Below are 140,804 nucleotides of genomic sequence, written 5' to 3'. Positions count from 1 at the left end.
TGTGCTGTTAAGTCTCCAATGTGTGCTTTCTCTGTTTTCCTTAATTGGGCACTTAGTGCTAAAAACTTTCCTCTTAGCACTGCTTTTATAGTGTCAAATAGGTTTGAGTATGTTCTGTCTTTATTTTCATTAAATTCAAGGAAGACTTTAATTTCTTTCTTTATTTCTTCTTTGACCCAGGGGTGATTCAGTAGTTGACTGTTCAGTATCCATGAGCTTGTAGGCTTTCTGGGTGTAGCATTGTTGTTGAATTCTAACTTTAATCCATGGTGATCCGAGAAGACACAGGTGGTTACTAATATTTTTTTGTATCTGTGAAAGTTTGCTTTGTTACCAAGTATGTGGTCAATTTTTAAGAAGGTTCCATGAGCTGCAGAGAAGAAGGTATATTCTTTCCTTTTGGGGTGGAATGTTCTATAGATGTCTGTTAAGTCCATTTGATTCAATACCTCCAATAATTCTCTTATTTCTCTGTTAGGTTTCTTTCTGATTTACCTGCCTATTGGTGAGAGAGGTGTGTTGAAGTCTCCTACTATTAGTGTGTGTGGCTTGATGACTGCCTTGAGTTCAAGAAGTGTTTCTTTTACCTAAGTGGGTGCCTTTATAATAGGTGCACAGATATTCAGGATTGAGACTTCCTCCTGATGAATTGTTCCTGTTATGAGTAAAAAATGTCCATCTCCATCTCTTCTGATTGATTTTAGTTTGAAGTCAATTTTGTTATAAATTAGAATGGCCACACCCACTTGTTTCTTAGGTCTGTTTGCTTGGAAAACCTTTTTCCAACCCTTTTCTCTGAGTAGATGTCCATCTTTGTGGTTGAGGTGTGTTTCTTGTAAACAGCAGAATCTTGGATCCTGTTTTCATATCCAATCTCTTAGTCTGTGCCTTTTTAATAGGTGAATTGAGTCCATTAATATTAAGTGATATTAATGACCAGTGGTTGTTTACTCTGGTTTTTATTCTTTTTTGGGGTGTAATAGAGTTTGTGTGTTTCCCTTCTTTGAGTTGTGCTTGTGATGGGTCACTAGATGTCTGAGTTATTGTAGGCAGGGTTGGCAGTGTTGGATTCCTTGCGTTGTGATTTTCCTTCTATTACTTTCTGTAAGGCTGGATTTTTGGCTACATATTGTTTAAATTTGTTTTTACCCTGGAATATTTTGTTTTCTCCATTGATAGTGAATGATAGCTTGGCTATCAAGCCCATGAAAGATGGGCTTTCATCCAGGGTCTCTGCAGTACCTCTATCCAGGCCCTTCTGGCTTTCATGGTTTCCATAGAGAAGTCCGGTGTAAGTGTGATAGGTTTACCTTTATAAGTTACTTGACCTTTTTCCTTTGCAGCTCTTAATATTCTTTCTTTAATCTGAATGTTTTGTGTTTTGATTATTATATGGTGAGGGGATTTTTTTTTTGATCCAGTCTATTCAGTGTTCTGTATGCTTCTTGTACCTTCATAGGAATATTGTTCTTTAGGTTGGGAAAGTTTTCTTCTATAATTTTGTTAAATATATTTTCTGGGCCTTTGAGTTGTAACTCTTCTTATTCTACCCCTATTATTCTTAGATTTGATCTTTTTATTGTGTCCCAGATTTCTTGAATGTATTGTGATGAGAATTTGTTGGATTTGCTGTTTTCTTTGATCAGAGCATTTATTTTCTCTATGGTGTCTTCAGAATCTGAGATTCGTTCTTCCATCTTTTGTATTCTATTGGTTATGCTTGTTTCTATAGTCTCTGTTCGTTTACCTAGATTTTCCATACCCAGCTGGCCCTCGGTTTGTGTTTTCTTCATTGCCTCCATTTCAGTTTTCAATTCTTGAACTGTTTCCATTACCTGTTTGATTGTTTTTTTTTCTTGGTTTCCCAGGGTGTTATTTACGGATTTACTCATTTCTTCAAACTTTTTGTTATACTTCTCTTCCATTTCTTTAAGGGAGTTATTCATATCCTGTTTAAGGGACTCTATTTCTTTCATGATGACACTGTTTTCCACTTCTTTTGGAATAGGGTGTTCAAGTTCTTGTGTTGTAAGATCGCTGGAATCTGGTGTTTTCATGCTGTTTTTCAGATTATTGGAGGAATTCTTGCCTTGGTGCCTGCCCATCTCTTCCTTCAAATGCTCTCCAATAGAACTTCTGGTACAGGGTCAGAATCCCTTGTTGGCCAGGGAGCTTGCCCTCCAATGGATCTTCTGCTACAAGATCAGTGCCCCTTGCTGGCCAGGAATCTCGCTGACTAAAAGCCTATCTTGGTGCAGACAGACTATTAAAACAAAGGAACTCCCTCCTTCCTGGTTGCACTCACCAACCCGTCCCAGCGCCCAAAGAGGCTGAACTGAAGAATTTTATGGACCCGAGGAAGAGAGGGAGGAAGAGATGTTCCTGGGTGAAAGCTGGGATGGAATAGGAGGAGAGAGGGCTTAGCAGGGTGAAGCAGAATCCCTGCAGAATGACCAGGGAGATAAGGATGTAAGGAAATGTCTATGTTCCCTTTCTGGGCTTCTGCCATGGGTCAGGAGCACACTCACCCCTCCGATGGATCTTCTGCTACAGGATCAGTGCCCCTTGCTGGCCAGGAATCTTGCTGACTAAAGGCCTACCTTGGTGCAGGCAGGCTGTTAAAACAAAGGAACTCCCTCTTGCCCGACTGCACTCACCACCCTGTCCTAGCACCAAACAGCGAAACAGGAAGTTTTAAAGACAGTTCTGCCTATATTGGCAGTTTGCTAGTCAATTTTATTTGTATCCTGCAGAATGTCTAGCAGATTCTTTCTTGACGCAAGAACCCCTAAAAGATCATCTCACCTTTAGACAAGTTCGGCAGTCATTTTCCATGGGTACTGCATGCCCAGATGGTATGCATATACAGCATACCATCAAACAGTTCAGGCAAAAGCAGATTCTTGTTTAATGGGTAGCAAACTCCATGAGGAGTCTCTTTGATGCCCATCATACTCTTGAAGTAGATTGGTGTTGCCAGGAGTATATGTGTCTCATTTCCATGAAAAGTTCTAAGTCCTTAAACACTTTAAATGTCAAATTATGAAAGTCTCTGAAATATTTGAAGAACACCTATCTAACTGAAATATATCTCTATATAGCCAGAAAACCTAACTTACATGACTACAATCTTGACTATTGTAGGTTATTTTCTACTAACCTGTGCTTCTTAATTACACATTATATTTTTAAGTGAGCTAAACAAGTACCATATCTTAATCAAGAGCAGAAATATACATACAACAAAATTGAACTTGAATTTGTATCAATAAAGCAAGATCCATACCAGTGCAAATCTCTATAGCATATAATATAAAATATATTTTTGGAACTCTAGTTCAATTAAAATTAAAGCTGACTCTGAAGTTGTAACATGGCCATCTCCTTCTCTAAATCCAAGCATGTTTGCTAAAGAAAATCCAAAATCTCTCTCTCATATCAGAACCACTTGAAATGAGACTGAAGAAAAAACAAAATTAAGGGCTATTTTATTGCCACTAGTCTCATAAGTCTTTAGTTTTATTTTGACTCCTTAAAACTTTTCTTAAGGTATGAATATTATCTGTAAATTTATAGAGAATATTAATTCTACAAATAGACTTCATCTACCTTCCTGTACATAATTTTGTGTTTGAGTGTCTATCGGGTAGTAAAATTTAAGTTTTTGTCCTCTGGATGAACATAACATATTATTGCCCTTTAACTTCTTCGAGATCTGCTGTATCTGACATTTAGAATGTATAAGTTTTCTGCAGTAAACCATGACCATGCCTAAGAGAAATCTTTTTGAAGTATCTGAAAAGAAAATGGAGCCCCACAACTACAATTTTACCTGAATTGCAGTAATGTCACTAAGCAGAAAAATAACACTTACATATCGGCTTGAGATTTTAAACTGCTCAGGACAATTTCAAGGTGACTTGTTGTGTTCCAGCCTCACAGACTACTTAGTCAGAAACTGAGATAAACCTTGCACTTTTCCAATACACAGAGACTGGACAACAAATGATACCAGTAGCTCTCCTAAGAAGTGACAATTATCCCAATTTTTTTCAGAGTCCATTAAAGAGGGCATCACACCAAGGCAACATGAAGTAATTTAAAGAATATAACATCCACACTCACAAGAGATGTGGTGGGCAGTTTTAGGTTGTTCAGTGGGTTATGGATATTTGTCATTTTTTAGGGGAATTGGTTACAGGTTGTTGTTGGTAATGGTAAGATAATATAGAAAAAAAAGAAGATTAGATTCAGGGTTCTTGTTCTAAAAAGAAAAGGGGGCTATAAAAATAATAGGACAAAAAAGTAGATTATTGAATCTGTTTTTATTTTTTTAATTCATTTTTGTTGTGAAGGAAAACATTTAATTGGGGTTGGCTTACAGTTTCAGAGGTTTAGTCCATCATCTTCATGGCAGCATTCAGGCAGACATTGTCCTGGAAAAGGAGCTAAGAGTTCTACATCTTGATCACAGACAGCAGCCCACACTGGGCATAGCTAGAGCATCAGAGACCTCAAAGCCCACTTCCACAGTGACATACTTCATCTAACAAGGTCACACATCCTAACAGTGCATTCAAACACAGGACTCTATAGGAGCCATTCCTATTGAGAACACCACAGGAAGGTTCTGCACACGCTGTGCACAATACTTCCTTGGAGGGCACCAGGTACTTAACATCTTTGGTCTTGTACCACTGGGTGATCACTGTCTACTGTCCTCCTATTGTTTACCTTCCATGTTAGTCTTACATAATCTGACTTTCAAATGTGCATGTTTCTTTCAGATACTCTGGATTTACTGAACTCTTCCTTTGTGCATACAGCAGGTATTCAAATCATGCTTGTAGAAAAGAACAGAATCCATGTAGACCAAACTTTATTGTCGTAACAAATTGTATAGTTACACCGAGCAAAAGAGACCTTTAAGTTCTGTACCTCCCTAAAAGCAAGGAGCCTATCCACTCTGGAGAGTGCACAGCAGCCATGGCACACACTCTCAGGCCCCTAAACCACTTAGGTTGTAACGACTAAAGATTTAGGGATTTTATAAACTATCCTTCAACAAAGTACACAAACTATTCATTTTAATAAAGTTTGTTTTTAAAAAAAATAGCCATTTAATTTTTACCACGCCCCCACAAGACTCACATGAAAATAACACATAAAGTAGAAAAGGAGAAAAAAGTCAAATGAGTATGCAGAAAAGGTGATTCCTGGCAGCTCGCTTACTTCTGGACTTTCTTTCTGGTTCTTGATTGAGTCTGTATGGCCTCTTCCACCTGTGTATCTGAGCACTCCATGTCTTCCACACTACACACTGTGCTTTCTTCTACTTCTTTCTTCCACTTTGAAGCTAGCTTTGTCTTCATACTTCCGTTCACCACAGCACTGAAATCCGGTTTGCCATCATCTTTACTTCCTATAGCTTTTAGTCTTTGTGAAAGAATGTCACGTAAATTTTGATAAAGAGGTTTTTCAGTGTAGTCCCGTAATTTCACAGTTTCCATGTACTTAGCAATTTCACCTGGCTTGTTCTTCTCAGGAAAGCATTTCTCCATCAAAGCTGCAACATTATCCCTGTATCTAATTTTAGAATCTCTAACGTAGTTGGGAATCTTTCAAGTTATCCTCCCAAGAAGACAGCCACTGGATCATGCAATAACCAAGTATTTCCAAATCGCCACATCATGATGGGGGCCACGCCATTGTGCGCATGGATGCTGGTGAACCCCAGTGTGCCAACATGGCATCTTTTGGGATCTTCTTTGTACTCTTTATGAGCTCCATCTGGGCAGTACCGATAAGCAAGTCCATAGTCTACCAAGTACACCCGGTCAGGGTTCTTGTTGCTCCGAAGAAGGTTGAAGGCTTTGACGTCCCCATGCACATTATCATGCTCATGGATGTATTCCAGGATATCCAGAATTCTTAAGCTTAGCTGCCAAAGTTTTCCGAGAAAACCTTTTGGCATTTGCTTCATATATTTTCTGAAGGTCACTCCCAAAGCGGTCCATTATCAGAATCCTGTAACTTTTTCCATTTTTATAATGTAGACCAGATCCCCAATACTTAGGAACACCAAGGTACTTCAATTTATGTGTACGAATCCATTTCTGAATTTGCTCTCGTTTAGCAGCCCGCTGGTAAACCTTCAATTCAGTGGAAAGAAATCCAGTTGTCACTAGGTCCCACTTTCACAATGCAGAGTGCATCACTGCCAACCGGTTTGGAAGAATTTGTGTCCGCAAGATATATGCAGCCAAAGCCACGCTGGCCAGTAGGCAGTCCTACTTTTCATTCTTTTTTAGACATGTCAGTTATGATCTCTCCAGCAGCAAACTGCTCTGCAAGGAGCCTCTTTGCAGGACCCTGTCTTCCAGCCTGAGCTGCTTTTACACGTGGCATTTTCTCCAGAGTTGCCAATCAGTCGTCCACAGTGTAGGATGAACTTCCCGCCGCTTCCCTCGACCCGCTTGAATCTGTTTTTAAATCAATAAAGCAACTACTAGTTTTAAAGATTTTACAATGAAATTTATTTTTGTATATTGATACAACTTGAAGTTATTTTTGTTATACTGTATATATACTTTTGCTCTTATTTAAGATATTTTTGTATATTCATGCAAATTGGAGAGTATTTCTGTTATAACATTATATATATATAATATATATATTTACACTTTTTCAAGGCTTTATACCTATACAGCTCAATTAACACTGTATTATAAATTTCTGGTCCTGAAATGTTATTATTACAAACTATTTAGGATAATATAGAAATGTGGGTTAATAGTTATCAATTACAATCAAACTTGTAGTCATGTTAGATATGTTTTAAAGGTCAAACAGAGCTATATTGGTGTAGGAGGTCCTTCTGTTTATGTGTTGCTTTCATTGGTTAATCAATAAAAAAATCTGCTTGATCTGATAGGGAAAAACCTAGGTAGGTGGAGAAGTCAGAATTGAATGCTGGGAAGAAGGGAAGATGGAGAGTTGCCATGGAGACGCCAGGTCAGACATGATAAATCTTTCCTGATAAGCCATGACCTCGTGGTGAACACAGTTTAAAAGTAATGGGTTAAATCAAGATGTGAGAGCTAGCCAATAGGAGGCTAGAGCTAATGGCCAAGCAGTGTTTTAATTTAAACAGTTTCTGTGTGATTATTTTAGGTGTAAGCTAGCTGGGTGGCCAGAACAAGGGACCCTGCTCCCTACAACACTGTATTTTCAATAGGGAGATGATTTTCAAACACTTCAGAGATATACAGAATATTTGATTTAAGATATTTTAGTAGCATAAAGTTTTTTATGACAATGACATATGTCTGATCCTGGCAGAACCAATATATCTCAGAGTAGATGATGGCAATCGAAGAAACTCCTTATGAAATTTATTTTCTTGGTGGCAAAAGTTAGCCAATGGTTGAAGCTTCCCTTGCCATGTGACTGAAAATGTGCTGTCCAAATTGAACAAGCACTGCTATGGACCGGCTCAGAGGAGCCACTCAGACCGTGGGGGAACAGGACGAAGGACAGACGATTTCAGGATACAGCGGAGGAAATTGACAGACAGTCACTCTCAATATGATTTGAAAATGCTCCTGCGATTTTACTTTTTCAGTGCGAGGCTTTTATATTTTTACAAACAAAGAACTTGGCAAAGGCATACATCATCAGATCATTAAAAAAAAAAGCATAAAACAGTTTACAAAAAGAATCTTTGAAAATGCTTTGACTTGAGCACAAGGACTTTCGCCCAGTCTGTAACAGGTGGCTGGCTGGGCTAAGTGACCTTGTGCTCAGAATATCTTGGGGTGTGAGAGGAGAAGGCCACTATCTTCCTGGGAAAACTTTCTGCTAGGAAATTTTTAAAGGCATGATCTCAAACTTGTCTGAAACTGGTCTCATACCATAAATCTCAACTTTCTTCCCTCCCCAACTCTCGGGGTCAGATGTTGTAATTAGCCTAGGTTTATTCTGGCCATAATGAAGGCTGCATAGGCCTCCTGCACGTAATTCTCAGGCAAACATCTAGTGTTGCTGCAGCTGTTTTCCTACAGAAGGCTTCCAAGGTTTCTCCTGATAAGAGCAACTCCTTTTGCTCCACATCATTAAGGAATTATTTTAACGACGACTTCCCTATTTCCAGAACTGGCTATTTCCTTAAAGGCTTTAATGAATAGTGGGGCAAAACTCAAAAATGTCCTCAGCAGTCTTGTTTGTATCCGCAACTGCCTGGAATAGTCGGATCTGTTAGCAATATGCAAGGATCACAAAGAACACAAAGACAAAGAAAAGGACACACATATGGCTTCCAAGGACAGCAAGGTCGAGTCAGTACAAATGGCAACTCAGGTGGCATTACACCACAACTGATTGCCAAGGGACAGCCTGGAACTCAGCTCCGGGGAGCACAGATCCCAATCCTCTGGCAACACCTGCCCGTCCAGTCAACATTTCTGCTACACTGGCGAGACAGCCGTGGATGTAGCAAAGCACGACACAGAAAAACATGATTCCTGAAATCTGACATGACAGGGTACAATATGTGGCATGATTAATAAAAACCTAGAGACAGAAATTGGGTTTCAACCTGACAGTCAAAAAAGCAAAACAGCCAGCGATGGGCTCTTAAATCTTCCTCAGTCTGAAATGGTGGTACTGCCTCCAGGTATCTCAGAATAAGACTGTGAGATGTGAGATCTGTCTCCTTCCATTTTATAATTCTCTCTAGTGGTGGGATTAAAGGTGTGTGCCACTACCACCCAGATCATATGGCAAAACAGTGTGAAAGTTGTGTGTTGCCAATGCCTGGTCTGTTTTACTCCTTGAACTTCTGGCTAGCTTTATTAAAATACAAATGAAATATTACTACAAAATTCCTTCAAAATTCCAGCTTCACAGAAAAGTCTGTCAGATAATTTAGGCATGTAGACTGAATATGGGTGCCCCAACATTACAGAAGAAACTTGAATGACTTATTAACTGTATAGGTGGGCCAACCAAACAAAGGATGATGGGAAGAAGTGTGGAGTCAGAAGACACTGGCCAGATGTAGAGAGAGCAAGATGTGTGGGAACCCACAGAAGTGGATTCATTTCACTTTGACTAAGGTCAGAGACTTCAGACCTTTTCTTGCTCCCTCGAGGTTATATGACAGGAGGTTTGATATATGTTATGGCAACTAACAAGGTGTTTTCACCTAGTGTAGTTACTTGATCTTTTGGTTAAGAAGGCAAATACTTTGTATGTTCTTTGTATCTTGGTAAAGAAACCTTTTGACTTCTCCCTCCTTTCAGGATTGGGGTATAGAAAGCCTATGAAAAATAAACATGAGGTGAATCTCAGAATTTACTAGATTCTCTCCTAATTCTATCAGTTGCCTCTTTCTATTTCTTTCTTAGTCCTTGTGCCTCCCAACAAGCATGAATGAATATGCCAGACAGGACCAGGTAGTTGACACGGGATACAGAAAATGATGCCCAACATGGGCTGTCATCAAAAATGGACATGCCATACTGACACATGGCAGAATGCAAATAAGGAATAAGGGTTAACTTAAAATGTAAGAGTTAGTTAAAAATAAACATGAGCTATTGGTTGAGAATTTAGAATTTATATTAAGCCTCTGTGTGGTAATTTGGGAAGCAGCTGAAGGGTATTTGGGACCAAGTGACTCTGAGACAGGAAATTTGTGCCTACGTCAGTCTGAAAGGATCCAACATCCTCTTCTGACCTCTATATGCAAACATTTGGGACACACACAAGCATGTGGGGAAAATACCCATTGTCACAAAATAAACAAATAAATAAAAAGTAAATGCATACATAAAAAATTAAAATCTTAAAACTGAAATCTATCCCTCTTCATTTCACCTGATGACTGCATCAGTCCTATCCATTTTTTAATGTTAGGATGGCTTCAAACTCATTAGTTGAGAACAACTTTGAACTTCTTTAACTAAGATTTACTGATTATTTTTATTTTATGTATAGATTAGCAATTTTCTGCTGTGCTGGGGTTCTAATTCAGGGCTCCCTGCATGATAGGCAAGTACTCTACCAGGAGAGCTAGTGTATGGACCCAAGCTTTGGTCAGGATTCCTGAAGCATGAGTCTGACATCAGTCCACAGTGTCTTTCAAAGTGCATGAGACACAGATAGGAACTTAGGGTATACTTCTTAAAGTCCTGCTTACTGGACTTGAGTTCAGAAGAAGGAATATTGCCATTGCCTCATGGAGCAAGGAGCACAAAAGAGTTCAATTATCACTAAAAATTCCCATCTCTTTAAAAACAAAGATCTTTTACAATTCTTTCCTCCCTTACTTCATCCCTCTCCCTTCCTTCCTTCCTTCCTTCCTTCCTTCCTTCCTTCCTTCCTTCCTTCCTCTCGCCCTTCCTTCCTTTCTTCTCTCCTTCTTTCCTTCCTTCATGTGTTTATGTTGCTCGGTAGAGATACAGAGACAATTTGCAGGAATCAGATTTTTCCTTACACCAAGGCTCAAACTCTATTCATCAAGATTGACAGCAAATGCCTTCTCCACCTTGCTAGTTCCACAATACACATTTTGTCCACTTGCTTTGTAAGTCCACTGATAGTCTAAAAACCTGTGCTCTAACAAAGATATGTGAATATTTAGCACCACAATGCTTCCTACGTGGGCATTAATAAGTTTAAGAAAATTCATTTTCAATTTCCTTTAAATAAAAATACATATAAATCAAATGTAAAATGTGACCACAGTTTAGACAGCATGTTTGTCTGTCTTTAAACTCTCCTCTTGCATCATTTCTTCTCCTACATTTCAAATGAAAGACTTATTTCTCACCTTCTTCAATGATCATTCCTTCCTTTCCCTTTATCAGAGAATTTGCTCTGCTTCTTCCCCAGTAAACATTCCACGAGGCCAGGATGTAGTAAGAGTCAAATACTTTAACTTTAACTTTTAGTTAATTTTCCTACAGAGGATTTCATTACATTCTTAAACAGCATAATACCTACCTGTTTAAATAGAAGGAAGACAAATGTTCTACAAGGTCATTGAAGTGGCGACAACCTAATCCTTATATACAAAGCTGTTTCCTTTGTTTAAGATGGATGTTCCTACTCACAGGATGATAAACTCTAATTTTTTAAACACTAATGAATCATGAAGAAAATGTCTCATCAATCAATTCTCCCAAACCTCTTTTTATTTGATCTTGAATCTGTGTTGAAGCATCTCAGAGTCTTCCAGGTTTAAAAAAGTTAGGAGTTTACAGAAGTAAATATACCTTCTTTTAACTTCTTAGGGAGCAGGGAAGTTCCACATTAGACATACCCAATTATTTGGTTAGAGTTGGTATTATCTAAGTGGAACAGATGTAGTCACTAACCCTTGCCTAAACTAGATATGCATTTTGAAATATTTCTCAGAAATTACCAAATAACAAATCTCTTGTAACAGAGGTCATCTGTCACCGTGTAATCAGTACAGAACATACCAAACATTGAATTCTTAGCTCAAATATGATTTATAACATGGCAGGAAAGTGGGGTTGTAAGTGGGAGGCTGCAAATGTAGAAGCAGCAACAAGTAAGCAAGAAAAGCAATGGGAAAGAGAGGTTATTTCTGCAGGAAAGAGCTTTTAAGGGAAAGGAGGGGAGTCTGGGCTAGGGTGAGTTGGTAAATCCTGATTGGATGTATTAACCAATTAGTGAATTCTGATTGTGGGACCTTGGTGCTTTCGCTCAGGAATAAGTCAGTGGCCAAATAAATGAGTAGACTTTGGGGGCTAGTTTGGAGCAAAGGAAACGAAAATGAAAATGCTGAATGGAAACAAGAGAATAAACATCAGATTCCACTTTTGCTCTGCCCTCTCTCACTGCCATAGTTTTAAATAAGCTCCCATACATTTTACTCATCAGACAGAGATAATTATTTTTCTTTGAATTCTTAAGGACATTTGAAAACTACAGCTTTTAGTTGAGAGGTTTTATTTCTTTTCCCACAAGACTGTGAATGCATCACTCTACCTCTTTTTAAACTGAATCTTCAACTGAGAAAAGGAAAGAGTAGGCAACAACAGAAATTCATTTTGCATTTCACTGGAAGCTCGGAGACTGAAGCCAAGCTTCCTTCAGAGACAGGTGGTGAGAACTTTCTTTCTTAATGTGCAGCTGGATTTCCTCTTACATCATCCTTACATGACAGAGCGAGGAAAGCAAGCACTCTGCTTTCTCTTATTATGAGGTCACTCATCCCAGGGTGAAAGTTTAACTCTCAAGAACCAACAACCTCCTAATTGCCCTAATAGCATGTATGACTAAGGATTCAACATGGTGATTTGGGGAGACACAAACTCATATTCAATAATGTGGTCACATTTTAATATTAGAACAAAGAATTTGCTTTTTGAGGTAGCTGTGGAATGAAAGAAAAAAAGATGAACCAAAAAAAGGAAAGAGGAATCAACAGGTTTTGTTAGAATAAAAGGCACTTCATATATTGATAATGTTTTAAACAGTTGTAGTTTGTTTGAGAATGGCCCTCATTGGCTCATACTTGAATGCTTGGTCACAAGTTAATGGAACTGTTTGGAAAGAATAAAGAGTTATGACCTCATTAGAGGAGTTATGTTACTGGGAGTGGGTTTTGAAGTTTCTAAAAGTACATGCCATTCTCAGATTCTTAAAGTGAATGCAAGTCATACATGTGGATTTGTTTCTGGATGGGGATCATGTTTTGTAGGATAGGGGAAACACCATCAGGGCCCCTGGAAATTTCCTGTATTGATGACTTTGTAAAATAAAGTCACTCCTCTGTGTACTTAGGCAATGTACAGTTCAGCCCTTAATTTCTTGATTTCTCTGAATCTAATCTTAAAATTGTAACATTACTAAATTAATTATTGCAAATTGGTTTTAGATTTGTTCATTTTATTATATGCGTATTTATATGTTTTATTTGCTGCATTCATGTAAGTGCACAACCTGTATGCAGTGCCCAAGGGTACTAGAAGAGGGTGTCAGATTTCCTAGAGTCAGAGTTACGCATGGTTATGAGCTACATTTGGGTGCTGTAAAGTGAACCCAGGACCTCTCAAAAAGCTGGCAATGCTTATAAACTGTGAACTATGTCTCCAGCTCTCTAATTAAATTCATATTCTTAGAAAAACTTATTTGGAGAAATGTGCTGTGTATTATTATACTTTAAAACATGCTGTACAAAAAACCATTAATTTACAAGTTCAAGATGACAAAATCGTAGCTTCATGATGGGAGGTAGATAGTAAGTTCCATCACTAAGTAAGGAGCTACTAGCCATTGATAGCTGCTAGGACATGAAGAACATATGGGTGGCACAAGTTAAAGTTGGTGAGTTTTCCAATGTGGGTCTCCGTCTGTATCGCCATCCAACGTCGGATGAAGGTTTCCTCTGCTCTTGCCCTCTTTGTTCACGAACCCTCCACGGTCCAAATGAGGAGCAGAAGGATGAAGAAAATGAAAAAAGAAATCAGGACTGCGATGGGCGCCATCACCCACTGATACAAGGGGACTGATCTAATGAGAGTTCACCAAGGCCAGCTGGACTGGAACTGAATGAGCACGTGATCTAACCAGATTCTCTGAATGTGGCCGGATTCTCTGGATGTGGCTGGCCCGGAGTCTTTCTGAAAAGCCATTGACAATGACACTGGGACTTGTTTCCTCTGCATATACTGGATTTTTGGGATCCAGTCTGTTTGGATACTCACCTTCCTGGACCTGGAGGGAGGGGGGAGGAACTTGAACTTCCCACAGGGCAGGAAACCCTGACTACTCTTAGGGATGGAGAGGGAGGAGGAGAGGGAGTGGGGGAAGTGGGAGGGTGTTGGGAGGAGGGGCGGAAATGGAAACTTTTATAATTTAATAAACTTTAAAAAAATAAAAAAATAAATCTTCATTTTAATCCTCAAAAAAAAAAGTTGGTGAGTTTTACAAAAATGTGAGGGCACAAATTTGGATGGGTAAGGAGCTAGACATGGGTCTGAGGTAAATAAAAGTAGGGGATATGATCAAAATTTATGTGAGGAAAAATAAATATATTTAATTGGACTCTGATCAAATGGCTTTTAAATGTTGCTGGTATTCTGAATATAGTGACAATGATAGCTTCAATCATTAGATTTATTGTGTCACCTATGTTTGCATGGATGTATGTAGGCATTGGATACACAGATCTAAGTAGGCTGAATCAGAAAGGGCAGCAAGAGGGTGATCTTACAAATACAAGCCACCATGCCTCCAAGTTACTTGTATAACTCTTTCAATAGTTCCTCGATTTTATGTTTTCAATACCATAAGTGAAGAGGATATATTCACATTTAAAACAAAGTTTATCTCTTGCCTATGCCAATCTTTTTCAGGTTAGTATAAAATGGGTCATTTGGAACAATGTTATTTTTGACAACTAGATCCAAAACAAATTGGTTACACAGTCAGGTGCACTTTCACTTGGTGATGGATTGGATCTAGAAATACAGGAATTATAGAGTGAAGCTTCGGGAAGATGCTGTAAGGTTGAGTGGTTGAAGAATGGTTAGAAGGGTTTGAACAATTTCACCATGTGTCTTGGTTTAGATATTTTCCTTGATCCTAACAAATGGTTTGGCATAGAGTCCCTTTCAATTGGAGGATGAAGGAAAGCAATCTAGGTGATCCCTATGGCATTTTATCTTCTCAAAGCAAGCATTCCTTTATAACTCAGAGAAATTGGCCAAAATGTGGAACTCTTTCAAATTCAAATCTTCTTGCCAATAACTGCCACATTTATCTTCATCATTTTTCTTATTTTTCTACCCAAAATTCAGTAAAAATCATATCCCTTTTCAGCTCATGTTTGTAGACCCACCCTACAATTTCTTTATCCTGTGTCATCAAGATCTTTTTCCATCACCCTGTTACCAGATCCCTCCCTAACTATCTCAACCCTTTACCTCCACTCTCTCTTTATCACGAAGTGCTCTCCATCCTACACAGTCTTTCTACATATATGATATTTTTATGTCCTCAAAGAACTTTGAAGCTGATTTTATGATGAACTATTTCTCTTCATAGTCAAGTGTCTTGGAAGAAGTCTGAATTCAGAAGACTTCTGACTCTCCAGTAATCCCATACACTTCTCAACTGTAATCTTATTTCTCTGGCTCATAAAATAGAATCAGCTTTTTTAAAAAAATAATCATGTGGTCACTTTTTAAAGTTTTTAGATGTCTAAATGAACACCTAAACCTCAACATGGCAAATATGGATCTCAAAATCCCACACAGAAAAGTGTGTGGTGTCACATAATCCATCTTTTTATTGTGTTGTTGACTGAATCATCACATAATCTTCCTTCCTCTTGGCCTGACTCCAGTGTCAGACATTCTCATTCATCACATTTCCAGAATAAGTCTTTTAAACAAATCTGATCCATGCCTGTGAACCTATAGTGATTTCAGACCAGACTTTAGTACAAAAGCCAGATTCTTCAGAACTGGACACATAATTCTTTGTGATCATTTTATCTTGACCCCCGTTCTTCTTCTCCACTAATTTCACAGGAACCATGACTACTGTATGTGTAACTCTCAAAAGACCCTTTCATCTCACACTCCTGAAAAGAGAGTTCTATTCCAGTTTCCATTAGTGTAGTCCTGAGAATCTCATCCAAGACATCACTCCTCTTCAGAGATGCCCATACCTTACTAGCTCCCTGCTGGCTCAGAGCCCACCAAATGCACGATAATATCTTTAGAGTTCAAAGGAAGGAATCTGACTGAACATATAAGTGCTGCAGTATAAACAAATCCAATTTCTTCCAACTTCTTTTTTTTTTTAGTAAATTTTATTAAATTATAAAAGTTTCCATTTCCGCCCCCCCTCCCAACACCCTCCCACTCCCCCCACTCCCCCCCTCCACCCCTCCGTCCCCCAGGGCAGTCAGGGTTTCCTGCCCTGTGGGAAGCTCCAGCTCCCTCCCCCTCCCTCCAGGTCCAGGAAGGCGAGCGTCCAAACAGACTGGATCCCCAAAATCCAGCATATGCAGAGGAAACAGGTCCCAGTGTCATAGTCAATGGCTTTTCAGAAAGACCCCGGGCCAGCCACAGTCAGAGAATCCGGCCAAATTCCGAGAATCTGGCTAGATCACGTCCTCGTTCAGTCCCAGTCCGACTGGCCCTGGTAAATTCTCATCAGATCCGTTCCCTTGTATCAGTGGGTGATAGCATCCCTCGCAGTACTGATTTCGTCTTTCATGTTCCTCCTCCTTCCGCTCCCCCTCCGGACCTCGGGGGGCTCAATCCGTTGCTCCAATGTGGGCCTCCGACTGCATAGCCGTCCTTCGCCAGACGAAGGATCACTCCGAAGGCCCTCTGGATCTTCTTCCAACTTCTTTTTTTTTTTTTTTTTTTGAACTTGCCCCGTAGGGTTGTCTGGAAGGGCAAGAGCTTTTTTTTTTTTTTTTGTAATTTTATTAAATTATAAAAAGTTTCCATTTACGCCCCTCCTCCCAACACCCTCCCACTCCCCCCCTCCCTCTCCTCCTCCCTCTTTGTCCCCAAGGGAAGTCAGGGTCTCCTGCCCTGTGGGAAGTCCAAGTTCCTCCCCCCTCACTCCAGGTCCAGGAAGGTGAGCATCCAAACAGACTGGATCCCAAAAATCCAGTATATGCAGAGGAAACAAGTCCCAGTGTCATTGTCAATGGCTTCTCAGAAAGACTGCAGGCCAGCCACATTCAGAAAAACCAGCCACATTCAGAGAATCTGGTTGGATCACATGCTCGTTCAGTCACGGTCCATCTGGCCTTGGTAAACTCTCATTAGATCCGACCCCTTGTATCAGTGGGTGATAGTATCCCTCGCAGTCCTTCGTCATTTTCTTCCTCCTTTTGCTCCTCGTTTGGATCTTGGGGGGCTCAGTTCGGTGCTCCAACGCGGGCCTCCATCTGTTTCGTCATCCAACGCCAGATGAGGGATCTATGGTGATAAGCAAAATATTCATCAGTATGGTCACGGGCCAAGGCCGGTTCAGGCACCCCCTCCTCTGTCCAGAGAACAATCTGGGGATCTCTCCTTGGACCTGGGATCCCATATATAATCAAGTTTCCTGTAAACTCTAATATGACTCCCTTAGTTGAAATATATTCTTCCCTGATCCCACATTCATCCTTCCTCCCTTCCCCCCATCCCGGTCAACCGAGCTTTCTCCATTCCTCCCCTACTCCCTTCTCTCTAACCCTCTCCCCTTCCAACAACCCTCCCACCCCCCTCCCCCATGCACCCAAGATTACCTGGGACTCTTGACTATTTCCTACCTCCTGGCGGATAGGTAAATAATCTTCATCAGGTTCATCTTCTTATTTAGCTTCTCTAGGATCACGAATAATAGGCTCAAAGACCTTTAATTATGGTTAGAATCCACTTATGAGTGAATACATACCGTGTTCCTCTTTTTGGGTCTGGCTTACCTCACTCAGTAAAGCGTTTTCTATGTCCATCCATTTGCATGCAAAATTCAAGATGTCATTATTTTTTACCGCTGAGTAAAACTCTAATGTGTATATGTTCCACACCTTTTTTAACCATTCTTCTATTGAGGGGCACCTAGGCTGTTTCCAGGTTCTGGCTATTACAAATAGTGCTGCTATGAACATAGTTGAACAAACGCTTTTGTAGTATGTTTGGGCATCTCTAGGGTATATTCCCAAGAGAGGAATTGCTGGGTCCTGAGGGAGGTTGACTCCCAGTTTCCTGAGAAACCGCCACACTGATTTCCAAAGTGGCTGCACAAGTTTGCATTCCCACCAACAATGGATGAGTGTTCCCCTCATTCCACATCCCCTCCAGCATAGGCTATCATTGGTGTTTTTAACTTTAGCTATTCTGACAGGTGTAAGATGGTATCTCAAAGTGGTTTTGATTTGCATTTCCCTGATCGCTAAGGAGGTTGAGCATGACCTTAAGTGTCTTCTGGCCATTCGAAGTTCATCTGTTGTGAATTCTCTGTTCAGATCAGTACCCCATTTTTTAATTGGGTTAATTAGAGTTTTAGTGTCTAGTTTCTTGAGTTCTTTGTATATTCTGGAGATCAGACCTTTGTCTGATGAGGGGCTGGTGAAGATCTTCTCCCAGTCAGAAGGCAGCCTTTTTGTCTTACTGACAGTGTCCTTTGCTTTACAGAAGCTTCTCAGTTTCAGTAGATCCCATTTATTCATTGTTTCTCTTATTGTCTGTGCTACTGGGGTCCTACTTAGGAAGAGGGCTCTTGTGCCTATATCTTGTAGACTACTTCCCACTTTCTCTTCTATCAGGTTCAAAGTGGACGGATTAATGTTGATGTCTTTAATCCATTTGGACTTGATTTTTGTGCATGGTGATAGATATGGATCTACTTTCATTTTTTTACAGGATGACATCCAGTTATGCCAGCACCATTTGTTAAAGATGCTTTCCTTCTTCCATTGTATACCTTTAGCTCCCTTGTCAAAAATTAGGTGCTCATAGGTTTGTGGGTTAATATCCGGGTCTTCTATTCGATTCCAAAGGTCGATTTCTCTGTTCTTATGCCAATACCAAGCTGTTTTCAATACTGTAGCTCTATAATAGAGTTTGAAGTCAGGGATGGTAATGCCTCCTGAAGTTCCTTTATTGTATAAGATTGTTTTGGCTATCCTGGGTTTTTTGTTTTGCCATATAAACTTGATTATTGTTCTCTCAAGGTCTGTGAAGAAGTTTGATGGGATTTTGATAGGGATTGCATTGAATCTATAGATTGCTTTTGGTAGAATTGCCATTTTTACTATGTTGATTCTCCCAATCCAAGAGCAGGGGAGGTCTTTCCATTTTCTGGTATCCTCCTCAATTTCTTTCTTCAAAGACTTAAAGTTTTTGTCAAATAGGTCTTTCACTTCCTTGGTTAGAGTAACCCCAAGATATTTTATGCTATTTGTGGCTATCATGAAAGGTGATGTTTCTCTGATTTCCCTCTCTGCTTCTTTATCCTTTGTGTATAGGAAGGCCACTGATTTTTTGGAGTTGATCTTGTATCCTGCCACGTTACTAAAGGTGTTTATCAGCTGTAGGAGTTCTTTGGTAGAGTTTTTGGGGTCACTTATGTAAACTATCATATCGTCAGCAAATAACGAAAGTTTGACTTCATCCTTTCCAATACGAATCCCCTTGATCTCCTTATGTTGTCTTATTGCTATTGCTAGAACTTCAAGCACTATATTGAAGAGGTATGGAGAGAGTGGACAGCCTTGTCGCGTTCCTGATTTTAGTGGAAAGGCTTTGAGTTTCTCTCCATTCAGTTTGATGTTAGCTGTCGGCTTGCTGTATATTGCTTTTATTATATTTAGGTATGATCCTTGTATCCCCAGTCTCTCCAACACCTTTATCATAAATGGGTGTTGAATTTTGTCAAATGCTTTTTCAGCATCTAGTGAGATGATCATATGGTTTTTTTCTTTCAGTTTATTTATATGATGGATTACATTGATAGATTTGCGAATGTTGAACCAGCCCTGCATCTCTGGAATGAAGCCGACTTGATCATAATGGATAATTTTTCTAATGTGCTCTTGGATACGGTTTGCCAGTATTTTATTGAGAATTTTCGCGTCGATGTTCATGAGTGAGATTGGCCTGTAATTCTCTTTCTTGGTTGTGTCTTTGTGTGGTTTTGGTATTAGGGTAACTGTAGCTTCATAAAAGGAGTTAGGCAATGACTCTTCTGTTTCTATATTGTGGAATACGTTAAGGAGTATAGGTATTAGCTCTTCCTGGAAGTTCTGGTAGAATTCTGCATTGAAACCATCTGGTCCTGGGCTTTTTTTGGTAGGGAGATTTTTGATAGCAGCTTCTAATTCTTCGCGACTAACAGGTCTATTTAGATTGTTCACCTGTTCTTGGTTCAACTTTGGTATATGGTACTTATCTAAAAAAAATGTCCATTTCTTTTACATTTTCCAACTTTGTGGCATATAAACTTTCGTAGTAAGATCTAATGATTCTCTGAATTTCCTCTGTGTCTGTGGTTATGTCCCCCTTTTCATTTCTGATCCTATTAATTTGCACGTTCTCTCTCTGCCGTTTGTTTAGTTTGGATAGGGGTTTGTCAATCTTGTTGATTTTCTCCAAGAACCAGCTTTTTGATTCATTGATTTTTTTGGATTGTTTTCTCTGTTTCTATTTTGTTGATTTCAGCCCTCAGTTTGATTATTTCCAGTCTTCTACTCCTCCTGGGTGAATCAGCTTCTTTTTTTTCTAGAGCTTTCAAGTGTGCTGTTAGGTCTCCAATGTGTGCTTTCTCCGTTTTCTTTATTTGGGCGCCTATTGCTATGAACTTTCCTCTTAGCACTGCTTTCATAGTGTCCCATAGGTTTGAGTATGTTGTGTCTTTGTTTTCATTAAATTCAAGGAAGTCTTTAATTTCTTTCTTAATTTCGTCCTTGACCCAGGGGTGATTTAGTAGTTGACTGTTCAACTTCCATGAGTTTGTTGACTTCCTGGGGTTAGCATTGTTGTTGAATTCTAATTTTAATCCATGGTGATCTGACAAGACACAGGTGGTTACTAATATTTTTTTGTATCTGTGGAAGTTTGCTTTGTTACCGAGTATGTGGTCAATCTTCGAGAAGGTTCCATGAACTGCAGAGAAGAAGGTATATTCTTTCCTATTTGGGTGGAGTGTTCTATAGATGTCTGTTAAGTTCATTTGATTCAATACCTCCAATAAATCTCTTAATTCTCTGTTTGGTTTCTGTCTGATTGACCTGTCCATTGGTGAGAGAGGAGTGTTGAAGTCTCCTACTATTAGCGTGTGTGGTTTGATGACTGCCTTGAGTTCTAGAAGAGTTTCTTTTACATAAGTGGGTGCCTTTATATTAGGGGCATAGATATTCAGGATTGAGACTTCTTCCTGATGAGTTGTTCCTGTTATGAGTATGAAATGTCCATCTCCATCTCTTCTGATTGATTTTAGTTTGAAGTCGATTTTGTTAGATATTAGAATGGCCACACCCGCTTGTTTCTTAGGTCCATTTGCTTGGAAAACCTTTTCCCAACCCTTTACTCTGAGTAGGTGTCTGTCTTTGTGGTTGAGGTGTGTTTCTTGTAAACAGCAGAATGTTGGATCCTGTTTTCGTATCCAATCTCTAAGTCTGTGCCTCTTTATAGGTGAATTGAGTCCATTGATATTAAGAGATATTAATGACCAGTGGTTGTTGACTCGAGTCATTTTTTTTTTTTTTGGGTAGTAGAGTGTATGTGTTTTCCTTCTTTGGGTTGTGCTAGTGAAGGGTCGCTAGATGTCTGAGTTATTGTAGGCAGTGTTGGCAATGTTGGATTCCTTGGGATGTAATTTTCCTTCTAATATTCTCTGTAAGGCTTTATTAGTAGTTACGTATTGTTTAAATTTGTTCTTATCCTGGAATATTTTGTTTTCTCCGTTGATAGTGAATGAAAGCTTGGCTGGGTATATTAATCTGGGCTTGCATCCATGGTCCCTTAGTTTCTGCAGTACCTCTATCCAGGACCTTCTGGCTTTCATGGTTTCTATAGAGAAGTCTGGTGTAAGTCTGATAGGTTTACCTTTATAGGTTACTTGACCTTTTTCCTTTGCAGCTCTTAATATCCTTTCTTTAATCTGAATGCTTTGTGTTTTGATTATTATATGGCGAGGGGATGTTTTTTTCTGATCCAGTCTATTCGGTGTTCTGTATGCTTCTTGCACCTTCATAGGAATATCACTCTTTAGGATGGGAAAGTTTTCTTCTATAATTTTTTTGAATATATTTTCTGGACCTTTGGTCTGCAATTCTTCTCCTTCTTCTACTCCTATTATTCTTAGATTTGGTTTTTTTATTATGTCCCATATTTCCTGAATGTTTTGTGATGAGAATTTGTTGGATTTGCTGTTTTCTTTGGTCAGGGCATTTATTTTCTCTATGGTGTCTTCATAATCTGAGATTCGTTCTTCTATCTCTTGTATTCTATTGGTTATGCTTGTTCCTGAAGTCTCTGTTTGTTTACCTAGATTTTCCATATCCAGCCGGTCCTCGGTTTGTGTTTTCTTCACTGCCTCAATTTCAGTTTTCAATTCTTGAACTGATTCCATTACCTGTTTGATTGTTTTTTCTTGGTTTCCCAGGGTATCATTTACGAATTTACTTATTTCTTCAAACTTTTTGTTATATTTGTCTTCCATTTCTTTACTCATTTCTTCCATCTTTTTGTTATATTTCTCTTCTATTTCTTTAAGTGAGTTATTCATACCCTGTTTAAGAGACTCTATTGCTTTTATAATGACACTGTTTTCCACTTCTTCCGGTATAGGGTGTTCAAGTCCTTCTGTCATAAGATCGCTGGGATCTGGTGTTTTCGTGTTGTTTTTCAGATTGTTGGAGGAATTCTTGCCTTGGCGCCTGCCCATCTCTTCCTTCAGATGCTCTCCAATGGCTCTTCCCTCCGCTGGGTCTTTTGCTACTGGATTAATGCCCCTTGCTATCCAGGAATCACTTTGCCTGCAGCCTTAGGTTGCTGCAGGCAGGCAATTAGAACAAAGGGATTTCCGTTCCTTTGCACTCACCGCCTGTACGTCCCGCGGTGCCCACCCCGGCTGAGATGGAGGAATTTAAGCCCCGAAAAAAGGAGAGGGGAGGGTATGGGTTCCAGGCAGAAAGCTGGGATGGCGTTGCAGGAGAGAGGGATTAGCTGGGGAAGCTGCCCCTTTGGAGTAGTCAGGGAGATAAGGGTGGCGGGAGTATTGTGTGTTCCCTAACCGGCCTTGTGTGGTGGTCAGGAACAATACACTTACCCCTCCACAGGATCAGAGCCCCTCGCTGGTCAGAGGTGCCCCTGCCTGCAGTCTTGGCTTGCTGCAGGCCGGCTTTTGGAACAAAGGGACTCCAGTCCCTTTGCACTCACCGCCTATCCTGGCCCGCGGTGCCCACCCCGGCTGAGATGGAGGAATTTAAGCCCCGAAAAAAGGAGAGGGGAGGGTATGGGTTCCAGGCAGAAAGCTGGGATGGCGTTGCAGGAGAGAGGGAATAGCTGGGGAAGCTGCCCCTTTGGAGTAGTCAGGGAGATAAGGGTGGCGGGAGTATTGTGTGTTCCCTAACCGGCCTTGTGTGGCGGTCAGGAACAATACACTTACCCCTCCACAGGATCAGAAACGAGGTGCCCCTGCCTGCAGTCTTGGCTTGCTGCAGGCCGGCTTTTGGAACAAAGGGACTCCAGTCCCTTTGCACTCACCGCCTAACCTGGTCCGCGGTGCCCACCCCGGCTGAGATGGAGGAATTTAAGCCCCGAAAAAAGGAGAGGGGAGGGTATGGGTTCCAGGCAGAAAGCTGGGATGGCGTTGTAGGAGAGAGGGAATAGCTGGGGAAGCTGCCCCTTTGGAGTAGTCAGGGAGATAAGGGTGGCGGGAGTATTGTGTGTTCCCTAACCGGCCTTGTGTGGCGGTCAGGAACAATACACTTACCCCTCCACAGGATCAGAAACGAGGTGCCCCTGCCTGCAGTCTTGGCTTGCTGCAGGCCGGCTTTTGGAACAAAGGGACTCCAGTCCCTTTGCACTCACCGCCTAACCTGGCCCACGGTGCCCACCCCGGCTGAGATGGAGGAATTTAAGCCCCGAAAAAAGGAGAGGGGAGGGTATGGGTTCCAGGCAGAAAGCTGGGATGGCTATGCAGGAGAGAGGGATTAGCTGGGGAAGCTGCCCCTTTGGAGTAGTCAGGGAGATAAGGGTGGCGGGAGTATTGTGTGTTCCCTAACCGGCCTTGTGTGGCGGTCAGGAACAATACACTTACCCCTCCACAGGATCAGAAACGAGGTGCCCCTGCCTGCAGTCTTGGCTTGCTGCAGGCCGGCTTTTGGAACAAAGGGACTCCAGTCCCTTTGCACTCACCGCCTAACCTGGTCCGCGGTCCCAACTTCTTATCTCATTAGAAATCTAAGGACTTTGAAGTATTTATTTCCAATGTAGAGTTGGCATCACAGTAGGTCAAGAGAAGTCCCAAACTCTATCTTGTTTTCAATACAAGCCCTTAATCAAACAACTTCTCATTCACTTTCATGTTCATCCTTATTTTAAATCTCATACAGGGCTGGATAAGAGCTCTTTTATGGTAATAGTTGAAAAAAATAGGCTTTAATTAGAAATAAGTACCTGTATTATATCAGAATTCTTGAGAACTTGATGACTACAACTGAATTTTCATATCTTTTTACAGCTCCTTTTATTTGGTAATGGGTGAAGTAAATTTTATGTTTTTGCCTCCATAGTTAACTCTTGATGCACTAAAAATAAGAATGATTTCATAATCGTTTCCAGACAGTTCTTTGTCATGTAAAAAGGTAATTTTTCTTGTATTTTTTGGTTTTTCAATATGTAGTTTCTCTGTGTGGCCCTTGCATTCCTAAAACTCACTCTGCATACCAGGACAGCCTTGAACTCAGAGATCTGTTAGCCTCTGCCTCCTCAGTGCTGGGATAAAAGGTGTTCACCACAACCACATGGCAACTTTTGCTATAATTTTGCATCTGACAACTTCACAATAAAAACTAGACCACAACGACTGTGATCTAAAATATTGTCTCTTTGTCAGGTATTAGCTTCAGCATAGTTCTGTAGTTCTGGCCACATTGGGTGAGCCACATTGGGTGAGTGTTTCATCATGAGTATTTAGAAATATTTTAAGAAGGACTAGAATTAATTATTTTCTGAGTGCTAGGCAGAATATTAGCATGAAGCCATCTGGTCCTGAACTTTCCTCTGTGTTCCTGCTCTAGCACCCTCACTAGCTCCAGGCCTGCTCAGTGTTTTCACCAATTCACAACATAGTTTTCATAGGTTGTATGTCTTTATTAATTACTGCATCCTTTACTGACTGTTAACTGAATGACATTCATCTTTCACAGGGAATGTCAGCTTATAGCTAGCATTAACATGTCATTCTTCTTCATACTGCAAAGCAAAATACAATTGTAGCAATATGAGTATAGGATGCCTCATGCTGAGGGTCCATCTGTTCTGAGCTCCTTTAAACTTATGTATTCACTTCATTCTTTTCTCAGTAGTTTCTTTCTCTGTGTTATCAATAGGGCTGCATATACTGCATCTAGAAATAGTAGGAGAACTTTTCCATTTCTTGGAAACAATATTAAACTTTTGTCTGGTGACACCCTGGCCTATTTACTGCCAGCTATTTTCAGATGATGTTGAAAACTCGTGTTGAGACTTTGTTTTTGTCATCTTTGAGGTCAAATACTTAGTGTCAACAATTCTGGAGTTATAAATTAGTCTGAATGATGGTAAGCTATAATATTTTGGCTGGTTCTGGACACTATAAATTGTAAGGTATCATCAAATTGTTGATCCATCCCTACTTCTAAGTTGAAAAAAATACTGAAAAGATGAAAATTAGATTTTAGGATTGATAAAATATAGTTTGGTTTCTTCATCTTTGGAGGCCATCAGTCATAACCAATATTGTCTTTCAGAATGATTTCTGACTGGCCTGTTATAATTATCCATCACATGTAGCTTCCAAATAACTCATAAGGATGCTGGTTAAGTTGGTGCAGGGTGACTCAGCTATAATGTATCTCGATTATTATCCTTTATTCTTCCATACCCTTCTGTTTCAAGTCAAAATTCCAGAGACACCACAGAAAGAAAGAAAACACTCGGCATTTCTGCATGTACTTAAAACAGACAAAAAAAAATAATCACATGATCAATCTGATCAAATAGGAGAACAAACTCCTGCCAACACGATTGGTAAAGAGTCCACAGTCAGTCAATGTTTAGATGTCAATTCCACTGTTGACTAAGAATATTTCAAAACAGTAAGTTGAATACATCTAACTAGCTTTCTTATGCAATACACTGAATTATTTCTGAATTTTCTATTTAAAGTAATATTCCCTGTCTCAGTTACTTTCTTATTGCTGTAAGGAGGCACCATGATCAAGCAAATTATAAAGAGAGGCATTTGATTTGGGGGCCCATGGTTCCGGAGGGTTAGAGTTCATGACTGTCATGACAAGGAGCATGGCAGCAGGCAGTCAAGCATGATACTAGGATGGTAGCTGAGAATTTATATCTTGATCCATAAACACAAGACATAGAGAGAAAGAGAAATAGAGCGCTAACTGAAAATGGCACACCTCCTTCAACAAGGCCATGCCTTCACTCATTCCCAAATAGCTCCACTAACAGGTTGAGATGAAGAAGATTGCTTGGGCTTCTGAGACATCATCCTAGATCCATCTTCCATGAGAAACATTGCCTCAAAGGAGCAAGGTGGAAAGAGCTAGAAGACACTTCCTATCTGTCTTCCTCTAACCTCTTTGAGAACAGAGCAGACAATACTTATGGTCACATGTGCACATTTGTGTGCATGTGAACATACACACACACACACACACACACACACACACACACCACATGCACATTCATGCACCACATACACACACATCAAATAAATAAACATAAGAAAACAAGCACATAAAAATTACGTTCATTTTAAACAAGAAGGTGTATATTCCTTTCAAAAGTTTTAAATATTTGTGGTGTTAGGGATCAAATTCCAGGGTATTGCACTTACTAGTTAAGTGTTCTGTTCCCGAGCTATACACACAGCCTTCTCATTTCAAAATTTAGTAGAGAGCATCAGTGAGATTTTAAAGATTGAAAATAATTTATTCATTCATCCATTCCATAAGTGATATAAAATCCTTGTGGCAGGGTATTGGTATTCTTTCTCCAGGAATCTGTGATTCAGTCCAGAAGTTTACTTGGTACTGAGAGGCATATAGACTTCCAGAGGCCAGCCCTAGCAGGGTTCCGAGTTGTAGGTCAGAGGTGTGAAATTGGTGAAAATTGAAGAGTCTGACTACGGGTTGTCTTTCAAACAGATGACACTGAATGCCTCAAGTTTTTTTTATCCATATGAGTTCTGATGCATTCAAGCATGAGCAGTTTCAATCCTGTTTAATTTTTCTGTAATCATTTTCCAAGAATCATTAATATTTGCCCATTTTAGTTTATTTTCCTCCTCCCTGCTTCTTTTATGTCATTACCCCATATTATTGATTTTTATATTACAAGCCACATGATTACATCCAGCCAGGCATATTTTCTTCATACTGTGCCCTAGCTGGCAGCAAGCATGCGCTTATAAATATAAGAGATTCAACTTTTATTATTAGTCCTTATCAATGTGATACTTTTATATTTCTGTAATCATCTGATTCTGTTAGGATATTACTTCCATGTGCAATTCAATTTCTAAATAGACTGTATATCACCTTCATGTGGAAACCAGCTATAATTGTATTCTTTATAAATTCTCAAAATGATAATGATTACCTAACCCTTTAACTATTGGGACTAAAGTTCTATTCTTCCTGGCAGTTTGTAAGTGTACTTCTTACTTCCAAGGGAGCTGAGAATTTATAACTAGTAAAACACATATAGCTGGTTATTAATTTGCTGGCACCACAGGGATGTCTACCTTTCATATCCTTCACCTTTCCCTTATGTGTCCCTATTAGTTTTTAATGTAATCTTTAAAGAAACCATAGCCCCAGTTCTTAGGGTCTTTGGAATACAGTTAACCCCTTTTTGGATAGTTATGTAAACAAGAATCATTAATCTTAATAAGTTCCTCCTGCTTACTCAGAATGACTGCAAAGGTAAACTGGCATGACTAGAGAAGCCGGATTCGGTGACTGATTGCACAGAAGGTTAATTTCTTTGAAAAAAATTTTAGGAAAACTATCACTTTTTATTCCCAGTAAACTCAACTGTAATCACAACTAACAAAGCAAAACTAAGAATTACCTAATAAGCATAGCAAAAGTTAGAGAGTCCTGAAGCCCATGAGTTTCCTAGGATCACTGTGTGGGTTAGCAGCATCACTTCCACAGGTCCTTGGAAGGTGAATGGGTTTTACCAAAGAGTCTTGCCTTAAGAAGATTCATTCACAAAACATTTATGCACTGTTCCCAGGGGTGACAGCATGGCTTTTATCAATATACAAGTGTAATAATCAGCTTTAAATAATGGGCTCAGGTTAAACTTACCTATTCTTAGGTGGATGATAGGTTCAAAGAGAAGAAATATCAGAGAGGTTTCTCTTTGGGTATTTAGAATAAGATTTTTTTCTGATAATTATATTGAAAAATATTACCTGCCAAAGTATTTGAAAGTGACGTGAAAACATTATAGTAGTCGAAGCAGTTGGAGTCCATAATTTAACTGGAAATCTTGCCAATTTGGTGGTACTTTTTTCTTTCAAATATATGTTCTGAGGTTTAATTGCGTGTAAAAGAAAAGTCACAGTTGAAATGGTGATTCAGAAACAGGTAGATAAAAGTAGAAGAAACAATGGAGTTTAACAGCTGTTTTCAGATTGGAGAGAATAGCGAGGAAAGACATAGGGAGGACAGGGAAGAGGGGAACAAAAGAGAACAAAGTATATTAAAAGATATTGTTGGAAATGTTTCAATGAAAGCCATTTCTTTGAATTCTAATTGAAATTTTTGATTTTAAATGAGGAGAAACAGAGGGAGTTGTTGAAAAATAAAAAAGTAATGCTATTTATAATGGTTCTGGAGATCATGAGTTCAATGTTAGTAGCTCAGACTATGAGCCCAATGTAAGACCTGTCTTAAAACTGACACCAGCAAAAGCTGAATCAGTGTGATACTTTGTGGTGGCTTATGATTATTGTTAATGTAATAGGATCTAGAATAACCCAGAAGACAATTCCCAGCAAACGTCTTGAGGGATTGTTGAGATCAGGTTAACAGAGTTGGGAAGATCTCATCCCAAATGTGGACAACACCATTCAACAGGCTGTAGTTTTAAACTGAACAGAAAGGAGGAAGAAAATTGAGTACTCATCTCTACTTCCTGATTTTGGATACAGTGTGAGAACTACCTCAATTCTTGTCATCATGACTTCCCCACAGTGATGTTGTGCACTGTTGAACTGAGAGTTGCAATACACTCTTTCTAACATGAGTTGCTTTTGTCGGGGTATTTTGTCTCAACAATAATACAAGTGACTGTGACAAAAACATAACTTCTTGGAACTCTTTAAAGCTGACTTTGGAATCAAAGAACAAGTCCTCAGATATCTCCCAAGACTTTCCTCTTCATAATTCTTTCACTTCTACATTTGATTGCTTTTTCTCTCCATCACTTCAACACAAAAACAATTCAGTGCTTGAGCCAACTGTGCTGATTGGTTAATGGGAGAGGATCAATCAGTTTTCACCAAGATACTGGTCTGATGTGGGATTACCCTCATAAAAATGGGTTAAATTAATATGTAAGAGTTATTCAATAAGAAGCTAGAGCTAATGGGCCAGGCAGTGATTTAATCAATACAGTATCTGTATAAGTATTTCAGGTCTAAGTTAGTTGGGTTGCCAGGAAGAACAAGTGGCCTGCTCCAACAAATTGACAAGCCAATGTGGTAGACTAAATCAATGTAAAACATTAGAGGGCTTGGAAAGGAACTATAGACACACACACACACACAAACACACACACACAAAGTTTAGCCACATTTTTTTCAGCTGACGACTTTCCACAGCTCCTTTAAGAGAGGAGTTTCTGATTCAGTGGTAGCAGGGAAAAAGAGTTGCAGTTTTGAAATGTTGGCTTTCTTAGCCAAGCTGCCGGCGTGACCTCTGGCTCTTTCAGGTGACCAAGCATTTGAATGGGGTTTGTAAGCATCATACAATGGCTTGCTTGGTGGCAACATAGACCAACATAGAGATGGGGCAATTTGCATGGCTCTAAGAGACAGCTGGTGGCTCCACCATGCTGGACTGGGTGGGGAAAGCAGAAAATGCCATATTACCCTTATCACTGTCACAGCTTAAATTTTCAAGAAGTCCTTAGCATTTTAAGAATCTTTCCTGGTCAGAAAAGGCTTACAGATACACAATACAAACAGATTAAGACTGATACAGACCTTTAAATGGGTCACATTGTTGGATAAATGTATATAGGCTTGGGAGAGAGAAAAAAAAGAGTATAGAGAGTTGAAAAAAGTAAACTGTTTTAAAAAAATAAAACAAAATGATTAAAGGGACAGAGTACAGACAGTAATAGATTTAAAAAGTAAAAAACAATGAGCCACGTAAAGATGGAATATTCACAGGGAGTCTGGATTATGTATATTATTGTGTTCTTTGAATTTTTTTTTAAAAAAAAACAGAAGCACTACCATTTCGCTATTAAATTATACAAAAAGGGGAGGGGGCAGCTTCGGGACTTGGCCCCAGTCCTGGCCACACCCCTCCTGTCTAGGAGGAGGGAATCTGAGGGAGACCCAGGGATCAGGCAGGAGAGAGAAGGGCAAGTTGAGAGGCTAGGCATGCAGAGGGTAAGGACAGGCTTTGCAAGGGGTGAGGAAGGCAGGGAAGATCCAGGAATGCAAGGGGGCAAATGAGGGTCAATTGGGGAGTTCAGGTGAGGCAGATCAGGAGCTGGACCAATGGCAGTGAGGGTGGAGGAGCAATGTCTGGAGAGATGGAAATGAGGCTGGGTGGAAGAACCAGGTGTAAGGAGCCACCTGGAGAAATCGTCATTACGAGTTGGCACAGGTGGTCCTACAGCTTGGAGGTATACAAGTCCATATTTGGCATAGCCACGTGGGGTTGAGTGCCCTTGCCTGCACATGCACAACTGAGCCTTGGTTCCCTAGCCTATCGCGAACCACCGGGCACCAGCAGAATGGTATTCACCAATCAGGACAGTTTCCGAGTCCCTCCACCCTTTAAAAGCAGCTGCCTCTGGGTCTTTCTCTCTCTCTCTCACCTTTTCCCTCCCACCTTCTCCTGCTCCTTCCCTCTCTCATCCCCATTCCCCCTTCAACCGAGGGCTCCAATAAAGGCGTGATTTGGGAAGGATTCTCGATTTCGTGATTGCTTCTGCTTGCTGGCCAAGCAGCAGCGCCCCACCACTGGTGCCAGAAACCCGAGACCCCAGGACCCCGAGACGCCGGACAAGAAAAACCAGACAGAGAGCCGAGTATTCAGAACCCGACACGAAAAATCAAAGAAAAAGGATCCAAAGAAGGTAACCAAAGGGGGGAAGAAAAACCCCATAAGTTTAGTGCTGGAGGAGTTTTTGCAGGAGACAGCTGCTAGAGACTGGGGGCTGCAGTTCTGTAGGGAGGCAGACGTGTTTGGGGACTGCCTTCTCTGTTCTTAAAGAGCCACAGAATCATAACAGTTTGCTTTTTGAGGTGATCTCGCCTAATTTTGATGAGAGAGCTCAATGCCTGGCTCTCACATACATGTTTGAATGTTGGGCACAGGCGGCCGCGGAGCCGGTTCTGCTGGAGCACGCCGGAAAGGATTTGCTGGAGTCTGCCGAGGCATCTGCGGAAAGTTAGGTTGCCATAGTAACAAGGGCGAGCTAAGGTCTGGATGTTACGGAAGTGGTGGGAGTGCTAGGTTCCTAGCTGACTCCGGCGTCTCCCGGGCGGGGGCTTCGGGAGAAAGGCGCAAAAACACAGATGCCGGTCCGCGGAGAACTTGCCCTGACTGAGGCGGGCCGGTGGTGCTGAGGCGGCTGGGAGCGTGGCGGTGGTGGCGTGCGGTGCCAGATTCTATGGTGATATTCGAAATAATCATCAGTGTGGTAGTGGGACAAGGTCAGGACAGGCACCCTCTACTATGCTGCATAAGGACCTAGCTGGGGTCATTCCTGTGGACACCTGGGATCCCCTCTAGAGCAAAGTCTCTTACCAACCCTAAAATGGCTCCCTTAATGTAGATATCTTCTTCCCTGCTCCTATATCTGCCCTTCCTCCATCTCCACCCTCCCACTCCCCCAGACTCTCTCCAGTCTTTCCTTTCTCCCTTCTCTCTCCCCACTCCCCTTTCCCCAACACTACCTCTACCCTCACCCCTATATCCCCAAGTTTTGCCCGGCAATCTTGTTTGTTTCCAATTTCCAGGAGGATCTATATATGTTTTTCTTTGGCTTCACCTTGTTATTTGACTTTTCTAGGCTTGCAAACTATAGGCTTAATGTCCTTTGTTTATGGCTAGAGTCCACTAATGAGTGAGTACATACCATATTCATCTTTTTGGGTCTGGATTATCTCACTCAGGATAGTTTCTTCTATTTTCATCCATTTGCATGCAAAGTTCAAAATGTCATTATTTTTTATCGCTGAGTAGTACTCTAATGTGTATATATTCCACACTTTCTTTATCCATTCTTCCATTGAGGATTATCTAGGTTGTTTCCAGGATCTGGCTATTAGAAATAATGCTGCTATGAACATAGTTGAACAAATGCTTTTGTACTATGATTGGGCATCTCTTGGGTATATTCCCAAGAGTGGTATTGCTAGATACTGAGGTAGATTGATTCCCAACTTCTTGATAAACCACCACACTGATTTCCAAAGTGGTTGTACAAGTTTGAATCCCCACCAACAATGGATGGGTGTTCCCCTTACTCCACATCCTCTCCAGCATAAGCAATCATTGGTGTTTTGATTTTAGCTATTCTGACAGGTGTAAGAGAGTATCTCAAAGTTGGTTTGATTTGCATTTCCCTGATTGCTAAGAAGGTTGAAGATGATCTTGAGTGTCTTTTGGCCATTTCAACTTTGTCTGCTGGGAATTCTCTATTTAGTTCAGTACACCATTTTTTAATTGGGTTAATTAGAATTTTCATGTCCAACTTCTTGAATTCTTTATATATTTTGGAGATGAGACCTTTATCTGATGTGGGGTTGGTGAAGATCTTCTCCCGTTCAGTAGGTTCTCTTTTTGTCTTAATGACAGTGTCTTTTGCTTTACAGAAGCTTCTCAGTTTCAGGGGGTCCCATTTATTCACTGTTGCTCTTGTTGTCTGTGCTACTGGGATTATATGTAGGAATTGGTCTCCTGTGCTCATCTATTTCAATCTACTTCCCACTTTCTCTTCTATCAGGTTCAGTGTGGTCAGATTTATATTGAAGTCTTTAATTCATTTGGACTTGAGTTTTGTGCATAATGATAGATATGTATGTATTTTCATTCTTCTACAAATTGATATCCAGTTGTTCCTGCACCATTTGTTGAAGATGCTTTCTTTCTTCCATTGTATACTTTTAGCTCCCTTGTCAAAAATCAGGTGTTTATAGGTTTGTGGGTTAATATCTGGATCTTCGATTCAATTCTATTGGTCAACATCTCTATTTTTATGCCAGTACCAAGCTGTTTTTATTACTGTAGCTCTGTAATAGAGTTTGAAGTCAGAAATGGAAATGCCTCCAGAAGTTCCTTTATTGTATAGGATTGTTTTGGCTTTCCTGGGATTTTTGTTTATCCATATATAATTGATTATTTTTCTCTCAAGGTTGGTGAAGAATTTTGTTGGGATTTTGATAGGGATTGCATTGAATTTATAGATTGCCTTTGGTAGCACTGCCATTTTTACTATGTTGATCCTACCCATCCAAGAGCATGGAAGATCCTTCCATTTTCTGGTGGTCTCTTCAATTTCTTTCTTCAAAGCCTTAAAGTTCTTGTCAAATAGATCTTTCACTTCCTTGGTTAGTGTAACCCCAAAATACTTTATGCTCTTTGTGGCTATCGTGAAAGGTGAAGTTTCTCTGATTTCCCTCTCTAGTGCGGGAGATCTGTTAATTATGCCTTAATAAATGCTGATTGACCAGACAAGAAGTAGGTCAACAAGACAGGAAGTAGAGGTGGGGCAATGAGAACAGGAGCATTCTGGGATGCAGGAAGCTCCTTCCGCAGTCCAGTTCTACGGAGATCACTAAAGAGGCAAGATGTGAGCTGTCCCCATGAGAAAGGTACCAAGCCAAATGGCTAACATTGATAAGAATAATGGGTTAATATAAGCTACAAGAACTAATGAGATGCCTGAGTTAATGGGCCAATTAGTTTATATTCTTATAGAGTCCTCTGTGTGATTTTCTTTGGGGCTTGCCAGCTGTGGGGTACTGGGCACTCTGTCCTACCAACATGTGCTTCTCTATGCTGCTTTCCACCACTGTGGTGGAGTCTGTCTCTCTTCCATTCATGGAGTCTTGTTTCTGCAATGGCTGTACTATGGGCATAAGGTCCAAGACACATGAAAATCCTAGACCTGGATCTTTTACCAGCCCACTTCCTAACTTTCCATCAGTCTGCTGAGACAATTGGTAAGATTATCTTTGGCCTTTCCCATGAGCAAGATTCTCAGGTTCTCCCTAGCACTGCTCTCACTGAGCAGTGCATTTGTTTTTGGACCCAGGGCCCCTTGGACTTCTCGATCTTTTTAAGGTAAAACTGTTCCCTTTTAGCCTAGCACCCCTTGGGTAACTGCCTTTTCTTGGATCCCCTTATCTGTGGATGAATACATAATGGCTTGAGCAATTCTTTTAGTTTTCTGGCTCACCTATGGGAAATAGGCTTCTACTAATGGATGGTTAAATTTAAAGAGTTACACCATGAGGTCAGCCATGGCTGCCACCATTTTCTTTGAGCTTAACAAAGGGAGGAGCCACAAACTCATGAGGTTCTGCCCTTAGCCAAAGGGTACCAGCGGCAGGTTCTCCACATGAAGTTCCACCCCTAGCCATCTACATGACCTGTCACAGCTACTTTTAAGCCATCAGCTCTAACTTCTTATTGGCTAACTCTTACATATTAGTTTTACCCATCTCCATTAATCAGTATATCACCATGTGGCAGTGGCTTACCAGAGATTCTAACCAGAATCTATCTTAGGCAGAGGATCCATGGCTTCTCTCTTACTCTACCCTTCTTCCTCACAGCATTCAGTTCTGTTTTCTCTGCCTACCTAAGTTCCACCCTAACAACTAGGCCAAGGCAGTTTCTTTATTCATTAACCAATGAAAGCAACACATGGACAGAAGAACCTCATACACCAGGAATATGGCACTTAAATGATTAATTATTAGAAGACTTTCATAACAGAGTGACATATTGACTCTTAGCAAGCAGCAGTATAATTCCTCCAAAGAAGACAGAAAACAGATGGGCACAGAATATCATTCATCCACAATTCACTTCATCAAGTGAAAGCACTAACCACTGGGCAAAAACTGCCTTTTATCTAAACTGAATATCTCCAGATGTGGACAAAGAATCAAATGAAATTTACTTCCTTGCTCCTCGGACTGAGATAGGTTTGTGTTCCTACTGATTTTCTAATCCACAGGTTCTTCTAAAACCTGGACTAAACAGCAAAAGTCAAAAACAGTGCCGATGTCCCTACTGTCGATAACCACAGAGGAATAGCCCTAGATAGCCAATAGAGTAAATCCTCTGTTATCTTTTAATTAATAACTCAAGTAAAATTTTATCCTTCTCAAAGATCTCCAATGCAGTTTGACAGCTGAAAGGTTTTGTTTTGTCAGATTGAAAGGACCTCACCAAACAAATTTCAGTATAACTTCTTAAAATGTTCTAAATAAAAGATGTTTTAAGATATACAAATGCAAGTTATTAAGGTGTGTACCTGCAAGCCATGAAAGTATGAGGACAAATGAAAGTCATCAAATTTCTTTCTCACATTGCTTTTCATACTTTTCTTTAGTCATTCTCTAAAGATAATTGTCATTGTGGAAAACCATCTGTCATAATCATTCTGGTATAAATATGCTGCTGTTTATGCAGTGTATATGTCTAAAACTTGTGTTTCCACAAACTCAAAAATTTCTTGTGAATTCCAAGGAGCTGAATTGAAAAATCCAACTTAAAGAGGTCCAATACACTCTCAATTCCCTGGTCATGAATTTTTTTTTTCTTCCTAAACTCAACTTAATTCTCTGCTCTGCCACCATCTCGCCAGGTCCAAGAGACAATGGACAGTTCCATACCACAAGTCCTGGACAGAGTAAAGTGTCCAGCTACCCCAGGATATGACCAACACCAAGTTTTCTCAGGCCCTCCAAGAAAGACTTCTATACCCACAAATAAACAGAAAGCAGTCTTGAGAACCTGTCATCCCAATCTTCTCAACTTGCCATGCCTAACTCCATGCCTTTTTATTATAAGAGAAAAATGGGAATGTTGTAATCTACTACCCTCACCTGTCACCAGAGTACCCTGTCCTTTTAAGAGACAAGACTTATGCGCTACCAATCTCCCCCTTCCACCAAGGCAAGCAGATCTCCAGCTTCCTCTTCAGTTCACTCTCTCTATCTCTCCCTTTTCTGAAGAGGTAACTATTGCCTTTCTGCCTCTTCCCTTTCTCTCACTCTCCTCTCTCTTTTCTCTTTCTCTGTTCCTCCTTCTCTGTCCCCCCTTCTCTTCTCCCCTCCATAATCCCTTGGTCTTGTACTGTTCCCAATTCCCACTAAATAAACTCTATACCCAAGCCCTTTCTACATGGTGTATCTGTCTGTCTTCCACACAGCCTCAGGCCACCTACTGTAATTGCCCACCCATCAGGAGATTGCCAAAGCCTCAAGTAAATCACCACTTCCCCATATGGGAAAAGCCTCTTGTTACCTGCTTTAGGAATGATAACATTTTCTGCTTGAATATTGGAAACAGAATTAAATAAAGTCAACCATAGATCAAAAGGTAGAAACAGCAACCAATTGACAGGAAGTAAAAACAGTACTATTAAGAAAAAAACATAGCAATTAAGAGGAAGTAAAGAGGACAGAGAGATGGATAAACAAGATATAGAAGCAAGGTACATGCATTGGATGGGATTTTGTTTGAAGAGCTTAGTAGAAGGTAGGTGGTTTCTGGAATGTTAGCTGAGGAGGAAGCTCAGCTGGGTTTCTGCCTCCATGAACCAGCAGTCTTTCATTCCAGAATCTGACCCTCAAGTCTTTATTTGTAAAATTGAACAATTGACATTTTGTTACTTGGTGTTGCATCACATGGTATGGCCACACAGACTGAAAAATCACACCAGCTGTGGACAAACTGAGAAGCCATCAAATTTGAAAAACTACCTGAGAAGTCCTCAAGGATAGAGAAAAGTAATATTAAAAGGGATAATTGCTCCTACATTAAGGATGGGAAATATTATAATACAGGGTATAAGGATCCTGTACAGTGTTATTTTAGATGGTTGGAAAATAAAAACAGAAAATGAAAAGATAAATGACTTCACTGAGATTAGCATAATATCAATTATGATTGCTATCTGTCTGGTAATTAATATTTTACCTTTAGTAACTATAGTGTTTTGTGAAAAAGATGAAAAGTGATTGTGTAATTTGCCAAATATGAAATGCTTATTGATAAGATATAAGCTTTAAAAAGACTTAATAATGAACATAAGAAAAATACTCAGACACAGATAGAGGAATTTAGAGAAGAATCTAAACACAAGATGAAACTAAAGAGGGTCAGCTCAAAGTTGTCAGAAAGACAACCTTAATTTATCCAGTTACTGTATAAGAACTGCCAGTAGACAATAGACAAGGTTATAAAAATGTTAAGTGAAATCCTATAGAAACATTAGATTTGAGGAGAATAAAGGAAGTGTTCATTTCATATGGCATACATTTACCCTATGTAAAGAAGACATTAAATTCCTGGGCAACTCAGAACAAAATTATCCCAAAAGACTACAAAGATTGGCATCAGCAATATTGGAAGTGAATCCTCAGTTTCAATGAATAACATGGTGAAAAGAAGAAGCTAGGACTAAAGAACTATGAAATCAGGCTAGAGGTATTAATATTAACAAAAATCAGTTGCAAGGTGAGGGCCAATATGCTCAGTTACAAAGACAGCTTGAATTTAATGATAATATTTTGCTGCTATATCCTTTAGAGGTTTAAAATGCTTGGGGAAAGGTTGAATAATCAGAAAAGAGGTCACAGTCATTTACTAAAATTATACAAGGTTCAAAAGAAGCCTTCACTGATGTTTTAGAAAAATTGACTTCAGATGTAAATAGAATAGTATCAGTTTCAGAAGTCAGACAAATATTAATCAAATCTTTGATTTCTGAAAATAATAATTCAGAATACAAAAGAGTGATTAGAACTTTAAAGGCAAGATCAAAAATGGTAGATGAATAAATATCATAAATATAGCTTATATTGGATCACATATTTATGATACTTCTCTGATAGAAGTACTTCCTAAAATTTTAGAAAAAACTGCATGGTGTAGATAGTCCTTATGTCTATGTGTTGCTTATATTGTTTAATGAATAAATCTGTTTTGGCCAGTGGCTTAGAAATAGAACTAGGCAGAAAAACTAAACTGAGTGCTGGTAGAAAGAAGGTGGAGTCAGGGAGAAGCCATGGAGCCACCACCAGAATCAGCTATGCTGGAACCTTGCTGGTAGGCCATGAGTCTGATGGTAAAACATAAAATAATAGAAATGGGTTAAGAGATAAGAGTGAGTTAGAAATATGCATAAGCTAATAGGCCAAGCAGTGTAGTCATTAATACAGATTCTATGTGATTATTTTGGGACTGAGCAACTGGGAAAAGAACAAGCAGCCTCCTACTACAACTGCAGTGTCAGATGTGTTAATTGTGATAAGCAAGGTCATTTGAAAAGGGACTTAAGGTAAGGCATTCCTAGAGACAATGTGTTTTCTAGAGGTAATCCAAAAATAAGGCCCCAGAATTCCAAAGTATTCATAAGGTGTGGCAAAGCCCCACATTGGACTAAAGAATGCAGATCAACAAGGAACAGATAACTCTTTGCTATTGGTAAATGCCCTAAGGGGCTTTCTTAAATCTCAAATAACAAATTTTATTCACTTGCTGTCAGCATTAGAGAAACTCATCCACAGAACAATGAAAATATTGTATGTTGTTGAGAACAACACTGCTCTAGATGTAGTCAAGGACAGAACAGTTTCAGTACAGAAAACAAAAATATATAAGAGATCATAAAACAAGTATTTTGACAAACACCCATAAATGATCAGATACCAAAGCTAAAAATATAAATAAACACCATGTAATTGAAGGTATAGTGGACACAGAAACAGATGTAACAACAGCTTGACAAAAATCTTGGTATCTAGGCTAGCAGTCCTGACAAGAAACTACTAATACAATATTGAGAATCATTTATGAATCTTAATAGAAGAAACACATTTAGAAACCTGATAAGTTTAAACTCAATCAATAACAACATTTCCAGGATGGAAAGATGGCTTATCAATTAACAACATTTGCTGCTCTTCCAGAAGGACTGAGTTTACTTCTCATCACACACCTCAAGTAGCTCACAACCACCTATAATTCCAGCTCCATGGGCTTTTAGGCTGTCTATTAGCTTTGTGGGTATCCACACTCTGTTATTATACACCAACAGAGGACATATACAATATAAATAAATAAAAATAAATGGTTTCAAAAATTTAAAATAATATTTCAAAAGTGTTAATTCACCTACAGAATAATTTTTGTTCTGTTCTTTCAGAATCCTCCATAAGCAGAAGATCAATATGTAAAAAGAAGTGATTTATTCACTTTTTAGACAAATATATCAAAGTAAGTTAAGAGAGGAGTTTCTTTTTTTATCCCAGAGTACAATCCAAAAGATCACCATGAATGTAGAGGTCCAAAATTGTGAGCCTATTCCACCTTGTCTGAAGGTCAGAACATTTTAGCTTGCTCAAAGTTGTTGACAAGAACTGTGGTCCCACACCTTGTCCTAGGGTGTGATTACTTGGTGTTTTATACATCGAAATGGCCCATACATTTAGATCCACTCCTTACTGACCAAAAGTCAGAGAATTCAAGCATACTTCTGCTCCTTTTGAAATCGGAGTTTTGACCTAAGGAGTAGCTGCCTTTGGAATACTTGTTCTAGGGTTGGTTCACTGCCTAAACAAGAGAATGCTTTTCCCATTAATTAATGGCTTGATAACTCAAAGTACTGAAGTGAGTAACTGTTCTAGTTGTCCTTTGTATCACGTTAAAGCAGTCTTTTGCCATCTTCTCCCCTTGGTATTGGGGTAAGAATATGTATGTGCTGTGAGAACCTTCAGCCAATAATATTTAAGATACCAGCCCACTTGGGCATGGTCTCTTATACTGTAAATGCAGCTATAAAGCATGTGCTCTCTCTCTCTCTTGCTCCCAGCTCTCTTTTCTAGCTACAGGATTAAGTTGCTGTTCCCCATTCTAGCAGAGGCTTGTGATCTGTGAATCTATCCCTAAATAAATAACCCTTTATTATTCATAATTCTGAACTGGTGTGGAATTATTTTGTGACTTCTGCCTTCATTTGGCAACCAACTGTTTAAGAGTCTAATTCCCCCCCTGCACATCCTCCACTAGGCTCAGAGCATGCCAAGCTCAGCATGAGTCCTCTCTCAGCCCACCTTGGCCGAGGCCTGTGCACAGAGCCAGCAGTTCATTTGGATATAGAATTCTTGTGCAGTGGCTTTTCTTGCTATCCAGCTGTGGCTCTTTATTTTTTTTGTTATAGAAAAACTTAGAGCAGCTTCAAGTCCACACACACCCCACCACTTACCTTCCACCGGTACACACCATGGAAACTCAGGTGAGATGCAGGCTTCCAGGTCTGAGCCAGCTGTTCTGCAGCTTTTAACAATGTGTCTGCATTTGCTATTCCACTGCTCTAGAGACATCCATAGAGCACACAGGCTGTGATTTATATACATAACTGTTTTTAATCTCAGCATATCTTTCAGCTTTTCATTCTAAAATCAGATTCAAACCAACCATGCAACTCCAAATCACCACTAGACCCAACTGGGTTTGTTTTGTAGGTGACCCATGACATCTACTGGCAGGTAACAGATATTGCACCTACTCCAGCTCAAAATCAACCATAGGTAAGGTATATAACTTGAAATACTTTATAATTTAAAAGGGCAATATGTCAGACCACCAAACCATCCAGGGTTTCAATAGACTCTTAACTTACACTGTGTACAAGGTTTTTACAGGATTTATATGATTTCCCTCCTACATCATTATTTTTGATTCTGGGAATTAGTCTTGTCCTCAATATTTTTTCTTAAAAATATGGTTTAATAATAGGGCTAAGAGGTGCTTTTAGAAATGGTACAGTCTTTACAGACTGATAACAAGCTTCTCAAAAAAGAGGTTGGAACTCTGAAGAAGGGTTTGAACAATTTAACTAACAAAACTCAGTCAAATGAGGTACTTTTAGAAATGGTACAAACTGACAATAATTTATTAAAAGGAAAATTCAGCACTATGGAGAATGATACAGTTGATTTGGCACATAAACCCAGTCAATGACATTGGGTGCTGAAATATTATTTGAGAGAATCTATACTGTTGGATATATTAATCAGACTCTGTCAAAGGATTATGACAGACAGACTGATAGAATGTCTCTCCAGGAAGGTAATAAGCATGCAATGAAGATTATGTCGAAGGATGAAACATTATCTCTACTGACTAGACTTCAGACCTTGGAATCCTCAATGAGGAAATGAGAACAGAACACTGAACAGAAGATCCAGACTTTACAAAAGGCAGTGTTAAATAGATTTGAAAAGATTGAGGAACTTATCGAATTTGATGACCAGGGACAAATGATACAAAGACAAAATTTAGCCTCATCAGTACATAAAAACCTCTGGGAAAGCTTCCCCACAGTTCCTCCTGCCTTTCCAGTGATAACATCAGAAAGAATAGCTGGCTCCAAGTACCTTACAGTTGCAAAGAATATTCATGGAAGCCCATATGCATGATTGATCTAAAGGAAATTAAACAAGCAATTGTAGCTTACAGACTACATTCATACTTTGTTAGGGAAATGGTCAAAATGTAGACTTCCAGTAACAAAGCAACACCATAAGACTGGAATCAGTTAATCTCAGTGGTCCTAGAAAGTGGACCACAGTTGCTTTGGAGATGCTTTTGTAAGGAAGATGCTAAAACTTTGGAGCAACAAGAAAAAGCAAAAGGACTTGAGATTTCCCTAGATCAAATTCTAGACAAAGGACTTTACTCTGATTCTCAGGATCAAGCTTTTTATGATTACCATACCTTGTCCCTATGTAGCACAGCAGCTTTAAAGGCTTGGGACAGGATTCAGGAATCAGAAATAGAGCTGAATTATGTCTTAAGGTTTAACAGCATCAAAAAGAGCCTTTTAGTGACTTTTTACAAAGACTAACTAGTACAAATAGCAGTAACTGACTCAGAAGATGGACATATAATAATTGAATCTTTGGCTTATGAGAATGCCAACTTAGAATTCAAAAGGATCCTTGGGCCTTTACAGATCAGATCAGCACCCATGGATGAATGGATCTTGCGTATTATGAATGTTGAGACACTTGACTATGGTACTGAAGCTTGAGTAGGAGACGCAATTTCCAATGCAAAGAGAAGACCTCAAAATGCCAAATATTTTAATTGTGGCAGAATGGGACATCTGAGAAGAGATTGTAGACAAGGGATTCCTAGGAATAATGTTTGCTCTGAAAATGGCAGGAATAGGAGGATTCAGTCTTCAGGTGTATGTAGGAGGTATGGCAAAGGCAGCAATGGACCAATGAATGTAATTCAACAAAAGATAGACAAGGCAACTCAATACCATCAGTAAGCACCATCATAGGCCCCCATGATGAACATAGTTCAGTCATTCCCAATTACTGTGGAGAATGTGTCTCACCAGGAAAATTTTAAAAATCCAGTAATCAATGTAAAAAAAAATACTAGTCTCAATGATGGAATAAATGTGGAAGATGAGTCAAAAACTCCAGTAGAACACAGAAAACATATATTCTGGCATATTTCTATAAATGATCAAAGACCAAAGCTAAGAGTGTATACAAATGGTGTTTATATTGAAGGCTTACTAGACACGGGTGTGGATGTATGTATCATTACTCCAGAATCTTGGCATCCAAATTGACTTCTTCAATCCCATACATGTCTGCTAGGTCCTCAAGCACAAGGGTAATGCATAAATTGATCAATTATTGATTGGAAGTGTGTGGCAGCCCTCTGAATTTTATAAAAAATATTATGTCAGTAGCGAAGGTTTAAAGAAAGAGTTTTAGATGGCAACAAGCTAAAAAGATTATAAAAAGATGTCCTACTTGCTCTTTCTATAACCAAACATCATTGCCTGCAGGGAGTAACCCTAAGGGTACTCAAAGAAATAAAATCTGGCAGATGGATGTGATCCATTTTGCATAATTTGGTAAATTAAAATATGTACACCTCACCATAGATTCATGCTCAGGTTTTCAATGGGCAACTGCCTCAAACTCAGAAAAGTCTGATTCAGTAATCATGCATTTATTAGAAGTTATGGCCATCATGACCACTCCTGCACAAATAAAGACAGATAATGGTCCAGCATATGTATCTAAAAAAATAAAATGGTTTTTTTTGCTTATTATAATATAAAGAACATTATAGGTATACCAAATAATCCTACAGGTTAGGCAGTTATATAAAGGTCAAATTGTACTATAAAAGATATGCTGAACAAACAGAAAGGGATGGAAAATACCCCCAGAAATAGACTACATAGTGCTTTACTAATCTTGAATTTTCTTAACACTGATAAGAAAGGAACAAAAGCAGCAGAGAGGCATTGGATAACAGAAAAAACTTCTGAATTGAATCAACCAGTGTATTTCAAGGATATCTTGAAAATGGAAGCCAGGAGACGTGCTACATTGGAGAAGGGTTTTCACTCTTGTTCCCACAGGAGAAGAAAAACTATGGATACCATTAAAATTAATAAATATTCATTTTGTAAAGGAGAAACCTATTGAAAAAGAGAAATGACAGCTCATCCACAACAGTGACAACCATACAGGACACAAAGAAAAAGACTGTCAAATCTTGCCAAGAGACTGTAAGATGTTTCTGAAAAATTTCTTGCCTCTGAAAATGGTCTGTCAGTTACATGATGCCTTAGCCAAAGTTGGTTGCTTCAACATTGCAAGTGAGACTTTGGGTGATGGTTCAGGTAGCAAATTGTCTCCATCATACATTGCTCACTTTGGAAGCTGCTTGATTGTACTTCCTGACTGCTCAAGTAATATTATCTCTCTTCTCAGCACTTTGATGGGGTTGAAGATTAGATAGTTGTAGTTTGTACTCTTATGATCTAGCCAAACCATTTCCAATATAAGACTTAGACTTCATAGGATAGAATGTTTATTCAAACATTTCCCATACATTTCTTGTTTAATATTGTTTATGTTGGCTGTAGTTCTAATTATACTTGATATCTGTTCCTAGTGTATATAGTTTTGTATTGGGTCTGGAACTCTATTATTTAAACAAAAGGAGGAGGTACTGTGGAAGCACCTTCATCCAAAAGTAATTAAGACACCAGCCCACTTGGGCATGGTTTCTTATACTGAAATGCAACTGTAAAGCAGGTGCACTCTCTCTTGTTTCTGATTCTCTTTTCTGGCTGTGAAATTCAGTTGCTGCTCCCCATTACAGCAGAGGATTGCAATCTGTGAGTCTACCCCTAAATAAATAACACTTTATTATTCGTAATTCTGAACTAGTGTGGGATTATTTTGTGACTTCTACCTTCATGAATGAAAAATAAACATGAATATATTCAGAACTCAGAAATTAGAAAACTTCAGCATTCATTATCCACTGAGTTGCTCTCCAAATTTTATGTCTCTGTGATTCTTTCTTATCTCTGTCCCTCATACCTAACACTTCTAACCCTCATACCCCTACCCTGGAATGTGTGACCCTGCTGTGGCTAGGGTCACACCAAAATTTACCCCATAAGGTGTTTCCTGAAGTATGGCAGCCCGACATGGTGTGGTCCTTAAGACCTGAAGCAAGTTGTCACTAAAACAACACTAAAACAAGTAATTATAAAATTCCTCTAACACTATAAAGGAAATGTTGCTGTAAAGATGAGAAAAGAAAGAGCCTAGTTTAAGAGGCAAGGAATTAAAATCATCTCAAAGACACATCTCAAAAAAAAGGTCTCATTTGACCCTATGATCTAAAAACAGCATCCAGATAAAGGTTTAAGGAGGAAAATCCTTTCAGATTTTAAACCCTAACAATGGATAAAGCTGAACTGTTTGAAAAGAAAAAGTAGTTGATTGGCTGAAAGTGTTGAGAAGAGTGCGAGACAAGTGAGGTGGGAGGGTTTGGAAGGCAATCACTCCTAAAATTAAACACATGTACAACTTACGTGTGAACCTTTGAAGCTGTATTTATCTAACTGCTGTGACTTGGGCTAATATCTATTTATTCTTCTGAAATTGTGTGTTGGTTAAAATTCTCTAAAGGACAAGAGGAAACAAAGAAGAGGTTTTTAATTCTTGTTGAAATGAGAATAGACTCTTAAATAACATCTACACTTGTTTAAAATTCTACTGTGACCCCACATTACATTAAACTATTTCACAAGAACAACCCACCTAATGTACAATTATGACTCCAGAGGGATAGAAGTACCTCATGGCAAGGAACCATAACAGCAAGCAGAAGATGTGGTAACTGGGGCAGGAAGATGAGATTTCACATCCTCAATCAAAACACAAAGCAAAGACTGAACTGGAAGTAGGTAAGGCTTTTAACTGTTAATGCCCAGTGCAGTGATGCACTTCCTTGATTAAGAATGTACCCCTAATCCTCACCAAACAGAGTCTTCAGCTGTAACCCAAATGTTTAAATTCCTGAGCCTAGGAGGGACAGTTCTCAATCAAAATACCACAACTTTATTTTGTTTTTAATGTATATCTTGAATTTTATTAATCCCAATTTATAGTGATGTCATACCTTAAATTTTTCTACATTCTTTTCATTTATTAATTTGTTTGTGGGTAGGGAAGTACAGGAAAAGAGGGCACAGACAGCTTGCAAAAGATGGTTCTCTGTCTTTGTTCCAGGGATCAAAACATCTTGTCAAGCTTGGAGGTAAACATCACCTTCCACTGGGGCATCTACCTGGCTCCACTTTAAAGATTTTAATCTAAGGTAATTTTGAAAATTAATACCCTTTTGCTCTGAGGACACGTGAGTAAATGAATACTGGACCAAATTTCTTTTGAGAACATCTGATAATGCATCCGTCCTTGATGTGTGTGTGTGTGTGTGTGTGTGTGTGTGTGTGTGTGTGTGTGTACTCTACCTTGGAGTTGAATTGAGGCTCTCCTACAGACTAGGTAAGCTTTGTACTACTGACATAAAACCACATCTCTAAAAGGGCCTTTAGATGGTCTAGATTTCTCAAATACTTGTTTTTAATCAAGTAGTCCATGACCGGTTTTGAATTATGAGGGAAAAAAATGTTCCAACCATCTTTGCTACATGATTTTTAATAACCTCATTAAATTTATCAGTGCACTAAACAAAATGATCAACTGTTTGACAAGAGTAATTTAAAAAATTATTGAATATAAGAGATGATACATTAATGAGAAGTAGTATTTTGAAAACAGCATGTTTCAAAAAAAAAAAACAGTTTACAACCCCTAGATAGATACAGACATATGCTGATGTCTTGCACTAAGAAAGAATAATTATTTCAATGACACAAACAAGATATTTATTTTCAGTTCTAAATACCTCCACCATTGAAACATAAATTCTATGAAACTGAATAGTGTCTCAGGAATGGGAAAGTTTTAACACTCTTTGCAGATATGTGAGAAATATACACTTGGTTTGATTGAGTTATAAGAGAAAATACTGATTGAAAATGAAAGCATCTTTAAAGTTTAGTGTGGTAGGGTCACCATAATCTTCACTGGGATAGTCTCTTTTTTCTTTCCTTTGGTTTTTCAAGACATGGTTTCTCTGTAGCTTTGAGATCTCTGGGATAATCTTAAGTACTAACCCAGTGTTCTGAAAATGCTATCAGTAAATATTTTTATCATGAGTAAAATAATTTTTGAGGTTCTTCGGGATAAGAAAAGAGTTCCAATAGTTCCTTTTATGATTTAAAAGAACCAAATGCATACTGTCCATGAGCTTGCGTAGGTCAATAGAAACCTCATTATAGCTTCGTTTTCAGTTCTCTGTCATTTTCAACCATAGAATTTCTGTGCACATCCATGTGCTCACTTTCCTTCTCTGTGAGTTTCATCTCTGCACATTCATTCTCTGGAGAGTCAGTTTCCCCAGGGAGTTGGGCCCTCCTCATAAGTATTAAAATGAAGATTGCTGGGAGGTAGCTTGATCCTCTTAGAGCTGCTGACAACCCAAGGTAAAGGCGCCTGTTGAAAACAATTAATCTGTATTAAATCTTACTTTGTTCAGGGAAAGAAGTTTGTATATCCTCACAGATCATTTAAAATCAGGAGATTATTTTGCCCACATACTTTATGTAATCTACTTTGCTGAATTATTAATCCTGTTTGTTAAAATGTTGAAAATTTTCCAACATAAAAGTATAAATGAATTTCTTAAGGTTGGTGATGGCTAGTTTCCCTTGTCAACTTGACTAGACTTAGGATCGTTATAAAAATGCATATCTGAGTATGCCTTTGAGATGTTTTCAGAAAGGTTTAGCTTAGGATGAAGTTACACCAAGAATGTAGATACCATATGCTGGACTTCTAGGACTCAGTGCTTCCTGACAGAGCATGCGATATGACCAACATCCTCAAACTCCACCACCATGCTTCCTCTGCCATAACCTCACACTCAGACCCATGCCACCTCGGTCATTATCTCCTGTCCTCTTAAATATTCTGCCAAATATCCTATATCAGGTTAAGGAACTTTTGTGTTCTGTTTGCTCAAATTTTGATGTATAAAGTGTATCAATTATCTTTAAGTCACCTTTCATTATTTTTCCCTATTCAGCACTTGTATGCTATTTTATGCCAAGAAATTTTTTTGATATTGAAACACTTGTATGTCAATAAGTACAATGACTCACTTTTATATATTAGTAGATTGAATTTGATAATTTTTGACAATGTTAAACGTAGAGTTTTCTTTATGAACTATGTGCATGTGTTGGGTGTCTATGGTATTCATGAATTATGGAATTGAAGTGACAGGAAGTTGGGAGTTACACAACACGAATTAAGGGAAGTGAACTTGTCTGCTCTCAAAGAGCAGCATGTGCTCTTAACTCCTGAGCCATCTCTTTAGACCCAAATTATTTTTTTGTTTCTTGAACTTGTTCAGTTAAAGCATGAAGACTATAAAAGCTTCCTGAAATGAATTGGGTAATTTCCCCTTTCATTACTTCTGAGAATAACCTTTATACTGTTACAAGTGTCTGTACTTTATAAATTTGATAAAATATGCTTTAAGGTTTCTGGACTTAATGTGTTTAGGAAATAGGTATCTTGACATATACTTATTTCTAAATAATCTGAAAACTCCCTTCATGTTCTCAACATACATAAAATCTGGTGTGATGGATAATGCTGTCAACTTCATACAATCCAGAATCTCGTGGGAAAGAAGTTTTAGTGAGGGCCTGTGTGGATTATCTTGACCTCTGAACATTTTTGTGGGAGATATTTTGATTACATTAACTGTGGTGAGAAGACCTACCACTCAGTGGGTGGCACCATTCCTTAGGCAGGAAATCCTGAACTACATACAAGTAGAGAACATGATCATGCTTTACTTCTGCAACAGGAAAGTATAAAGACATTATATATGTGATGATGCTTAAGACTTCAGATACAAGTCTAGAAGTACAACTGAAATTTTTCTAGATGAATAATAGATTAACAAATATCTTAGTTTATGTTTCTGTCACTGTTATAAAAGACCCTAATAAAATCAATTTGAGGAAGAAGAGGTGAATTTGCTCAAGTTCTGGGTTAAAGTCCAGCATTCTGGGTATGTCAAGACAACTGGAAGTTTAACCCACACAGATACACAGACAGAAGTAGTTGACTTCTTCCACTCTGGTACTATAGTTATACCAGGCTGTGAATGGGAGAGCAGCCACCCCCAGTCATACACACACTTCGGAACAGGGCAACGGCCAGCACTTTTCTTTCCCAGAACTTTTCAGTATTCTCCTCACCCAGAATCAGAGCAGAACTGGGTCCTACCTAGAAAACGCCTAAATTCCTTTTGACCAATGAGTTTTCAGGAGCAAGAACGAGAACAGTGCAGTCTGTAGCAAACAAAGTTTCTCTGTGAGCTTTCTTGGGCCTTAGGCCCTAGAGAGCCAAAAAGGTAACAGCTAAAGTCTGTTTTAAGATCAGCCTAGCAAGACGCCTGGACTTGGAACAGCAGTGAACCCACAGTTACCCCACGATACTGTTAGCGACTGGTGCCTGTGTAGCACTGAGAGTGGTGGGAACCAAGCAGGAACTGCTTTTAGTCTACTCAGCAGCATGAAAGCACATAACTGGATGCACCCAGATCCCCGAGGGCAGGCTCTTCAGTCTGCTGGTTCTTGAGGGTAATGGCCTCAGTTATTTCTATGTGTGGTAACTTTCTCCCCATTTGTGACACTTTCAGCTGGCTTGTACCACAATCCCTCTGCTGAGCCACGTTCTGTTTATGAGGCAGACAACCACTATGTGCAATGAAGCATCTACGGGTTCCCAAAGATGAGACCATCAGTCAGATTCAGGTATAAGGTTCCTTCTCAAGATAGTCCCTGGCTACGGCACCCGATGTGTTCTACTAAACTGCAAGGGTAACACACAGATCAGGCTCTTTTTATATCAGGCTGCATGAGAAGGCTATGAACTTTCCAGGAGCTAAAATGTCAGGATCCATGCTGCTTAAATGCTCTGGGACTATCATCCTGACCCTGAAAGAAAGAGTCTCCTCACTGTCCTTAGGTAGGAGCTGAGAGATTTTTTCCCACCTACTGTGTTATTGTCCCTGACCTCCAGATCTTGCTGTCTTGTTTATCTCCAGTGTTCTGCCATGCTAGCACAGTTCAAGATGCAGCTCTTCCCCTACTGTTCCGCGGCATCTACTCAGAAACACTGCTCCTTCTGAAGTATTTTGGAGTGTTAGATTAGAAAACCCACTCACGCTTATATGCATCAAGCACTTTAGAAATAATGGGGAAATATTAAAATATATAGCTAAGAAAATTATACCATCCATATGCATTTTGAAAATGAAGCCAAACGAAACTTATTGCATAATAAAATATTAGATATGGATAAAAAATTAAGTACTACAAAAGTAAGTCACAAAAATTAACTTTACCTCAAATTATTTATATCATACATCCTGCATGCCCCAGGCTCACCACATTTCAGAGTTCCCCAATGTATACAGGTTCGGTCTACTAAAGCGCCAAAATAAATAGGTGCCGGAATGCCAGCTGAAATGAAGAGAAAAACATCCCATTGCAAGGATGAGAGAAAAGAGAGAGAAGTGTTGTTTTATTTGGAAGTACTTCAATTTCCCTATTAAATAAAAAATATAACAAAATAAGAACCAATGGCTCTGTACTTTTAGAAATTATAAGTTAATGCAAAGTTTCTAGACCACAACAAATAAAACTATATGAATGATGCTAATAAAGTATTCATTGTATTCATAACCATGGACCTCATGTATTTTCTTTCATGACGTGCACTGTATTTTTTTACACATTTAACTACCAAAACCATTTCCTTCTGATTTTATTCTTGAATATACTGAGAGACGAAAGATGTGATTAAGTTCAGATAAGCTTTTTAAAGATAAGGGGAAACATTTATCATCTCCAGAGTTACCTCATTCTCAGACTTAATACAAGTTGCCATTTCCAAAGACAAGGGTTTGTGAACTGGAGTTCAGGGTCCCATGGACAGAGTATATGCATGTTAAAGAAGCCACAAAATTGTTGGAATTCCCTGGATGTGGACAGTCGGAATAGTGTAGAACCAGACCCAAATTGTCTTTACCTCTCATATTGATCATACGTTATCTTATATCCATGCATCTATCATATGAAGCCTTTGGGGATGTATTGACTTAACAGGATGCTATCCTCCACTCACCCAAACACTAAGGATGCCATCAGATAGCGTCTGAGCCTAGAGCAGAGAATTCCCTGCTTTGCTGTCACCAATCTACTGCATATTCCCACAGATACATTTGAGAAGTGCCTTTTATGTGACTTCCTTCCTTCTATAACTACAAACATCATTAACTGCCACCATGTTGGAACCTGATACTTGGATGACTTGAGCTGGTGTTCCCATTATGGTGGCTCATGCCTGATACTAGAATAAAGCCTGTTATTCCCTTTAAGGTGAGGGCTGTGTTTTAGGTTGACAAGATAGTTGCTATCTTTTTATTCAGAGAAAATTAATGAGTTTATTAAGTACTTAGTACAGTATTGGTCTGATGTGTTATAGAAATTGTTCATACCAAATGTTCTTGTGCAAAATGCATGTAATCCAACTCCAAGTGACTTCTCTTCAGACTTGACACACCTGAAAAGTTCACACACACATGAATAAAAGGACAGCATGCAAACTCTAGCTGTCCTAGCATCCTCCCAATGACAACAGTAGCTCATGATCCCAATGGTTAAGCTTTCCATCCTGAAGTAATAATACAGATCTACTTATGAATATGAGGAAGGAGAATATGAGTTCTGAAAGCTGTCCTATGATCTCCACACATCTAAAGCATGGTAGAGTCCATTAAATGCTTAGACACGGATTGCTAACCTAGACGGAGAAATCCTTGATTACCATGGTGACCTCCGAGCTGTACTATCATAATAACCTAAACCTTTGAAAACACAAATCAAATAAATCTTTTGTTAAGTTGTTTGCCAAGTATTTTGTCATGTTGATAAAAAAGCTAATATGTTATATAAAATTCAAAATACATAAAAGGCAGATAAACAGAGAAAGAATCTATCATGCATTAAGAAAATGCTTATGTTCCATAGAGATAACAACTTTAGATGTTTGTCTTTCCTTGTGCCACCTACAGAAATAGACATAAGATGGTTTTGAGAATTACATACAAAGGGGAAGCTTGTGAAAAAGTCATGATAAAATCTGAAAAATATTAGATTTTTTAAGGAAGGAATTAAAGATAAGCCCCTTTAAAATTTGCTGTTTCCCCGCCAAATACACCCTTGATTAAGAAAAGTTTAACAAGTTTTGTTGAGATTTCATTTTGGAAGTGATTCCATGAAAGAGTTCAAGAAAACATAACAGACTAGAAGAAGAAGAACAGCATGCAAACAGTGGTAGTACTGTATCATCAATCATTTACATTGCAACCATCACATTCAGCAAGAAAGAGCAAAGAAATATGAGAATAATAATTTGAATAGACCTTATTTCTATTACAACAAGAAATGGCACATTAGGTTATAAGATAGTTCAGTGGGCAAACTTGCTTGCCAACAAGCTAGACAAAATTAGTTCAATACATGGAACCCACATGGTAGCAAGAGAACCAACTCCTGCAAGATGTCCTCTCATTTCAACATGCAAACACACGTGTGAATGAACAATCACACACATGCACATAGAGAGACATCAAATGTTTTTAAAAATCACACATTAAAACATCAATAAGCCACATTTTTTATACCCAGTTATAGAGTCAACTTCGTAGAGTAAGGACAATTGAGAAAGACAGTGAAGCATAAAAATTGGAACAGGCATGTAGTAAACATAAGAGCATCTCTATAGAGTGCTTGGAGATTTTAATGGGAGTGTATAACTGCTTACATGACTTTAATCTTTGACTATCCTGCTCTATGAGGAAAACTTCTCCTTATGAAATGAGCATGCTTCTCTAAAATACAGCCACCTGGAGTAGTGAGGAGAAAGGAGGCACTGTGTAGCCACATCAGCTGAACCAGTCTAGCACGTGATGGAGAGACAGATGACACAGCCAGTTTTCCACAGTTGTAAGAACTAGCAATACCCAATATCCTTATCTGTCTGTAAACCTATGAACAAGGCATATACCCTATCTCCATTGTGTGGATATAAGAATATAACATCTTACCACAGAAAGCTAATATATAAGGCCATATATCTAGCCTATTCCAGTGAGTGGCTATGATGGGTAGAAGCAGAGGAAAGGAAGAACCAATGGGAGGGAAAGGAAAAACCAAGGGTGGAAAGAAGGAAAGGAAAGGGGCATAGAGAAGAGAGAGAGGAGAGGAGAGGAGAGGAGAGGAGAGGAGAGGAGAGGAGAGGAGAGGAGAGGAGAGGAGAGAGAGGAGGAGGGAAGTGAAGAAGGAAAGAACAAAGGGATTTAGGAAAGGAGGAGAGGTGATGGGGTGGAAAGGGAATGTAGGATAGGTAACAGAAAAGAGCACAGGGAAGGGAAGGAAGGAGTGAGAAGCTTGGTCCATTCTAAAAGGGTAAAATGTTATGAATCACACATAATAGTTAACTTTGCTTCTAAATTCCATTTGTATCACTCCAATTGTTAGTGCATGTGAAGTTTGTTAGACTAGAAATAGCAACTGATAAATATTAAAAACTTTGAAACATGACTCTGCTATTCCTCACTTTATTTAAAAAATTGAGTATCAATTATGGCATTAATGTATCTCATGTACCTCCTTGTTAGAGAGTACATAATACCGCATTTATGGTTTTTGTTAAAGGAAGGTTAAGTTCAGGATGATATTTCCATAGAGGATTTCAAAACCTGACAACCGAGTTAGCCAAGTCATAGAAAATGAGTGTTCAACAAATACTCTCTGCCTGCCAATACAAGACATCCATTCAAGTAGGCTTAAGGCATAAAGGGAGAAAATAGAAAAGAGAAGAGGAGGAATTCCAGCAAACTTTAAAATACTGTTAAATATAGTAACGCTCAGTATAAGAGTCTTGATAAAGGTATCTCAGAGCATTGAGCTTCTAAGAACCATGACTGCAAGGGTCTTTCTTGGGAAATGGAATTTTAATAAGTGATCAAAAATTCTAAATGGCATTGATGGGTACTCAGAGTGTAAAGGTGTTTTCCACAGAGGCTAAATGACCCAAGTTTAATCCCAAGAACCCAGGAACATATGTAGAAAAATAAAATTAAAAAATCCTAATGCAGAGGCATGCATCTGGAATCCCAGCATTTCCATAGTGAAATAGGAGAAAACAAAATTCCTTGGGAGCTTGAGAGTCAGGTAGGCTAGAGTATACCACTAGCACAGCAGCAGAAATAGTAAGGGAGACCTTGCCTCAAAGACAAGAATAACGGGAAGAGCTGATTACCCAGCGTTGTCTTCTGACCTCCGTGTGCTCTTAATGGCACCCATGTGCCCCCCGATACACACACAACATACACTCACATATGCACACACTACTAAAAAGGAAAGAGAGAAGGCTAAATGAAAGAGTTCCTTATTACCTCAGAAAAACCATATACCCATGTATGACTGCTAGCGCATAGATGAAACTGCCAATTGATGCCAATATTAAAAAGTATTGCAGCTTTATAGTACAGTCAGGGCCTTTGTTGCACAGCCCAAGGACTGCAGATGAGCTTCCTGAAGACTGAACGCAGCTGCAGTTATGAAACACCTGTGAAAAAATATATTATTTAAAGAAGAAAAATATTGGGCATAAAGCTTCAATGTTTCTTACAAGGCTATTTCGATCCAAATGTAGAGTCTCAGGACCAATGATAAATCTTAGAGGACGTGCACTCATCTAGAAAGAACAAGGACCAAGTTGGAGCACAAACACCCTTAAATAAAAAAATAAGAAGTAAAATAGAGGTTTCTTTCCATTTCTATTAACCACAACCACTGCTTTTTTGGTTCTGGTATCTCAGAATTCTATCATAAAATACAAAGAGATATACTTAATAAGTTGCTATGGTTTTCTAAATATGTGGAATTTACAAAGAATCAATTATCCTGAAAGAACACTTTATTTTTTTATATTTATTTTCTTGCTTGTTTGTTTATTTTCTTGTAGGTGTTTTTACATATGTGTGTATATGTACCTGTCTATGTCTGAATATGTATGTACCATGGCAAACATGTAGAAGGCATGGGTTAAGCTGTGGGAGTTAGTTCTCTTTTCTCCTGCAGGACTCCAGGATGTAGTTCTAATGGTAACACTTGGTGACAAATGCCTTTACCCACTGAGTCAACATTCTAGCCTGAACATAATCTTTAAAAAAGTAATAAATACTGCTTTGTTTTGGTTTGACGCTAGTATCAAGTCTTTCAGAGTGCTGATGGAATTACTATCAAATTGCATGCTTACTAATAAAGTCATCTCCCCAAGAAAAAGAGTTTGAAGTTTATTTCAACAAAAAGTCAATTCTTTTTAAATTGTTGTATTTCTTTTTGCTGTTCTGTTTTGTTTGTTTGTTTGTTTTCAGGTGATTTTTATTATTACATTATAAATAATAGGAATCAAAATTTCCACTTCCTCCCCTTCTCCCACTTCCCTCTGCTCCCCCACTCACCCTCCAGTCCTAAGACAGGACAGAGTACCCTGCAATGTGGGAAGTTCAAGGCCCTCTCCCTCCTCCATCCAGGCTCAGGAAGATATGCATCCAAATAGACTAGGATCCCAAAAAGTCAGTACATACAGTAGAGACAAATCCCAGTGCCATTATCATTGGCTTCTCAGTCAGCCCCAATTATTAGCCACATTCAGAGGGTCCAGTTTGATTCATGTTCGTTCAGTCCCAGTCCAGCTGGCTTTGGTGAGCTCCCATTAGTTCAGGCACACTGTTCCTCAGGATCCAGCAATACCACTCTTTGGAATATACCCAAGAGATGCCCAATCATACTACAAAAGCATATATTAAATTATGTTCATAGTAGCATTATTTGTAATAGCCAGAACCTGGAAACAACCTAGATGCCCCTCAATGGAAGAATGGATAAAGAAAGTATGGCACATATACACATTAGAGTACTACTCGGCAGTAAAAAACAATTACATCTTGAATTTTGCATGCAAATGGATGGAAGTAGAAAACACTATCCTGAGTGAGATAACCCAGACCCAAAAAAATGAATATGGTATGTACTCACCTGTTAGTGGATTCTAGTCATAAACAAAGGACATTGAGTCTATAGTTCGTGATCCTAGAGAACCTAAGTAATTGTTGTATTTCTTAATCTGATTAAAAATCAAAATTTATATTTCATTTTGATTAACAGCCAACTCTAAATATTAAAACATGTTTAAGGCAAGGAAAAATGCTTAACTTTCTGCTAAGCTGTAATGATGTGGGGCTGTGGAGACGGCACAGCCTGTAAAGTCCTATACAGGCATGAGGACCTGAGTTCACATTCCCAGCATACAGGTGAAAGATGCATGTGTAGAGAAAGTGCTCACAACACTGGTGCTCTAAAGGAGGGAACAGGTGACTCCCTGGGGCTCATTTTGAAGCAGCCTAACAGAATCAGCAAATTCCAGGCCAGCGAGATCCTGTCTCAAAAGCACAAAGTGGATGGGACCTGAAAGTCTACAGCAGAGGTTGCCTTCTGACCTCCATGTGCACATGCACCTGCGCCACACACACACACACACACACACACACACACACACACACACACACACACCTTCAATAAATACATGGGTGAAAGAAGCTCATAATATGGAAAGATAAGTTTTCTGCCTGCCTCAACTGCAAAACTGACTTAAGACTGGCATGGGCTTCATGAGACCCTATTACAAAAAGGACAGACTGTCCAGTGTATTTTAAAGTTTTAATGTTTATGTTTGTTTATGTGTGTGCTTCTGTATCTGTGTCAGACTGAGTGTCAGATTGCCTGGCGCTGGAGCTGTGAGCTGTCCCTCTGGTTGCTGGGGACCAAACAGAGTGCTGAAAGAACAGCAAGTGCTCTTACTGCTAAGCTCGCTCTACCACTCATCCAGAGTATTTTAACACCAATCATTTGAACAATTGTCTCAATTGCTTTTTAAAATGACAAAATAATTCTCAGGCTCTGTCAAGGTTTTATGTATTATCTGAGAATTGTAAGATCTGGCATAAATATTTCAAAGAAATATACTTATTCAAAAATTTATTAATCTATTTTAAGCAAGGACTAATTTTTGCTTTTCAGAAGATGTAACCTTAGATCATAGCACATATTGATGCAGCACACAAAACATCGGCCCAGAACACTGAAAGCATGTTTACCATGTTGATTCCTGTTCCAACAGACTTCTCGCAGCCTGCAAGGCAGGCTGACATGTATGATAGGCCATTGTCTCCACACACTGGATCCCATGTTTTAGTTAAGCAGTTACACCTTGTGTTGCAGTCAGCAAGCACCTTATGATCCTCATACAAAGGCTGCTGAATTCTGAAATGATGTAAAATGATGTTAGGGATACTGAAAAGTTACTCAAGCACTTTATATTCTTCTCTTCTCTCTTCGTCTCAGCAAGTACACACAAACACGGGGGAGAGGAGAGGGAGAGAGATTTCATCTTCTTCCCAAAATAGAAACAGAAATCCAAATATCAATGTATGGTCTCTGTTCTATATTTTTGACACAAGTTACCTGCTCCATTAGTCACATAACTGCTTTTCAATTACTTCAGAAACAAACATTAAGTGCCTACCACAAGGAAAAATACTCTGACTGTTTTTCAATTACCTCAGAAACAAACATTAAGTGTCTACCATAAAGAAAAATACTCTGATGTTAGAACTAAAAATGAAAATAGTTTATCACTTGTTGCTCTATATGATTGGAAATAGTGAAAGAGAGCTGGCCTCAAAAATCTGTAATTTACATTTATAAGATAGACGCTGCATTTAACCTACAAAACAGAGGGGCTTAAGTAGCCAGACATGCTCTTTTGAGATATAGTGTCCAGAAATTACAATGAGATTAAAAGTGGATACTGAGGGAGTCTAGGGACTAAATCTAAATCTTGTCACTCAAATAGTATAGACTGGAGATAGAGTCAGTACAGATAATTCTACTTTGCTATTGTTGAAGTCATTTTCTGTAAGCTCATTAATCTCCCTGTTTCTATTGTTCATATCTACAAAGTGAACAGAATAATCTTAAAAAGAGAGCCAAAGCCGTAACTACATATATATTATATATAATTACTTATGGTTTTATGCTTGAAATTACTCAAATCTTACAATTCTTAGAATTTAGAAAGAAAATTTATTTTTAATCTCTTTCTCTCTCTCTCTGTGTGTGTGTGTGTGTGTGTGTGAAGTTCTTCTGTATATCTGTTGTTTTTATTGGTTAATTAATAAAGCTGTTTTGGCCTATAGCAAGGCAGAATAGAGCTAGGCATAAAAACAAAATTGAATGGTGGAAGAAATGAGGTGGAGTCTGGGAGATGCCATGTAGCTACTGAAGGAGACAGACACCCTAGAACCTTACCAGTAAACCACGAGCCTTGTGGTAATACAAAGAATCATAGAAATGGGTTAATTTGAGATGTAAGGGCCAACTAAAAATATGGTTAAGTTATTGGCCAAACAGTGTTTTAATTAATAGAGTTTCTGTGTGATTATTTTGAATCAGGGTGGTCAGGAAATGAACAAGGAACCTCTGTCAACAGAATGGCACCCAGTGAATGTTTGGAAATGATGCCTACCTCCCACATCAGGTCCAGATGCTTTTGTGCCCACTCGGGGTTGGGATAAAAGTAGCTGAGACTATGCCCACAGCTCAGCACTCCCCATCTGGGCAAACAGTTGGATCGGGTCTGCTTGATGTACTCAAGCAGTAAAGCATGCCAGATTCCTGCCACCATACACAGAGATATTTCCAGGCTGCATAGTGCACTGAATGGAAGATTTAGCTTTCACTCAGATAAAAGGCCTTTATATGCTGCACGGTGCTATCCAGAGTTAAGGTGATGAGGACAGCTTTCACCCGCCAGTCCCAGAGCTGGCAGTGAACTACCTCCACCATATTGAATGTCTGAGAGAGACAGAACCAGCTTTTAGGGCAGCAATAAGCACACTGCTTACCATTTTAAAGTGTTCCTATTTAGAAAAATAATAATAGATATGCAATAAAGACATATTCAGACAGAAATAAACCTCTGAGAGAAAAACAAATATAGAAAAAAGCAATCTTTAAAGAAAAAGAATACAGACAATAATAGATTAAAGTAGTAAAATAAATAATCCACATAAAAATGGAACATGCAGAGAGTCTGGATGATGTATATTATTTTGCTTTCTTTAAATATTTTGACTACAGAGAGATATTTGATTGGGGGCTGCTAAGCTAAACCAATATATATATTAAAGGTATACTGACTTCAAAATTTGTGTCTAAGAATATGTTGCTTTGAAAAAAGATGTTCTTCTTTTGTTTCCACAGAGAATGAGATTCCTTTCATGTTAATGTGGTTTGATAGAAAAAGACCCCCTAAAAAGTCTCCAAGAACCCCAAAATTATATTGCCCAATAAAAAGCAGGAAGCAGTTTGGAGAGAACTATGCCCAAATTCCAAAATATTGTTTATAAATGTTTATTTTCATTTAAAGGAGGATATGCTATACAGATAAAAACTTTTCATTGGTATGGATCTTGGTTTATTGATACAAATTTAAGGTCAATTTTGTTATATGTATATTTATGCTCTTGATTAACATATTGTGTTTGTGAAGCTCATTTAAAAATATAATTAAAAATACATGTTAATAAATAGTCATTTATAATAGTCAAACTTATAGTCTTGTTAGTTAGGTTTCCTAGATATATAGAGATATATTTCAGTTAGAGAGATAATCCTCAACCCTTTCAAATACCTATGAAATATGGCATTTAAAATCTTTTAATAACTTAAGACTTTTCATGACAATGAGACACATCTGCTCCTGACAGCATCAATTACTTCATGAGAAAGATGGGAATTGAAGAGGCTCCTTATGTAGTTTGTTAGCCATTTGGGCAAGAAGCTGCTCTTGACTGGACTGCTTGATGGTATGCTCTATGAACTAGACATACAGGACACACAAAAAATGATTGCTTAGCTTGCCTAAAGGTAAGACTCTCCTTCAGGGTTCCTGCTTCATAAAAAAAAAGTCTGCCAGACATTCTACAGGATACAGACAAACTGCTAATGGATGTAAAACAGTCTTTCAAATTTTATGCTTCATGGAAAAGTCGGCTGGATATTATGGGACTGTAAACTGAAGATGGATGAGCTATGTTACAAAAGAACTTTGGATCACTGTCAAGACAGTAAGATGTCTCTGTCAAGTCAAGAGTTTTGGAAGTTGCTTACAATGTACTTCCTGTTAGCTTAGGTAATATTATATCCTTCTGTGTTCTTTAATGGAATTGAAAACTAGATGGTTAAAATTATAGTTTTCCTTAGTTATGACAAAAGATAAAATTTACATAAATATTGTAACTGTAATTCTTGCTTGATAACTGTTTTGTTGTATGTAATTTTACTATGTTAAAGTTAAAACCTTCCTTTTTATTAAAAGCGAAAATGGAAAATGGTGGGAAGTCCTTCTGTCTATGTGTTGTTTTATTGGTAAATGAATAAAGCTGCTTTGGCCTATAGCAGGGCAGAATAGATCTAGGTGGAAAAACTAAATTGAATGTTGGGAGAAAGTAGGTGGAGTCATGGAAATGCCATTTAGCTACCAAAGGAGACAGACACCATGGAGCCTTGCTGGTAAACCACAAGCCTCGTGGTAATATACAGAATAATAGAAATTGGTTAATTTAAGATGGAACAGCTAGCTAGAAATACATAAGCTATTGATCAAATAGTACTGTAGTTAGTACAGTTTCCGTGTGATTATTTTACATCTGGGCATCCGGGAAACAAATGAGCAGTCTCCACCTACATGCATGTGTAAGTACACATAAAATAGTGTGCATGTGGAGTTCAGAAGATAACTTTCCACCTGGAAACAGAGGCCCCTAAAGCTCCCTGCTAAAAATGACAGACAAATAGGCCTATGAACTTTCAGGTTTTTCTGCCTGTGCCTCTCAACTCACAGCAGGAATGCTGAAATTATAGATACTGTGCCATGTCAAGCTGTACATGGATTCTGGGAATCTGAATTCAGGTCCTCCAGTCTGCTCAGCAAGCACTTTACCACTGAGTTGTCTCCCCAGATCTTTGAAAGGAACCTCCAAGTATATGATTTATTTAATTTTAACTGATGGGTTGATTATATAAGTGCCCCTAAAGAAAGTTTTAAATATCCTATGCTTTGCAAAATATAATCAAGCAACCCTGAAAATGCAAAATCTAAGTCTACAGAATGCATGAAATATAACTATATGAATGACATATATAAATATATACATTTGTTACTTACCATGTATTATATACAATTATGTTAAATTTCTCCCTATTATAGAAACCATGGATGACTCACTGGCCTGTAGAGTGAAATTTGAATGCTATCTGTTTATAGGACTATAAAATACATAGATAATTTAGGCTGCAAAGTTCTAGATTAATTTCTTTTTTATACTTTATAGTAGAATAGTATATTAGCTTGACAACCACCCATATGCATGTGAAATCATTAACTTACTCAGTGGTGGTCCCAAGACCTCTTTAACAAGCTTACAACTTATATGGGTTGGTAGAAGATTGATAGGTGGAAGAAAAATACAAGATGACCATGGATCACTAACATTAAATTGCAATAAAATGTTTATACAGTCCTTGAAGAAAATGGACTAGCAATTTTAGAAGCATTATTATCTTCATTAGGAAACAGCATACCCTTCATAAGAGGTGGTTAAGCCAGCAACTGGCAAATTATCACAGGCCATCATAAAGAAAATGAAAAATAGAAGATGCTCAATCAGGGATACGCAGAATGCTATGTATGCAGCTTTCTTGATAGTTATCTTGAACTTCTTCATAATCAAGCCACCAGTGAAATATCCAACAAACATTGAAGGTAATGTATAAATACCTATAAATGAAAATAAAATAGTGTTTTCAAAAGACAAGAAAAAATAAATGTTATCAATTTCTTTCAAATATCTTACTTAAAAAATTGTACTGTATATTATTTACCTCTAATATACAGTGATCCTAACCCCTACTCATTCACATATTGCTATTATGTACAAAGAGGTTTTCAAATGTCCTACAATATCCTTTAAAAATATTCTCATTTATTTAACCATTTGCAGAGACTTATAAACATTTTATAAGCATCTCACACACCACACATACATACACACATGCACACATAAATGATATTATATATTCGGGCATCTTATTCCTCTGTTTATTGGGAATTTGACTCAACTCCAGTTGATTGTAAATGTAGAAGCGAGTCTGTGTTTACAAAGCATAGAACAATTTGTGTACTACCGATGTTACCCAGAATTATTCCTCTCTGAATCCTTCTTCAGCCAAAATTCAAGGGGAAAAAGGAAAGGGAAGAGAAAAATCCTGGCTAGATTGTATTCATACTTCACCAGCACCAGGTTTGGAAGAATTCACCCATCCTTTGAGCTCCATAGCATTGTATTTGTTTTTTCACATCTGAAGTTAGGGACTGGGATTTGGACTTTCAGAAAATTTTAAATAATGTGGATGCTATTGAAAGACCCCCAACCTTAGTCTCCATTTTAAGATTGAAAGATCCCAGCCCTAGTCTCCATCTTAAGATGTTTTGATCAAACAGGCAAGGACAAAACAGGATATCTGTGGGCAGCAAAAGCAGTCTTGAGAAAAACACCCAGTCCTTTGTGTATTGAAACCCAAGGGGGCAGAAACTGGCTGCAAATAGCTTAATTTAGACTTGTTTTTGTAGGTTTGTTTTTGTAGACTTGTTTTTATCCTGATGTTGATCCACCCCATATGTTAATTTTATTTGAGTTGACCAATGGCATTGCTGTTGCTATGCTTCCCCGTTATGTAACCCTGAGATCCTATAAATACTGGCTGGAAAAATACAAGTGGTGGCTCAGTCTCACTGGAGTACTGAGTCGCCTGTTGGCACCTTCGACAATAAAGAATCCTCTTGCTATTTGCATCCATTGGTGTGGCTTATTGAGTCTGGGGGATCCTTCCTGAACCCTAGAAATTAGGGTCTTTCACTATCAATCTGTGATCATCAGTTATCAAGAGTAAAATAAACCCAGAAAAAAAAAATCCCAAGATGGGTAGAATCCCTGAATTTAGTATGTAAACAGAAACTACATATTTGTTTCCTGGCCACTCAGACCCAAACAATCACACAGAAACTATATAAAGTACAACACTGCTTGACCAATAGCTTAGGCATATTCCTAGTTAGCTCATTTTTAATTAATCCGTTTCTATTAATCTATGTATCACCACAAGGCTGTGACCTACCAGTAACTTTCCAGGATCCTTCTCTTTAAGCAACTACAAGGTGTCTCCCTCTCTCAGTCTACTCTCTACATATCCGTTCAATGACTTTATGCTGTTAAGCCACCGGCCAAAATAGCTTTATTAATCAACTGATAAAAGCAACACATATACAGAAGAACATACCACAGCATAGTGTACTAACAAGAAAAGCAGAGTGTGGCAGCACTAAATCCTGAGACCACCAAGGGACCAAGGAATAGAATTTAGGAGTAATGCAGAAGGCAAAATTTGAAGCCCAGAAGTAATATCTGGGAGTAAGATACAGAATTCCAGTGAGTTAACTCTATATTCCTCTTTGAGTTAACATGTGGCCTCTTGAAAACCGACTGATATGAACATCTCCAAGATTTTCATAATAATGATGGGTTCCATTCTGATTGGAGAGAGACCAGAGAGTATATTTCTGGCCTCAGCCTCTTACTTTCTTCATCCTTTCTTGGTTTCCCTGGAGACTACAAAGTATAAATTTGTAAAAAAAATCTTAGCAGATTTACGTTTTGTTGTAGTTTCCTATTTACATCATTTTACTGTTTATCTTGCTCTTGGGGATACTGTTTATTGTATTCTTCTGGAAGGGGAGGTACTGAAAAAACAATGAAACTACATACCTACAAGAAAGACTACCTCTGCAGTTGATTTTCCATATTGCTGTTCCAAGTATTTAGGCATGAAGGTAACAATAATGACAACTGAGTTGAGGTGGAGCACACTTAAGAGGATGAAAAGCATGTAAATTGGATTACTCAAGAGGCTCTTCATGAATGGCAAGAAGTCTGAAACAAAATAGTTCCAAGATCATCAAGCAAACTTAGTCCAGCATTTTGTTCCCAGTGTACTAAAATCTTCTCACAGATACATGGCTTAACACAAATACATTTGATAAAGCCTCACCTCTTTGAGAATCATTATTTAAGTTGCTTCTGGAAGTGAGTGACTTAACTGGCTATCTAAGAATCAGAACCAAATTATAAAATCTAGCAAAACTATATAAAGATGGAACCATATCTACGGCCATGTCCTTTCATTTCTTTTTCTCTTTTCCCTCTATAAATATCCTGTATTCACTATAGACTGACTCGTCTTTTCACTGAAATTTGCAAGGGACTCTCTTTGATGAAGTTTGAATTCAGATACTGAGGTTAACACTTATTTGTGCAAGAACATGTAAGCAAAATCTTAGGAAGGCTCCAGGAATCATGCTGCAGCTCAACCAGCTTCAGCATCCCTGCAGAACTTTGCAACAGAACATTCATTAGAAGAGTTTTTTTTTAAACTAGTGATATTTTTAAACATCTTTATACAAAATTCTCACTATAAGGAATGGTGACTCATTTGGTGTACACCAATAACCTTTCAGAAGTTTTAGAACTCACCCATGTTTGCTGACATCCCTGTTCTCCTAAATGAGTCTCTACAATTCACATTGATTTTCTGTATATCTTATACGATGTTAAGCTCTTTCATAGTTTTGAAAATTAGGTTGGCTTGGCAGACCACAAAAGTGCACATAGCAATCAGTATTAGCCTTTAAGAAAGATGGTTAACATGACCATGATTCTAAGAATGTTAAAGCCTCTGAACTGCCTTCCTGTGGCCCCTTCAACTGTATCCCCTATCTCCACACTCTCAGTTTCATCATGTCCTAGTCCCCAGTTGGAATAAAGACTCTCTGCTCTATCAGACACCACTCCAGCTGATAGAAGTCTAGCGTCCAACTCAGGCAGAGACCCCTGCTCAACCACAGACCACACTGACCTGAAGATGAGAGAGTAAATGGAAACCAAGGAACAAAACACCCATCCAACAAAGGTAAACTCAGATATATAATTACCACTAACCTAGATGATTAGATACCAGCATAAGAACATAATCAAAAACAACCAAGACAGTATGTCACCAAAGCCCAGTTACCCCAACACATCAAACCCTGGATAGTCCAATGAAGAAGAAACACAAGACAATGACCTTAAAAACAATTTTGTGAAGATAATTAGGGTCCTTAAAGAGGAAATAAATAAATCCTCTTAGGAAATCAAGAAAAAGACAATTTGGAGAAAGTGAGTAAATCCTTCTACTGGACCTCAGGATTCAGCAATACTACTCTTGGGCATATACCCAAAAGATGCTCAATCATACTACAAAAGCATTTGTTCAACTATGTTTATACAGCATTGTTTGTAATAACCATAACCTGGAAACTACCTAGATGCCCCTCAACAGAAGAATGGATAAAGAAAATGTGGCACGTTTACATATTAGTGTACTACTCAGCAATAAAAAACAATGACATCTTGAATTTTGCATGCAAATAGATGAAATTAGAAAATACTATCCTGAGTGAGGTAACTCAGACCAAAAAATATATGAATATGGTATGTACTCATGCATAAGTGCATAGTAGCTATAAACAAAAGACATTGAGCCTATAGTTCATGAACCTAGAGAAACTAAGTAATAAGGTGAGCCCAAAGAAAAAATATATAGGCCCACCTGGAAACTGGAAACAGACAGATTGACTGGCAGGGTTGGGAGCATGGGGGTTGATGGAGAGGGGAGGGTAGGAGGAGAAGAGGAGGGGAGAAGGGGGAGGGCAGAGGAGAACTTGAGGGAAAGAAATGGCTGAGATGGAGGAAGGCGAGAGATACCTTGATTATGAGAGCCATTGTAGGGTTAGCAGAAACCTGGCTGTAGAGAAATTCCTAGGAATCCAAAAGGATGACCCCACCTAGGACCCTGGGCAGTAGAGGAGAGGGGGTCCGATCTTGACTTGCCCTGTAGTCAGACTGATGATTTTCTTAAATATCACCATAGAGCCTTCGATGGAGGCAGAGACAGAGACCTACATAGGAGCACAGGACTGAGCTCCTAAAGTCCAGTTAAAAGTGGAAGAAATGAGAATATGAGCAAGGAAGTCAAGAACATGATGGGTTCACCCACTGAAAGTTTGCCTGAGCTAATGGGAGTTCACCAACTCCAGTCAGACTGGGAAGAAACTAGCATAGGACCAAACTAGTTCCTCTAAATGGGGTTGACAGTTGCATGACTGGGTAAGACTGAGGGGCCACTGACAGTGGCACCAGGATTTATCCCTACTGCATGTCCTGGCTTTTTGGGATCCTATTCCCTTTGGATGTATACCTTGCTCAGCTTAGATACAGTAGGGAGGGCCTTGGACCTTCCACAAGACAATGTGCCTTACTCTCTGTGAGGGCTAGATGGGAGTGAGGTAGGAGGGTGTGTGGAGGGAATAGGAGAAGGGGAGGGAGTGGGAACTGGGATTGGTATTTTTTAAAACTAATAAATATAAAAGACCTAACTATACAATTGAAGAATATACCCAAAAGACATTCCATTCTACCAAAAGGACAATTGCTAAACTATGTCCATAGCAGCTTTATTCATACAGCCAGAAAGTAGAAACAACCTAGATGTCCCTCAACCAAAGAATAAATTAAAAAATGTGGGACATTTATACAATGGATTATTTTTCAGTTGTTAGAAGAATGACATCATGAAATTGGCAGGAAAATCCACAGAACTAAAAAAAGTCATCCTGATTGAGGTAACCCATACCAAGAAAGACAAACATGGCACATGGTCATTGATAAGTGGATATTAGCTATTGAATCAATTATAGTCATGCTACAAAACACAGACACAAAAAGGCTAAGGAGCAAGTTGTGCTATAAGAGGGATCAGTGGATCTCCTTGAGAAGGAAAAATAAAATATATTTGGGGAGTGGGCTGGGGGTAGGTGGCAATGGGAACAGGAGTGATCAAGTTTGGAGATAATGGAGGAAGAGAATAAGGGGAGAGGTGATTGGAACTGAAGGGTATTTACCTGAGTCACGTAGAAACCTAGTTCATTAGAAACTTTTATGATTCTAAGAAGGTGATTCTAGTGAGCGCTCCTAGTAATGGATGATTTGGAGCTTGAATCAGCCATCCTTAGTAAACAGAGAGGAATTCCAAAGATTGGACTTGGACAACTCAGCCACAAAATCTTAGACCTATAATCTATTCTATTTAGAAAACGAGGTGAGACAGTGGAGGAGCAGAATTTGTGGGAATTGCAAACCAATAACTAGTCTAATCTGAGACTCACATCGCTAATGGGAGCCCACGTTCAATACAGCCTGAATGACTAGGAATAGGAAGCTGAATAACCCAAGGACCTATGATAGAAAAAAGTCAATAAAATGATTATTAGTGTCATTCTTATATACTCATAGATCTGAGCCTAGCCCAGTAATCATCAAACAGGCTTCCCAACAGCAGCTGATGGAGCAAATACAAAGACCCATAGCCAAGCATTAGGTAAAGAGCCCAAATTGGAAGTTTCCATTGAGTCCTTTGCTTGGTACCCAGGAAAGACTGTAGAAGACAGGAGAAAGAAATGTAGAAGCCAGAGGGATCAAAGACAACAGGACAGCACAGTTCACAGATGATGTCAACTAAGTAGGGCTCATACATGCTTACAGAGACTAAAACAGCAATCACAGAGCTTGCATGGGTCTATACTAGGTCATCTGCATATGCGATATGCTTGATGTTTTGGTGTGACTCCTAACAGTTAAAGTAGGGGTATTTTGAGTCTTTTGCCTCCTCTTGGGACCTGTTTTCTTCTATTGGGTTGTCTCGGGTATCCTTGATGTGTGGGTTTGTTCCTACAGCTATTGCATCTTGTTGTGCCATGTTGTGTTGTGGGAGATCCTTCTGTCTATGTGTTGCTTTTAGTGATTAATGAATAAAAAACTGCCTTGGCCTATTGATGGGGAAAAACGTAGGTAGGTGGAGAAAAGTAAGCAGAATGCTGGGTAGAAGAAGGCAGACTGGAAAGATGCCATGGAGGCACCAGAAATAGACATTGGGAACATTACCCAGTAAGCCACTGCCACGAGGAGATACACAGATTAATAGAAATGGTTAAGTTAATATAAGAGTTAGTTAATAAGAAGCTAGAGCTAATGTATCAAACAGTGTTTTAATTAGTACAATTTCTGTGTGATTATTTTGGTTCTAAGCTGGCTGGGTGGCCAGAAACCAGATAGATTAGCACACAAACATGGTGGAGTGAATCCTCCTAAAACCTTAAAAGCTTAAAAATTAATTCTAAACACAAAAGAAAAGAGTTAACCATAGTTTGCTAGCATCATTTTCTTGGATTGGCTTTGTTTGATAGAAGCAAGCAGAGGCATGGCTCCTTATACAAAAGAGCTGCACCATTTTAAAATGTGGCTTCCTCTACCATGCCACAAGTGCAAACTTTAGCTATGGAGCATTTCAATGGCATTTGTGGGCCCGGGTGTTTGTGTGCCCACACGGTGTTGGGAGGAAAGTAGCTGAGACCATGACCATGGCTCACCCTCCCTGCCTGGGTAAGTGGTGGGATCCAGTCTAGTAGGCTTCCACAGGTAGAAGAGTGTGGTGGATTCCTCCCACCATATACACAGATGTTTCCAGGCTGTGCAGTGTTCTGCATGGCAGATTTAGCTATTACTCAAATAAAAAAGAGTTTATTGCTGCACATTCATTCTCAGAGTTAAAGTTCTGAGCTCCTACCTGGCAGCTCCAGAGCCTCCACCATTTTAAAAGTGGAGAGAGGCAGAGCCAGCATCCAGAGCAGATGCAACAAGCTGCTTATCATTTTAAAAGCTCTTCAAGACTTTAAAGAATTACAGATATGCAGTAAAGACAAATCCAGATGACTCATGGTGTTGAATAAATGTACATGGGCTTGAAAAAGAGAAGAAAAAGAGTATAGAGAGTCATAAAATAGTTCTTCTTTTTTTTAAAAAGGGCAATCTTTAAAGAGACAGAGTACAGACAGTCATAAATTAAAAGGAGTAAAAAAGTAAGTCACATAAACATGGAAAATTCACAGAGAGCCTGAAATATGCATATTATTGTATTTCTTTGAATTTTTTGACTTTGAATGAGCTAAGTATAGAGAGACATTTCATTGTATGGGCTGCTAAGCTAAAGCAGCATGTATATTATAAAGGTATCTTGATTTCCAAATTTGGGTCTAGGATATATGGCTTTGGAAAAGAGATTCCTCTTTTGTTTTCACAGAAGATGAGAACCTGTGGATTATTTTCAGACCAATATTGTTTGATGGAACAAAACCTCCTGAATGGTTGCTGTAAACACCCCCATAAATTAAATGCTTTGCCCAATAAATAGCAGGAAGCAGTTTGGAGAAACTACGCCCATATTTCCAAATTGTCTATAAATGTTTGTTAACATTTAAAGGAGGAAATGATATAGATATGAATAATTTGCATTGGTATGGATCCTGGTTTACTGATACACATTTAAGGTTAATTTTTATATGTATATTTCTGCTCTTGATTAAGTTATTGGGATTATGCAGTTCATTTAAGAAATATCGGTTAGTAGATAATCATCTATAATAGCCAAGAGTGTAGTCATGTTAATTAGATTTTCTAGATATACAGAGATGTATTTCAGATGGATAGGCATTCTTTAAATCTTTCAGAGACCTTCAAAATATGGCATTTTAATATTTTAAGAACTTAGGACTTTTCATGACAATGAGACATATCTGTTCCTGGCAGCACCAATCTACTTCAAGAGGAAGATGGGCATAGAAGAGGTTCCTTATGGAGTTTGTTAGATGAACTGGACATGCACCATCCACAGAGAAATGACTGCTGTACTTGCCTAAAGGTGAAACTATCCTTCGGGATTCCTGTCTCATGAAAGAGTCTGTGAGACATTCTACAGGATACAGAACAAAGTGACTGGTAAACTGCCAATATAGTCAGACCTGTCTTTGAAATTTCCTGCTTCAAGGAAAAGTCTGCTGTATACTATGGTCCTGTAGGCTGAAAATGGTAGCCCCAATGGTACAAAAGACCTTTGGGTGACTATCCAGGCAGCAAGATGTCTCTGTTAATTCTAAAGTTTTGGAAGTTTCTTACAATGCACTTCCTGTTTACTTAGATAATATTATAACCTTTTGGAGTCTTTGATGGAGTTGAAGAATTTATAGTTCTAGTTATAGTTTTCCTTAATTATGATAAAACATAAAATAGATATAAATATTATAACTGTAATTTTTACTTTATACCTATTTTGTTATATGAAATTTTACTATGTTAAAGTCTTCCTTTTTGTTTAAACAGGAAAGGGGAAAAGGTGTGGGAGGTCCTTCTGTATATGTGTTGCTTTGGTTGGTTAATGAATAAAAACACTGCCTTGGTCTGTTGATAGAGCAGAATGTAGGTAGGTTGGGAAAACTAAGCAGAATGCTGGAAAAAAGAAGGCAGAGTAGGGAGACGATATAGATCTGCAGGAGAAAGACACTGTGAACATTACTGGTAAGCCACTGCCACATGGAGATACACAGATTAATAGAAATGAGTTAACTTAGTATAAGAGTTAGCCAATAAGAAGCTAGAGTCAATGGACAAGAAATGTTTTAATTAATATAATTTCTATGTGATTATTTTGGTTCTAAATTAGCCTGGTGGCTGGAAACCAAACAAGCAACCTCCCTCCAACAATGTTGAAAGGATATTCCTGTGAAGTTTACTTTTTTCTGAAGGGAAACGGGCAGAGTAGATCTGGGGAGGAAGGGAATTTGGAGGGAACTGGGAGAAAGGTACAGAAGGGAAACTATTCAGAATATATTGAAATCAAAAACTAAAATTAAAAATAGAAAACAATATAATTATGTGGCAAATCATATAGTCACATATAACAATCCATACTAAGTTTTTCAGGAGAACTGTTAGCATGACCATGATTCTGAGAATGTTCAAGCCTTTGAACTCACTGTCAGTTTGACTAACTCCTCAGCAATAGTCAATAGTGTTTAAGGGAGATGTGTGACTATTCGAGGCATATTAGTGCTGAAGGATTTGAGTGTGGAGGAAAGTGTAATGTCATCAAAAGAGTGCTTCCCACAGTAGTCTGCATGAGAATAGCACAGAAACCCAAGAACACATTGTTGACCTCATTGGACAGGTGAAGGAATAACACCTTCTTATCCTCCAAGTATACACTTTAAGAATTCCAAAGCCCAAGCCATTCCCCCTCACACTAACTCAAATCTCTTGAGAATACTACAGAAATCACCACACACATAACTGGAAAATAATGCCAAATGCCAAGGTTCAGGAATGTGCAATCTTGACCACTCAGCTTCTCACAGATACACCACTGCTCTGCACCAGAGGTCAATAACATTCCTGCTTGTTTACAGCAGTCTGCTCCTTAGGGAACAGTTCTCCTGTAAACTATCACACCTTCAAATACAGAAGATTATTCCACCTCTCAGGATTTCTCCTCCAACATTAACTTCAAGCATGCTCACAGCTAAACTGTCATTTTTCTTATCAAACTATGCAGTTACCTTAGAACAAGTAATTCTCTCCCATTGTCTTTAACTTGAATTTCTGGTTATTTTTTTAACTTGGAGCAATATTTTCTATAAAATAGACTTTTTAAAACAGGTGGAAGAATATATTTGCTCATTGGGTGTCCAGATTGATGAATTTTCCATAAAGTCTAATCTAAAATGCGCTGTTTACAAATTATGTGAGTTGTAATCCAAACAGTAACTTGGGAAGAAGTTTAAGGCATCTGAGTAGGGACCCTTAGTAACAAACTAGCTTAACTCAGCACAGCAGACACATGCTCCACTACCTGCAGACCCATCTAAACGAAATACAGGGATTAAGGTTTGTCTGTTTGCCTTTAGTGATTCCACGTTTTTCCTCCTTGGCTTTTTCTTGGTGTTTCTCTTCTTTATCACTTGTAGGCGCATCTGCATTATCCTCTAGTCCTTCCTTTGGGAGTGTTTTGGGAAAAAAGAAAAAGGGAATGCTGACCAGGACATTCACTCCTGCACAGATCAAAAAGCCGACCCACCAAGCACCAACCCAGCGTGTATCAGCGGGAGTTATGGTCAGGTCATCTGTGGAGAAATACAGATATTTTGTTAGTTTGCATCATTCTTTCCAGCATAAATTGTAGAAAATTATTAAGAATCATAATTCCATCTAAATACAAAATTTATATATCTTTTGTATACCCATCACACATTAGTTATTCTTATGTAAACCTTGAATTTCTGATTTTCTGCCTCTGCTTTTGAAATGAGGAAATTACAGGAATCTGCCACCTGGCTTGGTTAGTTCAAACCTTTAGAAACAGTGTCTGAGAAAGATCAATTGGATAAAGATGTAATTAAGTAAGAAGAAAAGATTCTGAGGAGCAACATGGTATAAAGGTTAAAACTTCATTTCAGAAAGACAGGAAAAAAGATTTGATGTATATTTAACAAACTAGTTTTAACCTGATGTATTCATATCTCAAAATATCACAATAGATGAGGAAGGGGCTACAGAGACAGTTCACTGCCCAAGAGTTATTGTTGCTCTTGCAGAGATCCTGAGCTCTATTCCAAGTACCCTCAAGGAAACTCTCTACTACATGTAATTCTGATTTAAAGACATCTGAAACCCTCTTCTGACCTCAGCAGGCACATACACACACACACACACACACACACACACACACACACACACACACATACACACACACACACACACACACACACACACACACACACACATATATATATATATATATATATATAAAGATAATAAAAGTATCACATGGTATCTAATTGTTTTTTGTTCTGTGTGTTCATTAAGAAAAGTAACTAAGTTTACCTAGCAATATAGATGGTGTATTTTTCAAAAGTAATTGAGTATTTCTGTACATCTTGTGAAAATTTTACAAATTGGTTCTTATCACATAACAGAGATCTGTTTTGTCATCCACAATGACTGCCTCACTAGGTGAGTAAACCCTTTGAGACCAAAGGTGTGATTGCAATGTGGTGAAAGGATGGTGGATTTTTAATCAGAAGGTGACATTTTATCCTTACCTTTGTTTCTCTTAGGTCTGAAGTCTGTAGGTGGTGATAATTGCCTAACTGAGGACCAAAGGAGGCAGTGTATAGCTATCTGGAGCATTCTTTTACACTATAGAGACTAGATTGTATAAATAAAATTTATTTTACCTGTATTCACAGATCCAGTGTCTACATAAATCTTTGCACAAAAGGTTGACAACAAAAATCCAATCAAAGGACCAACGCTCGTTCCTATTTTTAGAATCCCTGGAAACAAATACAGGAATTTACATAAACACAAAGAATTTGCTTGCACAAAAAAAAAGCCTTGAGATTAAATCGTTTTAAATCTTAGATGTTTTTCTTTCCTTTGTAAAGCTGAGTATCAAATCCAATAGTCTAGACAAGTGCTCAAGAAATGAGCTACACTTCCCCTTAACTCACATACTTTTTTTATATTCAATGTATAAAGAAATCGAGCTTGATACGTACGTTACATATGCATACAAAGAAAGAATATGTATTTCTTTAAATATTGAGAAACCACCATTGTTTCAATATGGATTTCTAGGCATCAGCACTGGAATCTGAAGGGACTATTCCAATGGAGGAAATGGTGGTGAGTTTTCAGGTTATTTGGAGTAGAACCACAGCCCATTACTCATTCTGTTTTGTTTCCAGTGTAAAGTTAATGGTTTCACTCTACCCTTTCTTCCACCATAATGAACTGCCTCATGACATGTCACCAAACTACACATTCTAGTGACAAAGACCAGAACTTCCTAAGCTATGAGCCAATGAACCCTTTCATTTATACATCATCGTATCAGGGATTTATTAAAGTGATAGAAATCTGAAAGTCACTTTCCAAATTCTCTTTTATGCTGAGTTAAGGGAGAAGGCTATACTATTACAGGCAGTCCTGTCAAAACCAAGATGTGTGTCCTTTTGATGCTTCCATCACTGTGATTTCAAAGGGCCTCTGTGATGGTTAGCTTTAATTCCAAGCTGTCCAGCCAGGAGCTCCCTGGGAGGAGAGTCTCAATGAAGTCTACCCTGGATTTATCTGTGGCATGTTCATAGAAGGCTGTCTTAATTAAGTTAAGTGATGTGAGAAGACCATGCCCTTTGTGAGCAACACTGTGCACTAGGTAGGGAGTCATCAGTTGTGTAAGAGTGGGAAAAGAACTGAGTACTACCATGCAAAAATAGACATAAGCATACATAGATTTACTATCTATGCTCTTCTGGGTGTGACAGCTGCTACAAGCCCCAGCTACTGTGACTTCTCTGGAATTTTAAGTCAAATGAACCTCTTTCTAAAGTTTTATTTTCTCACAGAAACACAAATGAAAACAGCACATTTTCAAAAGCAGTGTGTGCTATGAAGAATTTTTTGTAATGTGTCTTATCAAAACTCTTTTCTTGAAATCTCTTTCCAAAGAAAGACTGTGGCCTTATAAACAGCAGATCTCTTGGATGTTATCCTGGTCTTCTTTATTATCTTATTATTATTTTCATTTCCTTGGTCCATTTCAACCCTATCTGGCTTCTTTGAAACCACCACAAGCAACTCCCAACTTATCAGAGTTTAGAATTTCTGCTAAGCTATTCCTACTCACAGAAAAACCAGATATGAATAATTTCAACTAACTTCTGTTCACTTTACATTTTGTCTTTTCTCATTCTCCATGGTTCTATGTGCTAGTCCTCCTCTGACCTCTCAATACCAAAGCCCTCTGCCTTCCTTGTCCTATCATACATTCCCCCACTGTTCATTTCTCTCTATCAAATGATTCCTGAAAGATCTCCACCCTCCACTGTCCATTCCTGCCCTCCACTGTCTCCATGACTCCTCACCTCTCACTCTTCTCAGATTCTTTCTGATTCTAAGATATGCTCTTGGCACCAGTGACCTCCATCATGGATAACATTTTCCAGTTTCGATCTTTAGTCTCTTAACTTGCTTGACATTGTTGACCAACTCCTCACCTGTCTGTTTCCCTTAACTCTTTCTCCATACTAACTTTTATTGTTTGTTTATACTTTCTTCCCATGGATATTGATCTTTTTACTTTTCTTTCTCTAGCTCTACCCACTAGGGAGAACCCTCAGTGTTCTGACCTATGGATTCTTAGTACATAAATGTCTTTGCAAAGCAATTTTGTTTCTTCTTGATTTAACCTAATGTCTAATAGAGACAACTTTTTTTTTACAGTTGGTTTTTCTGTCTCTTGAGCTATAGAGACATATCTGAAAATGTATTCTTAATTTCTTGTTTATTTTAGCTATTTGATTATTTATACACATGCAAATATTTGTATAATTATATAGCAACTTGACATACATTGCCTCACCAACTAGATGAAGAGGTGAATGACTGGTCTTCCAGCTTGACAGTCCCATCTCTAGGCCCTAGGCCCTGGTGCACATCCCAAGCACCACCCACACCCATTACAGCCCCAATAGCCTGTCGGCAGGTAAGAGTTCTAATGACAGGCCACTCCACTATGACCCCTCCCATTGGACACTATATTCTACAAGTCCTATTCCACTCTATAAACCCAACCCTCGCCCATGACATCAGCAGCCCCCAAAATCAAAGACATCACCTGCACTGATTGGATAAAGAGAAGGGTAGATGGCAGTGTAAAAAATGCATTCAACAACATAAAGAGCAGTATGACACCCCCAGAGCCTAGTGGTTCTACAACAGCAAGACCTGAACATCTCAATGCAGAAGAAGCAGAAGAAAATGACCTTCAAAATAACTTTATGAGGTTTACAGAGTACCTTAAAGGAGAAAGGAAACATTCCTTTTAACAAATAGAGAAAAATACAAAAAAATTGGAAGAAATCAGTAAATCCTTAAAGATAGCCAACAAAAAAGATAGTTCAAGACTTGAAAATTAAAATATAGGCAACAAAGAAAACACAAACAAAGGGAATTCTGAATATGAAAAATCTGGGTAAATAAACAGGAATTACAGATGCAAGCAAAACCAATAGAATGAAGAAATGGAAAAGAGAATCTCTGGTGTTGAAGATATGAGCAAGGGATTCATTGGTCAAAGAAAATGATAAAGCCAACAAAGTCACAACAAAAAGCATCGAGCAAATCTGAGACACCATGAAAAGACTAAAACTAAAAATAATAGGGATAGAAGAAGGAGAAGAATACCAGCTCAAAGGCACAGAAAATATATTCAAAAATTCATGGAAGAAAACTTTCCCAGCCTAAAGAAGGAAATTGTTATGAAGATACAAGAAGCTTACAAATCACCAAATAATATGGACCATAAAAAGGATCTCACCATATAATAATCAAAACACTAAACATACAGAACAAATAAAAAATATTAAGAGTTGATAAATAAAAAGCCCAAGTAACATATAAATGCAGACCCATCAGAATAACATCAGACTTCTCAAAGGAGACTATGAAAACCAGAATGTCTTGGATAGGTATTATGCAGACACTAAGAGACAATGGATGCCAGCCCAGACTACTATACCAAGCAAAACTTTTAATCACTGTAAATGGAGAAAACAGGATATTCCATGACAAAATGATATCTAAACAATACCTATCTACAAACCCAACCTTACACAAAGTACTAGAAGAAAAACTCCAACCCAAGGAAGTTAGCTGCACACACACACACACACACACACACACACACACTACCACCAACAATAACAAGACCAATAAATGACAGGAATTAACAATCACTGGTTATTAATATCCTTTATTATCAATGGACTCAGTTCACCTATAAAAAATAGACAGGCTAAGAGAATGGATACAATACAGGAGCTGAACTTCTGTTGCATACAAGAAACATACTTCAACTTCATCAACAGGCATTATCTTAAAGAAAAGCACCAGGAAAAAAACTTTCCAATCAAATGAACCTAAGAAGAAAACTGGTGTAGGTACTCTAATATCTAATGTAATTCACTACATAAACTGAAGGGGAAAACCATATGATCATCTTATTTGATGATGAAAAAGTTTTCAACAAAATCCAATACCACTTTATGATAAAGGTCTTTGAGTGATTAAGAATACAAGGATCATGCAAGGATTATACATAAACATAAGAAATGCAGATTGGAGGAGGGGTGAGTGTGCTCCTGGCCCATGGCACAAGCCCGACAAGGAGGAATTCAGACTTTTTCCTCGACCCCCTTGACTTCCTGGTCACCCTACAGTGGTGGCTCCACCCTGCTGAGCTCTTCCGAATCCCATCCCAGCGTTCACCCAGGTACACCTTCCTCCCTTCCCCCTTCCCCCTGGGGCCATAAGATCTCCCCAGCGCAGCTGCCTTGCAAGCTGGCCCTGGGCTGTGAGCACAACCTGGCAGGGGCAGTTCCTGTATTTTGATAGCCTGCCTGAGGACAGGCAGGCCCTGTGTCAGCTCAGACACATTCCTGGCCAGCAAGGGGCAGTGATCTTCTAGCAGACATCCATTGGAAGAGGGGTGAGTGTGCTCCTGGCCTGTGGCACAAGCCCAGCAAGGAGGAATTCAGACCTTCCCCGACCCCCTTGACTTCCTGGTCACCCTACAGTGGTGGCTCCACCCTGCTGAGCTCTTCCGAATCCCATCCCAGCATTCATCCAGGTATACCTTCCTCTCTTCCCCTCTTCCCTCGGGGGCCCTAAGATCTCCCCAGTGCAGCTGCCTTGCACGCTGGGCCTGGGCTATAGGCGCAACCCGGCAGAGGCAGTTCCTGTGTTTTGATAGCCTGTCTGAGGACAGGCGGGCCCTGTGTCAGCCACATTCCTGGCCAGCAAGGGGAAGTGATCTTCTAGCAGACATCCATCAGAGGAGGGGATGTCCCCAGCTCAGATGCCTTGAGCACTGGGCCTGGGCTGTGAGTGCAACCCGGCGGGAGTGCCTGTGTTTCAATAGCCTGCCTGAGGAAAGGTAGGCCTTCTGTCAGTGAAGTCCCTGCCCAACAAGGAAACCTGACCCGATATCAGAAGATCCAATAGAGAGCATTTGAAGGAAGAGATGGGCAGACACCAAGGCAAGAACTCCTCCAACAATCTGAAAAGCAACATGAAAACACCAGATCCCAACAACCCTACAATAGAAGGACTTGAACCTCTTAATCCAGAAGAAGTGAAAAAAAGTGCCATTATGAAAGCAATAGAGTCCCTTAACAGGATAGGAATAACTCCCTTAAAGAATTGGATGAGAAGTACAACAAAAAGATTGAAGAAATGAGTAAACAAATGAATGAGAAGTATAACAAAAAGTTTGAAGAAATGAGTAAATCTGTGAATGATACACTGGGAAACCAAGAAAAAACAATCAAATAGGTAATGGAAACAGTTCAAGAATTGAAAACTGAAATGGAGGCAATGAAGAAAACATAAAACGAGGGTCGGCTGGATATGGAAAATCTAGGTAAACGAACATAGACTACAGAATCAAACATAACCAATAGGATACAAGAGATGGAAGAACGAATCTCAGATTCTGAAGATACCATAGAGAAAATAAATGCTCTGATCAAAGAAAACGGCAAATCCAACAAATTCTCATCACAAAACATTCAAGAAATCTGGGACACAATAAAAAAACCAAATCTAAGAATAAAAGGGATTAAAGAAGGAGAAGAGCTGCAGATCAAAGGCCCAGAAAATATATTCAACAAAATTATAGAAGAAAACTTTCCCAACCTAAAGAATGATATTTCTATGAAGGTTAAAGAAGCATACAGAACACCGAATAGACTTGATCAAAAAAAAACATCCCCTCGCCATATAATAATCAAAACACAAAACATACAGATTAAAGAAAGAATATTAAGAGCTGCAAAGGAAAAAAGTCAAATAACTTATAAAGGTAAACCTATCAGACTTACACCGGACTTCTCTATGGAAACCATGAAAGCCAGAAGGTCCTGGATAAAGGTACTGCAGAAACTAAGAGACCATGGATGCAAACCCAGACTACTCTACCCAGCCAAGCTATCATTCACTATCAATGGAGAAAACAAAATATTCCCGGATAAAAACAAATTTAAATAATTCGTAGCCACAAAACCAGCCTTACTGAAAGTAATAGAAGGAAAATCGCAACCCAAGGAATCCAACATTGCCAACACTGCCTACAATAACTCAGACATCTAGCGACCCTTCACAAGCACAACTCAAAGAAGGGACACATACAAATTCTATTAAACAAACAAACAAAAAAATAATAATAACTGGAGTCAACAACCACTAGTCATTAATATCACTTAATATTAACGGACTCAATTCACCTATAAAAAGACACAGACTAAGAGATTGGATACAAAAACAGGATCCAACATTCTGCTGTTTACAAGAAACACATCTCAACCACAAAGACAGACATCTACTCAGAGTAAAGGGTTGGGAAAAGGCTTCTCAAGCAAATGGATCTAAGAAACAAGCGGGTGTGGCCATTCTAATTTCCAACAAAATTGACTTCAAACTAAAATCAATCAGAAGAGATGGAGATGGACATTTTTTACTCATAACAGGAACAATTCATCAGGAGGAAGTCTCAATCCTGAATATCTATGCCCCTAATATATAGTCACCCACTTATGTAAAAGAAACACTTCTAGAACTCAAGGCAGTCATCAAACCACACACACTAATAGTAGGAGACTTCAATACTCCTCTCTCACCAATGGACAGGTCAATCAGACAGAAACCTAACATAGAAATAAGAGAATTATTGGAGGTATTGAATCAAATGGACTTAACAGACATCTATAGAACATCCCACCCAAATAGGAAAGAATATACCTTCTTCTCTGCAGCTCATGGAACCTTCTCGAAAATTGACTACATACTCGGTAACAAAGCAAACTTCCACAGATACAAAAAAATATTAGTAACCACCTGTGTCTTGTGAGACCACCATGGATTAAAGTTAGAATTCAACAACAATGCTACACCCAGAAAGCCTACAAACCCATGGAAGCTGAACAGTCAACTACTAAATCACCCCTGGGTCAAAGAAGAAATAAAGAAAGAAATTAAAGTCTTCCTTGAATTTAATGAAAATAAAGACACAACATACTCAAACCTATGGGACACTATGAAAGCAGTGCTAAGAGGAAAGTTCATAGCACTAAGTGCCCAATTAAAGAAAACGGAGAAAGCACACATTGGAGACTTAACAGCTCACTTGAAAGCTCTAGAAAAAATAGAAGCTGATTCACCCAGGAGGTCTAGAAGACTGGAAATAATCAAACTGAGGGCTGAAATTAACAAAATAGAAACACAGAAAACAATCCAAAGAATCAATGAAACAAAAGGCTGGTTCTTGGAGAAAATCAACAAGATTGACAAACCCCTATTCAAACTAACCAAACAGCAGAGAGAGAACATGCAAATTAATAAGATCAGAAATGAAAAGGGGGACATAACCACAGACACAGAGGAAATTCAGAGAATCATTAGATCTTACTACAAAAGCCTGTATGTCACAAAATTGGAAAATGTAAAAGAAATGGACATTTTTTTAGATAAGTACCATATGCCAAAGTTGAACCAAGACCAGGTGAACAATCTAAATAGACCTGTCAGTCGTGAAGAATTAGAAGCTATTATCAAAAATCTCCCTAACAAAAAAAGCCCAGGACCAGATGGTTTCAATGCAGAATTCTACCAAAACTTCCAGGAAGAGCTAATACCTACACTCCTTAATGTATTTCACAATATAGAAACAGAAGAATCATTGACAAACTCTTTTTCTGAAGCTACAGTTACTCTGATACCAAAACCACATAAAGACACAACCAAGAAAGAGAATTACAGGCCAATCTCACTCATTAACATTGACGCAAAAATTCTCAATAAAATACTGGCAAACCGAATCCAAGAACACATTAGAAAAATTATCCATTATGATCAAGTGGGCTTCATCCCAGAGATGCAGGGCTGGTTCAACATATGCAAATCTATCAATGTAATCCATCATATAAATAAACTGAAAGAAAAAAAACCATATGATCATTTCATTAGATGCTGAAAAAGCATTTGACAAAATTCAACACACCTTTATGATAAGGTGTTGGAGAGATTGGGTATATATAGAGAGGATCATACCTAAATATAATAAAAGCAATATATAGCAAGTCGACAGCTAACATCAAATTGAATGGAGAGAAACTCAAAGCCATTCCACTAAAATCAGGAACACGACAAAGCTGTCCACTCTCTCCATACCGCTTCAATATAGTGCTTGAAGTTCTAGCAATAGCAATGAGACAACATAAGGGGATCAAGGGGATTCGAATTGGAAAGGATGAAGTTAAACTTTCGTTATTTGTAGATGATATGATAGTGTACATAAGCGACCCCAAAAACTCTACCAAAGAACTCCTACTGCTGATAAACACCTTTAGTTATGTTGCAGGATACAAGATCAACTCCAAAAAAAGCAGAGAGGGAAATCAGAGAAACATCACCTTTCATGGTAGCCACAAATAGCATAAAATATTTTGGGGTAACTCTAACCAAGGAAGTGAAAGACCTATTTGATAAGAACTTTAAGTCCTTGAAGAAAGAAATTGAGGAGGATACCAGAAAATGGAAAGACCTCCCTTGTTCTTGGATTGGGAGGATCAACATAGTAAAAATGGCAATTCTACCAAAAGCAATCTATAGATTCAATGCAATCCCCATCAAAATCCCATCAAACTTCTTCACAGACCTTGAGAGAACAATAATCAAGTTTATATGGAAAAACAAAAAACCCAGGATAGCCAAAACAATCTTATACAATAAGGGAACTTCTGGAGGCATTATCATCCCTGATTTCAAACTCTATTACAGAGCGACAGTATTGAAAACAGCTTGGTATTGGCATAACAACAGAGAAGTCGACCTATGGAATCGAATAGAAGACCCGGGTATTAACCCACAAACTTATGAACACCTGATTTTCAACAAGGGAGCTAAAGGTATACAATGGAATAAGGAAAGCATCTTTAACAAATGATGCTGGCATAACTGGATGTCAACCTGTAGAAGAATGAAAGAAGATCCACATCTATCACCATGCACAAAACACAGGTCCAAATGGATTAAAGACATCAACATCAATCTGTCCACTTTGAACCTGATAGAAGAGAAAGTGGGAAGTAGTCTACAAGATATAGGCACAGGAGACCACTTCCTAAGCAGAACCCCAGTAGCACAGACAATAAGAGAATCAATGAATAAATGGGACCTACTGAAACTGAGAAGCTTCTGTAAAGCAAAGGACACTGTCAGTAAGACAAAAAGGTTACCTTCCGACTGGGAGAAGATCTTCACCAACCCCTCATCAGACAAAGGTCTGATCTCCAAAATATACAAAGAACTCAAGAAACTAGACACTAAAACTCTAATTAACCCAATTAAAAAATGAGGTACTGAACTGAACAGAGAATTCACAACAGATGAACTTCGAATGGCCAAAAGGCACTTAAAGTCATGTTCAACCTCCTTAGCAATCAGGGAAATGCAAATCAAAACAACTTTGAGATACCATCTTACACCTGTCAGAATAGCCAAACTCAAAAACACCAATGATAGCCTATGCTGGAGAGGATGTGGAGTGAGGGGAACAGTCATCCATTGTTGGTGGGAATGCAAACTTGTGCAGCCACTGTGGAAATCAGTGTGGCGGTTTCTCAGGAAACTGGGAGTCAACCTTCCTCAGGACCCAGCAATTCCACTCTTGGGAATATACCCAAGAGATGCCCTATCATACTACAAAAGCATTTGTTCAACTATGTTCATAGCAGCACTATTTGTAATAGCCAGAACCTGGAAACAACCTAGGTGCCCCTCAATAGAAGAATGGTTAAAAAATGTGTGGAACATATACACATTACAGTTTTAATCAGCGGTAAAAAAACAATGACATCTTGAATTTTGCATGCAAATGGATGGAAATAGAAAATGCTTTACTGAGTGAGGTAACCCAGACCCAAAAATAGGAAAAAGGTATGTACTCACTCATAAGTGGATTCTAGCCATAGTTAAAGGTCTTTGAGCCTATTATTCGTGATCCTAGAGAAGCTAAATAAGAAGGTGAACATGAAGAAAATCATATAGTTATCCTCTTGGATATTGAAAGTAGACAAGATTGCCAGGCAAACTTGGGTGCATGGGGGGTGCGGTGGGGGGTGGAAGTGAGGGGAGATGGTTAGAGAGAAGGGAGAAGGGGAGGATTGGGGATGGCTTGGGGGAATGGGATGGGGGGAAGAAGGATGGATATGGGACTAGGGCAGTATATATCTCAACTAAGGGAGCCATTTTAGGGTTTGCAAGAGTCTTGGTTCTGGAGGGGTTTCCAGGCCCAAGGAGAGGTTCCCAGATTGTTCCCTGGGCAGCTGAGAAGAGCGTGCCTTAACTGGCCTTGGCCCATAACCATACTGATGAATATTTTGTATATCACCATAGAACCTTCATCTGGCGATGGATGGAGATAGAGTCAGAGACACACATAGGAACACTGGACTTAACTCCCTAGGTCCAAATGAGAAGCAGAAGGAAGGAGAACGTGAGCAAGAAAGGCAGGACTAGAGGGAACCCTCATCTGACGATAGATGGAGATAGAAACGGAGACCCACATTGGAGCACTGGACTGAGCCCCCAAGGTTCAAATGAGGAGCAGAAGGAGAGAGAACATGAAAAAGGAAATCAGGACCGTGTCGGGGGCGTTCACCCTCTGATACGAGGGGACTGATCGAATGAGAGCTCACCAATGCCAGCTGGACTGGAACTGAACGAGCATGTGATCAAACCGGAGTCTCTGAATGTGGCTGACATGGGGGCTGACTGATAAGCCATTGACAATGGCACTGGGTCTTGTTTTGTCTGCATGTACTGGCTTTCTGGGATCCTAGTCTGTTTGGATGCTCACCTTCCTAGACCTGGAGGGAGAGGGGAGGAACTTGAACTTCCCACAGGGCAGGAAACCCTGACTGCTCTTAGGACTAGAGAGGGAGGAGGAGAGGGAGGGGGGAGGAGAGGTAGTGGGGGGAATGGGAGGGTATGGGGAGGAAGGGAGGAAGTGGAAATTTTTATAAACAAATAAATAAATTAATTTAAAAAAATAAAAAACGCAGTTTACAGCAAGTTGGTCAACATCAAACTAAATGAAGGGAAACTCAAAGATTCCACTAAAATCAAGAACAAGACAAGACTGCCCACTCTCTTCATGTCTATTAAATATAGTACTCAAAGTTCTAGGAAGAGCAATAACACAACAAAAGGATATCAAGGGGGTACAATTTGGAAAGGAAGAAGTGTACATGGCTCACAGAGGCAGTGAACATGCCTCTGCCCTGTTGGACTGGGTGGAGCCAACAGGCAGAGCCACGGAGTTGGTTCTAGCCATACCCACTTAACATTAGGGAAAAAAAGCACTTCTGGTCAGAAAATAATTACAGATACACAATAAAGACAGATTCAAATAAAAAGGACCTCTGAATGGGTCACAATGTTGGATAAATATACACAGGCTTGAGAGAGAGGGAAAAAGAGTAAAGAGACAGTAAAAGTCACTTAATACAGTACAGATAGTCATAGATTAAAGGAATAAAGATAATGAAATAAATATTAAACTTGTCAAAAAAAGTAATAGATTAAGAAAAATAATGCATGTAAAGATAGCCTTGAGTGAGTGCAGCTTGGGGTGTTGGGAGGTGAGGGGAGCAGGAAAAGGGGAAGGAGACGGAACTGTGGTTGGTATGCAAAATGATTAAAAATTTTAAAATAAAAACTAATAATAATGCAGCTTCTCATTTATTAAACTCAGTTATTTACACACTAAACAGAAGATGCAATAATTTTAGATTTGATGGAATCAGAGAGCAAGGAAAGAGATATCTTGATAGAGGGAGCCATTATAGGGCTAGCAAGAAACTTGGTGCTAGGGAAATTCCCAGGAATCCATAAGGATGACCCCAGCTAAGACTTCCAGGAATAGTGGAGAGGGTACCTGAACTGGCCTTCCCCTGTAGATTAGTGATTACATCCAGTACCTGATGGAAGCAGTTGCAAAGATTTACAGCCAAGCACCAGGCTGGATTCCAGAAGTTCAGTCAAAGAGAGGGAGGAGGGATTATATGAGCAAGGAGATCAAGATCATGAAAGAGAAACCCACAGAGACAGATGTCTGGAGCTTGTGGAAGCTCATGAATTCTAGACCAATAGCTGGGAAACCTGCATGAGCCTGAACTAGGCCATCTGCTTATGGAAGACAGTTGTGTGGCTTAATCTGTTTGTGGGGCCCCTGGTAGTGGGACCTGGATATATCCCTGGTGCATGAGCTGGCTTTTGGAGTACATTCTGTGTGGGAGGATGCCTTGCTCAGCCTTGAGTGAATGGGGCTTGGGGTGTTGAGAGGTGAGGGGAGCAGGAAAAGGGGAGGGAGGTGGAACTCTGGTTGGTATGCAAAATGATTAAAAAGTTTAAAATAAAAAATAATAGTAATGCAGCTTCTCATTTATGAAACTAAGTTACTTACACACTAAACAGAAGATACAATAATTTTGTATCCTATTCACTTTACTATAATTATTATATTTTAACTTTCTATTGATTCTTTGTGGATTACGTATGATGTATCCCTAACCTGCTCACCTTTTGTATCCTTTTGTATCTATCCTCTGCCTTTGCAACCTCCCTACAAAATAAAGCAAAATAAAACAAAATTTAAAAGAAAAAAATATTATTGTGGAAGCCGTAGTGTGATACAGTGAGTATCTTGGGATACCCGTTAGTCCATACATCTTTACTCACAAGTGTTCATTGTAGTGAGTCATTGGTCTGGTTTGAGGTCTCTGACTTCTGCTACACTACAGATACTGGGCCCTCACTGGGACTCTTCAATAACCTGTTGTTGCCCTTTGTTGTGGAGATCCTGAAGCGTTGGATCTACAGGACTGGCCCCTTGGCATGCTTTATCAGTTCATAGATGGGATAGATGTTGGTGTGGGCCAACTCATAGCCCTTGTTCTGGGCCTGAGTAGTAGCTGGGTTGGCCAGCTCACCAGCTCTCCCCGACCTTTCGCCACCAGGATGAGCTCTCCAGCACTGCCTTAGCTAAACTCATCTAATGCATCAGGCCACAAGGGTCAGGGTCTGCAAAATACATAGACTTTTTATGAAAATTTCAAGGAATCAAACCAAAATAATGAACTTGGATATTTTGTAAATCTATGACAAACCCTGTCGAGACTGAGGGGTTATAAGGAAGGAAACTGTTTCATTAATTTCACAGAGAAGCAGAAGGCAGAGCCCCAAGTTGTAAACGAGAGCAGATGGAAAATAAATCACTTGGTGAACATGGTTGAGAAGACATGATTATTCAAACAGTATTTTGAATCTGGTTTAAACTGCAAGAAAATTTACTAAAATGCAAAAAGAACCCAACAGGGCCAAGCAGATGGCTCAGCAGGCCACTTGTCCATGAAACCTGGCCCGAGATGTCAGTTCAATTTAAGGACAACACCCAAAAGCTGTCTTCTAATCACACAATCACACAGACACATACACACCACATAAAACACACATGCACACACACGTACAAACAACACACACATACACACACAAACACACACATACACACACCGATAGTATGGGAAGTCCTTCTATATATGTGTTGCTTTTATTGGTTAATAAAGAACCTACTTTTGGTCAATGGCTTAACAGAATGTAGCCAGGCTGGAAGATATATATATATATAAATATGTGTGTGTGTGTGTGTATAGGCATGTATGTATATGTATGTATATGTATGTGCATATGTGTATATATATGTGCATACATATTTATATTATATATATATATGCTATTGGCCAAACAGTATTGCAATTAATACAGTTTTTTGTGTGACTATTTCAGGTTAGGGTGGTGGGAAATGAACTAGAGACCTCCCCCAACACATGGGGGTGGGAGAAACAGAGGCAGAGACAGAGACAGAGAGAGAACAAAATGTAAAAATACATTTTAAAATACTACGAACACAAAACGGACAAAATGAAATTGTAATGACCTACAGATGAACAAATGAGTATCTAAAATAAGAAAAACAGAAATAACCATTGAATCTAGGAAACTTTTTCCAGGAAATAAAGATGAATTTCTAAAGGTTTAGGGATAGTGTGTCAGCATCAGAGAATTGTAGGGTCAGCAGATCAGAGGGATCTCCAATGTGAAAAGCTGCTTGCTGAAGCCGCTTGTGTGGAGCTGCCATTTAATTCCCACATTGACCAATCTTATGACCAGTAGTGATATGGCACCCTACTCACCGCTCTAGGAATCACATTCATCCAAATCAATAATTAATTTCTACCCTTTCAGAACTCTGCTATCCTTAAATGAAGACAAGGCTTAATTTCCAACTTACCAATGTATAAAGGGGAGTTTTCAGATTTGGCAAAATCTTCTATGTAGGAAATACCCAAGGGCATGATGGGGGTTTCACCAATTCCACGAATAAGATTTCCTACCATTACATATATCCACATTAAGGATTTAATTTCTTTTATACACTCTGTATTAAAACAAGAGAAAACTGCATGAGCATTTTGACAGTTAAGTGTTACTGAGAGTAAATTCAAAATTTTCTAGAAGCCGTTCTCAGGTCACAAGCCCATAATAATCATTCAGTGACTTCTGTTACTGTGCTGCATAGCAGGCTTGCTTTTGAGTCACCAACCAGCTCCCAAATCATCACACAAAGGCTTGTTATTAGTTATGAATGTGTAGTCTAGCTTAGAATCATTTCAGGTTAGTTCTCTTTAACTTATACTAACCTATTTCCTTCTATCTACCTTTTGCCTTGGGGCTTCTTACCTTTCTTTCTGTATGCTTTACTTTCCTGCTTCTTCCAGGATCTGGTTGGCTGGCAAAATCCTGGCTTCTGGCCCCAGGCATGTCCTTCTTTGTCTCTCTTGTTCAAGCCTAGATTTTCCTCCTACTTATTCTCTCTGCCCACCAACCACTCCTATCCATCTCCTGCCTAGCTATTGGCATTTCAGCTTTTTATTAGACTAATCAGGTGCCTTATGCAGGCAAGGTGAAACAAATTCAACACATCTTTACATAATTAAACAAATACAGCACAGACAAATAAATGTATAACTCTTACATCACTAACAAAAGCAGCAGAAGCAAATGTAGCACATCTTTTCCTAGTTAAAATAATGTTCCATAGCAATGCTCTCTAGAAATCAATGAGTCACCCTTACTACTTATTTTGAAAGATTACATAGCGATGGAGTGTAAATGTTATTCTAGAGACAATTCTTGGGTTGGAGAGATGACTCTACAGATAGATATCTCTATCCAATTCAGTGTTTAGGGATAACACGTTGCTTGTGAGAATTTACATTATAAAAATAGGCAAACTGTAAAACCTTGGAATTTCCCTCACCTCCAGGAGCCCAGTTTTCCATCAACCAGTGGACCCCGTTTGTTAATGTGTGCACTGTCTCATTTCTCCATAACTTTTAGAAATGAAAGCAAGCACACACGTGTGCAATAGTCTCTGACAACTCATTATTTGCTTACACAACAAAGACAGAATTTTGAATTCTCTACAGTTGCAATTATTCTCTAAAAATTCAGGATTTTAACTAAATAGAAACTGTACTTTTTCTTAGATTTCATCATTTCCTTTCAATTAAATATTCTGACAGTTGGAGTAGCAACTGATCAATGAAGTAACAAAAACAAGGCCAAAGCAAATTGAACGGCAAAAGCAGAAATCTTTGAACATTTGCATGCACCTCCCAAGTTTGTTCTAAGCTAAGTGAACTTGCACTCCCTAGAGGAGCTTGACATTGTGTTTGCAGAGAAGTGAAGGACAATGAACCCTGAACTATGGACTGGTCGGTGGCTGCTCATAAGTGTCCTAAGCACAACTGGGTCCTGAGGTCTAAATCTTACAGTTTCCCTCTCTAGGAATTCAGATTCTTATCTTTGATAAACATGATAATTTCTGTCTTCAGATCATAGGGAGACTTTCAACCCTCTTCTAAAGCTGAATGGAAAATTCAAGTGCTTTCTTAGGACTCTGTACATGGGAAGTTTTAACTTATCCACCAAAATACAAGGAACGCAAAGAATGAATTTTCTGGGGTCAGTTCAAAAAGTGAGCATGGGCTAGCACAGAGGTCACTGTTTCACATTGCTTTGCTTAGAGGGTTTTTGTGACTCAGAGCTTCACAGATGGCTACTCTTTGTCTCTCAAGCTATTTTGATCTCCACAGACTCCCTGTGGAGTGATGGTCCAAGACTTTGAGACTGCTGCAGATTCTGTAGCGTGGATTTACCATAAAATGGAGATATTCTGGCCTGAGGCGATTCTGCTGAGACAGCTCCCGAATAAATGTCCAGGATATATATTGGGTCTTTCAGAATATGTGACTTTTGTCAGAACATGGTCAAAAGAATGGTGTATGGTGTACTATAATTTGGTCAACTGTAAGAGAGGCTCCAGATAAAAAAGCAGAGATCCTTTTATCTCAAGAGTATTTCATTCCCTGTATTGTTCATAGACATTATTTCATGCCTCCTATGACTAACAATTACCTTCGGTTTATAAGGCATATTTATTTTTGTTAGATGTCAGAACGTAGCTCTAGAATCCAATATGATCAATGTACCTTGAATCTGGATGTTGCCTTCTGCCTTGTTTCATGCTTTCCTAGATATAATCTATAATCTATAATCCATAATATGTACCAGGCAACTGTGTTTAAATTCGTCTGTCCTGAGAAAGTCTTTGGAAAGGGAGGGTCTGTTAAGGATGTGCTTACTGATGTTTATATACATTTCTCTGTCATATTTTTTCTGATCCCAAACAAGCTTTTTGGATCATTACTTTCATTGTTTCATTCATGTATAATAGTGCACAGTAACTGAAATAAGGTCATCTCAGCATTAGACTGTAGTTCATCCCATTCTTTCAGGTGCTCAGATACCGGACCCAGATACAGCAGACAAAATCTGCACAGGTCCACTGAAAAGTCGACAACGTTAAAAATACTACCTAAAAATGTATACGTAAATATGTGTACCTTTACGAGCAAATGTACACCTTGTGTGTGCAAGTGCCCAAGAGGGCCAGAAGAGGGCACCAAATTCTCCAGAACTAAAATGACAGGAGATTGAGAGCAACCTGATGTGAGTGCTGGGAACCAATCAGGCCCTCTGTGAGAATACTGTGGTGCTCTGAATGTAAATGCCCCACAGAGACCCCAGTCTTTACTACTTAGTCTCCAGTTGGTGGTGCTATTTGGGAAGATGGAGGACGACTGTTGCTGGAGAGGGCTTTAAGAGCTTAAGGCCTCATCCTACTTCCAATTTGCATTCTCTGATTTATGCTTATAGTTGAGATGTGAGTACCTAGTCTCCTGCTCCTGCTTCCATTCTCCCTGCTGTGATTTATTTCTTATCCCTCTGTAAGAGTGGGTCACCTGGAAGAATCACTGAAGTATCAGATATTTATATTGCAATTCATACCAGGAACAAAATTACAGGTATAAAGTAGGGATGAAGGTGATTTTATGGTTGGGGGTAACAACAACATGAGGAACTGTATTAAAGAGTCCCAGTATGAGGAGGGGAGAGAACCACTGCTCTATAACCATAAGAAACAATAAACTCTTCCTTGTATAAGTTCCCTTGGTCTTGGTCCTCCATCAAAGTCAAAGAAAAGTAACTAAGACATACAGTGAGTACGTCGATACAACATCTGACTTTGTCTGTGAGTGGTGTACAGATACAGGTCACCATGACTCTGTCATAGTCAACTAATCTGTTGATTAAGTCATGGTACCGGCACATTTGATAAATACTGAAAAGTAGGAAGTGTATCTAATTCGAGGAAGTTGAACATGAAGTGGCATATCTACAGAGGCTATATCTCATCACTTCCTGTATCTTGTTTTCCATTCTTCTTGCCCAAAAAGAAGTGAAGAAGAGCATCACCCAACCCTCATCTCACCATGATACTTTGTCCATAAACATGGGGCAAAGTGACCATGAACCAAACCTTCTACAACAGCAAGTGAAAACATATCTGTCCTCCCTTGAATTGTTTGGGATTTTGATCACAGTGATTGGAAAGTTACTAATACAGCATATGAAGGGCAGGAGACAGGACCACAGTGCATGAGCCCATAGGAAGTAAGGGAACCACTGTCTGGTTGAAATATAAAGTAATTTTTTGTGTTAAAGAGGGAAAAGGAGACTGAAAGACAAACTCCCGGGTAACCAAGGAATTCTGAGCTGTGACATAGGCACCTGCTTTCCCGTGGTGCATTGGGTGCACAGTACAGATGTGGTGCATTTCCTATTTGCATAATCTCTGTGATGGATAGTTTCTGTCAACTTGACACGAATCCTGAGAAGAAGGAATTTCAACTGAGGAACTGCCTTCCTCAGATTGGCCTGTAGGAATGAATTTTATGAGGCATTTTCTTCTTGGTTAACTGATGAAAGATGGCATAGACCACTGTGGACAGTGCTAGTCCTGGGCAGGTTGCCCTATGTTGTATAAGAAATGTAGCCAAGCAAGCCACAATGAAAAATTCATGGTCCTCTCTGCTTTGTTCTCTCCCTCCAGTTTCTGCCTTGGCTTCCCTCATGGTGGGATACAATTTGTAAGCTAGATAACCTCTTTCCTAACTGGGTTGGTTTTAGTCCATGATTTACCACAGCAAAAGAAAGCCAAATTAGACTAATAATAGAGATCTCATTATATGTTTAAATGCATCCTTCTACATTGTTTTCCCTTGAGGGACTAACTCTACAATGGTGCTGGAGTGGCTATCTTTGGCTTATTTTTTAAATACTTTTAAATACTTCTTCTTTAAATAAGAAACAAAGGAGTCTTAATAAGTATATTCAAACTCTGGAGTCAGTCAGAGTATTCTTTGCTATTAGACAACTCCATTCCCTGCAAAGGGAAATAAAGATTGTTCATTTGTCTTAGGTGCCTACTAAACCCAGTGTCACATTCAAAACCCATCGTAAAAGAGTGTTCTGTGGCCCTGTGCCTGATCAGAAAACAGCAAGAAGCACTAGTCCACCTGCTGGATCTGGTGCTGGCAGTAAGGTCTGACTTCTGTTTCCCGAACACAAGAAGCTGTTTGAGGACAAGTTGCTTGATGGGGAGATCGTTGTTTCATATTCATATCTGTGTGGACACAGGAAACATTCACCGTGAGGACCTGAATGCAATGAGAGCGTCTGCAGATCATTGACTCCTGCTTCCCTGAAAACACAGCATCCAGAGCCCATCTATGTCTCCACAGCAGTCATTCTAACCTGGGTGTGACGACACATGAATGTCACTCCAGCACTTAAGAAGTGGAGATGTGAGAATGAGAAGCTCAAGACCACTCTCAGCTCTGCAGCAAGTCTGAGGACACTGTGTTTCACAAAAGACTATCTCAAAAAAAAAAAAAAGAAACAGAAAGAGATTTAAAAAAAACTGAATGCATAAAAGCAAGCTACCAATATCAAGCAAGTTATTAATAATCATCAAAAATGTGCCCCTTCTTTAGAGTTAGTTCTCAAGTCTCTATGCGTGGGTGACATAACTTTCAGATTCTCTAATGTCAACTCTCTGGGATTTTTAAAGGACAGTTTCCTAGAAATAATTGGAGTGGTATAGAGAACAAAAGCAAGAAAAAGAAAGGGACTCACTAAAATAGAATTGAGAAGATAAAAGCTTTAGAGAGACACAAAACAAACAAATAAAGACAGTTTCTCTGTCTTCTCTGAGCTGTGGTTCCATGTTTCCTTTCTGAGAATTAAAACAATCATTCTCCTATGTGTTCATTAACTCCAACAGAAGGAAAAGTCATTATGTCATGTTGTGTGCTGATTTAAGCGTATCCTGACAAATAATGCTGGCTTAGAGTAAAAAGGTAGAACTAGTCACTAGTTAACCATAGAAGTCTGGAGGTCTGTACAAAGAGGAAACAGGAAGTGATAAGGTGAGGCGGGGACAGGATCTCGGCCTTTCTGGATCAGAGGGGCTGCAGAGGCGGGAAAGTCACTGGTGGCTATTCTGCTGGTTCTCTGACTATTTAGGTTTTTACCGCAATATCTGACTTCTGGTTGCCTTTAAGATTAATTCGATTTACACTTCACCTAGCACCCAAGGTGGGCTCAGAGTAACAGAAAAAAATAAAAAGCAAAACAAAAGAGTTAAATTCAAAGATCTCTTTCTAAAGAAAAATAGGGAGATAGGAAGTAGAAATGATAGGATGAAAGAATATGTTTTTGAATCTACTTTAATCCAGAAAACAGTTATTAATCTCAGACCACTTTACATTGGTTTGGATTTAAATTTATTGATACAAATTTAAAGTTATTTCTGTTTTATTATATGTATATTTCTACTCTTATTTAGGATATTGTGTTTATGCAGCTCATTTAAAAATGTAATATATAATTAAGAAATACAGAGTAATATTCATCTCTAATAGTCAAACTTACAGACATTTTAGGTATGTTTTAAAAGTCATACACAGGTATATTTAGATAGATGATCTTAAATCATTTCAAAGATCTATAGAATATGACATTTAATATTTTTTAATAAGCTGTGGCTTTTCATGACAATGAGACACATCTGCTCCTGGAAGCACTGATTTACTTCAGAGAAGATGATGGACATTGAAGAAATTCCAAATGGAGTTTGCTTTCTTTATAATACAAACAAGGCATGTGGGCAAAGAAACCGCCTTTGCCTCAATTGCTGAGAGCTACTGTCCAAACTGGATCAATAAGACACAGAAGAAAGTGTCTATCAGACTTTGTCAAGACAATATAGAACAGTCCTTCAAAATTTCCTGCTTCTAAGAAAAGTCTGGCAGACATAGTAGGCCTATGGGTCAAAGATGGATGCCACAATGTCGCAGAGCAGTCTGATGTCCTTGTCATTAGGTAACAATTCACTCTTCTGGGGTTTTGATGGAGTTGAAGACTAGATAGTTATAGTTAGAACTTTATTTATTTATGACAAAAGATAAATTAGGTGCAAAACTTTGGACTCACAAAGATAAGATATAAAATAGAGTATTTTCTCTAATTTTGTGAAATGCAAATACACTGGATATTATAACTGTAATTCTTACTTGATTGTTGCAACGAGGGGCTGCTTGTTCTTCCTGGCCACTCAGCTAGCTTAGACCCGAAATAATCACCCAGACGCTGTATTAATTAAATCACTGCTAGGTTCATTAGCTCTAGCTTCTTATTGGCTAACTCTTACATAATAATTTAACCCATCTCCATTAATCTGTGTATCTCCATGTGGCTGTGGCTTACCGGCTAAAGTTTTGGCATGGCTGAATCTGGCAGTTCCATGGCTTCTCTCTGACTCTGCCTTCTTCATCCTAGCATTCAGTCCAGTTTTCCCCACCTACCTAAGTTCTGCCTTATCAACAGGCCAAGGCAGTTTCTGTATTCATTAACCAATAAAAGCACTACATAGACAGAAGGACCTCCCAGACCATTTCCCCTTTCTGTTTAAACAAAAAGGAAGACTTTAACTTTAACATAGTGAAATTACATATAACAATTATCAAGCAAGAATTACAGATATAATATTTATATATACTTTATCTTTTATTATAACTAATGAAAACTATAACTATAAAATCTTCAACTCCAACAAAGACTCCAGAAAGATATAATATTACCTAAGTAAACAGAAAGAATGTTGAAAGCAACTTCCATAACTCTAGAAATGACAGAGACATCTTGCTACCTGAACAGTCACCCAAAGTTCTTCTGTACCATTAGGGCATCCTAATTTGTTGTACATAATCTTAAAGTTAAAGTTAACTTTAAACATAAAGTTAAGGGGCTGAAGAGATGACTCTGCAGTTAAGAGCATTGCCTGTTCTTCCAAAGGTCCTGAGTTCAATTCTCAACAACCACATGATGGCTCACAAACATCTGTTATGAGGTCTGGTGCCTTCTCCTGGCCTTCAGGCATACACACAGACAGACTATACATACATAATAAATAAATAAATATTTTTAAAAAACCATAAAGTTAAAACCTCCCTTTTTAATTAGGCAAAAAGGGAGATTTGCTATGGAAAAATATTCTTGAACACTGTAAAGATTTGTCACTCATATCGATTTTAAAAAACTGTAATGAGCCATTAGCAATGGAGGAAGCATAGGAGGACAACCAAACTCAGGATGATGGGAAGGAGAATGATGGAAAGAGGAGTCACCAGCCAGATGTAGAGGGAGCAGGAGATGAAAATGCCTTGGCAATAAAGGTACCACCATATGGCAGAGCATAGGTAAGGAATACGGGCTAACTAGCTAGCAACAATCCTGAGCTGTCAGTCAAGCATTTGCAATTAACATAAGCCTCTGAGGGATTATTTGGGATCAGGCAGTCAGGACAGGAAAATTCTGCTTACAATATCGTAACAGGAAGTGACAGAATCCATTACCTGACAATGACTCTTGGGATTAAAAGTGCTAACACCAAAAATATCAAAAGTGCCTACAGTTAGGAGGCTGAAGCAGGAGAATCACCAAAAGTTTGAGGCCAGCCTGAGCTATATAGTCCATCCCACGCCAGCTGGGGCTATATAGCAAGACTCTGTCTCAAAAAAAGAATAGGAAAGAGCAATGGGAGATATCAATCAGTAGTTAAGAGAATTTGTTGCATTGCTCTTGAGAATCTAGGTTCATTTTTTTCAGCACCTGCATGGTTGCTGACAACCATCTCTAACTCTATTTCTAGGGAATCAGACACATTTCTGATATCTGTGGGCACAAGATGCACACATGGTGCATATGTATACATGTGAGTAAAACACTGACATACATAAAATTAATGAAAGATCTTAAAAACAAAAGAAATAATGAAAAAGAATAGGGAGAGACAGGAGGAAGAGGAAGATGGGGAAAGGAAGTCAAACAAATGCTTAAGGAAAAGAATGATAGAGAATTACAGGGAAATAGCACTGGGATGGTCCAGAAGTTTACATTCAGAGGCAGGTGGAGACACAACAGCAGACAACAGCAAAAGGCATGCCTGGGACAAAAGTGAAGTTCTGACCCATGTTGAGGGCTGTTCACTTTGCCAACCAGTGAGGGCCTTGTGAGATAATGAGAGACTCAGATGAAGTCTATCAAATGTTGCAAAATGAGCTAAGTTTTGAACCTGGAAACTGAGTTCTATAACAAAGAATAGTATGATTCTATGGGAGAAAACATTATTTTGTATATTAAGGTACTAAAAAGTAATAAGACAGAGACAAACAGAAGAAAGAAGTAAAAACTTTCCTCCAGAAAGCAGGAAAGGGAAGAAGGGTTAATTACATAATTCATGCTAACACTCTTCTATGTTATGATACAATAGTAAACATGAAAATGAAAATAAGTCTTGAATACAAGGCTATCCCTTGCTGACCCATGAATATGTCAAACTGTAGACCTCTTGTAACTAGAATGTGTAAAAATCAGCCCAAGCTTTGGCAGATTCAGAGAATCCATTCAAGTGTACCAACTTCATGAAAGTGGTTTCTCAAAGTGCACTTAACCAATGGATTAGATGAGACCTGAAATGAACCCAACAGGATTCACAAATCATCCAGCCATGTGGAGACCATATCTTCTAATTTCCATATAAGCATTCTGTACTTAGGGGGATACTCCTTCCAGAGAGAAAATTCTGAACCTCATTTCCTGTATGTGAAAGTTCAACCTAAAACATAATCAAAAACTGGGATACTCACCGGCCTATCAGGAAATGAGGTAGTGATATTATGAAACACCCTAGGCCCATAACCGCACATCCAACACCAATCATGATAGGCCTGTGCAGTTTTGTTCCGAAATAACTCACGAATATAATCAACAAAAGGTTTCCTAGGAGAAGGGAAAGAGAATGTTATTTCAGAAAAGTATTAGCAGATCCTAGTCCATAGCCTCTCAAACATTTGTACTTTAGGGTTCATTGTTTAACAACCTACTTAAGAATACAGGGATGGGTTGTCTACGAGGTTTGTGTGTGGGATCTCCTTCCGCCCCTTCAGCCAATAGCCTTTAAGAAACCAGCCCACTTGGGCGTGTTCTCTTTGGCTTCAAAAAGCAGCCATAGCCTTGTGCTCCCTCTCTTGCTTCGGACTCCACTTCTAGCTACCAGACTCTTTTCCTGGTTGTGCAGAGGGCTGTTGTCTAGGATGGTAATCTGTAAGTTTTCCCCTTTAAATAAATAATCTTCTTATTAATCACAATTCCAAACTGGTGTGGGATTGTTCTGTGACTTACTCCTTTAAATAAATTATATAGATATAGATATAGATATAGATATAGATATAGATATAGATATAGATATAGATATAGATATAGATATAGATCAATTGTGACCCTGTAAGATTCTCCTCCATTCTGGTTAATATTAAGTCCTCTATTAGGAATCATTCAGCCCTTGATAATGGATACAGAAGGAGGTGTCAGCCTGCAAGTCATCCCTGACCTCTCCTTTTATGACTGTTTTATTCAGAGTCAAATGGAACTATTTTGACTATTTAAAACCCTCTTTATGACTCAACATGGCCATGATGAACATCTGCTTCTGTTGCTACATATTCCCTCAGACCAAATACTGTTAGCACAGGGAAAGTCAGAGTGTTAACCCTCCAACTGGGTCTTAGGATGAGATTACCAGAATCAAAAAATCAGCACAAAAACTCATCTCTGTGGTTTAGGAGAAAGCTTTGATTTAAAGAACCTCAGAGGGAAGCCCCATTCTGACAGAGAGGCCTTTGATAAACATGCTTAAGAAAAGAACGTACAAGTGTGTCTTGGTGGCATAGACCTGCCATCCCCAGTCACAGTGTGGCTAAGACAAGAAGACTGCAAGATCAAGGTTGGCCTGTGCTACAGAGTGAGTTCAAGATTAGCCTGGTCACCTTACTAAGAACGTCTTCAAAATAAAAAATAAATAAAGGGTCTGGGAATAGGGTGGTAGAGTGCTAGTCTAATGTGTAGGAGGCTCAAGGCTCAATCATAAGTATTATTCTATTCACAAAAAAAGAAGCAACATAAGTAAGCTTTCCTCAAACCAGTTTTAGTTTGATGTAGACTATTTACCCTGCTCATATAATACATAAAGAAAAAATTCAGAAAGCTAAAACACCCTTCTTTGATGACTTTGTAAATTTCTAAGTGATTTCAAATACTTAGAAGATATATGAAGACTTTGTTTTCTTCCAATTCTATTTCTCTCTATTCTGCTAGGTAGAAGAGGTGATGCATTATTTTGAATGGTTTGCACCCCACTTCCACATCCTTATTGTCCTTTCTTTGCCCAAAGTCCCTGTCATTGAGGTCATCATTCAAAAGATAATGTCCCAGGACAGCCTGTGATTGAGCTCTCTGGGCTTCTTTCTAGTCTGTGACTGAACCACTACGCACACACTGGATCTTATCTGAAATCTATATTGTATGAAATGAAAAGCATTTCCTACTCACACTCGGTTTAGATTGCATTTTATGTTGCCTTGGTGGCCCTCAATTAATTGGAGGGAAGGTGTGGGGAAATGTAAGGTGTCGTCCAGGCTAGGGGAAGGTTGCTTGTAAAATTACCTGGGGAAATGCCCACCAAATACTGCATTCATTGGCCAATGTGAATTCCTTCCTCTCACAACTGTTTCTACTTAAGACTTCCCCCAAGTCATCTACCACATCCATTGCTGGTGGAGGAGTTAATATTTTCTAGTTTAAAAAAAAAACTTTTTAACTTTTAGTCTAAAAACCACAGAGTTCACAGGAATTAGTTTTCCAGAAAATCAAGTTTTCTGTGAATTGGTAGAAAAAATTGTTTTCAATAATCATTAACTGTCATTAACATTTCTGTTCGTTGCTTTCGTGTAACAACTGGCTTCCTCTTTACCTATATAATTCATTTTGTGCAATTAAAATATTCTAAAACAGTGGTATTGGGTTTTCAATAGGAGTCCTTAACATAGAAAAATCATGACCCTCTTCCAACCCCATACTGGCTTTCTGCCACATAAGGGATAGAAGACATACTCCAGAGCAAGCCACAGTCTCTACCCATTTTTCATCCCTGCACACTTTTCCAGGTTCATGTTTTAACAACTTCCACCTTCCCATAACACAGGGCTGACTTGATCCCCACACAAACTATTTGATGGTTCACCCCTGTACACATCTCCCCTTCACATTTACCTGTCCATTTCTCCTCCAGGATCACCTTTACCCCTTGAAAAGACTGTCTTCCCTAGCACAATGTGGTCCATAGGACCTTGGAACAACAACAAACTGCCCTTGTTGCATCTAACACACTAGAGCATGACTGAATCTGTGAAATGCTTACGTAAGGCATTCATCCTGACTACTGGGAAGGCCAAGAACACAGGTGGAAGAGTTTAAGAAGCTTGATCGTGGTAGTCAAGATGAAGCATCCTCCATATGTGTTAGCCTCTTCACAGCTCCTGCTTTCTTTGATGTTTTGATTTAAAACATTAAAAATAATTTCACCTTAAAGGAAGTAAAAACTAAGAACAAAAAACTTCCAGGTCACTTTGTTTATAGAGGACATCTTTCCCTCCTTCACCTTTTGCATTCTCATATCCAAGTTCATCACCCAAAAAAGGGTCTAAAGTTAATCCATGCTTCTCAGGAAGTGTGACTGACAAAACTCAAACGCAGGAAAGCATCCTAATCTTCCTCGATGTCAAGGAGTGGAAAGCTGGCAACCTCAGAGACACAGCGGGGTAGAAGAAGAATTTGCTCTCTCCTTCAGAACACAAGTTCCTCCAGGCTCCCACAGCAGCCTCTAAAATGCCGAAGAAAAGCCCTTAGCTTTTCTTTGAATGATGCAGTGGTAGAATTAGATATTAATATTCTAAATCTTCTGCTACTTGTCAGAAAAGAGGGACCATGTCAGAGTATGTGGCAATAATGAAATGTCAGCAAAAGAATATTTAAATACATGGTTCCTTCACACCCAAACCAGGTTATTTAATCACAGCAGGAAACATATAATTTAGTCAGATGAAATGGTTAATGCAGGAAATAAGAAGAGAATATCAATATATAATAATAAGTAAGTGTAAAAATGACTCACCAATCTCAAAGCTCCCATTGATCAGTCCAACAATAGCTGTGGGAATATCAAATTGTCTTTCTATTTGCGTGAGCATGGAATTCATATAAACTCCTGATAGTGCTTTGGATAAATATGCACATGTTGTTGCCAACAGAAACATCTATGAAGAAAAACATTTAAGAAAAGTCAGAAACCCTGTCTCAAAAATCAAAAAAAAAAAAAAAAAAGAAAAAGTCAGAACCTAGTATTCTGATTCTATGTCTGCCATCTACTGGCAAACAGCATCTACCATGAGGTGGGGGATTGTATCAACATTAACAAACTTTGAAAATGGAAAAAACTACAAAGTGTAATCTTTATTCTGTCATGCTGTCCTAACTCTGGAAATGCGGGCGGGGTTCGAAGAGTTGGTTAGTAGTGGTGAGTCCTGTAGATGGGATATGGCCTTGCCCTTGTATCAGTGTATCTTATTGATACAGAAAGACATTGAGTTATTCTGTGTAAGACATGATGGCTATTGATGGGTCTCCAGCATTATACTCTTATCTACAGAACAAGTGTTGTCCTGAAGGAATAGAACACAGAACTGCACCACAGCATTGCTCCTGAAGCAAGCCTCTTATGTTCTCTCCAAAGGGATGACAGGTCTCTGGGTATCTTTGACCAGTTCAAGCCTTTGTCCACTTTGTCTACATTCCTGAGAAAAATAAACTACGTTCTCACTACTGGGATCAATAGTTACAGTAAAGTGACCTGTCTTGTTTTTCTTTCTGAGTCCACAGGTCCTATAACCCTTTACCTCGGTAGTCCAAGTGGTGTTTGTGGCATGTAAACCCAGGACAGAACATTTTGGGGTCCCTCCTGTGCAGGATAAAATGTGGCTATATACCAATAAGACTCCTCATCACCAGCCTGTGACTAATATCCTTAAACTGAATGATGTAGTGAATGAGATTACTGTTTCCCTTAACTTATCTTCCTGCAGTAGGTTGATGACAAATGTCATCATCCCAGCTTCTGAAACTTCTGTACAATCACATCTAAACTAATAGGCAGATCATCCTGTGTTAGGTTAGGATATACTGTTTATAAAATAATTGTCACTACTACCAATTAATTTGAATAAACTGAAGCAAAAAAATATGCAAAATGAAGAACTAGGAAATATGAACACCAACTTCAGTATAGCTCAAAAGTACTCTATGACCTTAAGATAATGCAATTTCAGCTTGAGAAGCTTGTCTTCTAACTCTAAATGACATTGGCAGAGATGTTTCCCCTTCCCACTGCAAATCTTTGAGAGGATGTGATTGATACGTGATTATTTTCTCGTGGGTTTCATAATTCAGGTCCTATATTTTAAAGCAAGGTCTACAAAATTAAAAAGAAAATAATCAGGTTTGGGGGATCATTTATTTGATTTAAGTTTTAAAGAAGAAAACTAAGCAGGTAATGAACAAATTTCTCTTTCTCTAAAGTACTCGATTGTGGACAGAAAGTAAAAGAAATCAGTGTCCACGTGGCTCTAGTCTACTGCTACATAATGTCTGCATTTATAAAGCCAACCCTGCTGACTGTTCACCTCGGCGCGCTAGAGTCTGAAGCAAACGCTCCTAGAGCAGTCCTTTCCTTCCTCCGAAGGGAGTTCTATTTTGTATTTTCTTTCATTTCTTTGTGTAAGTGTGTGTATGCTTGTGAGGGATGAGTTTCTGTATGTATATGCACATGAGGAGACAGAAGACAAGTGTAGGTGCAATTCCTCAATCTTTGTAAATACTTTTAGTAACAGGGACTCTCACCTGCCTAGAATTCAGCCAGGTGGCAAGGCTGGGTATCAGGGACCACCAAGTATCTGCTGAGTCCATCTCCCACACACTGGAATTGCAGTTAGTGTCACCGTGCCTAGTTTATATGTCGGCTTGGGGAATGAACTCAGGTCCTCCTGCTTCTTAGGCAAGCACTTTACTGATTGAGATATCTCCCCACCCCCTTGAGAAATTTTCCTTTGTTTTCATTAATAAATTTTATTGACTAAGTCACTGCTTGGTGATTTTCTATATACATGGTCCATTTTGATGATTACTTTCCTACTTTGTTCGCCCTCTCCACCAACACCTTCATTATTTGTAGGATAATAATCCTTAGAAAAAAGGATTTCTAAGGTTCATGAGTTTTGGGTTGGGTTTTTTTTTTTTGTTCCAAATACATTAACTAAGGTCCTCTGTGGAGCCACTGGGTTAGAACTAACCACTGGAATCTAATGAGGTCGCCAGTGTGTGCATGATCAAAGTCCATGAAGGCCATGGTTTACCCTGGCTAGGAACACCTTTGCTAATGATTATATTTCTAACTTTAGGAAGCAGAGCTTCCAATTTGGCAGTATAGAATATTTGGCTACCCTAGCACTTAAGACAGCTCTAAATACAGATAAAACTATTTTTAAACAATTACCTCTAAATTTTGTGCTGTAAAGTCATGATTTTAAATTGTTTTCATAACCTTCACACCAGTACCTACTATAGTTAATCTCCAAAGTAACAGTGGTAGTTTTTTTTAAATAGGAATAACCTCCTGGCCTCCAGGGAGTGGCATTATCAAGAGGTTTAGCATTGTTGGAGAAAGGGTCAGTGGGCATGGGATTTGAGGTTTCAGACAATCAAGCCGGGTCTAGTATCACTTATTTCCTGCAAAGTACTTATAAGGATGTAGAATCTCGGCTCCTTCTCCAGAGCTATATCTGCCTACAGGCTGCCTTGCCTCCTGCCATGACAATAATGCACTAAACCTCTGACCCTGTAAGCCAGCTCCAATTAAATGGTTTCCTTTTTAAGACTTGTAGTGGTCATGGTGTGTCTTCAAAGCAATAGAAACCCTAAGAGAGTAACCAAAGATGAACTTTGAAAACTAGTATTTATAATGATAAGTGGTGACTTTTCTCTATAAATACTATTAATTCTAGCAATTAATAATCATAATGTTCATCATTAGCCTTAGCTTTGAAGTTGCAATTGGCGCTGAGCAATTAAGATCACTCTCTACTCTTGCTGAGGACCTGGATTCAATTCCTATCACCCACACAGTGGTTCAAAACTATCTGTAACTCCAGTTCCAGGGGATCCAGCACTTTTTTCTAGCCTCCAATGACAGCAGACACACAGAAAAGTAAAACACCAATTTAAAGAAATTAATACGTCTTAAAGTAGAAAAAGAAGGACAGATCAGGGATAGAGGAATTGCCTGGTGAATATGAGCATCTGGGTCTAATCCCTCAGACCAGTTATATAGGATAGCACTGAATGGTGGGCACACACACATACACAGACACACAGACAGAAAAGGCCAGAGGGGGATACACACACACACACACACACACACACACAGAGAGAGAGAGAGAGAGAGAGAGAGAGAGAGAGAGAGAGAGAGAATGATGTTTTATCTTAAAACGTAGGATAACATTATCTTTTTCAGATAAAATATACTGAATCAAAAATACGCTGCACAAGTTGTCCAAAGTGACACATCAAGTACTCATCTGGAAAAGGCCAGCATCTAAGGGCCTGGGCTCCTCAGAATGTGAGAACTGAAGGATAACTTGAGGGGCTGGGTGTCAGTATTTCATGCATCGCTGCAGGTAAAAACACTTCCCAGGGCTGAGTCTGAGGCCTCCTCTCTTTTACATTAGTGTATGGAGTCCACTACAGGTGAATACGGTAAGTGAGCTTGTGACTGGATGACTTAGGAGGCAGAAACTTAGAGAGGAGCCTGGGAGGGGCTCTGCGGAGACTAGGGCAGTGCTCAGATTCCCTGGATTAATGCACATTCATATTTGGTGATGCAAAGATGCTTTTAGAACTATGAGAGTGACAATTTGTCTCTGAAATACTGAAAAGCATCAGCTAACAAGCTATACTATTTTATATTACAAAACAAGGATTATAGTATGCCAAAACTTGCAGAAAATATTTGTCTGACTAGGTCATGAAGTCGTCTTTGCATATCAATTAGCAGAATACTTGGGACCCCTGACCTTCTATCAAGAACCTCTGAGGACTGGGCTCTGGGGTTCTCACCTCTGAACTCAGACTAAAATCCACAACTTAATACACACCTACACATTTGAAACACCATCTTCCTTTGAGATCCTCTAAATCATCCTGGATGGATTATCCTGGTCAGACATCCCTAATTATAAATCCAACTTCTTTAAAGCAAGAAATTAACAACAAATTGGGTAAAATGGCTTTTCTGCTAGAAAACACCATGTAAGCTGAGCAATGTAGCAATGTTACAAGGACTATCAAAGCTTGCATGCATATGTACATGCATGCATCCAAACACTCCATACCTTGATCTTGGAAAAGCATCTTGCCCCATGAGTTGCAATCCTATTCCCAGGTTTGGCCATGTTGTTCTTCTGATGGTTTCCAGATGCTTATGCCTTGAACATCTTACTGCTGTCTTTCCAAGGTAACAGAGAGTTGTTAATTAAATTATTTACTGAATCATAACAAGCCATTCTTTTTTTACACTTCTGAGGTTGAATTGTTTTTCTTTCTTTTTTCTCTCTTACATTATAACCTGACTGCAGTTTCCCCTCCCTCCACTCATCATAGTCCCTCCGCCCACCTCCCCTTCCCCCAGATCCATGTCTTTTCCATTTCATTTAAGAAAAAAAAATAAAAGAGCTGCTATTCCAGGAATATAAACTAAATGTGGCATAATAAATCACAAAAAAGCTAGACACAAACCCGCATATGCTCTACAAGGCAACCCAGTAGTAAGATGGTTGTTAAATATTAAAACATTGAAACAGACAGGTTTTTAACTATTTACTGAACTGCAGCAAGGCATGCTTATGAAAAGCCTCTCTTAGGGCTGGGGAGTCTTACTCAGGGCTTCTACGGCTGTGATAAAATACCAGGGCTGAAAGCAATTCAGAGGATAAAGAGTTTATTTCCGCTCACAGTTCTTTATATGTCATGGTTCATTGCTGATGGAAGTCAGGGCAGAAACCCATGGCAGCAACCTGGATGCAGGAGCGGATGCGGAGGTCTTGAAGCTGCTTGCTGCTTTGCTCCACATGGCTTGCACTGCCTGCTTTCTTAAACAACCCAGGAAGGGTCTACCCACAGTGAGCTGGGCCCCCCAATAGCAGGCATCAATCAAGAAACTGCAGCACAGCCTAGACCATCAGTCAGTCTCCTTGGGACATTTTCTCAGTTGAGGTTCCCTCTCCCCAAATGACTGTAGCCTGGTGTCAAGTTGATACAAAACTGTTCAGCACAGCTGTGGAGGTGGTTCAGTGGGGAACATGTTTGATTCCTAGGCTTGTGGCATTCAGTTTGGATGCTTAGTAACCACGTGAAAATGTGGTTCTCTGCACCTGCCTGTAACCCAACACTGGGAGGACCCAGAAAACAGTGTGCCAACCTGGTACACTAACCAAATGAACAACTGACAAGTTCATTGAAGAGGCTTCATTATAAAACCTAAGGTGGAGCATTCCAGAGGAAGACATTCAGTATTGACTATGGACTCCATAATATACACACCTGCATTTGTACACCTGTACCTTCACACATAACATTGTATATACACAAATGTATATATACACTGCATACACACATACACACAAGTACTTGAATAGGAATAATTTAACCAATACTTTGAATACTATAAAATTATCTAGGAAGTATTTTACTCTGACAGATCTTGAAAATAAGGCCTTAAGAAAAGATTTGCTTTGATTTATTTCTATTGAACACCCCAATACAAATAACTATACTGAATCTTTGATGATATGAAAGATAGTCTCAAAGCTTGTTAGGTTCCAACCTTAAGTTGAGAATAGTGTAATTAAAATAAAGCTTTCCAATTCTTTACCGAAGCAAATGAGGCCCAAGTGATGCCTTTTGAACTCACTTGAAGGCTGTTGCTTTCAAGAACATGCAGGCATCCGTTATTTTTGTTCTCAACCTCTGCCTCATGGAGGCCACAAAGGCTGTTGGACCAGGTTTCCTTATTGAGGTCTTTACATTCCAAGAGTTCCCAGAAGTTTCAAGAAGAGAAACACTTACAAGGGCACTGACAGTTTACAGAAAGCTGTGGAGACATGGAGCTTTAATTAAGAAAGTAACTTGTCAGTTCTGGCATCATGACTCAGACCTGGGTCAGCCTGGGGCAATCTGCTTTAATACCTCACCTGTGATACCTGCCTCCTAATCATGGTTATTACACCATAAAATCTCAGCAGCCACCAGGAGAGTGACTCTGCCTGCTGGCCAATAAAGATTATCACACCTACAACAATTTTCTGAGGATTTCTGTGGCAAATTGTTTGACAACTAAATATAGATTGATAAATGAATTAATAAACAAATTTTCCAAGCCATTAGTGAATAATATTGTTGTATAAGGCCACTTGTTCACAACCATGGTTGACTAAAATCCACTTAAAACCTGAGAGAGTGTAGGAAGGAATTCTAGGTAAAAATTAAAAAAAAAAGAGTTGAGCACAATTTAATGTCATGGCTCATTTAAGAGAGATTTTCCTGATTTAGTGATAACAGAAAAAAAGTTACCTGAAACAGCAGCTTTCTGGGACATTCTGCCAGGTCTATGGTTAATTCAGGAAGCCAAACATTTCAATGGACTTGTAAGCAGTGTGTTACAAACTGATTAGTGTGTCTTGACATAAAAGCAGTTCTGGTCATAAAAAGATTACAGATGCACAATAAAGACAAATTCAGATGAAAATGACCTCTAAATGGGTCTCAATGTGAGATAAATGCACATAGACTTGGGAGAGAGAAGAAAAATAGTATAGAGAATTGTTAAAAAGAAGTAAATGTTTTTTTAAAGGAAAAACAAAGTCCTTAAAGAGACAGAGTACAGACAGTCATATATTTAAAGGAATAAGGAAAAAGAAGTCACATAAAGATGGAATATACACAGAGAGCCTGGATTATATATTATTGTATTTTCTTTGAATTTTTCGACTGTGAAGGAGCTAAGTACAGAGAGACATTTCATTGTATGGACTGCTAAGCTAAACCAGCATGTATATTATAAAGGTATCTTAATTCCAGAATTTGGATCTAAGGACATGTTGCTTTGGAAAAGAGGTTCTTCTTTTGTTTCCACAGAGGATAAGAACCTGTGGAATCCTTCCAGGCCAATGGGGTTTGATGGACCAAGAGCCCCTGAAAGGCCCCCATGAACACCCCCAAAATTACTTCACCCAAGAAAAATCAGAAAGCAGTTTGGAGAGAATGACACCTAGATTTTCAAATATTGTTTATAAAGATTTGTTTACATTTAAAGACGATATGCTATAGAGATTTGCATTGGTATGGATCTTGATTTATTGATACAAATTTAAGATAAGTTTTGTTATATATGTATATTTCTGCTCTTGATTAAGGTATTGCATTTGTGTAGCTCATTTAAAAATGTAATGTATAATTAAGAAACATAGATTAATAGAGAGTCATCTATAATAGTCAAGTTTGTAGTCATATTAGTTAGGTTTTCTAGGTATGTAGAGATATATTTCAGATAAATAGATATTCTTCAAATATTTCAGAGACCTTCAGAATGTGTCATTAAAAATGTCTTAAGAACTTAGGACTTTTCATGACAATGAGACACATGTGCTCCTGACAACACCAATGAACTTCAAGAGGATGATGGGCATTGAAGAGGCTCCTTATAGAGTTGGTTAACCACTGGCTAGAAACTGCTCTTGCCTGGACTGCTTGATGAGCTGGACATGTAGGACCCACAGAGAAATGACTGCTAAAGTTACCTAAAGAAGGTGAGACAGTCCTTCAGGGTTCCTGCTTCATAAAAGAGTCTGCAAGACATTCTGCTGGACATAGAAAAAAGTGACTGACAAACTGCCAATATAGATGGAACTGTCTTCAAAATTTCTGGCTTTATGGAAAAGTCTGCAAGACACTATGGGCCTGTAGACTGAAGATGGATGCTTCAATGAAACAGAAGCATCTGTTTCTGGATGACTGTCCAGGCAGTGAGATGTCTCTGACATTTCCAGAGTTTTGGAAGTTGCTTATAATGCACTTCCTGTTTCCTTAAGTAATATTATATCCTTCTGAAGTCTTTCATGGAGTTGAAAAATAGATAATTATAATTATAGTTTTCGTTAGTTATGATAAAAGAAAAAGGAGATATGAATATTGTAACTATAATTTTGCTTGATAACTGTTTTATTATATGTGATTTTACTATGTTAAAGTTAAAACCTTCATTTTTATAAACAGAAAAGGGAAGGTAATGTGGGATTTCCCTCTGTATGCTGTGAATTCCATTGGTTAATAAAGAAATTGTCTTTACCTATAATAGGGCAAAGTATTAGAGCTAGGAAGGGAAAAATAAACTGAATGCTGGGAGAAAGAAAGCAGGGTTTAGAGAGAAGTCATGTTGTCCCGCTAGAGACAGATGTCAGAACTTTATCCAGTAAGTCACAGCCTTATGGCAATACACAGATTAATGGAGATGGGTTAATTTAAGATATGAGTTAGCCAGAAATTCGCTTAAGCTATTGGCCAAACGGTATTGCAAATACTATGGTTTCTGTGTGATGATTTGGGGGCTGAACAGCCAGGAACAAACAAGCCTAGAACATAATGTCACCATTTAGGAATTTAAAAACATTGTTTCTGCTATGGATAGAATTTTAGAAGAGATACATGACCTACCTAGGACATATACATTTTTAGCTTTAGTTGCTATTAGATTGGCAATTCATATCATATCCTTAAAAGATGGTTTGTTAACATTTCCAAGAATGAGAAATGGTAGCAAGAGTTTATATGAAAGGATTCATTCCATTGAAGTGATAATGATAAACTGACAGGCAAAACTCACTCCATGGAACATGGAAATAATAAATTAGCAGAAAAAATTCATTCCATGTCAAAGGCTTATGAAAAATTGGCAGATATAACATTGCTTTTGTAAGGCAATCTACATGCCATCCACATAATCTCTAAGAATGAAAAGGTGTCATGGATGGATAAAATGAAATCCTTAGACTCATGTGTGGATGATGAGAAAAGAAAGTAATTGATATAATGAAATCACTGGAATCATTCACTGTTCAGGAGGCTCAAACCCTACAGAAAGAAGTGAAGAATAGATTTCAAGCATTAAAAGAACTTGTTTAAACTGATAAAAAAATATTTAGGCACAGATGAGAGATTAAAGGGGACTTAAACTCTCCAGTACCTTACAGAGTCAAAGATGACTTGCCTAAAGTTGTGAGTTACCTACTATGATCATATCATGCTACTACTTGTGAAAAAACAGCAAATAACAATTATCCCAAAAGATATGTGGACTGCCAATCTTTCAACACATATGAAAGATACAAAGGATATTAAGGAAGCAATAATTTCTTATGGTATGATTTCAGAACATGTGAGACAGTTGTTAAAAACATGGTCTTCAAGAAATTGGATTACCCTAAATGATTGACTTCAATTAATCTTATTAGTACTAGAATATGTTCCTCAGTTATAATCGAAAAGTTATTGGAGAAACACTAAGGTCTTTGTACAAGGTAAGATTGGAGGTTATGAGGTTTCTCAAGATCAAATTTTTCATGAGGACAGTTATACTGCTGTAAACAGCCAGGTTGCATACAATGACCACATCTTGTCCCTATGCCATACATCAGTCTTGAATGCTTGGTATAGGATTCAAGAACCAATAAAAATAATTGAGTTATAAACTAAAGTTATACAGAGCTCAAAAGATCCCTTCAGTGATTTTTCTTTTGCAAATATTGACTAAAACTGTACATATAGGGGCATCAGATCAAGAAACAAGATGAGTACTCATTGAATCTCTGGCTTTTGAAAATGCTAATTAAAAATGAAAAATGATAATTGTTCCTTTAAAGATCAGATCAGCATTCACAGATAAATGAGTCTTACACACAGCCAATGTTGAGTCTTTTAACTATAATGATGAAACCTGGATAAAGAGGCAATTTCCAAAGGTCTGAAAGGACATCATAATGCCAAAAACTTTAATTGTGTTAGGAAAGGTCATCTGAAAGAAATTGTAGACAGAACATTACTATAAACAAGATTCCTTCTAGGAATGACCCAGATAGAAGACCCAACCTCCCAGATTATGCAGAAGATACAGCACAGACTCTCACTGGATCATATGTGGCTAATGTAGCAGTGAATCAATGGGGTAGTGATCTGTTGCAGCAGTTGGATATCTAGATTAACATTCCTACTGTCTCAGAAATGGACCAAAAACCAACTCATGTTTCTGGGAAGAATATTATAAGGCTCTACAGAAACAGGAAAACAACCTCTCGGAATTAGCAACATTCCTACCCTTAAAATGTTTAGCTGACAAACCTGTCTAGGTTGGGCAGTGACCTTTGACATCAGAGAAACTACAGGCTTTAGAACAGCTGATTCAGGAGCAGCTAAGGTGCTGGACATATTGAAGAATATACCAGTCCTTGGACTTATCCTGTATTCATTATTAAAAAGAAATCTAGAAAATGGAGAAAGGTGACAAACTTGGGAGCCATAAGTAAAGCAATTCAGGTGATGGGATCTGGATGGCCTAGAAAATGTTTGCCTTCTCTGTTACCTAAAGAATGCACTATTATAGTTATTAATTTAAAAGACTGTTTCTTCATTATACCTTTACAAGAAAAATATAGGGAAAATTTTGCCTTCAGGGTGCCTACTTATAATAACACTCAGTTGATTAAGAGATATCAATGGAAAGTCCTATAATCTCAGATTTAGGACTTCAGAGGAAGAGGCAGAATGATGGTTGTTAAGTTCAAAGTGAGTCTGGTCTTCATGGTGTACTCTAAAAAAAATAATTTGAAGACAGTTGTAAGATTAATCAGAATTACTGGAATTGACCCTTTAGTATTAACCAGAATACTATGCACTTCTGAGCCAGACTAATGTTATATTGTACCTATTTTGTTAATTATTATCTAAATATTATTTTACTCAGTATATCTGTTCAGTTTCCTCATTTGCTCCCTTCTTTTGCTTTATATAGATTTGAGTATAATGAGGCAGTCCAAGGCCATCCTAAATTTCTAAGCAGACACTGAATGACCAAGAGGTGCCCTGAATCACCACTCAGAATGCCCTCCTGGCTGCCTGTGTTAGAGGTGGCAAACAGTCTTCCAGAACAGCTTCAATTCACCTGGTCATCTGCTTGATATGTAAAGACAAGTGGTCCCACTGAGTGTAACTCTAGGGCAGTATCAATGCTGAAGATTCATAAGCAGCAATGGAAGAGCTCAAGGGATGCATTAGCATGCATGGCCCATATCCAATTCTATCATCATTAGCTTGTCTTCCCCATACTTTTCCATCCCAGTGGAACATTTTGTTTTTTGGTCTGCAGACACTGACACCTCAATGTCAAATACATGTACATGGGTGTGTTTGTGTGTGCGTGTGTGTTTGTGTGTGGATGTGTGGATGTATATATGTGTGTGTGCATGCACACAGGAGACCAGCTGAATATACATCAGGTTCTAAGCTTTTGTTTTGTTTTGTATGTGTTTTTAGATGTAAGATTATTCGTTACTATTTCATTCTAATTAATTCACTTTGGCTTTGCATGATTGCACTGAGGATCAAACCTAGACCCTTGTGCCTGAGAGGCAAGTACTCTATCTCTGAGCTATCTTCAGTCTTCAATCTATTTAAATTAAATTTTGGTGAGTCGATTGTTTTTAGAAATTTATTCATTTCTCTCTTTCCAGTGTTTTAGTGTGCAATTTCTTATAATCTTTTGTATTCCTGTGAGATTACTATAATTATAGTGAAAAGACATAGTGTTGAGAATTCAAGGCAGCCCATCACATCACACTCTCAGTCAGGAAGAGGAAGTAATAAAGATTAACATTCAGCTCACTTTCTCCTATTTTATTCTGTTCAGGACTACAGCCAATGGAATGAGGCTGCCCATATTCAGGATGGGTCTTTGATCAGTTAACAGCCAACAAGATTCAAGTCTGTATATGGACACATGGATTTCTACATGTTTACAAATGAGCAAACATGAATTATAATATGAACACCACAAGTTAATAACCCAAGTTTCATAGTCTAAGCTATCCTCCATGAGTCAATGGTTTCTGAAACCAACAAGCAAGTGACCTTGCAGCCTCTCACTGGGGTCATTTGTTGGTGTTGACAAAACCAGAGAACTTATTTGTGCCACCCAGTTGAGGGTAACACTATTAGGAATGGATAAATGAGTCAACAAAGACCAATGAATACCCCCAAATAAGGGAAATAGGTCCAACCAGAATGGCAGTGCTTAGCTTCTGAGGAAGCCAAATGAAAATTAAACAGCAACAGAAAAATTCCTCTGAAACACTTTTTAACTTTTATTCATTCTTTGAGATCCTCACATCATGCATTCTGATCCCACTTATCTCACCCATCACTTTGCAATCACCCTCTGCCCTTGCAATCTTCACCCCCAACCAAAACCAAATTTAAAAACCAAAAACCAAACCAAAAAAAAAGCAACAACAAACAACAAAAACAAAAAAAAAGAATCTTGTTACAGAAGCTGTAGTGTGATCCATTGAGTCACACAGTATACCCTTTAGTTCATTCATCTTTACTAGCAAGTGTTGTCATGAGTCATTGGTTTGACTCTAAACCTCTGGTTTCTGGTATACGACCAATAATGGGTTCTTACTGGGGCTCCTCTTAAATAACCTGTAGTTGTCCTATGTCATGGAGATACTGCTGTTTAGTATCTGTAAGTTTACATGCTTCAATAGTTCCTAGATTTGGTGAAGGTTGCGCTGGGCCAACTCATAGCCCTGGTTCTGAGCCTGGGTGGTAGCTGTGTTGGTCAGCCCACCAGCTTTCCCTAATATTCACTTCCCCTGCAACTTGTCCAGCACTGCCGTGGCTAGCTCACTCAATGTAGTCTACAGCAAGGAGGAGGGCCAGTTCTCCTGATCTCAGATCTTCAGATCTAAGTCTCCCACACTCATATCACCAGAGTCAGCTCTACTCTTTTGCCCAGGCAAGGTACAGGCCCTTATCTCATAATTATTGCAGGGGGCATATGAGGGTAGGGGTATGGTCAGCTGTCCTACTCTTACACCCGCAGTGCTGACTCACCAGCAGTCCTGGCAACAACATCAACTCTAGTGTGCTGTGCAGATGAAGTACACATCTGTGCTGAGGGGTGGGACTGTCTTTCCCTAGTGTAGGAGTGAATTATCCTTCTGTAGTATCATAATTGGATGATGGGATAATAGATTGGTACTTGTGAGTTATTGTTTTTAGACAAATATATTGGTATCGATTCTTGTATATTGATACAAAGTTAAATTATATTGACTATTGTATGCATGAACGCTTCTACCTCTGTTTAAAACATTATTTATGTATTGATATATATTGTATTGATATATGTATATTTATCATATTGCAGTGTACATTTCTACCTCTGATTAAGATACTTATATATTGTTTATGTATTGATATATATATATATTTACCATATTGCAATGTATACTTGTACATTGTTTACATTTGGAGGTCATATTTTCCTCATTTATTGCACAGTTGTTTATTGTCTTAGTCTTTAAGTTAGATATGTATTGAGAATTATATAGATCAATAGTCATCTGTTTGTCATTTATAATTAGACTAATCAGGTTCTTTAGATGCATAGAGATTATATTCAGTATAGATAGATAATCTTCAACCTCTTCAAAGAGCTGTAGAAAATGACCTTTAATCTAACTCAGAGTTCCGTGGTAGTGAGACACAATCGCTCCTGGCAACACCGATCTTTTCCCAAGAGAATGTTGAGCACCAAAGACACCACACCTGGAGCTTTTCTTCTTGGCAGAACTGACCTTTGGGTAAAGAAATGCACATACTTCAACCATTGTCTGAGATATAGAGTATCCGTAAATGGATAAAACAGAACTGTCATATCCTGCCAAGACAGGGTAAGATAGTTTTGAAAAGTTTCTTGCCTTTGAAAATGGTATGTCAGTTACATTAGGCCTTAGCCAAAGTTGGTTGCTTCAACGCTGCAAACGTGACTTTGGGTGGTTGCCCAGGTAGCCAGTTGTCTGTGATTTGTTGCATGTTTTGGAAGTTGTTTGATTGCACTTCCTAATTATTCAGGTAACATTATTTCCCTTCTCAGATCTTCGATGGGGTTGAAGACTAAATGTAGTTACTTTCCTCTCATGACTTGGCCAAGTTACTTATTATACAAGACTTAAGCTAGTTCGAATAGGATATTTGTACTTATTGTTTATAATTTCGTAGTAGGCTTAGAACTCTCTTACTTAAATAAAAGGGGGAGGTGCTGCGGGAGCTCCTTCCACTCCTTCAGCCAATAGCCGCTGAGATACCAGCCCATTGGGGCGTGGTCTCTCTCTTTAAGAAAAAAAAAAGCAGCAGCTGTCCTCCGTTCTCTCTCTGGCTTCTGGCTCCACTTCCGGCTCCTAGACTCCTAGACAGAGGGGCTGCTGTCTGGAACGGTGATCTGTAAGTTTTTCCCCTTTGAATAAATAACTATTCTATTAATCATAATTCCAAACTGGTGTGGGATTGTTTGTGACTTATGCCTTCATCAGGTGAAGGACAGGACAATCTATATCAGAGCCAGTGAAACATGGTGCTGGCTCAGCACAACATGGTTCCAATGACCCCCTGTGATGTAACATGGGTCATGGACATTATCATAGACCCCAGCTACAGCAGAACCATGAACATAGTCCCTGGCAGGAGCTAGGGTCCTGATGTCACCACAACCCCAGCAGTAGCACAGGCCACCCACCCAGATCAGTATGCACTGGATGTCAGCAGCGCCCTCAGGCACCTGATCTCTGGTGGCTGAAAACACCCTGGGCATCTGCAGAGGCATCTTTAGTGACAGGAGTCATAGATACCACCCCAGATCCCTGCCACTGCAGGGGTCATGGTCCTAGACATTACCCTAGGTAGCAGCCCATGCTCATATGCCTCTGTGGCTCCAGGGGGCAGCACTGGCCAACAGATCAGTATGATCCCAGCAGCCGCACAGTCCTTGGACACCAGCATGGCCTGAGATGGCGGACTAGACGCCAGTCATCTTCACAGCCCTCATTAGTAACAGGAGCTCTAGACATCAACTCAGACCCTGGTTGCTATAGAGCCATGGACCAAGACAGGGACTTTGGTCGCAGCCCTGGTCTGGATAACATTATGGTCCAAGGGGAGGACCACACAGATCACCGTGTCTCTGGTGACAGCACAACTCTGGGACACTCTCATGACTCCCAGTTTCGGCTCAGATCCCAGGTATATCTGTGGTCTTTTGTGGCAACATAGGCAAGAGACATCAAGGTGGGACTGCAGGCTACTCAGACTGGCTTGACCCTGGGAGAGTGTGGTCCTCAGATATCAACATGGCTCTGCATGGCCTTCCATGTTCTCAGGAGCTGCCAACATCAACTCAAACCCTGGGTGCAGCAGCTCCACGGACCCAGACATAGCCCTTAGCCACAGCCCTGGTCCGGATGATACCCTGACCCCATTTGACGTCATTGGCCACCTAACTCATCCTGATCACAGTGTAACACTATCAGCATGATCATCGATTGCTGCCCAGATCTGAAGCAATCACAAGGCCCTTGACAGAAAAACGGGCCAGGAACATCAATACAGACGGTGACTGTGGCAGGACTATGGACTCAGAAATGCTCCTTGGCAGAAGCCCAGACCAGAATGTCACTATGCCCCTAGGTGGTCATTCACACCATCCAGATCGGCAAGGTTTCAGCAGCAGCAAGGTTCTTGGATTCGAATGTGATCCCAGTTGGTGGCCCAGACCACAGGGATCTGCAGATACCAAGAAGCCAAAGGAACCACAATCATCAACACAGGGCCCCTCAGATGCTCCAGGACCCCAGACCAAGACCTGGTCCCTAGTCACTAGCCAAAACCCAGGCCCAGCATCCCTCTGGATCAGGTGACCAGCTGGCAATTCCTGTCAGTCCATTCTCTCATCACCCTCACCTCTCCAGATCTACCTCTCTCCCCAACCCATAAACCATTCTGTCACCCCCTTCCTTCCTTTTACTTCCACACTCTATACTCTGGTACCACAATGGTGCCCAACAGGCCTGCACCAGTTGGGCTTCTGGTTGATTGTTAACCCACAGATTAAAAAAGTATCTGGGGAGGGGGCTGCCATCTGTGTTCTACACTAATTCAGGCCTCCATCTGAAACATTTAAACCAGCTGTTTTTGCCAATAGTTTGTAGGTAGTTACCAACTTTCTTTAACTTTGAGAGTGAATTGAATTGATATCAGTATACCAAACAGTTACAACACCATTGTTAGACCCCACTCTGGGATGCTAACTCCTCAGGAGGATCGCCCCAAGAAACCACTCACCAGTCCAGTTGATGCAAAAGCAAGAGGAATTTTATTCTCAGCCCCACTAGCACAGGCTGCTTTTAAAGGCAAAAACCACATTTTCAAGGAGGGGGTTGTTTGTCAAAAGCAGGGATTGGCTCATTTTAAGGGCATTTACCATGATTGATTATGTCAAAGGCCTGGGTTGAAGGACAGGGAAGCACCTGCAGGCTGTTGGAAATCACCTGTTGTTCTAGTCAACAGGCAGGGTGGGATCACTAGTTCTCTAGTTTGCAAAACCATGTTTTCTTCATTCCCTCCTCTTGTTTTGGGGAATATTCCAATTCTGGAATATTAGGGGTCCCCTTTTAGGGCCTGGTATTGTTGAGGGGCATGTGGGTTTCCTTTAACTAGGGCTAGGAGAAAGTCTTAGCTTGAGTGGATGCCAAGCACACTGTAGCCTCCATCTGGACTGATCCTCCTGAGATGCACACTGTCTTGAGCCAAAACAGAGATGGAGACCGAGAAGACATGACCTTTCAGGACACAGCTATAGAACCACCCCAAGGTGTCCCCACAAATCTGCAAATAACAAAACAAAAAACAACAAAAATAATAGAAAAGACCTGTACAAGGCTGGCACCAAACCCGGTTCTGCCCCCCAGTTTCACAAGTCCATCCATTCAGCAGATTGATCACAGTCTACTCGCCTCCCAAATGAATCCTGCGGTAAGACAAGTCCTTCAGCAGAGGTGCAGAGTGCAGAATGGAGACATTAGTTTGTGATTCACTGCTTTCGCAGAACACAGACAGTACAAAGTTTATCAAGACATGGGACCATCACAGCACTACAAAAGAGTACAAACTCTCCCTGGACCAAGGAAGCTCCAGTTGGGCATCCCTGTCCATGAGGTCGTTCCGAATGATAGACTCTGTGTCACGGTCCAAGTACTCAATGAGCACTCCATCCAAGTCACTTGGGAGCTTCTCCTGGTGGAGGACACCCATCCTCCCATTGCCATTGCGGCTGCTCACAGAAGAGTAGCCACCCAGGGCGCTCATCTGCATGGGGTGGGACAGAGGCACTTGTAAACGGTGTCTTCACAGGGGTCAAGCGGTTCATGGCAGGTGTGTGAGGCATGGTGTTCACTACTTGGGGCAGGGTATGTCCATTGACTGAAGATGTTTGCTGTGAATGTCCAGAGATGCCTGGCTGGCATGACTGAATTAGGGCCCATGACATAACCTGGCCCAGGACCCGAACGCCTGCCAGGCCAGGACACCCCTGGACCAGCCAGCGACACGATGTCACTGTGGGAAGGAGAGCCAGAAGTCAACAACTCCTTCAAGAGTCCTGGTGTACAGCCATACTAGTTCAATCCTCCACAACTGGACCTCTGTCCCGGAGAGTCTTCACAGTCATCTGGGGCAAGGAGCCCACGCTGGACCTGCCGCATATATCCTGAATATCCCACAGCCAGCAATTCCCAAAGAAAATCACAGAGTCTACATTAGGTTATAAACTGATTGGTCCATTAGCTCAGTCTTTGTATTAACTAATTTATGATTCATCAGTTCTTGTTAATGTAACTAGATTGTATTTTACATTTATTATTAACGAGGTCACAATTATACATTTATATGCACCTGTTTTAAATTGCATCTACACAGTCACTGAAAGGGTCTTGGTTAGATAGTGCAGTAAATAGACAATTTACAATAGTAAATTTCCTCAGGCTCCTTTTCTTTGAAATCCCGTTAGACCGGCCAGCACACAGTCACTGCCTTCCTTTCCTCTATATGACCATGTGTGTCTTCCTGGTACTACGCAGCGTTTTGAAAGAAAATTACCTCCAAAGGGAGTGGCACTATTAGGGTGTGTAGTCTTGTTGGAGGACATGTGTCACTGTAAAAGATTTTGAGGTCTCTTTTGTTCAAGCTTCCATCAGTGTAACAGTCAGTCAAATCTCTGCTGCCTGCAAGATGAAGGATTCTTAGCTATTCCTCCAGCACCATGTCTGCTGTACACAGCCATGCTTCCTGTCATGACGATAATAACCTGAACCTCTTAAATTGTAAGCAAGCCTCCCCAATTAAATGTTTTCCTTATAAGAATTGTGACAGTCATGGTGTCTCTTCACAGCAACAAAAACCCTAACTAATATAGAAGTTGGTACTGGGAAATGAGGTATTGCTGTGATCAGCCTGACCATGTGTTTGTTTGGAAGAATTTAAACTTCAATACTTTGGATTTGAAAAGCAGTGGAATATTTTAAGCACTGATTAATGGGTCATAGTAGAAGGAGAATGGCAGACCGTGGTGCTAAGAGTTATCTGAACTGTCAGAGGTTCACTAAAGATTTCAGAGGAGAAGAATTTTAGTATGTGTACTGGAGATTGTTCTCATGATATTTTGAAGAAGAAAGTAGATACATTTTTTTCCCTTGTCTGAAGAGTCTGACTAAGACTAAAGTTAAGAGTTTGAGATAAATTCTATTGGCAGAAGAAATATAAAAACAGGCTAGTATAGATTCTTTAATGTAGAAATTTATAATGAAAAAAAACCAAGTTAAGCAGGGTAAATTTTGAGGAGAAAAAGAAACAAGAAAGTTGAATAGAGCTAAATTCTATGTTCAAGGAGATGAATGAATTAAGAAACAGAATAATTGGAGTGATAACCTCAGGGTAAGATTCTACCCAATTAAATTTTCAATCAGTAAAAAGGAGCTAGCTAAAGAAAAGCTTAGAGCTGGGCATGATGGGTGCACCTCGGTGTAGTAAAAAGCCGCTTGTTTGTTTCCCTAGCTGCCCAGACTCCCAAAATAATCACACAGAAATTTTATCACTAAAATCACTGCTTGGTCAGTCACTTAAGTATATTGCTAGCTATCTCTTACATCTAGTATTAACCCATTTTCAGTTTTCAGTATTTTATATTTTACCATGAGGCTCGTGGCCTACCATCAAGGTTCCAGTGTGTCTGTCTCTGGAGGACACTCCATGGGTTCTCCTTGCCTCCACCTCCTTTCTCTCAGAATTCAGTTTACTTTTCCCTGCATAGTTCTATCCTGCCCTATCAACAGGCCAAGGCAGTTTCTTAATTCACCAATGGTATTCACAGCATACAGAGGGCAATCCCACATCACCTCCCCCTTTCTGTGTGGAGATGGCTGCAGTGAACCATAGAGGTCTAGAGGCTGGCACAGACAGGAGATAGGGAATGATAAGGCTCCACAGAGACAGAAAGTGATAAGGCAGGGCAGAGACAGGATCTTAGCCCCTTTTTGGTCTGAGGATTCAGAGAGATAAGAAGTGATGATAGCTGCTCCTTTGCTTCTCTTATCTTTGAGCCTTCAGCCCTATATCTGACTCCAAGTTTTCATTGATAAGACTAATTGGAATCTTGCTTCATCTGGCATCCAATTTTGGGGGCAAAATTTGATGAAAAAGTCACTTGCCTGTGGCTTTGAAGTCACAAGCCAGAGCTGAATATGACTTGAGTCATGGCCCCACTGCAAAGGTTTTCCTTTTTTTCACCAATACCCCTGACCAAGTTTGGGATTTTTCTGTTGTAGTTTCTCTGCAGTAAACACACAGCACTTAGGTTCCAAATGCCTTGGGAGTTAGCTCCTTACCACTAGCCAGCTCTGCCTTCAGGCAGCTTCTGCCACATATGCTTTTTTCCCAAGAGTTCCTTTGCTGTGTTTTTCAGACAGCAGGCTACCTATGGGTTATTGGAACATGAGGGGCCGGCTTGCTGGGGTTTCTGTCCCACTCAGTATCCCACAGCCGGCAATTCCCAAAGAAAATCACAGAGTCTACGTTAGGTTATAAACTGATTGGTCCATTAGCTCAGTCTTTGTATTAACTAATTCTTACATCTTACGGTAACCCGTAATTCTTGTCTGTGTTAGCCATGTGGCTCAGTACGTTTTCCAGCAGGGCAGGTTACACCTTGCTTCTCTGTGATCTGGGCAGGAATGGAGGAATGGGCTTCCTCCTTCCTAGCCTTCTCCTGTTCTCATTGCCCCACCTCTACTTCTTGTCTGGTTGACCCACCTATATTTCCTGCCTGGCCAATCAGCATTTTATTAAAATACATGATTGATAGAATACAGATAATTCTCCTGCACCACTCCCCCTTCTTTAAAAAAAAATCCATAGTCCATTTGTTGGGAATGTGGGCATAGTATTTCAGGCTACTTCCTGCTGGCTGGGGGTGCTGATGATCTTATGGGGACCTAAAGAAAATTTAGAGTTATAATGAAGTCCTGACTGGAGTATCCTGTGAGTCTTGATCATCTCAGGCAGCAGTCTTGAACCTGTTCTGGATGAAGAACTCAGACATCTTGGCCATCTGTTCCTTCCAGAGATTTCTTAGGTGGTCTCCCTTGGTCAAACTGGATATTTTTTAACTCAGAATGAATCCATAGCCTCTCATTTTCTGTGGAAACAAAAGAAGAATCTCTTTTCCAAAGTACCATATCCTTAGATCCAAATTCTGAAGTCATAATACCCTTATAATAATATACATGGTGGTTTAGCCTAGCAGCCCATACAATGGAATATCTCTCTGTATTTAGCTCCTTCATAGTTAAAAAATTGAAAGAAAACATAATATATGGAATCCAAACTTTCTGTGAATTTTCCATTTTTACATGGCTTATTTTTTATTTCTTTTAATCTATAGCTATCTGGACTCTATCTCTTAAAAGACTTTATCCTTTTTTAAAGCATTAATTTTATTCTCTATATTCTTTTTCTTCTCTCTCCCAAGCCTACATACAGTCATCCAATATTATGATCCATTTAGAGGTCTTTTATTTCTGAATCTGTCCTATTGTGAATCTGTAATTCTTTACTGTCTTGAAGAGCTTTACCTAGACCACATCCTTGGGCTGCTCCCAGACCAGGCAGCTGCCTTGAAAACCCACTCAGGCTTCTACTGTTGTATGAAAAGCAGTCAGCCTCACACTTTTCACTGTCATCATCACCAAATTTGGTGAGGCAATTGGAAATTTTTTAAGAGGGATTAGTGTAAAAGAGAGGGAGAGAGAGAGTTTTGCCACATTAAAAAAATGGGAAACACTCTTACAATGGAGGGAGTTAGGTCTCTTTATGATTACACAATGAATGCTTTAAAAATGGATCAATTAAATGAGGGGATAATTAACTTATATGGATTAGCATAATGTCATTTATAAACATTATCAATTTGATCACTCTTGCTTTATTCCTAAAAGTAGTTTGTTGATATGAGTGCCAAGATACAAATCTTAGAAAAACTTATTGAAGTAGACCATAGGGATATTTAGATCCAAAAAGAAGTTCACTGTCTCAGGTCTGCTCTGGCCCATGTCACTGGCTCAGTGCGGCTCTTCCAATGTCCCTAAAGTGGATGATAAAACAGTTCTTGTCATGGTATTACAAACTATTTCTCAGTGTCCATGGCATTGGGAGAATGGGTCATCTGCCCTTGGCTACAGTTCCTTCATAAGTCACTTCTTTACCATTATACTTAGTTGTTGAAAATTTAACTTGTATTTCACAAAAATGGAAACTCTGAACTTCTACTGACCCTGGCACACCATTTACACCACATCAATGCTCAGTATGTGCTCTGTTAATATTTACCCAAGTGCGAATGTGGTAATAACCCTCTTGTTCCAGCTGCCTTTGAAACACTTTCTAGCTACAGGTTGGAAATCAGTGATAGATTCACCAAAGTGACAGAGTTAAGCAAAGCACAGAATATATATTAAAAACAACAACAACAACAACTTTTCAGTTACCAAGCCATGCATGAAGACTTGCACTGTGGTTCCTGAAGTTTCTGGCTGTCAAGGCATTTTCTGATATTGTTGACGCTTAAAGGTAAACAACATCCTATGGTTGGAAAGACATTACTTAGTAAAAGAAAAGCAATCTCTGTCTTACTTGTTAGACTTATTTCAGGGAAAGGGTAAAATGTTATAATGGAAATTTTCATGTTATTTTTAAAAAAGGAAATTGAACATTTTGAAAGTCAAACATGACAAGCATCACTAAAAGAAGAAAGAGATCCGTGTAAAATACGCTATAAGATTTCTTTGAAGGTTCTAATTTAAAACAGCATCAATCAGAGCTGAATGAGGTAGCTTGACTTCAATGCTGTTTTCTTTTCAGCAAACTCGAGAAGCGGTTCACATCTCCGAGCTGCCAACTGCTCGCCTCATCCTCCCTGTGGCATTAAACCACGTGAGAGCGACACCTGTCAGAAGGCTGGTCACCTGAACATCTCTACTTCATTTGAAAAGTGTGGGGAAATTAGAACTGAGCACTGCTATGTGACTAATTACCCTTACACTTTCAGTTTCTAGGAAAATGCAGCCATGAGCAGTACTTGAAGCTTAATGTTTTCCTAATTCTGTATTCTTGAAAAACAAAGTCAGTGACTGATGATTGACTGGAAGAACTTCTTTTTTTTATTTACTTATTTATTTATTAAAAATTTCTGCCTCCTCCCCACTTCCCTTTTCCCTCCCCAACCCCACCTCCCCCTCCCTCTCTAGTCCTAAGAGCAGTAAGGGTTCCCTGCCCCGTGGGAAGTCTAAGGTCCTCCCCCCTCCATCCAGGTCTATAAAGGTGAGCGTCCAAACAAACCCGGCTCACACAAAGTCAGTCCATGCAGTAGAATCAATACCCAGTGCCATTGTCCTTGGCTTCTCAGTCAGTCTTCATTGCCAGCCACATTCAGAGAGTGCGGTTTGATCACATGCTCCATCACTCCCAGTCCAGATGGCCTTGTTGAGCTCCCATTAGATCAGTCCCACCATCTCAGTGGGTGGACGCACCACTCGTGGTCCTGACTTCCTTGCTCATGTTCTCCCTCCTGCTGTTCCTCATTTGGACCTTGGGAGCTCAGTCCAGTGCTCCAATGTGGGTCTCTGTCCCTATCTCCATCCATTGCCAGATGAAGGTTCAATGATGATATGCAAAATATTCATCATTGTGGCTATGGGACAAGGCTAGTTCAGGCACCCTCTCCTCTGCTGCCCAAGGAACAATTTGGGGACCTTTCCTTGGACCTGGGAACTCCTCTAGAGTCAAGTCTCTTGTAAACCCTAAAATAGCTCCCTTAATTAAGATATTTACTTCCCTGCTCCCATATCCACCCATCCTCCATCACACCCATTCCATACCCCCAAGCTCTCCTGAATCCTCCCCTTCTCCCTTCTCTCTACCCATCTCCCCTTACATCCACCCCCCACACCCCCGTACACCCAATTTTTGCCTGGCAATCTTGTCTACTTCCAATATCCAGGAAGATAACTACATGATTTTCTTTGGGTTCACCTTCTGGAAGAACTTCTTAAAGATGGGCATGGATGGTGGCGTTTGTCTGGAAACTCATTAGATTTTACAGGGGTAAAACCTGGCAAAAGCCAGGAAAACTGACAAGCAGGCAATCCTACAGTTTGAGCCCAGTACTGAAAGAAATGGAAGGGACTGACAAAACAATGGTTTTCATGTCCGCTGGAATTTTGGTGCACAGTTTCAGGGGTGTTTGTTTGTTCTTCTTTAGAAGATATGTGAAATACCCAACTTCTGCATCTCCTTCTGGAAATTGAAACTATAAAATGGGAGGCAAATGAAAGATTTTTAAGAAGTTAAACTTCAGAATTAGTTTAAAAGTCTTTTGCTATTTGAAGGTCATTCCATGTCATGGCTATACAGAATTATAAGATGTTATTTCACACAAGATGACTCTGGGTATCTGTGGATGTAAATTAGTAATACCTGAAACATTGCCAATGTATAGATTGTTCATATATATCATCATGATTTCTGAGGAAAGTTTTATTGGAACCATCAAGGGTAAACAAAAAAAATTAAATGATGGTTTGAGGAAATATATGGTAAAGACAGCTGACAGAATAGTAATAATTACAACCATCAAAGGGAAACCACTAAAAACTGTAATTCTCCATCTATTTAATAGATTCCTGAGACCAAATCCTGAATCTGATTTAAATTATGTAATGAAAATTTGTGCCTAAATCAGTTTTGTTCAATATATTCTAGGAGAACAAACTTACCCACTCTTGGACAGCACAAAGAATTAAATATACCTTTGAAAATGCATGTGATTTAATCTCTCATTGGAAGTATCATCATCATTTCTTTTTATTCTCTGGAATATGTGTTCTTGACTGAAGGTCTGTGTCAGTGCACAGACATTTCTATAGCACCAGTTGTGATTAATAGCAGGAATCATCAGAAAGTGGCTTTTGTCATCTTAAGAATTAATGGTTTAACACATTGTTCTCTGAACTAACTGTAATTTTCAATAGGAATTTTAATGGCTAAAAATAACTGTAAAACCAATATGAAGTTTCTAAGAAGCAGAACAATTGAATCATAACAGAATATTTAACAGCATTACCTAATGTGTCTGTTAGTATCATGATTTTTCTTCCTTCCAGTACATTCAGAGAGATTTCCTTAGCACCTCTTCTGAGTTTGTCTGTGGATGCTCACATTTTATACAGTGAACTTTAAAATAGAATAATTCACAATTATTATCTGTCATATTATTTTTGTGTTTTCTCATAATTATTTGTCTTGTGCATACTCACAAGAAAACTGTAGAATGTCAGTTAATACATTTCTTTATATCAGTATCCTCATTGGTGATGGGGGATGTTGACAGAGATTTCTGTCCCACCTGATCCCACAGTCATTCAGTCTCAAAGAAACACACAGAGGCCGACATTAATTAGAAACTGGTTGGCCTATTAGTTCAGGCTTTCTTATTAACTAATTCTTATGTCTATCATTAACCCATAATTCTTGTCTGTGTTAGCCATGTGGCTTGGTATGTTTTATCAGTGAGTCTTTCTCATCTTGTATCCTCTGCTTCTGGGTGATGACTGCAGACTGATCCTTTCCTCTTTCTGGGATTTTCCTGTTCTCATCACCCTGCCTCTACTTCCCTGATCACCCCACATATAAAAACAGAAAGGCATGGAAAATGCCCCCAGAAATGATTGCATAATACTTTATTAACCTTAAATTTTCTTAACCCTAATGAAAAGGAACAATGGCAGCAGAGAGACATTTGATAATAGAAAAAAATTTCTGAATTAAATCAGCCACTATAGTTCAAGGATTTGTTGACTTCACAATGGAAACCAGGAGATGTGCTATGTTGGGGAAAGGGTTTTGCTCTTGTTTCCACAAGAGAAAAAACTATGGATGCCATTAAGATTAATAAAGATTCGGTTTGAAAAAGTTAAACCTCTTGAGAAAGAAAAATGACAGCTTTTCCATAGAGGTGACACCCATACAAGTGGTAAGAAAACCTCATAAGGGTTGTGGTAGGGTTCTGTTTTTGTCATTGCAGGAAAATTTTCATCTTCAAAGAGACCTTGGACATCTAGATGCCTAAAGATGAAAAGATAGTTACCCAGAAAGAATCAACAAGCAAAGAGAAATCTGACTTATGATACTGTATTATCTACATGGTAAAATTTGATTATTTGGACATGTATACATCTCTACTTAAAAATAAAAGCTGGTTTTGGAGTTGGATAATGGCTATCCTTCTCTAAATCCAAGTTTGTTGATAAAAGAAAAATTCAGAATTTCTGTCTCATGTCAGAAGCCATCTGGTATAGGACATAGAGAAGATAAGTTTTAAGGAAATATTTTACTTTTCTCCATGTACATTTTGTCTGTATTGTATTTTTCATTGAATATATGTCTATATGAATAATGTTTAAGTTTTCAACAATGAGCAGTAGATTTTCCTGCAGTAATCTTTAAAGCTTCCAGGAAAAAGATGGCGCCCTACAACAATGACTCCACCTGGTTGATATGATGTCATGATGCTGATGGCACTACTATGAGACCAGTTTTTGGACACCAACTGTAGAAACGATGCACCTTCTTACAACGTTCTGTGTTCTTGCCAGAACATGAAAAGCAAACAAACGAAAAAACTATCAACTATTCAGAGACCATTTTGCAATTATACAAAACAGCTAAACTGTAATCTTGAAATCTAACCATTAGTTTACTTTTATAGGTTCCCATATAAAAAGACATTATCCCCATGACAGCAGGAAGCAATTCTAGAAGATGATGTCCCCTCTCTAAACAAAGTTTGTCCTCATGGTTAGGAACACCATTAGGTGTTGATTACTACTCGCATAGAGTCAGCAGTTGGGGTGGAAATTATGTAAGCCTAGAGATCAAAAAAAGAGGAGAAACTGAATGGAATAATAGGTAGATTAGTGTGAACTTATTCATTCTAATAATAATAATTGTTGGTATAGTTATTTGTGTTTGTTATACTTTAGTCAGACTAATTAGGTTCTTTAAATACATATGATGGGGAATTCCCCTCTGTATACTGTAAATATGATTGGTCAATTGGTCAATAATAACAAAAACTGCCTTGTCCTGTTGATAGGGCAGACCTTAGATAGGTGGGGAAAACTAAACAGAATACTGGGAGAAGAGATGCCGAGTCAGAGAGAAACCATGGATCTGCTGCTGGAGATGATGTGCTGAAACTTTGCTGGTAGGCTAAGACCTCATGGTGGTGCACAGATTAATGAAGATTGGTTAAATAAAGAAGTAAAAGTGAGCTAATAAAAATCTAGAGCTAATGGGCCAAGCAGTGATTTAAATAACACAATTTCTGTGTGATTATTTCAGGGCTAAGTGGCTGGAAACTAACTAGCATCCTTCTTATTACATGCATAGATAGGTAATCTTCAACCACTTCAAAGATCTGTAGAATATAGCATTTTAAAAAACTGAGGATTCTGTTGGTGTGAGACATTATTGCTCCTGGAAGCACTGATCTATATCTGAGAGTATTGAGCACCAAAGACACTCCACTTGGGGGTTTGTCTTAGCACAACTGGCCTCGACCACTGACAAATTGCACAATGTCTGGACTAAACAAGCAGGATACATAAAAAAAGACTGTCAAATATTTCCAAGACAGGGTAAGATGGTTTTGAAATTTTCTCCTGCCTCTGAAAATGGTCTGTCAGTTACTCTAGGCTTTAGCCAAAGTTGGTTGCTTCAACATTTCAAATCAGACTTTGAGTGATTACTCAGGCAGCCAGTTGTGTCTGTCATCTACTGTACATTTTAAAGCTGCTTGATTGCACATTCTACCTACTCATGTAATATTATCTCCCTTCTCAGGCCTTCGAAGGGGTTGAAGATTAGATAGTTACCATTTTCTTATGATCTACTCAAGCCATTTCCAATAGAAGACTTAGACTCCTTAGGATAGAATGTTTTTTAAAACATTTAGCATATGTTCCTTGCTTAATATTGTTTATGCTGGTTGTAATTCTAATCTATTTTTTAATTTTTTGTATTTATTAAAAATTTCCACCTCCTCCCATTTCCCTCCCACTCTGCCCACTTCCCCTACCCCTTCCTCTCCAGTCCTAAGAGCAGTCAGGGTAAACTGCACTGTGGGAAGTCCAAGGTCCTCCCCACTCCTTCCAGGTCTAGGAAGGTGAGCATCCAAACAGACTAGGCTCCCACAAACCCTACATGTACATGTAGGAGAATCAAACAGTACATGCAGGAGAATCAAAACCCAATTGCCATTGTCCTTGGCTTCTCAGTCAGTCTTCATTGTCAGCCACATTCAGAGAGTCCGGTTTGATCACATGCTTGTTCAGTCCCATTCTAGCTGGTCTTGGTGAGCTCCCATTAGATCAGTCCCACCACCTCAGTGGGTGGATGCACCCCTCATGATCCTGACTTCCTTACTCATGTTCTCCCTCTTTCTGCTCTTCATTTTGACCTTGGGAGCTCAATCCAATGCTCCAATGTGGGTCTCTGTCTCTATCTCCAGATAAAGATTCTATGGTGAAATGCAAGATATTCATCAGTGTGTCTATGGGACAAGGCCAGTTCAGGCACCCTCTCCTCTGCTGCCCAATGAACAAGCTTGGGACATCTCCTTGAACACCTGGGAACCTCTTTAGAGTCAAGTCTCTTGAAAACCATAAAATGGCTCTCTTAATTAAGATATACTTCCCTGTTCCCATATCCACCCTTCCTCCATCTCAATCATCCCATTCCCCCAAGCTCAACCCAATTCTCCCCTTCTCCCTTCTCTCTCCCCATCTCTCCTTACCACCACCCCAACCCCACCTCCATGCTCCAAACTTTTGACTGGTAATCTTGTTTACTTCCAATATCCAGGAGGATAACTATATGTTTTGAGGGGGTTCATCTTCTTATTTAGCTTCTCTAGGATCAGGAATTATATGCTCAATGTCCTTTGTTTATGGCTAGTACATACCATATTCATCTTTTGGGGTCTGGGTTATCTCACTCAGTAAAGTGTTTTTTATTTCCATCCATTTGCATGCAAAATTTAAAATGTCATTGTTTTTTACCACTGAGTAGAACTCTAAAGTGTATATTGCCACACCTTCTTTATCCACTCTTCTATTGAGGGGCACCTAGGTTGTTTCCAGGTTCAGGCTATTACAAATAGTGCTGCTAAGAACATAGTTGAACAAATGCTTTAGTAGTATGATTGGGCAACTCTTGGGTATATTCCCAAGAGTGGAATTGCTGGGTCCTGAGGTAGGTTGACTCCCAGTTTCCTGAGAAACCACCACACTGATTTGCAAAGTGGTTGCACAAGTTTGCATTCCTACCAACAATGGATGAGTGTTCCCCTCATTCCACATCCTCTCCAGCATAGGCTATCATTGGTGTTTTTGATTGTAGCTATTCTGACAGGTGTAAGATAGTACCTCAAAGTTGTGTTGATTTGCATTTCTCTGATCACTAAGGAGGTTGAGCATGACCTAAAGTGTCTTTTGGCCTTTTGAACTTCTTCTGTTGAGAATTCTCTGTTCGGTTCAGTACCCCATTTTTAATTGGGTTAATTAGAGTTTTAATGTCTAATTTCTTGAGTTCTTAATATATTTTGGAGATCAGACCTTTGTCTGATGCGGGATTGGTGAAAATTTTCTCCCATTCAGTAGGTTGCCTGTTTGTCTTAATGACAGTGTCCTTTGCATTACAGAAGCTTCTCAGTTTCAGGAGGTCCCATTTATTCATTGTTGCTCTTATTGACTGTGCTACAGGGGTTATACATAGGAAGTGGTCTCTTGTGCCCATGTGTTTCAGACTACTTCCCACTTTCTCTTCTATCAGGTTCAGTGTGGACAAATTTGTATTGAGGTCTTTAACCCATCTGGACTTGAGTTTTGTGCATGGTGATAGATGTGGATCTATTTTCAATCTTCTAAAGGCTGACATCCAGTTATGCCAGCACCATTTATTAAAAATGCTTTCTTTTTTCCATTGTATAATTTTAGCTCCTTTTTGAAAATCAGGTGTTTATAGGTTTGTGGACTAATATCCAGGTCTTCAATTCGATTACATTGGTCAACATCTCTGTTTTTATGTCAATACCAAGCTGTTTTCATTTCTGTAGCTCTGTAATACAGTTTGAAGTCAAGAATGGTAATGCCTCTGGAAGTACTTTTATTGTATAGGATTATTTTGGCTATCTTAGGTTTTTTGTTTTTCCATATAAAGTTGATTATTGTTCTCTCAAGGTCTGTGAAGAATTTTGTTGAGATTTTGATGGGAATTGCATTGAATCTATAGCTTGCTTTTGGTAGAATTGTCATTTTTACTATATTGATCCTCCAAATCCAAGAGCATGGGAGATCCTTCCATTTTCTGGTATCCTCTTCAACTTCTTTCTTCAAAGACTTAAGGTTCTTGTCAAATAGATCTTTCACTTCCTTGGTTATAGTTACAAGATTCTTTATGCTGTTTGTGGCTATCATGAAAGGTGATGTTGCTCCAATTTCCCTCTCTGCTTATTTGTGTATAGGAGGGCAACTGTTTTTTGTTTTTTAGTTTTTGGGGGGTTTTTGGTGTTACTTTTTGGAGTTGATCTTGTATCCTGCCACATTACGAAAGGTGTTTATCAGCTGTAGGAGTTCTTTGGTAGAGTTTTTGGGGTCGCTTATGTACACTATCATATCATCTGCATATAACGAAAGTTTTACTTCTTCCTTTCCAATTTGAATCCTCCTGATCTCCTTATGCTGTCTTATTGCTATTGCCAGAACTTCAAGCACTATATTGAAGAGGTATGGAGAGAGTGGACATCCTTGACTTGTTCCTGATTTTAGTGGAATGGCTTTGAGTTTCTCCTCATTTAGTTTAATGTTAGCTGTCAGCTTGCTGTATATTGTTTTTATTATATTTAGGAATGAACCTTGTATCCCTAATATCTCCAAGACCTTTATCATAAAGGGGTGTTGAATTTTGTCAAATGCTTTTTCAGCATCTAATGAAATGATCATATGTTTTTTTTTCCTTCAGTTTATTTATATGATGGATTACATTGATAGATTTTCATATGTTGAACCAGCCCTGCCTCTCTGGGATGAAGCCTACTTGATCATAATTGATAATGTTTTGGATATGTTCTTGGATTCGGTTTGCCAGTATTTTATTGAGAATTTTTGCATCGACGTTCATGAGTGAGATTGGTCTGTAATTCTCTTTCTTGGTTAAGACTTTGTGTGGTTTTGGTATCAGCGTAACTGTAGCTTCATAAAAGGAGTTTGGCAATGACTCTTCTGTTTCTATATTGTGAAATACATTAAGGAGTATAGGTATTAGCTCTTCTTGGAAATTCTGGTAGAATTCTGCATTGAAACCATCTGGCCCAGGGCGTTTTTTGGCAGGGAGATTTCTGATGACAGCTTCTAATTCCTCACGACTTACAGATCTATTTAAATTGTTCACCTGGTCTTGATTTAATTTTGGAATATGGTACTTTTCTAAAAAAATGTCCATTTCTTTCACATATTTCAATTTTGTGGCATAAAGGCTTTTGTAGTAAGATCTAATGATTCTCTGAATTTCCTCTGTGTCTGTGGTTATGTCCCCCATTTCATTTCTGATCTTATTAATTTGCGTGTTCTCTCTCTGATAGGGGTTTGTCAATCTTGTTGATTATCTCCATGAACCAGCTTTTTGTTTCATTGATACTTTGGATTGTTTTCTGTGCTTCTATTTTGTTAATTTCAACCCTCAGTTTGATTATTTCCAGTCTTCTACTCCTCCTGGGTGAATCTGCTTCTTTTTTCTTCTAGAGCTTTCAGGTGTGCTGTTAAGTCTCTAGTGTGCGCTTTCTCCATTTTCTTTATGTGGGCACTTAGTGCTATGAATTTTCCACTTAACACTGCTTTCATAGTGTCCTATAGGTTTGGGTATGTTGTGTCTTTATTCTCATTGAATTAAGGAAGAGTTTAATTTATTTCTTTATTTCTTCCTTGACCCGGGGTGGTTCAGTAGTTGACTGTTCAGTTTCCATGAGTTTGTAGGCTTTCTGGGGTTAAAATTGTTGTTGAATTCTAACTTTATTCCATGGTGATCTGATAGTACACAGGTTGTTATTACAATTTCTTTGTATCTATGGATGTTTGCTTTGTTACCAATTATGTGATCAATTTTTGAGAAGGTTCCATGAGATGCTGAGAAGAAGGTATATTCTTTTCTGTGTGGGTGGAATGTTCTATAGATGTCTGTTAAGTCCATTTGGTTCATTACATCTGTTATTTCTCTTATTTCTCTGTTAAGTTTCTGTCTGGTTGGCCTGTCCATTGGTGAGAGAGGAGTGTTGAAATCTCCCACTATTAGAGTGTGGGGTTTGATGTATGCTTTGAGTTCTAGTAATGTTTTTAACATATGTGGGTGCTTTTGTATTAGGGGCGTAGATCTCTAGGTAATTTTTTAAAAGAAGGAAGTGGTCTGGTTTTAACTTTTAACTTTTTGTTCAAAGATGTATCCCTGTCACCTAGGTATAAAGGACAAAACTTTGTTCCTCATACTTTTAATACACATCATTTATTAATGAGGTCTCTGCATATATGATAAATGAAAAATGAGGCAAAGGAGAGTGAAGCCTGAAGAATAAGCATCATCATGAAAATGCATCTGCTACTTTCTACTGCAATAGTGTGGGCAGTGTGGTAAACTTATCAAAGTTATTATACATATTCACCACCATGAATGCTTTCTCCTGAGTCTTAAAAACATGCATTTTGAAAAAAAAGTGTGCCTTTCCAGGTGCTAATGATAAATTACACATTTTCACTTAAATTAGCTCTTCTAGGAATCAAAATGCTATATCTTCAGAAATGGGATATTTTCCCTGACCCACTTTTGCGATCATTTAGATATAAAAAAAATCAATAAATGATGGACTCAGTTCCTTCCTTTTATGTAAAGGACACATTTTATTATTAATCTTGCTTTTATTCATACATTTTTCTTGAAGAAAATTAGTTTAATCATATTTTATGTGTATGAGATAAAATGAAAACTCATAAAAGAAATTAAATTGAAAGGCAAATGCCTAGGCCTTTGTTCTTCCAGCAGACCCTCACATTGTCCCTGAGATGATCATTTGTGAGCTTAAAAATAACTCTTTGCTCCCTCTGGTAGTGAATTCAACCATTCTAACAAACACACATCATAAAATATTAACCTATCGTGTTCAATTTCACACCATGGCATACATGGCACAATGATTGCCTCTCCCTTCCTTTTCCCTTACTTTTTCCAGATTCTGTGTTTTTTAATGTTGACATTTTAACTTCTTGAAATTTTTATTATAGTGAAATTACAGCTTAATCAGTGAGAAACTATTATGCATTCTATTAGGTTTAGATACACAACAATGCTAAATGGTAAACTGATTCACCTGCAGGTTTCCCTGCCTCTTCCCTCGCTCCTCTCCTGCATTTCTGTCTGCTGTACTCTAATGAGAATAAAGCTCAGAATAACAACCTATCTACCTGGGTCTCATAGACACCATTAAGAAATCCCCAAGGATTCCACTGCCTATGTTTTCTGGATTGCTTTCCCCACTAAGTGTCAAGGACAAACTGTGCTTTTAGAAGAAGAGACTACAACCTTCATAAAGGATGAGTTCCAAGCACTGTGTATGAGTATGTGAGCAGAGGTGCCAGGAAGATCACAGTCATCAGAACCTGCAGAACTGGGATCATAGGTGGTTGAGGGTCATGAGAACCAAACTCAGATCCTGTGCAAGAGCAGTACATGCTCTTGACTGCTGAGCCATCTCATCCATGGCCCTGATCCTTTCCTTTTGTAGGACACACTATCTATTTCAGGAAATCATAACATGAAGATAATTGGAGAAAGCCCTTCAGTTAAGTTGCCTTCCTTCTCTTTGCTGTTGTTTGGGTTTGGACAATTCCCTCAATGGCCCATGTGATAAAGTCTTCAGCAAGGAGTTGTTGAAAGGTGGTGGAAGCATTAAGATATGGCAACTAGATACTAGGTCACTGGACGCTTCTCTCTCTCTCTCTCTCTCTCTCTCCTCTCTCTCTCTCTTCTCTTTCTCTTTCTCTTCTCTCTCCACTCTCTCTCTTCTTTTCTTTCTCTTTTCTCTCCTCTCTCTCTTACCTCTCTCTTCTCTTCTCTCCTCCTCCCCCTCTCTCTCTGTGTGTGTGTGTGTGTGTGTGTGTGTGTGTGTGTGTATCTGAATCACCGTCAATGTGAGGTCAGCAACTTCCTTCCTATGAGTTTCACCCCGATGCATTGCATAGACCTAGGCCTAAAGCAGCAGGGCCAAGTGATCATGGACTGAGACCTCTGGAGCAAAATAAGCTCTTCTTTCATGGAAGTGGATTGGCCTCAGTTCAAGTAACAAAACGTTGTCAGTGTAACTCTCCCATGAACATTCTGGCTTCACAAAAGAGCTTTTAAGGTTGTACCTTCCTTCAATCTGCTCTGGACGGTAGAGATTCTCAATTTATTATACATAATAAACATTGTATATTGGCCCCTCCACTCCTTACCTTTCCTTTCTTCAACATCCCCATCTTTAGGGATTTATGCCATTTTTACATTACTGGCATCCTTTACCAAAGGAAGAAAAGTGAGGGAGAGAAACAAATAGTCCTGTCCATGCTACTGTCTTGAGCCGCAGCTCTAAAACAACACACAGACTTGTTGTTCCTTAAAATCTCTTCATTCTTTATCAGGCACCCAACAAACTTTTTTCTGTATCAGTTACTTTTCACTGTGGTGATAAAACTCCACAAAGCAACTGAAAGAAAAAAAGAGGTTATTTTTGCTTATGATTCCAGAGGGACAGGAGTTCCTCAAGGCAAAGAGGCAGGACAGCAAGCACCAGGCATGGTGACTGGGGCAGGAAGCTGAGGTGTCACATCCTCAACCTAAGCACTAAACAGAGAGTGAACTGTAAGAGCGGCTTACGGTGGTAAGAGCGGCTTTTAACTCTCAATACCCAGCCCAGTGATTCACTTCCTCCATTAAGGATGAACCCCTACTCCTCCCCAAGCAGAGTTATCAACTGCAAACCAAATGCACAAATGCCCGAGTCCACAAGGGACAGTTCTCAATCAAACCACCATAATTTCACTTTGGTTTTAAAGTGTATTTTGAGTTTTATTAATTCCAAGATTTATAGCAATACTCACACTTAAAAACTTTCTATGTGTTTTCATTTATTTGTTTGTGGGTGGGGAAGTAAGAGGGCATAGGACAGCTTGCAAGAAATGATTCTCTCTCGGTCCCAGGGATCAAAACCACCTTGTCAGACTTTGAGACAAACATCACTTCCCACTGAGCCACCCAGCTGGCTCTGCTTTAAAGGTTTTACTCTAAGGTAATTTTGAATATTAATTCCTATGTGCTCTGAGGACACATGAGTAAAATGAACACTGGGTCATAGAATATTTGAAATATTTGAATATTTGAAAGTAATCTTTTGATAACATCTGACACAGCATCCAGCCTTGGTTTTTACTTTATTTTATATTTTATTGTATTATCAGTAGTTTACCTTGTTGTTGAACCCAGGGTCTCCCACATTCTAGGCAAGCATTGTGCCAAAGCCATACAGTCTCAAAGGACTGGCTTTCTCAAATATTTGCTTTTAAGAAAGAGTTTCATTACCATTTTTAATAGCTGGGAGAAAATTCCAGGCATCTTTGCTACATGATTTTAAATAACATGATTAAATATTTCAGTGCTCTAAACAAAATGATCAAATGTGTGATATGAGTAATGAAAAAAGGGGTGAAAACAACAGACCACACATTAATGAGAAGTCTAATTTTGGAAGCATTGTGTCTAGGATACAAAAAGACAGTTTTTAACTCTAAATAGATAAAAAGGTATTCATACATCTTGCACATAGAAAAGATACATTTGAACAAATTATTTCAATGTAACACAACCAACATATAAATTTTCAGTTCTAAATAGCTCCAACATTACAGCATAAATTCAATAAAATTGAATAGTGTCTCAGGAATGGGCAAGTTTTAATGCTATTTGCAGATATGTGAGAAACACACACTTGCTTTGATTGAGTTAAAAGAGAAAATGCTGTTTGAAAATAAAGGCAGCTTTAAAGTTCAGTGTGGGGTCACCATAGTCTTCACTGAGAAAATCTTAAGTACTACCCCAATGTTATGAAAATGCTATCAGTAAATATTTTCATCATGAGCAAAAGAATTTTTGAGGTTCTTCAGGATAAGACGAGTCCCTATAGTACACCTCTCATGAGGTACTATAGGTTCAAAAGAACCAGATGCACGCTCTCTCCCTGGATTTGGGCAGGTCAGTGGAAACCTTATTACAGCTTTGTTTTCAGGTCTTTGTCGTTCTCAACCTCAGGACTTCCGTGCACATTCTTGTGCTCGCCTTTCTTTTCTGTGAGCTTCATCTCTGAATGTTCAGTCTCTGAAAAGTCAATTTCCCCAGGGAGTTGGACCTTCCTCATAAGTATTAGAATGACGATTCCTGGGATGAAACTTGATCCTCTTAGAGCTGCTGGCAACCCAAGGTAAATGCGCCTGTTGAAAACAACTGATCTGTATTAAATCTTAACATGTTCAATGAAAGCCAATTCTGTATATTCTCACAGATCATTTATTCTTCAAAAAAATCAGGTGATTATTTTGCCCATGTAATTTATATACTCTACTTCACCGAGCTGTTAATTCTTTCTGCTAAAAATGTCAAAAATTTCCAACATGAAAGTTTGAACATATTTTTTCAGTTTGGTAATAGCTAGTTTCCATTGTCAGCTTGACTGGACTTAGGATCATTATAGAAATACATCTCTGCATGTGCTATGAGAATGTTTTCAGTAGGTTTAGCTGAGGATGAAGTCCCTAACACAGCATGCAATACGACCAGCCTCCTTATACTCTGCCACCAATCCTCCTCTTCCCTTACCTCACACTGGGCCATTATTCTGCCATTGTCATCTAGTCTGTTAAATACTGAGCCAAAAAAAGCCCTATATCTGGTTAAGGGTATTATTCTTTTCTATTTTGTTTGTTCCAGTTTTAATTACACATGTATAAAAACAGCACAAAGTCACTTTTCAAGATTTTCTTCCCACTCAGCATTTGTCTGCTGTGCTTCACTGAAAAATTTTTGTGATGTTAAAATCCTTCTGTATCTAAACTAAGTCATATTACTCATTTTTATATATTAGTTGATTCAATTTGTTAATTTCCATGCATAATTTTGCTTGTGTAATCAATTTATTTTGTAGCTCTTTACTACATTTGACTGTCTGGGTCTCTGTGTGTATCCATGAGTCCTGGATACCTGAGAGTTGGAGTAACAGGAAGTTGTAGTCTGTCCAATGTGGGTTATGAGAACTGGACCCATGTCCTCTGCAAGAGCAAGCAATATGTACTCTTAACCCCTGAGCCATCTCTTTAGGACTAAATTCTTTTCATTTACTGAACTTGTCCAGTTAAAGCATGAGGACTGTAGAAGCTTCCTAAAATGAATTGGGTAGTTTTACCTTTTACTATTTCTGAGAATAACTTCTATACTCTTATAAGAATTTCTTCTTTGTAAATTTGATAAAATATTCCTTTAGGTTTCTGGACTTAATGTGTTTGCAAAATAGGTATTTTGACATACGTACATTTTTAAATAATTGTGAAAAATCCCTTCATATTCTCAACATACTTATAGGAAAATCTGGTGTGGTGGATAGGCTGTCAATTTCATGCAATCTAGAATCTTGTGGGAAGGAAGATTCACCGAAGGTCTGTGTGGATTATGTTAGCCTGTGAACGTTTCTGTGGGAGACACTTTGATTACATTAATTGAGGTGAGAAGACCTACCACGCAGTGAGAGGCACCATTCCTTAGGCAGGAAATCCTGAACTACATACACGTAGAGAAATCTATCATGGCTACTTCTACAGTGGTAAAATACAAATATATATGTGGAGAGAGATGCTTAAGACTTCAGATACAACAGTCTAGAAGTACAACTGAAATTTTTCTAAATGTATAATAGAATAACAAATATCTTAGTTTATTTTTCTGTCACTGTTATAAAAACACCCTGACAAAATCAATTTGAGGAAGAAGAGACGAATTTGCTCAAGCTCTGGGTTAAAGTCCAGCATTCTGGGTATGTCAAGACAACTGGAACTTTAACCCACACAGATACACTGACAGAAGTAGTTGACTTCTTCCACGCTGGTACTATAGTTATACCAGTCTGAGAATGGGAGAGCAGCCACCCCCAGCCATACACACACGGGAACAGGGCAATAGCCGGCACTTTTCTCTCCCAGAACTTTTCAGTATCCTGCTCACACAGAATCAGAGCAGAACTGGGTCCGACCTAGAGAAGGCCTAAATTCCTTTTGACTAATGAGATTTTAGGATCAAGGAAGAGAACAGTGAAGTTTGTAGCAAACAAAGTTTCTCTGTGAGCTTTCTTGGGCCTGTTGCCCTTGAGGGCCAGCAATGTAACATTCAGAATCTGGCTCAAGATCAGCCTAGCAAGACGCCTGGGCTTGGAACAGCAGTGAACCCACAGTTACCCCACGATACTGTTAGCGACTGGTGCCTGTGTAGCACTGCGAGTGGTGGGACCCATGCAGGAATTGCTTTTAGTCTACGCAGCAGCATGAAAGCACACGACTGGATGCACCCAGATCTCAGAGGGCAGGCTCCCCGGTCTGCTGGTTCTTGAGGGTAATGGCCTGTTATTTTTATGTGTAGTAACATCCCCCCTCTTTGTGACACTCTTAGCTGGCTTGTACGACAATCCCTCTACTGAGCCATGTTTTGTTCATGAGGCAGTCAATCACTAAGTACAATATAGCATCTATGGGTTCTCAGCGATAAGACCATCAGTCAAATTCAAGTAGGAGATCCCTTCTCAAGATAGTCCCTGGCTACGGTACCCGACATGATCTACTAAACTGCAAGGCAGTACCTAGGTTTGGGGTTCTTAGTATATCAGGGTTGTGAACTTTCCAGAAGCTCTAATGCCAAAATCCTTGCTACTTGAATGTGTTGGGACTGTCATACTGACCCCTGCAAAAAGGAAGAGTCTTTCTCTCTGTCCTAAGATATGGGATAGTAGGAACTGAGAACTTTCTTTTCCACCAGCAATGTCATTGTCACTGGTCTCTCTAGATGTTGCTGTCTGTTTATCTCCAGTGTTCTGCTATGCTGGCTCAGCTCAAGATGCAGCTCTTCCCCTACTGTTCCATCTGCTTCCTTTACACAGACACCCTGCTCCCTTTCTGATGTATTTTCCAGGGTTAGGTTAGGAAGCCCACTCACACTTACATATATCAAGTTCTTTAGGAAAAAAGGGAAAATATTAAAATACACAAATAAGGAAGTTATACCATCCAAGTGCATTCTGAAAATGAAACCTAATGTAATCTCATCACTCAAGAAAATGTTAGCCATAAATGGGGACCTTTTATGTACTACAAAAGTAGGTCTCAAAAATTACCTTTACCTTTGGGTCTGGAGCAATGATTCAGCAGTTAAAAGTACTGGTTGTTCTTCCAGATAACCCATATTCAATTCCCAGAACTCACATGGCAGCTTAAAAACTGCCTGTAACTCTCTCTCCAGGGAATCTGACCCTATCACACAGATCACAGACATACACGTATGCAAAACACCAATGCACATAAAGTAGAAATAAACAAATCATTTAAAAATTATCTTTACCTGAAGTTATTTATATCATACATCCTGCATGCCCCTGGTTCACCACATTTCAGAGTTCCCCAGTGTAAACAGGTTCTGTCTATCAAGGCACCAAAGTAAATAGGTGCAGGAATGCCCGCTGCAATGAGGAGAGAAAGGAAAACAGTCCGTTGAAAAGAAGAAAGAAAAGAAAAAGGATGTGATGTGTTATTTTATTTGGAAGTAGTTCAATTTTTCTCTTAAAATATAACAAATTATGAATCAAATGTTCTACACTTCTAGAAATTATAAATTAGTGTGAAGTTTCTAGATCACAGCAAATGAAAACCATGCATAAGGTGCTAAGGAAGCATCCATTGAGTTAATAACCATCAGCATCATGTATCTTCTGACATGTCTTATGCTGGCTTTCTATATACCTAACTAACAGAAACATTTTGCTTCTCACTTTATTATTGAATCCACTAAAGATCAAAGATGTAATTAAGTTCAGATAAGAGAAAAATATATCATCTCTGTAATTACCTCATTCTCAGACTAAATACAAGTTGCCATAACTTAACACAAGGGCTTGTGAACTGAATTTCACAGTGACATGGGCATATGTATGTTAAAGGTGCCACTAAGTCGTTGGGATTTTCTAGATGTAGACTGTTGGAATATTGAAGATCCAGAGACAAATTACCTTTTTCTCTTTTATATATCACTCATTGCCCCATCCCTGTGTCTGACTATATATCCACATATCTATTACATGAAGCCTTCGGGGATGTATTGACTTAACAGGATGCTATCCTCCACTCACCCAAACACTAAGGATGCCATCAGATAGTATCTGAGCCTGCAGCAGAGAATTCCCTGCTTTGCTGTCACCAGCCTACTTCCTGTTCCCACAGATATATTTGAGAAGCATCTTTTCATGACTTTCTCTGTTCTCCAGCCACAAACATCATGAAACCATATCCATGTTGGAACCTGATATTTGGATGCCCTGAATCTGTGTTCTCATTATGGTGACTCATGCTTGATTCCAGAAGAAACCCTGTTATTCCTTCTAAGATAAGGGTTGAGTGATGGGTTGAAAAGATAGTTCCTATCTTTTTATTTAGAGAAA

The 140,804-nt window shown here is 39.0% G+C and overlaps 2 protein-coding genes, 2 long non-coding RNA genes and 1 pseudogene across 9 annotated transcripts in view; 2 read left to right on the top strand and 3 right to left on the bottom strand.

The window, feature by feature from the left end:
• Positions 1 to 5,228: 5,228 nt before the first annotated feature.
• Positions 5,229 to 6,465, bottom strand: LOC125399189 (serine/threonine-protein kinase VRK1 pseudogene; annotated as a pseudogene).
• A 24,365-nt stretch (positions 6,466 to 30,830) lies between these two features.
• On the top strand, positions 30,831 to 50,456 carry LOC148122537 (uncharacterized). The gene is made up of 4 exons (XR_015737408.1): positions 30,831 to 31,112; positions 45,410 to 45,530; positions 45,856 to 45,943; positions 49,409 to 50,456. It is a non-coding gene; the product is annotated as an uncharacterized LOC148122537 (long non-coding RNA).
• On the bottom strand, positions 46,269 to 116,724 carry LOC125399188 (solute carrier organic anion transporter family member 1A5-like). 5 transcript variants are annotated; one of them, XM_087903980.1, is made up of 15 exons: positions 116,663 to 116,724; positions 104,551 to 104,659; positions 100,224 to 100,365; positions 96,862 to 96,994; positions 92,170 to 92,276; positions 87,477 to 87,623; positions 73,243 to 73,341; positions 71,908 to 72,129; positions 63,791 to 63,955; positions 61,551 to 61,746; positions 57,002 to 57,167; positions 54,236 to 54,408; positions 51,272 to 51,336; positions 50,117 to 50,234; positions 46,269 to 47,184 (listed from the first exon to the last, which is right to left on the bottom strand). In XM_087903980.1, the coding sequence occupies exons 2-15, from the start codon at positions 104,608 to 104,610 to the stop codon at positions 46,965 to 46,967; spliced, it is 2,013 nt and encodes a 670-aa protein (XP_087760106.1). In that variant the 5' UTR covers positions 104,611 to 104,659; positions 116,663 to 116,724; the 3' UTR covers positions 46,269 to 46,964. The 5 variants fall into 5 exon arrangements, with proteins under 5 accessions (XP_087760106.1, XP_087760107.1, XP_087760108.1 ...); XM_087903981.1 differs by having other exon boundaries at positions 104,551 to 104,663; positions 116,663 to 116,706; XM_087903982.1 differs by lacking the exon at positions 116,663 to 116,724 and adding an exon at positions 106,128 to 106,266.
• A 5,603-nt stretch (positions 116,725 to 122,327) lies between these two features.
• LOC148122536 (uncharacterized) lies at positions 122,328 to 123,062 on the top strand. Its single transcript, XR_015737352.1, has 2 exons — positions 122,328 to 122,497; positions 122,789 to 123,062. It is a non-coding gene; the product is annotated as an uncharacterized LOC148122536 (long non-coding RNA).
• Positions 123,063 to 135,478: 12,416 nt separating this feature from the next.
• The window catches only part of Slco1a2 (solute carrier organic anion transporter family member 1A2), an 82,843-nt gene continuing 77,517 nt past the window's right edge, over positions 135,479 to 140,804 (bottom strand). For both annotated transcript variants that reach the window (XM_048432562.3, XM_048432563.3), the window contains exons 15-16: positions 139,712 to 139,829; positions 135,479 to 136,548 (exon numbers count right to left, since the gene is read on the bottom strand). In XM_048432562.3, coding sequence (XP_048288519.2) covers positions 136,329 to 136,548; positions 139,712 to 139,829 — 338 coding nt within the window. In that variant the 3' untranslated portion in view covers positions 135,479 to 136,328. The remainder of the gene's footprint in view (positions 136,549 to 139,711; positions 139,830 to 140,804) is intronic.

The sequence above is a fragment of the Myodes glareolus genome, chromosome 3 (assembly GCF_982192425.1).
Source record: "Myodes glareolus chromosome 3, mMyoGla1.1, whole genome shotgun sequence".
Lineage (NCBI taxonomy): Eukaryota > Metazoa > Chordata > Mammalia > Rodentia > Cricetidae > Myodes > Myodes glareolus.
The sequence above is the reverse complement of the archived record's forward strand: the minus strand, read 5'-3'. Positions and strand labels throughout refer to the sequence as shown.

What these genes read in the sequence shown, in the direction of transcription:
- LOC125399188 (XM_087903980.1), bottom strand. Translation starts at nt 104,610, where the DNA reads ATGGCCAAACCTGGGAATAGGATTGCAACTCATGGGGCAAGATGCTTT. An exon ending in CCTCATTTCCTGATAGGCCG is followed by an intron (nt 92,277 to 96,861) that starts GTGAGTATCCCA and finishes GTGTCCACACAG; the next exon opens with ATATGAATATGAAACAACGA. An exon ending in AGAGGTAGTCTTTCTTGTAG is followed by an intron (nt 61,747 to 63,790) that starts GTATGTAGTTTC and finishes TTTCATTTATAG; the next exon opens with GTATTTATACATTACCTTCA.